Genomic DNA, 141,572 nt, shown 5'->3' on the forward strand with positions numbered 1-141,572 from the left:
AGGGGGACAACTGGAGATGCGACCACAGACTGCAGGTCGCTTCGGGAAGGCGCAGGCCGTAGCTGATCTAGACACCTGCTCACACGCAGCATCTGAAGAAGGCAAAAACATGACAGGACGGAACGAGGACATAGAACAGCAAACAATGATCCGACAAGGACAGAAGCGAAAACAGAGAGAGAAATAGGGACTTAATCAGAGGGCAAAATAGGGAACAGGTGTGAAAGAGTAAATGAGGTAGTTAGGAGAATGAGGAACAGCTGGGAGCAGGAACAGAACGATAGAGAGAGAGAGAGAGAGAGAGAGAGAGGAGAGGGGGAGGGGATATAAAGAGGGAAAGAACCTAATAAGACCAGCAGGGGGAAACGAATAGAAGGGGAAGCACAGGGACAAGACATGACAATCAATGACAAAACATGACAGTACCCCCCACTCACCGAGCGCCTCCTGGCGCACTCGAGGAGGAACCCTGGCGGCAACGGAGGAAATCATCAATCAACGAACGGTCCAGCACGTCCCGAGATGGAACCCAACTCCTCTCCTCAGGACCGTAACCCTCCCAATCCACTAAGTACTGGTGGCCACGTCCCCGAGAACGCATGTCCATGATCTTCCGTACCCTGTAAATAGGTGCGCCCTCGACAAGGACGGGGGGGGGAGGGAAGAAGAACGGGGGCGCGAAGAAAAGGCTTGACGCAGGAGACATGGAAGACTGGGTGGACGCGACGAAGATGTCGCGGAAGAAGCAGTCGCACTGCGACAGGATTGACGACCTGAGAAACACGGAACGGACCAATGAACCGCGGAGTCAACTTGCGAGAAGCTGTCGTAAGGGGAAGGTTACGAGTGGAAAGCCACACTCTCTGACCGCGACAATACCTAGGACTCTTAATCCTACGTTTATTGGCGGCTCTCACAGTCTGCGCCCTGTAACGGCAAAGTGCAGACCTGACCCTCCTCCAGGTGCGCTCACAACGTTGGACAAAAGCCTGAGCGGAGGGAACGCTGGACTCGGCGAGCTGGGACGAGAACAGAGGAGGCTGGTACCCAAGACTACTCTGAAAAGGAGATAGCCCGGTAGCAGACGAAGGAAGCGAGTTGTGAGCGTATTCTGCCCAGGGGAGCTGTTCTGCCCAAGACGCAGGGTTTCTAAAAGAAAGGCTGCGTAATATGCGACCAATCGTCTGATTGGCCCGTTCTGCTTGACCGTTAGACTGGGGATGAAAACCGGAAGAGAGACTGACGGAAGCACCAATCAAACGACAGAACTCCCTCCAAAACTGTGACGTGAATTGCGGACCTCTGTCCGAAACGGCGTCTAACGGGAGGCCATGAATTCTGAACACATTCTCAATGATGATTTGTGCCGTCTCCTTAGCGGAAGGAAGTTTAGCGAGGGGAATAAAATGAGCCGCCTTAGAGAACCTATCGACAACAGTAAGAATCACAGTCTTCCCCGCAGACGAAGGCAGACCGGTAATAAAGTCTAAGGCGATGTGAGACCATGGTCGAGAAGGAATGGGAAGCGGTCTGAGACGACCGGCAGGAGGGGAGTTACCTGACTTAGTCTGCGCGCAGTCCGAACAAGCAGCCACGAAACGGCGCGTGTCACGCTCCTGAGTAGGCCACCAAAACCGCTGGCGAATAGAAGCAAGCGTACCCCAAACGCCGGGGTGGCCAGCTAACTTGGCAGAGTGAGCCCACTGAAGAACAGCCAGATGAGTAGAGACAGGAACGAAAAGAAGGTTACTAGGACAAGCGCGCGGCGACGCAGTGTGAGTGAGTGCTTGCTTTACCTGTCTCTCAATTCCCCAGACAGTCAACCCGACAACACGCCCCTCAGGGAGAATCCCCTCGGGGTCGGTAGAAGCTACAGAAGAACTGAAGAGACGGGATAAGGCATCAGGCTTGGTGTTCTTATTTCCCGGGCGATAAGAAATCACGAACTCGAAACGAGCGAAAAACAACGCCCAACGAGCTTGACGTGCATTGAGTCGTTTGGCAGAACGGATGTACTCAAGGTTCTTATGGTCAGTCCAAACAACAAAAGGAACGGTCGCCCCCTCCAACCACTGTCGCCATTCGCCTAGGGCTAAGCGGATGGCGAGCAGTTCGCGGTTACCCACATCATAGTTGCGTTCCGATGGCGACAGGCGATGAGACAAATACGCGCAAGGATGGACCTTATCGTCAGAATGGAAGCGCTGGGACAGAATGGCTCCCACGCCCACCTCTGAAGCGTCAACCTCGACAATGAATTGTTTAGTGACGTCAGGAGTAACAAGGATAGGAGCGGATGTAAAACGCTTCTTGAGGAGATCAAAAGCTCCCTGGGCGGAACCGGACCACTTAAAGCACGTCTTGACAGAAGTAAGGGCTGTGAGAGGGGCTGCCACTTGACCGAAATTACGAATGAAACGCCGATAGAAATTAGCGAAACCTAGAAAGCGCTGCAACTCGACACGTGACTTTGGAACGGGCCAATCACTGACAGCCTGGACCTTAGCGGGATCCATCTGAATGCCTTCAGCGGAAATAACAGAACCGAGAAATGTGACAGAGTAGACATGAAAGACGCACTTCTCAGCCTTCACGTAGAGACAATTCTCTAAAAGGCGCTGGAGTACACGTCGAACGTGCTGAACATGAATCTCGAGTGACGGTGAAAAAAATCAGGATATCATCAAGGTAAACGAAAACAAAGATGTTCAGCATGTCTCTCAGTACATCATTAACTAATGCCTGAAAGACAGCTGGAGCATTAGCAAGACCGAACGGCAGAACCCGGTATTCAAAATGCCCTAACGGAGTGTTAAACGCCGTTTTCCACTCGTCCCCCTCTCTGATGTGCACGAGATGGTAAGCGTTACGAAGGTCCAACTTAGTAAAGAACCTGGCTCCCTGCAGAATCTCGAAGGCTGACGACATAAGGGGAAGCGGATAACGATTCTTAACCGTTATGTCATTCAGCCCTCGATAATCCACGCAGGGGCGCAGAGTACCGTCCTTCTTCTTAACAAAAAAAACCCCCCGCTCCGGCGGGAGAGGAAGAAGGCACAACGGTACCGGCGTCGAGAGAAACAGACAGATAATCTTCGAGAGCCTTACGTTCGGGAGCCGACAGAGAGTAAAGTCTACCCCGAGGGGGAGTGGTCCCCGGAAGGAGATCAATACAACAATCATACGACCGGTGAGGAGGAAGGGAGTTGGCTCTGGACTGACTGAAGACCGTGCGCAGATCATGATATTCCTCCGGCACTCCTGTCAAATCACCAGGTTCCTCCTGAGAAGAGGGGACAGAAGAAACAGGAGGGATAGCAGACATTAAACACTTCACATGACAAGAAACGTTCCAGGATAGGATAGAATTACTAGACCAATTAATAGAAGGATTATGACATACTAGCCAGGGATGACCCAAAACAACAGGTGTAAAAGGTGAACGAAAAACCAAAAAGGAAATGGTCTCACTGTGGTTACCAGATACTGTGAGGGTTAAAGGTAGTGTCTCACATATGATACTGGGGAGAAGACTACCATCTAAGGCGAACATGGGCGTGGGCTCCCCTAACTGTCTGAGAGGAATGTCATGTTTCCGAGCCCATGCTTCGTCCATAAAACAACCCTCAGCCCCAGAGTCTATCAAGGCACTGCAGGAAGCTGCCGAACCGGTCCAGCGTAGATGGACCGACAAGGTAGTACAGGATCTTGATGGAGAGACCTGAGTAGTAGCGCTCACCAGTAGCCCTCCGCTTACAGATGAGCTCTGGCCTTTTACTGGACATGAAATGACAAAATGTCCAGCAGAACCGCAATAGAAGCAAAGGCGGTTGGTGATTCTCCGTTCCCTCTCCTTAGTCGAGATGCGAATACCTCCCAACTGCATGGGCTCAATCTCTGAGCCAGTGGGAGGAGATGGTTGAGATGCGGAGAGGGGGGAACACCGTTAACGCGAGCTCTCTTCCACGAGCTCGGTGACGAAGATCTACCCGTCATTCTATGCGGATGGCGAGTGCAATCAAAGAATCCACGTTGGAAGGAACCTCCCGGGAGAGAATCTCATCCTTAACCTCAGCGTGGAGTCCCTCCAGAAAACGAGCGAGCAACGCCGGCTCGTTCCAGTCACTGGAGGCAGCAAGAGTGCGAAACTCTATAGAGTAATCCGTTATGGATCGATCACCTTGACCTAGAGAAGCCAGGGCCCTGGAAGCCTCCCTCCCAAAAACTGAACGATCAAAAACCCGTATCATCTCCTCTTTAAAGTTCTGATACTCGTTAGTACACTCAGCCCTTGCCTCCCAGATAGCTGTGCCCCACTCCCGAGCCCGTCCCGTAAGGAGTGATATGACGTAGGCGATCCGAGCTCTCTCTCTTGAGTATGTGTTGGGCTGGAGAGAGAACACAATATCACACTGGGTGAGAAAGGAGCGGCACTCAGTGGGCTGCCCAGAGTAACATGGTGGGTTATTAACCCTAGGTTCCGGAGACTCGGAAGACCAGGAAGTAGCTGGTGGCTCGAGACAGAGACTCTGAAACTGTCCTGAGAGGTCGGAGACCTGAGCGGCCAGGGTCTCAACGGCATGACGAGCAGCAGACAATTCCTGCTCGTGTCTGCCGAGCATCGCTCCCTGGATCTTGACGGCTGAGTTGCGAGAATCCGTAGTCGCTGGGTCCATACTTGGTCGGATCATTCTGTTATGCAGGTGAATGAGGACCCAAAAGCGACTTTACAGAAACAGAGTTTATTCCAAGTCAAAACAGGAATACTGAAACCCTCTAGTCAGTAGAGGGGGACAACTGGAGATGCGACCACAGACTGCTCACACGCAGCATCTGAAGAAGGCAAAAACATGACAGGACGGAACGAGGACATAGAACAGCAAACAATGATCCGACAAGGACAGAAGCGAAAACAGAGAGAGAAATAGGGACTTAATCAGAGGGCAAAATAGGGAACAGGTGTGAAAGAGTAAATGAGGTAGTTAGGAGAATGAGGAACAGCTGGGAGCAGGAACGGAACGATAGAGAGAGAGAGAGAGAGAGAGGGAGAGAGGGAGGGGGAGAGAGAGGGATATAAAGAGGGAAAGAACCTAATAAGACCAGCAGGGGGGAAACGAATAGAAGGGGAAGCACAGGGACAAGACATGACAATCAATGACAAAACATGACAGTATATCCCTGACAACCCTGAATATCCGTTGAATATTAGAATATCAACCAATCTGAAACTGTCTTTACCTCGGTACCAGAAATCCAGCTATGTATCATTTTTCCTTGATAGACAAAGGCCTAAAAAGTACATGAAGCTCTTATTGGGACGGAAGGTAGCCTAATGGTTAGAGCGTTGGGCCAGTAAGCGAAAGGTTGCTGAATTGAATCCCTGAGCTGACAAGGTAAAGATCTGTCTTTCTATCCCTGAACAAGGCAGTTAACCCACTGTTCCCCGGTAGGCTGTCATTGTAAATAAGAATTTGTTCTTAACTGACTTGCCTAGTTAAATGTAAAAAATGGACCATGTGCTACAATGTCATCGCTATAGCCTGTACAACAATCCTAGCAGTTTCAAAAGTTTTCCAAGGTGGGCATTTGATGTTCACTTTTACAGGGGTGCAATGAATAACATTCATTGTGAATTGCTTGTGTCAATTCTTTGTTGTTATGTTAAGTTTGACCACAAATCAGCAGTAGGAGGTGGCATTGATCAAGGTAGGCTGACATGTTTTTACCTGTCCTTTGATGTCCTGCGACTGGAGAGAGATTGGGTTGAGGTCAAGCATCCGATTAGCCACCAATCACCCCATTAAAAGGTGGAAAATATTACCAATCACTCCATTCATATGGTGAATATGATATCCCACACGTGGCTAATCGGGTGCGCCAAGGTGTGATCTCCTCATGTTTCTTGTACTCAACTCAGATGGGACGGACATATAGTCCTTTTAGGATATATTTAGTTTAGTTAACTGCCTAATAATTGCTAGGATTCTCCCCTAGAGTAGGCACATATTCTACAGAAGTCTTTAGAATGAATTATTAAATGAAATGAGGAAACGGAGGTGTGTCAATTCGAAGAAACGGTGAAGTAATACACCTCTGTGTCATTTCCTGCCGGAGAAACTGCGTCCAGTTCCTTCAACGACCGACACTAGTCTGATAACACACTTTAGCTGTGCGGTTATGTCTTATAATTTAGGTTAAAGGTAGATTGCTGTTATTTTTTTAAATCTAAGAATAAGTATCTCATTGTTATTTCGCTTCCTTACATTTCGTGGATTTGTATTTGAAAACGCATGATTTTGGCTTTTTGTGGTTCACTGACATTCCTGATGGTTTTGGTCACAGTGGTTTCCACACTGGGTAAATTGGTTAACCTGAATGAAAACATAGAAAACTACATTGCTTTGATTGAAGAATAGTGTGGGTTATTATTCTGATTACAAATAGGAAGGGATGATTTGCGGTAATAGGCTTAGCAATGTAATAATACTGTAATAACAATTTTGTCTGTAGGTTATCTTTTAAAGTCAAGGTGTTTTGCCCACTTGTAATAATTCGACACACTATGTACTAAATCAGCTCAGATCATCTTTTGTCAGTATCCTAACCTCGAAATGTCCCCAAATGATGTTAGAAAAATACAAATGGTCAGTAATTCTGAGAAGTCTGCATGTGTTTGAACCTGCCCTTAGCATAAACCGACTCTACAGGCAACCCCCCATTATGTCTCATCCGCTCCTCAATTCTAACTATTAAAACCACAGGTTGATGAGTCTTGTATTGAATTCTAACATACAGTATTTAGGCAACAATTTGCTTAGGACACAGCTGTTAGATAAATGTACTTTGATCTTACATTAGTTTACCTAAACTCTAATCTTACATTAGCTTACCTAAACTATAATCTTACATTAGTTTACCTAAACTATAATCTTACATTAGTTTACCTAAACTATAATCTTACATTAGCTTACCTAAACTATAATCTTACATTAGCTTACCTAAACTATAATCTTACATTAGTTTACCTAAACTATAATCTTACATTAGCTTACCTAAACTATAATCTTACATTAGCTTACCTAAACTATAATCTTACATTAGCTTACCTAAACTATAATCTTACATTAGCTTACCTAAACTATAATCTTACATTAGTTTACCTAAACTATAATCTTACATTAGTTTACCTAAACTATAATCTTACATTAGCTTACCTAAACTATAATCTTACATTAGCTTACCTAAACTATAATCTTACATTAGCTTACCTAAACTATAATCTTACATTAGTTTACCTAAACTATAATCTTACATTAGTTTACCTAAACTATAATCTTACATTAGCTTACCTAAACTATAATCTTACATTAGCTTACCTAAACTATAATCTTACATTAGTTTACCTAAACTATAATCTTACATTAGCTTACCTAAACTATAATCTTACATTAGCTTACCTAAACTATAATCTTACATTAGCTTACCTAAACTATAATCTTACATTAGCTTACCTAAACTATAATCTTACATTAGCTTACCTAAACTATAATCTTACATTATCTTACCTAAACTATAATCTTACATTATCTTACCTAAACTATAATCTTACATTATCTTACCTAAACTATAATCTTACATTAGCTTACCTAAACTATAATCTTACATTATTTTACCTAAACTATAATCTTACATTATCTTACCTAAACTATAATCTTACATTAGCTTACCTAAACTATAATCTTACATTAGCTTACCTAAACTATAATCTTACATTAGCTTACCTAAACTATAATCTTACATTAGCTTACCTAAACTATAATCTTACATTAGCTTACCTAAACTATAATCTTACATTAGTTTACCTAAACTATCATCTTACATTAGCTTACCTAAACTATAATCTTACATTAGCTTACCTAAACTATAATCTTACATTAGCTTACCTAAACTATAATCTTACATTAGCTTACCTAAACTATAATCTTACATTAGCTTACCTAAACTATAATCTTACATTAGCTTACCTAAACTATAATCTTACATTAGCTTACCTAAACTATAATCTTACATTAGCTTACCTAAACTATAATGAAATGTTAACATCAGATTCCGTGGTATCATAATAAACCAAATCAAATTGTATTAGTCACATGCGCCGAATACAACAGAGCCCCTAACCAACAATGCGGTTAAACAAAAATATGGATGAGAATAAGAGATAAAAGTAACAAGTAATTTAAGAGAAGCAGTAAAATAACAATAGCGAGACTATATACAGGGGGGTACCGGTAATGCAAATGGTCTGGGTATCCCTTCGATTAGATGTTCAGGAGTTTTTTGTCTTGGGGGTAGAAGCTGTTTAGAAGCCGCTTGGTTTAACACGGGTGGTTTAACACGGGTGTGGTGTGTGGCAAATCCCTGGACTGGTTATCTTCTTGAGTGCTTGCTTAGACTGTTAAACACTCTTGACCTGACGAAGAAACGTTGTCAATAAAAGTGGTAATTCAATGTGCAGACATATCAAATCAAATCAAATGTATTTATATAGCCCTTCGTACATCAGGTGATATCTCAAAGTGCTATACAGAAACCCAGCCTAAAACCCCAAACAGCAAGCAATGCAGGTGTAGAAGCACGGTGGCTAGGAAAAACTCCCTAGAAAGGCCAAAACCTAGGAAGAAACCTAGAGAGGAACCAGGCTATGTGGGGTGGCCAGTCCTCTTCTGGCTGTGCCGGGTGGAGATTATAACAGAACATGGCCAAGATGTTCAAATGTTCATAAATGACCAGCATGGTCCTATAATAATAATAATAAGGCAGAACAGTTGAAACCGGAGCAGCAGCATGGTCAGGTGGACTGGGGACAGCAAGGAGTCATCATGTCAGGTAGTCCTGGGGCATGGTCCTAGGGCTCAGGTCAGTTGAAACTGGAGCAGCAGCATGGCCAGGTGGACTGGGGACAGCAAGGATTCATCATGTCAGGTAGTCCTTGGGCATGGTCCTAGGTCTCAGGTCCTCCGAGAGAGAGAAATAAAGAAGGAGAGAATTAGAGAACACACACTTAGATTCACACAGGACACCGAATAGGACAGGAGAAGTACTCCAGATATAACAAACTGACCCTAGCCCCCCGACACAAACTACTGCAGCATAAATACTGGAGGCTGAGACAGGAGGGGACAGGAGACACTGTGGCCCCATCCGAGGACACCCCCGGACAGGGCCAAACAGGAAGGATATAACCCCACCCACTTTGCCAAAGCACAGCCCCCACACACTGACTGTCATGTCTATGCTAAAATGTGCTAGCTCGTTAACCATCAACTGTAATGATGTATCTGAGAGACGGGCTAATTGTGCTCATTGTGCAAATGTATTTATATTTTCAATAAGAAAAATAATGATTTGTTCTGTAGTCTAGATGACACCAATGGGGGATTGCCTTATTTAGCTTGTCCATGGGGGTGGTTACAGAGGAAACAGGTTGCATCATCTCAGGGGCATCAAGAAGCACATACTGCATACACTCAATCTTCAAAGTTTACATCACATTTGAAATTATACCTATGATTGAATACATAACTTTACCAAGACAGGTGGAACTGTTTCACCTTTGCTCCAAAGCTGTTGCCATGAACAACCAGTCGAGTCAATGTACTCTGGTGAAGGTTCCCTTGATACTAACCCTCATGAGCAAAGCCTCAAGATGTTAACACTGAGACTACCTGCATGGCAGGTTCTTCACCTTGCCTGCATAAGCCTACTAACTAAATGTAATGTCTTCTTTTCCTGGACAGTTCCACCTCCAGAAAATGTGACAGTGAGCTGCAACAACTTTCAGACAACTGTGTATTGGAACTACAGTGAACTGCTTCTTCAACCTCTCTTCAAATTGAAAATAAATAGTGATCTCAAGTGAGCTCTGCTGGTATTCTAATGAGTAGTAGCTACTACAGGCTACTGCTGATTTGGTTTTGGATGACTTCATAATGGCTTACATATGACATATACACCATGGTAGGAGGCTGGTGGGAGGAACTATAGGAAGATGGGAACATTGTAATGGCTTGAATGGAATGGTACAAAAGCACACATAAAGAACATGTTTGACTCCGTTCCAGAACTCCATTCCAGCTATTACGATGAGCCCGTCCTCCTATAGCTCCTCCCAATAAGTTCCTCTGATATACACTATGAAAGAACAATGAGGGACAGTGTCCCGGACACAGATTAAACCTAGTCATGAACTAAGAAGCATGTTACAATGGAGATTCAAATATATTTTAGTCCAGGACTAGGCTTAGTCTGTGTCTTGGAAACCGGCCCTAAATGTTTAGGTTTGTAAAATCATGCTTTAATTGTTGATGAAATATGAGTTTGTCTAACTATACTGAACAAAAATATAAACACAACCTGTAAAGTGTTGGTCCCATGTTTCATGAGCTGAAATAAAAGATCCCAGAAATGTTCAATACACACTAAAGAAATCTTATTTCTCTCAAATTCTGTGCACATATTTGTTAACGTCGCTGTTAGTGAGCATATCTCCGTAGACAGTTGTATCATATAAAGAAGCAGATTAAACAGGATGATCATTACACAGGTGCACCTTGTGCTGTGGACAATAAAAGGCCACTCTAGAATGTGTAGTTTTGTCACACAACACAATCACCTCATGTTTCAGCATGATAATGCACAGGCCCCATGTCACAAGGAGCTGTACACAATTCCTGGAAGCTGAAAATGTGCCAGTTCTTCCATGGCATGCATACTCACCAGACATGTCACCCATTGAGCATTTTTTGGGGTGCTCTGGATCGACGTGTATGACAGCATGTTCCAGTTCCTGCCAATATCCAGCAACTCCATCCATTGAAGAGGAGTGGGACAACATTCAACAGGCCACAATAAACAGCCTGATCAACTCTGTACAAAGGAGATGTGATGAGCTACATGAAGCAAATGGTGGTCACACCAGATACTGACTGGTTTTCTGATCCACGCCCCTATTTTTTTTTTAAAGGTATCTGTGACCATTTCTCTATTCCCAGTCATGTGACATCTATAGATTAGAGCCTAAATAATGTATTATATGAACTGTAACTCAGTCAATTCCAGTGATTTCCTTATATGAACTGTGACGCAGTAAAATCTTTGAAATTGTTGCATGTTACGTTTAAATTTTTGTTCAGTGTATATAATTTGATTGAAAAGAATAGCATCAGATACCTTAACCACAGGGATTAGCCTGTTACTTGAAACGATATCCTAACTGTCACGCCCTGGTCGAAGTATTTTGTGTTTATCTTCATTTATTTGGTCAGGCCAGGGCGTGACATGGGTTTTATGTATGTGGTGTGTATGTAGTGGGATTGTAGCTTAGTGGGGTGTTCTAGGTAAATCTATGGCTGTCTGAAGTGGTTCTCAATCAGAGGCAGGTGTTTATCGTTGTCTCTGATTGGGAACCATATTTAGGCAGCCATATTCTTTGGTTGTGTTGTGGGTGATTGTCCTTAGTGTCTTGATGTCCTTAGTCTGTGTTAGTTTGCACCAGTTTAGGCTGTTTTGGTTTTCATTACGTTTATTGTTTTGTTGAGTTTGTGTTTTGATTCGTGTTACGTTGTTTTATTAAACATGGATCGCAATCTACATGCTGCAGTTTGGTCCGACTCTCCTACACCACATGAAAACCGTTACAGAATCACCCACCACAGGACCAAGCAGTGTGTCAACAGGCAGGAGCCGCAGGAGAAGCAACAAAGGCAGCAACAGTGGTGCAATGAGGAATGGACATGGGACGATATATTGGATGGCAAGGGTTGCTACACATGGGAGGAGATCCTGGCGGGAAGGGATCACCTTCCATGGGAACAGGTGGAGGCAGCGAGGAGAGCAGAGGCAAGCGGAGAGAGGAGCCGGCGATATGAGGGAACACGGTTGGCAAGGAAGCCCGGGAGTCAGCCCCAAAAATTTCTTGGGGGGGAGGCTCACAGGGAGTATGGCTACGCCATGTAGAAGACCTGTGCAAACTCCCTGTGCTTACCGGGGGGCTAGAGAGACCGGGCAGGCACCATGTTATGCTGTGGTGCGCACGATGCCTCCAGTGCGGGTGCATAGCCCTGTGCGGTATATTCCAGCTCCGCGTATCGGCCGGGCTAGATTGAGCGTTGAGCCAAATGCCATGAAGCCGGCTCTACGCATCTGGTCCCCAGTGCGTCTCCTTGGGCCAGGTTACATGGAACCAGCCTTGCGCTCGGTGTCTCCGGTTCGCCTGCATAGCCCAGTGCGGGCTATTCCACCTCGCCGCACTGGCAGGGCGACCATGAGTATTCAACCAGGCAAGGTTGGGCAGGCTCGGTGCTCAAGAGCTCCAGTGCGCCTGCACGGTCCGGTCTATCCAGTACCACCTCCACACCCCAGCCCTCCGGTAGCAGCTCCCCGCACCAGGCTTCCTGTGCGTGTCCTTGGTTCAGTACCACCAGTGCCAGCACCACGCATCAGGCCTACAGTGTGCCTCGCCTCTCCTGCGCTGTCGGATTCCCGCCTCTCCAGCGCTGCCGGAGCCTCCTGCCTGTTCAGCGCTTTCAGAGCCTTTCTCCTCTCCTGCATTACCGGAGTCTCCCGCCTGTTCAGCGCAGCTAGAGCCTTCTTCCTCTACAGTGCTGCTGGAGTCTCCTGTCTGCTCAGTGCAGCCAGAGCTGTCAGCCTGCATGGAGCAGTCAGAGCTGTCAGCCTGCATGGAGCAGCCAGAGCTGTCAGCCTGCATGGAGCAGCCAGAGCTGTCAGCCTGCATGGAGCAGCCAGAGCTGTCAGCCTGCATGGAGCAGCCAGAGCTGTCAGCCTGCATGGAGCAGCCAGAGCTGTCAGCCTGCATGGAGCAGCCAGAGCTGTCAGCCTGCATGGAGCAGCCAGAGCTGTCAGCCTGCATGGAGCAGCCAGAGCTGTCAGCCTGCATGGAGCAGCCAGAGCTGTCAGTCTGCATGGAGCAGCCAGAGCTGTCAGTCTGCATGGAGCAGCCAGAGCTGTCAGTCTGCATGGAGCTGTCAGTCTGCAAGGAGCTGCCAGTCTGCAAGGAGCTGCCAGTCTGCAAGGAGCTGCCAGTCTGCAAGGTGCTGCCAGCCTGCATGGAGCAGCCAGAGCTGCCAGCTTGCATGGAGCAGCCAGAGCTGCCAGCTTGCATGGAGCAGCCAGAGCTGCCAGGTTGCATGGAGCTGCCAGGTTGCATGGAGCTGCCAGGTTGCATGGAGCTGCCAGTCTGCAAGGAGCTGCCAGTCTATAAGGAGCTGTCAGTCTGCATGAAGCAGCCAGAGCTGCCAGTCTGCAAGGAGCTGCCAGTCTGCAAGGAGCTGCCAGTCTGCAAGGAGCTGTCAGTCTGCATGAAGCAGCCAGAGCTGCCAGTCTGAAAGGAGCTGCCAGTCTGCAAGGAGCTGCCAATCTGCACGGAGCCGCCAGAGCTGCTAGTCTGTAAGAAGCCGCCAGAGCTGTCAGCCTACATGGAGCAGCCAGAGCCGCCAGTCAGCGTGAAGCAGTCAGAGCCGCCAGTCAGCATGGAGCAGCCAGATCTTCCAGATCTGCCAGTCAGCCAGGCTCTTCCAGATATGCCAGTCAGCCAGATTCTTCCAGATCTGCCAGTCAGCCAGATTCTTCCAGATCTGCCAGTCAGCCAGATTCTTCCAGATCTGCCAGTCAACCAGATTCTTCCAGATCTGCCAGTCAACCAGATTCTTCCAGATCTGCCAGTCAACCAGACTCTTCCAGATCTGCCAGTCAGCCAGACTCTTCCAGATCTGCCAGTCAGCCAGACTCTTCCAGATCTGCCAGTCAGCCAGACTCTTCCAGATCTGCCAGTCAGCCAGACTCGTCCAGATCTGCCAGTCAGCCAGGCTCTTCCAGATCTGCCAGTCAGCCAGGCTCTTCCAGATCTGCCAGTCAACCAGGTTCTTACAGATCTGCCAGTCAACCAGGTTCTTACAGATCTGCCAGTCAACCAGGCTCTTCCAGATCTGCCAGTCAACCAGGCTCTTCCAGATCTGCCAGAACTGCCAGTCGGCCAGGATCTGCCAGTCGGCCAGGATCCGCCAGAATCCGCCAGTCAGCCAGGATCTGCCAGTCAGCCAGGATCTGCCAGTCAGCCAGGATCTGCTGAGACCACCAGCTAGCCAGGATCTGGTAGATATATCTACCTGCCTGAGCTTCCTCTCATTCCTGAGCTTCCTCTCATTCCTGAGCTTCCTCTCATTCCTGAGCTTCCTCTCACTCCTGAGCCTCCTCTCACTCCTGAGCTGCCCCTCAGTCCCGAGCTGCCCCTCAGTCCTGATCTGCTCCTCAGTCCAGTGGGGTTCTGGGTGAGGACTACTAGGCCATGGTCGGCGGCGAGGGTGGACTATCCAAGGACGCGAGGAGGAGGGACTAAGACAGTGTTTGAGTGGAGTCCACGTCCCGCGCCGGAGCCACCACCATGGATAGACGCCCACCCGGACCCTCCCTATTGTTTTGAGGTGCGTTCGGGAGTCCGCACCTTGGGGGGGGGGGGTTCTGTCACGCCCTGGTCGAAGTATTTTGTGTTTATCTGCATTTATTTGGTCAGGCCAGGGTGTGACATGGGTTTTTGTATGTGGTGTGTATGTAGTGGGATTGGAGCTTAGTGGGGTGTTCTAGGTAAATCTATGGCTGCCTGAAGTGGTTCTCAATCAGAGGCAGGTGTTTATCGTTGTCTCTGATTGGGAACCATATTTAGGCAGCCATATTCTTTGGTTGTGTTGTGGGTGATTGTCCTTAGTGTCTTGATGTCCTTATTCTGTGTTAGTTTGCACCAGTTTAGGTTTTCATTACGTTTATTGTTTTGTTGAGTTTGTGTTTTGATTCGTGTTACGTTGCTTTATTAAACATGGATCGCAATCTACACGCTGCAGTTTGGTCAGACTCTCCTTCACCACATTAAAACCGTTACACTAACAGAGGTATCTGCTTATTCAACTATGACACATGATCTATTAACAGTTTCTAACTCTGTTTGTTGGTTGAGTGCCGTCTTTCTGTTAAATGTATCTAATGCTCCCTGTTTTTTTGTAGCCTTAGTTTTCCACTGGATTCCACTAAACAGCATCATTATGACCTCTCCCTCTTCATATGGAATGCTAAAGAATTGGATCGCTACTTTGTGACTAACGGCCAGTGATGAAACGGAGGAATCGGCATCTCTGGAGTCCTCGATATTCACATTTAGTAGAGACCTTACAGCTCTACTAAATGTGTAAGTACAATGTTTTCAAAAGTGGGTTTTCAAAGTGAGCATTGAAAACATACCAATATTTTTCCTCGTAAGAAATTTGATTTTTTTGGGGACATAAAAAATGACATCCATCCAAGCAACAGTCAAAAGTTTTGAAACACCTACTCCTTCAAGAGTGTGCAAACTGTCATCAAGGCAACGGGTGGCTACTTTGAAGAATCTCAAATATAAAATATATTTTGATTTGTTTAACACTTTTTTTTGGTGTTACTTCATAGTTTTGATATCTTCACTATTATTCTACAATGTAGAAAATTGTACAAATAAAGAAACTCTTTCATGAGTAGGCGTGTCCAAACGTTTGACTGGTACTGTGTAAATATGACAAAATCGAAGTACTGTAGTCCTCCTCCAGGTCAGTATATCGAGGGAGTCCTCCTCCAGGTCAGTATGTCGAGGGAGTCCTCCTCCAGGTCAGTATGTCGAGGGGAGTCCTCCTCCAGGTCAGTATGTCGAGGGAGTCCTCCTCCAGGTCAGTATGTCGAGGGAGTCCTCCTCCAGGTCAGTATGTCGAGGGAGTCCTCCTCCAGGTCAGTATGTCGAGGGAGTCCTCCTCCAGGTCAGTATGTCGAGGGAGTCCTCCTCCAGGTCAGTATGTCAGGGAGTCCTCATCCAGGTCAGTATAGTCATTACTGCAGGCTTTTTCTCTCACACTACTCAAATACCCTTTTCATTTTATCTCAGGCAAGTTGGATTTCCCTGCTGTAAAAGTGTCAATGAAAGATATGGAGGTCACAGTGAGCTTCGACAACCCTTACCACCTGTACACAGAACTGAAAGAGTCTCGCATACGTGAAGATGACTAACACTTCCTTTACCATGTAACCTATGAAAATGTAAATATGATAAAAATGTCCCTTAATTGGTTACAATCTACAGTATACATACAGAGGGTACACACTGGTCATATCCATTTAATTACTTTGCTCAGTGCATAAGTAATGGATACTTAACGATGGTGTTGGCATTAGCTGATTTACTGGTTTCATATTCTTTCTTCTGTCTGCAGACTGAAGGCTCTTTTAAGTGTCACATAAAAGACAGTCTGTCTCCATCACTTCACGGTCCGGGGAACAAGGAGCAGTATTGTGTTAGTCTGGAGGGGAATGCAATGAACAGCAAAGTGATGTTCAGCAGAATAGGACCCATCTGTGGCGATGAAGACAGTAAGTACACTACCTTTGTTGACATTACATTTGTTTGTTATGTCTGGTCCAAGTAGGTGCTATTTAATTCTAGCATTTTGTTTGTATGAATTATTGCAGTTTTGATGAATTATTATAGTCAAAATGAATAATGGCTATGGAATGTTCTCACAATGACATGGTGTGCTAGTTAAGATTCAGTGACTGATATGTTTATCTATCTGCAGAAACAATTTCACTGAAATCATCTTTGCTCATGCTTTTGCCATTGATCATCATTGGCATTGTGGCCTTTGTAGTCTTTGTGACAATAAGGCTCTGCAAGAGAAGTATGAGGAAAAGAAACTTGTCCAATTTTCCAAAGACTTTGGTAAGCGCATAATGTGTATGGTGGGTAAACGTGCAATGTATGCATTATGTAGAATGTGTAAAATATAGTGTATACAGCAGTACTGTGTGTTGTATACTATTTTCCCCTCTGGGACAAGATCATCCTATCCGATGCTTTTGCTTGTTGCTAGAACAGTATATGTTATCGGTTTCTTTTCTGGTCCAAAAGAGTAACTATACACCCCGAGCTGACTAATCTCAATTTGGCTATGCATTATTGTTTCACAGGCTTCAATCCTATCAAACCCACATGACAAGAATATAATGCAACTGCAATGCGAGATCATAGCGCACATCAGTGGCATAGAACAAGCTACCACCACATCCCAGAGCATGTTGGAAACTTCCGAAGAGGAGGAACCGACCACTAGCGTTGGATTTTCATCTTACCTTCAATACCCCATTAGTTCTGGGCAGGTGGGAGAGGGCTTATTTGACAGAAGAAGCCAATTACGGTCTGAGCTTCTGAAGGTAACACAGCCATGCTCTGTGCTGCTGTGTGGAGATGACATGGATTCCCCAGCCTCTGGCTATGACAGACAACACATTCCTCTACTGGAGGTGGAGATGAGTGCAGGAGATGTAGTGGTGCGCTATGGCTCCACCTGAGCACCTCTCAACTCAGGCCTCTGTAAATCACACCTTTCACTGTATAGGTGAAAGACAATGACTTCACAGAACTGGTTTACCTAGGTACACTGAAACTGTCGTGCCTCACTGATTTTCAATCACGTCTTTCAGTGGTGTAGCTCTTCATTCAAAGACTCAATCATGGACACGCTTACTGACAGTTGTGGCTGCTTAGTGCGATGTATTGTCTTAACCTTCTTGCCCTTTGTGCTGTTGTCTGTGCCCAATAATGTTTGTGCCATGTTTTGCTGCCATGTTGCTACCATGCTGTGTTTTCATGTGTTGCTGCCATTTTAGGTCTCTATGTAGTGTTGGGGTTTCTCTCATCGTGACTTTTGTCTTAAATTTTAGATAACGATTAACACTTTGAATATTGTTATTTTCTGTTGTTGTATTTCTTTTTTTATGGTCCCTGTGACATTTCTGGAAATCTATCGCCAGTCCAAATCATCAGCAAACTTTTGGCTTGTTGGGCATTGAAATATAATTGAATGAAACACTACTCCAAATCAAACACTCAGTATTTACTAAAGATATCCACTGACTTTTATTTTCTGTAATTCTTCTCGACAAAACCCCCCCAGGAATAATCTTTAGCTTTATTGTATACGGTAGAATGATTTGAACTGCACTCTGATGATTGACATGCTACCTTCAGAACAGTTGATCTATAAAAAAAACATCTGTATTACCCTGGTCCTAGATCTGTTTGTGCAGTCTTGTAGACTCTTACTGTGACGACCATAGGGGTTGGAGAGCACAAACAGATCTGTGACCAGGCTACATCAATCTCTGAACTCTTCGCAAAGAATGTCACACGGCCCATAGTCCTCTTGTGTTGGGGTCCTCTGCAAAATGACAGTTGCAGGGTTGTTGTTCATCAGTAAACCAGTTAAGAGGATGAGCACAAAGTCAGTCCCAATTCATCTTCCATCTGGTCAGCTAAGACAGCTTTAGACCCTGGACGTTGGAACGCAGGTTCAACATTTGTTTCTCTTGATAGACCTTTTCCTGTTTGAACGCCTCTTTGTTGGCCTTCTTTTCTGTTCTTCGCTCCTGTAGAAACATTCAAGCAATATGGTGTCAATGGTGAAGGACAAAAAGCTTTCTACAAGATATCTAAATACTTGAACCGTATTCATAGATGACACTTACAAAAAAAATAATTATAGAATGAGATATATAGTGATATTTAAATGGAGCACACTATGACCCTTGTTCCAGGAGCTTTTTCAACAATTTTGTTACTCACCAAATAATAAACGAATTCTCCACATGAACACCCAGTAGGGAGGGCCAGACAGAACTATTAGTTGTGAGTATAGTAACCTACCTTGCGCTCCTCTTTGATGGCCCGTTTCCTGGCTTTCCGCTCCTCCTTGCTCTCCTCGCGAGGCCGGTGCTGTGTGGCGACGCGGGGCAGGTCTGAGTCGTTGATACGCTCCATGCGCTCAGCCTGCTTGGCTGTCAGGCCCCTCCCGGGAAGGACGTCCAGAGGAATGCCTGTCCTGGTGGATACTCGGATGGGCTTGGCCTGATTAGAGAACACAGAAATACACCACTATCGGTCTGTACTGTGTAGCATCTCATATCAACAGCAACAATGGCCCTGAGCGGATGCCTTGAATTCACAACTTAGTAGCTAATGTTGGGTAGGAAGACGAGCTAAAAGCCTCTCAAAATGTTGAACGTTAGACATGCAACTTAATACGTGACAATGTATTTCTTTCTGTTATCTTCGCTCAAACAACCGACAGAGGAAAACATTTCTTACCTTTGGTGGATCTTTGATGATTTTTGGATGGTTATACAAATTGGAATAGGTACCTTGGATAGTAAAGAAAAACAAATGATTTCAAATATTAATTTAAAAAAAGAAAATGTAGTAATTATGGTAACAAACATCGAGCCAATTGGTATGTCATCAGAACAGAATTATGTCATCAGGCATGTACTACAATGGTAATCTTAAAGTGTTAGTTACTGAACAGACAGAGGTAATAGCAACACGGTTAGTAGACTCACTTACTGATAATGGTTTCACAGTCCCACTTCTCTGCTGGTGCCATCAGGACAATGGTCTCCATCTCCTGTTCCTCTTCGTCCTCATCTTCCTCCTCCTCCTCCCTCACCACTGGCAGCTCTTTAGGACCCAGGGCGTCAGGCCTCTGGTAGCTGAAAGAATACAGTTGATTCGATTACTGTCATTATCTATAGTTAAACACACATACACAAAGACTTATAATCCATTGTGTCCTATGAGGACGTCTACTTCGGTCTTTATCTAAGAGTATTGCTATGGCTATAGAGTTACACACACACTCACTCTAACTCCTTCTGCTTGAAGTAGTCTTTGATGACCTCCTCCAGGCGAGCACTGTCTGGCTCGATATGCCCTTCCAGCTCAGCGTTGTCCAGGGCCCCAATCTCATCCTCGTCAAACTGCTCGAAAAACTATGGGAGACAGACAGAAACAAGTTTGGAAAATGATACAATGATATTAATTGAAATAATTGTTTGAATTAAATGAATATCATTAGTTGAAATCAGCACCTGAGTGTAGGGCTGTTGCGGTGACCGTATTACCGCCACACCGGTGGTCACGAGTCATGAAGCAAGTCAAATTCCACATGACTGTTTAGTCACGGTAATTAGGCTTCTCCAAGCTGAAGCTGCTGGTCATTAGTAGCCTACCAAACTGCCTGGTACTCAGCGCTCAATTTTCCCTCTAATCACTCTGTCATCAATGCAAATGTATTCGAAAATGTAATCAAAACACTTCATGAGAGCCCATGAGCTCATCTTGTGCAACATTTCCATAGGCTATGCAATTGGGGGAGAAAACAGAGTGATGGCCTCTATTAAAAAGAGGATCCCATCAGTTTTCTTTCAGGCTAGGCCTACTACATTTATTTCTCAACATTCCTAATATTAAGCACATTGCTTCTCTTTACGACAGGAGTATAGGCTACCTGGCTGGCATGAAAATAAACCCAGGTCCAAACCCAATCCATTGCATCCCACAACTGTCCCAGACTATGTTTGGAATTCGCTATTTAAGTGCATAGATGACAGCTGCCCGTGTTGACACATGATAATGGTCAAATCTAAATACAAATTCACACATATGTTATTTAGTATATGTAAAGACAAGATTAAATTAAGAATAGTCTGATGGGTGACAATATTAGCCTATCACTTGTGAATCTTTTTTGTGTGACTTGTTCGAATCATAGTCACACACCTCATGTAGCCTAGCCCATCGGCGTATATGTTGTAATAAGGTTTGTATCGCAACTAAAGTGGCCAAATAACTTCTTAAAATTAGGCATATTAATCTGCTTTACAAGGGATGTAAGAGCCTAACTGGCATACATAAGCAAACATAAGTTTGGGAAAGAATTTACACCATACAAATGCACCTTAATAATAAAAGCACTACATACATAATCCTATTTGCGGTCACTTTTGATGGTGTTTTTCGCTAATGGAACATTTGCGCTTATAATGTGAAGAAATAGCTGAATAGTTTATCAACATTTTAAGCTAAATGTTCTGATCTGTTGCTTCACATTGCATAAAAAAGTTTTTGTTGATGCTAGTGGTTGTATTAATTTGGGATTCATTGCATCCCACAACTGTCCCAGACTATGTTTGGAATATTTATTTCTCGCACAAAATAGATAGACTTTTGTACTATGGGGGATAGTAGATAGGCTAGTGCTTTTGCTGTTCTTTAGGCCTACTCATCTTTTTGGCTGACAAAAAGTAAATGTGGACAGCTCTTCCAAGATCTTCAATATGCACCTCGGAATTGGATAAGGACGCCAGCAGTTGCGCCTGTCTTAACTTGTAGCCTGTGAACAAGACCCGGTCACGTGACAGAGAGCCGTGTGAGTGAGAGACGCTTCAGATTGCGCAGCGCACTCAGGGAGAAGGTCACAGCGCAGCACTCCGGGCCGCAAAAGGCATGGATTTTTTTAGGGTGCATTACGGCCACAAAGGGGATGCCGCTGTGAAATCCGAGGCATTTACAAGTGCTTGTCGAATTGTCAATGAGAGGCTATTTGAGTGTGTACAGAATCATCATTAGTCTCATCATGCAGCCGTACAATGTATTAAAAATCAAAACATAAAATCCAAACGTGTATTAGACTTCTTAAAATGTGGAAGCCAGGAGAGGCTAAATGTGTTTATGTCAATTACCGTGAGACCAACAGTTATTTGCTTGACAATCAACAACTGACTTAATTGTGACCTCCACAGCCCTACCAGAGTGTTTATGCTGTTAGAACAGCCAGTCACTCACAGTTTATCTTTACCAAAGGTCACAAAATGCAACCCAGGTCCAAACCCAAAAAGGATGTCCAGGGCTCACTGACCTTCTCAAAGCGGTCATCCAGCAGCGTGAGCTGTTCGTTCCTCCTCATGACTGATGAGGTCATGGAGTATTCTGTGAAGCGAGTTTTCGTCTCCTCGTCCATGAACATGAACTCCCTGGGGCGCCCCTCGCCATCCTCGTCACCAGAGGCAACGTCCCCCTCAGAGTCGCTCTCTTCTTCCTCTGTATCCTCCCACTCTTCATCATCGTCACTGCAATGAGCGAGACAGAGAGGTTTCCAACAGCACGAAGAGACTTGGGAGAGCACAGCCTTATTGGGACATGACTTCAATTAGCAGATATCAACCACCTCTCAGTAAGAAACTGAAACCACAAAAAGCAATCCTCTTTCTCAACAATTGTAACTTGATTGGTATAGCTCAAATTAATGGGACTAAGGGTTGGTAAAAACAAAAGAAACTGATATAAATTCTTACCCCATGCCAACAGCTCCATTGACATCGTTGGCCTTCAAAATGAAATCGTCATCCAGCATGTTGTCTGGGTCGTCAAAGTCAAAGTCCTCATCGAGAGCAGCTACGATGTCTGGGTCCATGTCCAGCCTGGGTCCTTTGAGACAAAACATTTTATTTATTTATTATTTCACTTTATTTAACCAGGTAGGCAAGTTGAGAACAAGTTCTCATTTACAATTGCGACATGGCCAAGATAAAGCAAAGCAGTTCGACACATACAGCAACACAGAGTTACACATGGAGTAAAACAAACAGTCAATAATACAGTATAAACAAGTCTATATATATATATATATATATATATATATATATATATATATACGATGTGAGCAAATGAGGTGAGATAAGGGAGGTAAAGGCAAAAAAAGGCCATGGTGGCAAAGTAAATACAATATAGCAAGTAAAACACTGGAATGGTAGATTTGCAGTGGAAGAATGTGCAAAGTAGAAATAAAAATAATGGGGTGCAAAGGAGCTAAAGAAATAAAATAAATAGAATAGGGAAAGAGGTAGTTGTTTGGGCTAAATTACAGGTGGGCTATGTACAGGTGCAGTAATCTGTGAGCTGCTCTGACAGTTGGTGCTTAAAGCTAGTGAGGGAGATAAGTGTTTCCAGTTTCAGAGATTTTTGTAGTTCGTTCCAGTCATTGGCAGCAGAGAACTGGAAGGAGAGGCGGCCAAAGAAAGAATTGGTTTTGGGGGTGACTAGAGAGATATACCTGCTGGAGCGTGTGCTACAGGTGGGAGATGCTATGGTGACCAGCGAGCTGAGATAAGGGGGGACTTTACCTAGCAGGGTCTTGTAGATGACATGGAGCCAGTGGGTTTGGCGACGAGTATGAAGCGAGGGCCAGCCAACGAGAGTGTACAGGTCGCAATGGTGGGTAGTATATGGGGCTTTGGTGACAAAAAGGATTGCACTGTGATAGACTGCATCCAATTTGTTGAGTAGGGTATTTGAGGCTATTTTGAAAATGACATCGCTGAAGTCGAGGATTGGTAGGATGGTCAGTTTTACAAGGGTATGTTTGGCAGCATGAATGAAGGATGCTTTGTTGTGAAATAGGAAGCCAATTCTAGATTTAACTTTGGATTGGAGATGTTTGATATGGGTCTGGAAGGAGAGTTTACAGTCTAACCAGACACCTAAGTATTTGTAGTTGTCCACGTATTCTAAGTCAGAGCCGTCCAGAGTAGTGATGTTGGACAGGCAGGCAGGTGCAGGTAGCGATCGGTTGAAGAGCATGCATTTAGTTTTACTTGTATTTAAGAGCAATTGGTGGCCACGGAAGGAGAGTTGTATGGCATTGAAGCTTGCCATGAGGGACAAGAGTTAACTTGAAGAATTCACTGATTTAGAATAATGACCTGGCCATAAAACAAATAACCCAAAATGGCATCTTTCTGGAGTTTGGTTTTGTTACTGGCAGAGGCCTCTTACCTGAGATGGGGGCAGCTTTGTTCAACATTCCCACCTCCTCCTCAAACTCTGATGCAAACACAGAGGAGGGCAAGTTGAAGGAGACGGTCTGCTGAAGTTAAAAAAGAATGTTTAATACTTTCATTTATCACAATTACCTAAAATAAAACTGCCTACCCTACGCACTGTGGCTATAAAATGCAAAGTGGTTATTCATAGAAATGTAGTCATGATAGCTGATGTTGCCCCCACACCCCATCCTACAGTCACTCCTATCACAACCTATACAATATGATTTTTGTTTTTAATTGAACCTTTATTTAACTAGGCAAGTCAGTTAAGACCAAAGTCTTATTTACAATGACAGCGAGTTAACTGCCTTGTTCAAGGGCAGAACAACAGATTTTTACCTTGTCAACTCTGGGATTTGACCCAGCAAACTTTATGTTAAAGGTCCCAATGCTCTAACCACAAGGCTACCTGCCACCCCATCGTGAAAGCCACTGTCATGTGTTGACATGTCACAACTGGGGAAATTTGATAGCTGGAAACGAATCCAGCTATCTACAGTGTTAACAAAGGACCAGATAATTTAGCCTTGTATTTACACCATAAGCAGTTTGGTCCAATATATAGCCCAAACATTTTCACAACTGTTCCACTCAGCAACAACCACTGGACCTCCTGCTAAACTTACAGGAGTAACCTTTTCCTCCTCCTCCTCATCTCCCACGTCATCCCCATCCTGGAGTTCATGGGTACGTTTGCCTCTCTGTGATTTGCCAGATGAAGCCCACTCTACAGGCCGAGCCGTTTCTCTCAGGTGCTGCAGATAGTTGTAGTCATCGTCGAAAAACACCCCAAACTCCCTCTGCTCCTCTTGCCGCTTCTCCACCTCCACCTGAACACAGACAGTGGTTACAGACTGACACAAAACATACAATTGTGCACATAAAGCAGGATTACACACACCAAATATCTTGGTTGTCCTTGGTCAATGAATATCTTCAACAAATATGTTTTTGACTTGAAGATGAACTCTTCTACTATGATAAGTAGCCTAAATATTGTAACCAATGAATGTCTTTAGATGAAAACTGTGACCATTTCTTCCATTGCAACACTAAATACCTTAGTACATGTACCAGACTTTACTAACACAGTGGTTCCCAATAAGGGGTACTAGAACCCCTGGGGGTACTTGGTCTATCCACAGGGGGTACTTGACAAGACTCTCAATCAAATGTATTTATAAAGCCCGTCCTACATCAGCAGATGTCAAAGTGCTATACAGAAACGCAGCCTAAAATCCCAAACAGCAAGCAATGCAGATGTTGAAGCACGATACTCAAGACTAATGAGACCATAGGTCCTACTGGTAAAATGCACACGAGTGGGTACTTCAGCGGTACTCAGGGCAGAGCAAAATTCAGTTGATGGTACAGTGAGTACGTTTTCTATGCAATACTCATATAAACACCTTACTCTGTTTATCTTAATTGGCATATGGTCATAATCGATGTAAACATATGCCGATTAAAACACTTGCTTTTCTGAGCAATCTTTCAAATTATTTGGGCATGTAAACACCTTAATTCGCATTCCAGCGGTGTATTTGATCTGCGCTGGCGAGCCTCCTTTAACACAAATGAAGTGAGTATGGTACAACTGAACATATGCGTCTTACAAGTAGTTCACATACAAACTTTACATGTTCACTGTGGTAGAACGTTTATTTTGATTAGCGATTTTCGTCATTTATCAGAGCGCCAACAGGTAGCCTTTTCAGACGTGTCCATGTAAACGGATTAGGGGAATTGTTCTTCTTGGAAAACATGTATACGTTTTAATCAAATGTATATTAATCCGACTATCCACAATCTCATTATTTTGTGCGTGTAACCATACTCAGTAACCGGAAAAGCTTGGGAACCACCGTTACCTTTTGTGCGGGTAGGAGGACATGCTGCGGTGCTTTCTCGTCAGCAGCGAGGGGGTCCCTCTGACTTCTGTGGACCAGGTGGAAGGTCACCGCTTTCTTCTTGTCAATAAATGCCTTCTTCCTTTTATTAGGCTAGAAAAGAAAGGCATGTAGATAATGTAACTTGTTACATAGTCGTAGGGTCAACTGTATCAGACTCAGATGCAGCAATATGTCAGTGACCTGTGTTGAGTGGTCACTGTTCATCACAAGCCCTTTGTATATGAGGATCAGGCAGTACACAAAGAACTGTTTTGAAATGTAAATTGTTGTTGATGGACTAGCTAGTTAGCTAACAACAAACATCAACACACAAGCTAGTTGGTTGGCTATTGCTAAAGCTATCAATCTCACCCATATTTGAAAGAACCAATATTAACTAACACATTTGGTTTAATAGTCATTGACAATCACAACAATTGGTATTATGTATGTAACGTTAACGTTTGTAAGTTAGCTACTTATCCGTCGACATATATATATATAGCATGCTAAGCTAGCAAAGCTAAAACAACATTGGCAGCTGAACGTGTGCTTACCATAGTTCAATTGGACCGCTGTGAACACACTTCAAAATTATTTTTACAAAAACGTTTGTTACAGTTTATTTCGCGCTAAAAGTGTGATTTGCGGTGATTTAAATAGAACAAATTGTCAATGTTGTTTATCCACGCTGACTCTTTCCTCACACGCTGCTTCTACCATTTTTGGAACAAACCATTTCACAGGACTAGGGGTGTAGTTTGTTCACTTCATACACTACATCAGATTGCTATACATTCTTGAATTTGTATTAATATATTATGTTGCCAAAGTATGTATTCTCTGTATGAAATAATTGTTAATTGAAAACCAAGCAAGTGGAATGTAAGTAGCCTGGCGGGTAGGAAGGAACGTTGGGCCAGTAACCGAAAAGTTGCTGGTTCGAATCCCCGAGCTGACAAGGTAAAAATGTGTCGTACGCAAGGCAGTAATTTTGTATAAATATATTATTCTTATTTTTATTAACAAATCAATACAGAAAGTACATGGGGAACACAAGTATATATAAATAATATACAAAGGACAATTGGGCTAGGGGTACAATATCACATTACACAAGGACCTTAAGGGACAGACATACATTTATAATTCTAACAGCTTTTTTTTTTGTTAGAGTATTTAATTGTCTTAAAATATAGTTCAATTTCTTTTTGTAAGGTAAGAAAATGTTTTGTTTAGAAATGTACATTTGTGAATATGAAATGTGGCCAAAAGAATGAAATTAATTACATAAAATTGTTTAAACTTATTTCTATCGTAGGTAAAGAATCCAAGCAGTACATCTCTCAACAATAGTGTAAAATCTTCATAAATGCGTTCAATTATAAATATACTGATGTCTTGCCACAGTTTCCTTACATGAATACAATGCCAAATGCAACACGGTTTCTGGGTGGTCAATAAAAAAGGCACAATTTTAATTTTTCTTAAACTTGTTCATATAGTGGTTGGCAGGATAATATTTTTTAATAATTTTAAATGAAACTTCCTTAATTTAGTTAACAAGTAGGTATGTGTGTGGCAACATCCAAATGTTTTCCCCGACAGATATTATCAATTAAACCGTTCCAATAAGGCGGATACCTTTTGTGCGGGTAGGACATGCTATCCATAAGGTATGGATAGATACAACATGCAGCTGAAACAAGGTTCAAATTGCTCTGTTGTTGAATGGACCAAATGAGAAACAAATCTTTCCTACAGATGAGTCAACAGGATTAATGGAAGGTAGGTTCTGAGGGTCAGGTATTGATTGACGCGTTCTTGAATAATAAAGCAAGGCAGTTAACCCACTGTTCCCCGGGCGCCGATGACGTGGATGTTGATTAAGGCTAAATGCGGAAGACACATTTCAGTGGAATGCATTCAGTTGTTCAACTGGCTAGGTATCCCCCTTTCCCTAATACATGTGTTTCTCATCTTCCGTTGGTATAGCCCAGACGACCAAACGAATCGTTAATGAGCAACAGGAATCGATGCAAGCCAGTTAAGAACAACTTATTTACGTTGACGGCCTACACCTGCCAAACACGGACGAAGCTGGGCCACTTGTACGCCGCCCTATGGGACTCTCAATCACCGCCGGTTGTGATACAGCCCGTTTTATTTATTGGCACAAAATATACAAAGTTTGTGTAGCGTGAGATGAGCAATAGCCAATGAGAGCTCGCCAAAGAATCCAGTGAGATGACTTTATTTCGCATCACCCATAACGTGTAGACTCTAGAGAAGGAGCGATGACTACTGTTATAGTATACGTTTGTACTTGCCTTTAATCAAAGCCACATTGTGAAATCGCTACATCTCTGAAGTTCACAAGCAATGTTATTCAATTCTAAATGTTGGCCTGATATTTCAACTCTGGCAAGCGTGAATGTCTGACTGAAAATATTTGAGGCTGCTTTATGACACAGCTCCTTCTAGCTACATTAAATCACATTGTTTTCTCGAGACAGCGTGGTATCGACAATCCTCAACATCAAGTGAAGAATCTTGCAGCGTGTGATATCAGAGCCCAAAATCAATATCGACTCATTGGAGATCCACCAAAATATTTGGTTATTTAAGTAGGGCAATTTGTTTAATTCCCTCTTACACATGCTGAGATACAGTATTCTACATTTTAATATTTACGGAGAAATCTAAAGATCAGACACAAACAGCAGATATTACATTTTCATAATATATTTTAATTTTGTTTCATCCCAAACTGAGAAATCAATTGATACAGGGTGTCAACATGATGCAACTTTTAAAACTTGATCAGTGCATTGTTTATTTTTGGAGCATCTCTGTAAACAGAATTTAACACATTCTCCCGATTGTCAAATACAATGGGCATAAGATCCAAACTGTGGCACAATCATGTTGGTTTAGTTTTAAAACAAAAGAGTGAATTCAAAACAGACAAAGGCATACAACATTAAAACATAGCTATTACTACATAGCATATGCATATATGTTCCCAGCAGGAACGACTCGAGATTAGTGTATTTGCAAGCAACACATATTGCATCCCAAGCCTGTTATTTAACTTTGTTCTTCTGCTGGATCCTCTTCAGACATTCATGGAAAGAAGGAGGAACTGAAAAGACAAAAGTTATTTCATAATCAAAAGCAAATCATGTCTTGGTGGGCACATCACACCGGATGGACTTTACAATGGAAACATATACACTTATTATACACTTTTATTATACCTGCAGTATGTTCATGTTGACCTGGCCTGTCTGGCCTTTGTCCAATGCTTGGAACACCCCTGGGGGAGGACAAATGTATATATTTTTGTCAACAACCAACATATTATTGGGTATGTCCAACAACTCCAAAGCATTAAACATCTCTGAGTGTTTACTTGTTCCATGAAAATGCAAGTTATTTGAGCAGATATATCCCATAAGGTGGTACAGTCCCTTGGTACTCACTGAACATATTTTCCAGGCGGATGATGCAGGTGAGGTAGTCATCAAAGTCGATATCGTAGTTCTCATCAGCGAACCTCAAGCCAAGCAGCTGGAGGAGCTTGGTGTTCAGATGCATGCCTTGGATGGTGGAGACAGAATGTTACTAGTTAGGCTCTGATTCACACCTCAAGTCACACCTTTGCCTTCGTCTTTCTGGCCCCCTGAAATGTCTTCTTGAGAGAGCGTGGGACTACTCACAGAGAAAGAGACCTTCAAGATCAAAGGCAGGATTCAACACTAGCATTCTACCATTGAGATATGACCTTCTATGCAGGCATTTTGTTCTAACCCTATGTACCACGCAGTAGTCTCTCACCTGCTGCTTTGAGAGCTATGCGGAGCTCATAGGAGGACATCTTCCCTGACCGGTCTGTGTCATAAGAAATGAAGAGCATCTGCAACCAACACCATAGACATCGTTATCACCTCCAATCCACACACATGTTCAATATTAAATTGCCGTCATAGGCTATTGTATAACAATGTATATGATATTGTAACTGACAGCAAAATGTAGTCCTGCTGTACTTACAATCCATTTCTTCATCTTTTCCCAGAAGACCTTGAACTCCTGGAACTCAAGCTGCCCTGAATTGTCAACCTGGATTGATCTGTCAAGGGAAGTAGCCTACATGACCAAAAGTATGTGGACATGCTCGTCAAACAACTCATTCCAAAATCATGGGCATTAATATTGAGTTGGTCCCCACTTTGCTGCTATAACAGCCTCCACTCTTCTGGGACGGCTTTCCACTCGATGTTGGAACATTGCTGCAGGGACTTGCTTACTTTCAGCTACAAGAGCATTAGTGAGGACGGGCACTGATGTTGGGCGATAAGGCCTGGCTCACAGTCGGCGTTCCAATTCTTCCCAAAGGTGTTCGATGGGGTTGAGGTCAGGGTTCTGTGCAAGCCAGTTCTTCCACACCGATCTCAACAAAACATTTCTGTATGGACCTCGCTTTGTGCACAGGGGCATTGTAATGCTGAAACAGCAAAGGTCCTTCCCAAATTGTTGCCACAAAGTTGGAAACACAAAATTGTCTAAAATGTAATTGTAGACTGTAGCATTAAGATTTCCCTTCACTGGAACTAAGAGGCCTAGCCCAAACCACGAAAAACAACCCCATTATTCCTCTTCCGCCAAACCTAACAGTTGGCACTATGCATTCCGTCAGGTAGCGTTCTCTTGGCATCTGCCAATCCACATTCATCCATCAGACTTTCCAGATGGTGAAGTGTAACAGTATAACTTTAGACCGTCCCCTCGCCCATACCCGGGCGCGAACCAGGGACCCTCTGCACACATCAACAACAGTCACCCACGAAGCATCGTTACCCATCGCTCCACAAAAGCCACGGCCCTTGCAGAGCAAGGGGAACTACTACTTCAAGGTCTCAGAGCAAGTGACGTCACCGATTGAAACGCTATTTAGCGCGAACCACCGCTAACCTAGCTAGCGTTTCACATCCGTTACAGAAGCATGATTCATCTTTCTAGAAAACGCCTTTGCATTGCCCCAGGGTGCAGTGGCGGCGAGCTTGACATCACTCCAGCCGATGTTTGGCATTGCGCATGGTGATCTTTGGCCTATGTGTGATTGCTCGACCATGGAAATAATTTTAATGAAACTCCTGATGAACAGTCATTGTGCTGACGTTGCTTCCAGAGGCAGTTTGGAACTCTGTAGTGAGTGTTGCAACCGAGGTCAGACAATTTTTACACGCTTCAGCACTCGGCATTCCCGTTCTGTGAGCTTGTGTGACCTACCACTTCACGGCTGAGCCGTTGTTGCTCCTAGACGTTTCCACTTCACAATAACAGCACTTACAGTTGACCAAGGCAGCTCTAGCAGGGCAGAAATTTGACGAACTGACTTGCTGGAAAGGTGGCATCCTATGACAGTGAAAGTCACGGAGCTCTTCAGTAAGGCCATTCTACTTCCAATGTTTGTCTATGGAGTGTGTGCTTGATTTTATACACCTGTCAGCAACTGTGTGGCTAAAATAGCCAAATCCCCTAATTTGAAGGAGTGTCCACATATAGTGTATATTGTAAAAGCATGACTCCAATATTGATCACAATAATGCATTTTCCAAAGCCTCATTATAGGCGTTTAGGACAGGTAGAGGATACATCCATCAGGTTGATGATGCTGTGGCAGGTGTTGAGACTCAGACCGTCAAACTTGATCTCTCTCCCTGAAGGAAGAGAGAGGAACATCATAACAAATCCTTAAAATAATCACGATAATATTATAAAATCTGTAATCACAGACCCAGAGTGTGCAAGTTTTTTTTTTTTTGATTTAAAGAGTCAAGAGTCAACCTATGTGCGTGTGGACGTGTATTCAAATGACATTCGCTGAATTGCTCTTTATGCTAACGCCGGAGTTGTAATAACACACAATGGATGTGACTTTAGAGGAGGGCTGCTTACTCCTGCTAAGTACTCCATTCAACACCTGCTGAAGCTCCATGGCAGAGATGGCCTGGTCCTAAGGAGAAGACACAAGACAAAATATGATATTCTGGCTATGACCAATGAGTGGCGCGCGCACGTTTCAAAGTTTATTCGCCACAGGACACAACAGGTGTAAACCAGTACAGTGAAATTCTTACGTTGAGAGCTCTTTCAGGTCAGTGCCAGTACCTTATTCAATGTAGGGGTACTGGAGTGGTTGAGGTGGGTTTATACATAAAAAGTGACTGGTAGTAGGATATACATGTAAACAGGGCTGAAAAGTGACTGGTAGCAGGAATATATAAATACATTGTGGTAATATATACATGTATAGAGGAGTAACAGTGACCAGTAGCAGAAATAGCTAGATACTAATGGAAATCAATAATCAATTAATCACAGCGTAAATGGTAGTAATAAATCTAATCACTAATCATTTTAGCAGCAGCGTAGGTGTGAGGGGGTGTGTGAGTGTGTGCGCGTGTGAGTAAGAGTGACAGTGAAGGTGTGTGTGTGTCAGAGTGGGTAGAGTGTGTGGATTGTCTGTGGGAGTGGGATATTATAAGAGGGAGAGCAGTAGTTGTTAGCCATTTAACAGTCTTATGACCAGGGGGTACGACATTACTGTTTTCCTTCGACATGCTCACAGTTTCTGAATCAGTGACATTGCCAGTTTAGCAGAAACAGCTCTCCTCATTTCTTAGAATATTTTTACTTTCTTACCGAACCAGCAATCTTTTCAAACATTCTCCTCAGTCCCTTCTCCTCATCCGTCTCCTCCTCTGGTAGACTGGGCATTGGGGGCTGAGAGATACAATACATCATCAACGGGAAGTAAAGAGCATTGCATTTTTGTGGTATTCAATAGCAGAGTACTTACATCGGGCAAATCAGCATCTACTGTGTTTCCCATCTCCCTGTTGATGACAACATCCTGTGATTAGCTTTCTATCACATACATTAACTTGTCCAGCAAATCTTACATTGAATAAAAGTCAAACAAATCTTAGTGTGGATTGGCTACAGCCATCAAGGGCTTTCATTCAACCCATCTGCTTGAAACTAATACTGATTCACAGACAATACTCCCAAACGTAAATATCATACATGGTTCCAGCTGCCTTCTCAGAGAAGATGCGTATGATGAAGTCGGCCTCGTCGTGGGGCTGGAAGGTGGTGGGCACCAGCAGGTAGTTCCCTGGGGGCAAGGTGAAGCGCTCGGAGATCTCCCTCACGTTGATGTAGGTCTTACTGCGAGCCTTGGACCCATTGTACCGGAAGAAGTCTTTCCCCAGATGGTCCTCATCTGCAGGGGCCTGAGGGAGAAGAGAGAGGGAGGGACATGTTTTTAGAGACCCTTCAAATTCTAATGGGGAACTTTGTGATGAACCACAATAACAGTAACTATAGGTAGCATGTACTAGGAAATTGAAAGGCAATGGAATCCTATTGTTTGTGCATATGGTCTCTTTGCCCGTTGTCTCTCTAACCTCGTAAAGAGCAAAGCCGATGGTTTGCAGGTCCAGTCCCTCTTTCCTCAGCGCACGGCGGTTCTTCTGCATCAGAGCGATGACCACGCTGCACTTATCATTATTATCGTCAGCATGCAGCAGGGTCAGCTTGAACTGAGGGTTGGTCCAAAATGTATCTGGGGGAAAACAGGTTTAAATGGTTGTATTGTTGCTGGGCTGGAACAAAAGCCTACATACACTATCTGGCATTCCAGAATCAGTGTTGGTCACTTCTGGCACAGTGGATTCATCATAAAGATACAATTGCCATTCTTTTATCTGGGTCATCAAACTTGTATGAACCAAGCTGACTGTCACATTACCAAGCTCAGATAGAAATGTACAGTGTAGAACATACATGTTCATCTCTCATGTAGAATAGGGAATCAAGTCAAGTCTATTTATTACATTTCGGTCTGCAACCTTGTCCTCTCACCTATGAAGTTCCTGCAGCCGCCTGCGGTGGAGCCACGGATCCAGTTGCCCTCGAACATGTTCACCTCCCACTTCCTCTTGGTTTCGTCCGTCAGAGAGTCCGGCGTCAGGTTGCAGATCTCGATCTTGTCGTAATTGGCCTTGAAGTCCTCAAACTCCATCCTGAAATAAGCAACCATTTTGATTCAGAAAAGTCTTATATACACGAGTGGTCCCCAGGCTACTGGAAAACCTATTGCTGTTGGACATGCGGGAAACTTTGATGTAGTGCCAGATGTAAAACTATTACAATCGGTGTTGTTACTAACCAGAATTCACCATCATCCATGGCGTTCTGAAGAATGCGTTTCTTCTCAGAACTGTCGATCACATTCCACTCCCTGGACCTATAAGAGAGAGAACAGATGACAGAATAACCACTCTCCTATAATGCATAGTTTATGCTGGTTTTTATTCCTACTCATCTCAGCAACACCTGATGGAAATTAACTGGACTCACTCATCACTCCAGGCACCGTTCCATTCCACTTGTCCCCAAGGGTTCCTGATCCGGATCAGTTTGACCTTTTTCCCTCTGTAGTTAACCTCCTCAAGGCCTGTGATGGAGTAGGCGTGTCCCTTCACCAGTCCTGAAGCTGTCTGGGCCTCTGACTCAGCAGAGCTGGTGATCTGGAGAGGAAAAAACAGAAATTGTATCAGCCACAAAAGACCAGGACTATGTCTCTCAAACCTGGACCCATATTCACAGTGTCTCTCATAGTAGTAGGAGTGCAGATCTAGGATCAGGTTCATCCTGTCTATATTATCTTATTTATTGTAATCTAAAAAACAAAAACTGATCCTATATCTGACCAGCACTCCTATTCTGAGAAGCTTTGGAAATACGGGACCTGGTGTCTTAAGGACCACATGTATAATGGTCTTTCATTGAAACTGGTCTGGAGGCCCTTACGTCGATAGAGCAGCCCATCATTGAGCCTCTGTCGTAGGCCTTCTTCATGATGTTGAACAGGTCAGTTGGAGCACTTTTGGTCTCGTACGTCTCCCCCACGCCGCCGGTGAAGTCCTCCATGGCCTCCAGGGTAGAGCCTCCTTTCAGGGACTCATAGCTCCCGTTCAACCTGACAGGACAAGGAATGGGATGGAATGGGTTAACTAGGGATAGAATTGCCGTCAAATAGCAGGCATCTGAAAATGAATCCAAGCTTTGCGGAGTGTCTGCATGCATTTGGTGAAAAATTGGTTACAATCATCCAATACTCATGTTTTACATGAACTACACACTATCAAGCAAACGTGACGATAAGTGACAATAGTTGTACAAAACACCTATTTGAGTTTGCATAAATGTTATACCTGTACTTTTCAAAGTTTACAAGTTACACATACTTGGCATAGGCCTTCTCCAGCAGTGCGCTCCAAAACTCGTTGTTGGAGGCAGAGTGGAGCAGCACCAGGCGGTTCCTCACAGCAGGCAGTCGGTCATCCACCACCACGTCCAGCCATCTGTTGTGCTGCCAGAACTGGAGGAGACAGACTATACTTAAGCAATAAGGCCCGAGGCGGTGAGGTATAAGGCCAAGATACCACGGCTAAGGGCTGTATCCAGGCACGACGCAACGCGGAGTTCAGGGCTCGAACCACCCAGTTTATAATTACTGATGACTTCCTTGAACTAAAGAATTGTGTAATCATTGATGTCAATACAGTAAGTACTATGTACAGTGGCAAGAAAAAGGATGTGAACCCTTTGGAATTACCTGGATTTCTGCAGATATTGGTCATAACATTTTATCTGATCTTCCTCTAAGTCACAACAATAGACAAACAGCCTGCTTAAACTAATAACACGCAAACAATTAATTGTTCATGTCTATTGAACACACCGTGTAAATATTCACAGTGCAGGTTGGAAAAAATATGCGAACCCTTGGATTTAATAACAGGTTGACCCTCCTTTGGCAGCAATAACCTCAAACAAACGTTTTCTGTAGTTGCGGATCAGACCTGCACAACGGTCAGGGGGAATTTTGGACCATTCCCCTTGACAAAACTGTTTCAGTTCTACACTATTCTTGGGATGTCTAGTGTGAACCGCGCTCAAGGTCATGCCACAGCATCTCAAACGGGTTGAGGTCATGACTGACTGGGCCACACCAGAAGGCGTATTTTCTTTTGTTCAAGCCAATCTGGTGTTGATTTACTTCTGTCATTTGGGTTGTTGTCCTGTTGCATCACCTAACTTCTGTTGAGCTTTAATTGGCAGACAGCCTTACAGTCTCCTGCAAAATGTCTTGATAAAAAATGTCATTTTTCTGTTGATGATAGCAAGCTGTCCAGGCCCTGATGCAGCCCCAAACCATGATGCTCCCTCCACCATAGTTTACAGTTGGGATGAGGTTTTGATGTTGGTGTGCTGTCTTTCTTTCTCCACACATAGTGTTGTGTATTCCTTCCAAACAACACAACTTTACTTTCATCTGTCCACAGAATATTTTGCCAGTAGCGCTGTGGAACATCCAGGTGCTCTTTTGCGAACTTCAGACGTGCAGCAATGTTTTTTTGGACAGCAGTGGCTTTTTCCATGATGTCCTCCCATGAACACCATTCTTGTTTAGTGTTTTACGTATCGTAGACTCGTCAACAGAGATGTTAGCATCTTCCAGAGATTTCTGTAAGTCTTTAGCTGACACTCTAGGAGTCTTCTTAACCTCATTGAGCATTCTGTGCTGTGCTCTTGCAGTCATCTTTGCAGGACGGCCACTCCTAAGGAGAGTAGCAACAGTGATGAAATTTCTCCATTTATAGACAATTTGTCTTACTGTGAACTGACTTTTTAGAAATACTTTTGTAACCCTTTCCAGCTTCATGCATGGCAACATTTCTTAATCTTAGGTCTTCTGAGATCTCTTTTGTTCGTGGCATGTTTCACATCCGGAAACGCTTCTTGTGAATAGCCAACTCAAATTCTAAGAGTTTTTTTTGGGGCAGGGCAGCTCTAATCAATATCTCCAATCTCGCTTCATTGATTCGACTCCAGGGTTAGTTGACGCCTGACTCCAATTAGCTTCTGGAGAAGTCATTAGCCTAGGGGTTCACATACTTTTTCCAACCTACACTGTGAATGCTTAAATGTATTCAAAATAGACAAGAAAAACACAATTTGTGTGGTATTAGTATAAGCACACTGTGTTTGTCTGTTGTTGTGACTTAGATGAAGATCAGGTCAAATTGTATGTCAAATGAATTCAGAAATCCAGATAATTCCAAATGGTTTACATAACTGTTACAGGGGCAAGAAAAAGTAACATTTAAGACTCTGTGAATATTCATTCTGTGAATAATGTAATATTGTCATATATGCAATAAAAGTTGATAGTGGGCGATTTCTTTGTGGGCGATTCTACCTGGAAGTGGAAGATGCCAGCGTAGCTGCGGTCAAAGCCCTGGTCGTTGGGCACCACTCTGGCCAGGGTCTCCTTATGGAGGGTCAGAGAGGCAATGGCTGCCAGGAGCCAGCAGTCCCCTGGGTGACACAGACAGTGACAGACCGAGAGAGAGAGATTTAGTGAGTCAGGACCTACACACTGAAAGCCATGGACATAACCCCCCCATCTTAGCTGTCGTATGTGATGCTAGAGTCTATGTTTTGAATTCAATGCCCGGGGGCCTTTTCAGGCCCGCAATCTGCTTTCTTGTGGTCCCCAGACAAATATCTCATTGTTATTTCTAGTGTTTGGATATGGATGTATGATATATGATTTGTATCATATAAGAAGCATTATGTATACAAACCTAGTGCTCCTTGACATATGTCTGTCCTGTCAGCCCCACCAACTATGAATTCGGGATTCTCACAAAGTTCCTGTAAAAGAATAGGAACAGGTGTAAGAGGCTTAGTGACAGTGGAGAAACGGGTTTAAACGGAGATGGGGTTAGGAGTGACTCTGCCGCCTCGGGTAGGTGTGTTCACATTCCTGGCGTCTTAATCAGTCCCCAGTCACTGGAACGCAGAAACACAGAGAGGCGGTACAGGTATTCATTCACAAGGGTCACCCGAGAGAAAAATGTGTAAGGATCATAAATAGGATCTTAGTTGGATCTTTCCCATTTTAGTATCTAATGTTACAGGGAGAGATGGTTTTCTTGGAGGTTTGAGGTATGCTAGTGTTAATGGTTGATCACAGATCTTATTCGTTACACACTGCTGTATCAACCTTGGCAAGGCACTCACTCTCATTGGCGGTGTGTGGTCAGCGGTATGTATTGAAATGCACAGTATGAAAGTTGTTGTGGATAAACAATGAGTGAAAACTGGCTAGCGTAAACTCCTAAGGTTAGCTAACCTCTCTGAGCACATAACCACCACTCCCAGCAAAGTCAACAGAGAGAAAACATTCAATGCATGCTTCAAGGCTACATTCCAGAAGACTGTGCCCTACACGTGAGACAGGCATGTACAGCATCTCTAGCTTCATTTGTGTACATAGGACATTTTAAAGTTTCAAGACATGAACACTGCAGAAAGGGAATTTGATATTAGCCAAATAAAAGTATCGGCTAATACATTCCTTTCTTACAGTACTGGTTTTAAAGGGATGGTTGGATAAAAGCTTGTCATCAACAGACAGAACTGGCCAGGTCATGAGGTTTGATATAATGTGAACAAGGTAAATATAAGGATTATAGTCTTCTATACTTTAACATTGTATAGTGTCTTGCCTTCAGATCAAATTAGCAATCTACCTACGACAGAGACCCCACCCAGGCCATTCCTTCTCAACGATCAACTACAAATATTCTAATTACACTGTAATTACCACTAATTACTGTATTTGTCACATTAGCGCCCTCGTAGTAGACCATTTGTACTATAGCTTACATACCCCAGGCCTCTTCCATTCAAAGTTGATGGGCACACTCTGGCTGTAGTAGAGGGATGAGTCGCAGGCAGGGAAGTCTGGGTCCTCAAACAGTTTCTTCTTCTGTAGACACTCCTGCCTCAGCTGCTCAAAGGTCTTCCCATCCGCTTGGGTGCTGATGGACTTGGCGGGCATCTTGAGGGCTCAGACTAAAGGGGAAACTAGGGAGAGATGGAGAAGGACGGTGTGTGTATGTGGGAGAGATGTCCCTTGTTTGTGAGCAGTGACAGAGACTGGGAGAGAGAGAGAGAGGGGCGTTGGTGTTTTGCCAGTCCTGTTTCTTTGATGTGTATGTGGTTTGGACGGAGTGACAAGCTTGTCAAGCAGGTGGGTAGATAGGTACACACCCTCCAGACATAAACTGGTTTATCCACTCCCATGGCAACACACCTGACCTCACCCACTTTCCCTGCCCAACTGGCTGTTACTGCTCGCTCTCTGATATGAGAGTTCACTATAGAATGTGTTCTAGAATGTCTGGTTTTAGGTAGTGACAGATTAAGTCACTGCTAACATGTTATGTATATTTGAAGTGGAACAGCACAAGATCAAGTTTTAGATCTTAAAGATCAGGATCAATTTGTGGAGAAATAGTTGATCCTATGACGTTATTAAAAGGCCATTTACAGATAAAAGGCTGATATGAACAGAAAATGTATGTCAACTGACAAGATTATCCATTTGTTTTATCTTTAGCATTATAGATATGAAACAATAAACACTCCCAAGTCCAAATCTTTCTCTTAAATTTTCACCTACAAAGAAAAACAGGCAACAGGGTGCCATCTCTCTTGGAAAAGGAAAACCAGGTACAGCCAGTCAGAGATTACAAAAATATATTTACACTTCTCAACATATTACAAATAATGCCACTAACAGAATGGTAAGAAACAAAGTACAGCTGTCATTCTTTCCCTGTGACTACTCTCATATTGATCACAGTTCAGCATTTTATAGCATACCAACATTCTCAATTAGCGGTGATGATGTTTAACATGAGGACAAATTCTGGGGAGATGCAGATTTTAAACAACTCAAGTAATCGAATAGCCAGAGACCCATTTTTAAGATCAATGTGAATTTTGTGCGTGACCGAATAAAACAGGTGTTGACCAAGGCACTAGACCCAAAATGCAATCCTCATCCGTAATCATGCCAAGCGAACATTCTACTTTGATGTAAATTTATTGGAAACATTTGAGCCTGAAAGGTTGAGGTCTCACTAGTAGGACCTATCAGGTAGTTCTCAGTGAAAATGCCATAAATCAAAAGTCCTTCCCTACCCTCTTCCATGTAACTTCTCATTTTGGCATTGTGGATATAAGCATCAAAATAAAACCAAGTCATTTTTTGCAGTATGTTCAGATTAACAGCTCTTATTCTACTCAGAGATCTTGTCAAAAACAACCTTGAGTGGGCAATTTTAGCAAGTGACCTTTTGGCCTGAAATTAAGCCTCTCTGTGATTGGCTTAGGAAAGAAAACATGTATGTCTCCATGGTGACCATGTTTGAGATGGACACAACAGTCTTTTGAACAAAACTAAACAGACAGACCAAACAAAACAAAATGGCTACTGTCCATGTTTCTCCTGCGCTGTTCCCGTCACCAGGAGCAAGTTACAGGCCATGAACTGGACGTTGAGCACGTTGCTGGTGTTGCCTGTGTAGAGCCCCACCAGCTCGCTGGACGAGCCATCCGCATGGGTTGTGCTGTGGGAGTTTCGGATGTCCCACACCCTGACTGAGTTGTCCATGGAAGAGGAGGCCACCAGGCTGCTGTCGGGGCTGAACGACAGGCTGGTGACACTGTCCGTGTGGCCCCTCAGGTCCTTGACCAGAGCCCCTGAGGCCAGGTCCCACAGCTTCACCCGTTGGTCCTCGCCCGCCGATGCCAGGTACTTCCCATTGGGCGCGAAGGCTACGGACAACACGGGGCCGCGGTGGCCTGTGAACAGGCGCACTGACGCCCCCTGCTGGGTACTCCAGAGGCGGACGGTTTTATCCGTTGAGCCTGTGGCCAGGTAGTTTGAGTTGGGGTGGAACTTGACACAGTCCACGTCCGCTAGGTGGCCGGCGTAGAGCCTCAGAGGGTAGGTCCTGGAGAAAGTCCAGAGGCGGGCAGTGCGGTCGTGGGAGCCGCTGGCAAAGTAGAGGCTGCAGGGGCTGACGTCCACGTCCCAGACGGGGTAGGCGTGACCCTGGTAGAGGGCCGTGTTGGTGAAGCTGCCCAGGTCCCAGTAGCGAATGGACGTGTCCTCCGAGCAGGACAGCAGGCCCGAACTGTCTGTCAGGAAGGCTGTGCGGAACACCGGACCGCTGTGGCCACGCAGGGTCTTGATCTCGCTGCCTGAGCCGTCCTCTTCATCTGCCTGAATACAGGGGGAAAAGAGTAAATTGACATTTTCAGAGGACACACCATTGTACTGCCTAGATATGTAAAAGTTTCCCATATTTGGTGGCAGAGATACTAACAACCGCCATGCCATTTATCTAACAACTGACTATTTCTGTAAAAATGGTAACCAAAAAAATCCTCTCACCTCCTCTTCCAGCACGTCACATGCTAGGCGGATGTGTGACACGTCGGTCCGGTGTGGCCTGGCCTTCAGTTTCCTGGCCCTAAGACTCCATAGCTTGACGGCCGAGCTGTCGAACCCGGCGGCCAGCAGCTTGCTGTCAGCCGACACCTCTGCCGTGTTCAGTAGCTGCTCTGTGTGCTGGAAGGCATAGAAGCACACGGTGGTGAGAGACGGCGGCCCCTCACGCACCTTCTTAATGCAGTCCTGCAGTGCCTCCAGGGCCGCCTCGCTCTGCGGGATCCCTGTGGGGACCTCCACCCCTGCCGCCTCTCCTCGCTCAGGGCCATCCGCACCCGACCACGAGGAGGTAGAGTTGGGGGCCGTGGTGGTGGCCCCGGTAGCTCCCGCACCCGTCGTCCCGTACAGCTGGTAGTCGGTGCGTGGTGAGGAGGTGACCTCTACCTGGATGTGGGTGCTGAGGGCCCTGCAGAGGGTACTGTTGTCTTCGCTCTGCAGGTAGCGTAACAAGTAACTGTAGGCCGGCTCCGTCAGGTTCACCACGTACTTGTGGTCGAGTAAGGCCAGGAGCTTGGGGTTGGCGGTGACATCCTGCTGGGTGAGGACATGGCGAAGCTGCTCCACGGTTGAGCGCTGCTCGGCGTCCCCCAGGAAGAGGCTGTGGAAGCGGCTGTAGAAGCCATCCACCGCCCCCTTCAGACTGCAGCGTACCATGTCCAGGTGGAGGTAAACGAAGAGTGGGTACAGGACGCAGCTCACCTCCTGGCCCCATGGCAACACCGCTTCTGGACCAGAGAAAATAAACAAAGAGTAGGGCCACGATCCTATGCCAACAATAACTAGCATAGCATTTACAATACATTGCTTAATACTAAGTGGTAAGTTAGTACGGACACTGGAACATAGCCCAATGTTGCATAGCAGCGTACATATCATCAGTCTCTATGCAATTGTGAAGTACCTGAAAGAAAATTGCGAAGTCTGGAAAATTGGGTCTCATACTGTTGAGGGTCAGCTTGGCAAGGCGCAGCAGAGACAATGTTTGCACACCCCGACTCTGTCTGCACTGCTCAAGGAAAGAGAGACAATAAGATTAGGTATATGTCCATGAGTAATCACCTTGTACTACTCATCCTAAACTAAAAGATAATGCTTGAGCTTCTCAATAAGTGAGATTTGCTTAATCATGTCTGCAAAAATAGTTGGCATCATTCCCCCATTACATCTGTGATACTAGTTTAACTTGATTTGGTCATAGATCTTTGCAGAAGATACCAGCCAGCTGCCACTTCAAAGCCTCACCTGTGAGGTTGGCAGCCATCTCCTCTGCGGACTGGGACAGTTTAGTCCCCTTCAGGGAACTTTCAGTGTCCACATACTGCCTCCGCTTCAGGTACTGAGCTACAGTGTACTGGATCTGCTCCGTGCGTACCCGCTTCATAACCTCGGAAAATATTAAATATTACAACACCATGGACAAAAGCAAATGTTTACCTGCATTAAGACGTTGTTTATCTGATGTAACTTACTGCATTGAATTTCCATAAATGAGTTAACTCCTTACAAACACTGCTAGAAATTAGATAGCTCTATTAATAACTTGATGGAATTACAGACCCATGAGTAACTCACTTCAGTGGTGTTGAAGAGAAAAATGTGCTATATGGCTAGCTAGCTAACACTTTCCAACACAACAACCATTCAATAGAACTGCTAGCAAGGGTCACTATGCAAACTTGGGAGAATCATGAATGACGTGCGTACAAGTGAGCAACAAATGCACTGGTAAAATGATGCACCAAACAGCTTAAGCAAAGAGTATTGCAGTCCTGTCATTAGCAAGCTAGCCAGCAGCTAACGTTAGCTAAGCTAGCCAGTCGACAGAAGGGCCACACGGCCCTTTCTGAACTTTAAGCCGGTTTAGCGAAAAACATCTTATCAACAACAACTTGGCCACTCACTGCATATCGTGCTGATATTCTTCGTTGTCAATTACAGCTATTAAGGAGATTATATTTATGCAATGTGATTGTTTTTTATCACAAATATCCCGTTGCCTATCGTAGCAACCCCATCACGTATGTCTACCCCTTCCATCAAATAGCAGCTCGCTCTCATCTTGCAGTCATCGATCGATTGACTTATTTTGCCTGAATGTGATGGCAAAAAATATAATTTGTGTTCTGTTTACTGACACCCAAAACACTACAACTAGCTACTTGCAAAAGTCAATAAATTCAATCAGTAATTTTGTAATGCTGATTTTATTTGAACGGGTTATTCGTAACAATTAGTGAACAAACAAATGTATTCAATGGCACGATCTAGTGGACCAACTATGTACTGCGAATTTGATTTTGTATTTCATGACGTATATTTAATGCGCCTGAAGTTTCATATTGTGCGCGCAAAATAAGAAGAGCTGTCTGAAGTTGAATTAATATTGAGCATTTTGGGGCATAGCTACGATGTTTAGCCCTCGTCCCACCCCTTGTTCAGGCCGAAGGCAGTCCTCAAGGGTCACCGGTAGAAAGAGTCTCGCCGGTACACCTACAGGGCTTCTCTTTTCCCCACGTAGGACGTCGTTAGCAGCGAGGTGAGTGTCCATGCTCCATCATGCCATTTTCAAGTGTCTCTTCAGGCACAGTCAATCGTGGAGTGTTTTTAAACTGCTGGCCCTCTCATTTCCAGATCAACTCCCACGCGTGTGCAGAGCTACTCAACTTCAGAAGCACTCCACTTCGATGTCCAGACGTTTGGTTCTTCTCTACCTGTCAAAGTCATGGAGGCTTTGACTATGGCTGATGGTGGGTCATTGACTCTTTCCTGTCATTATCTCTCTGCGAGTTATACATGCTGTAGAATGCATTGTACAGGTCATCCCGATCAATGCTCTACTCTCCCACGGGTTTTGTGTCTCTCAGCTGATGACCAGATCTCTGTGAAGGTGGATGAGAGTGACTGGGCCTGGATGGTGTGTGGAGAGAGACTGATCATCTGGAAGATCTGCCAGACTGCTGATGCAAAGGTACAGTTCAGTGGGTCACACCGTAGCAAAGCGCTTTGAAACGGAACACAAAATGACCCCTCCTTATTGGGCAAGTCCAGGTAGAACCCTACCACTTTGTGTCACTCCGTTTCAAAACTGGATACACAACCCTGGTTGATAATGATGAGATATGCAACACATTGATACAGTGTGTCCTATAATAACAAAAAAAAACATGCAGTGCCAATGCGTGAACCTTCTCTGTTGTGTTTCCTAGTTGTCAGTATGTAAGGGCCTCCAGCTGCCCACTAGTGAGTTTGTCTACTATGCTGACCTCATCTCGATATCATCTCCCAGCCCTCTGGAGACTGCCACTGTTCAGGTAATCAATGACTATATCACTAATCAGGAAACTAAACTATTCAACCTCCAAAGGTGGGAACACATCGCACATGTCTGCCTAATGACTTAACTGTTAGCTGTTGAGCAGCTAGCCTGAGTGCCAGTCTCTTTCCTACTTGTTGTTGTCTTGACAAGGCATTCTTGACTGAATAAGCTGGCACCCAGGCTAATAATCAGGAACAAATTAACTGAAATTCCAATCAACTCACCATCAGTCATGGTTGTTGTGGGACTTTGTCTTGAATGCTCAGTCTATCTCTGTCATGGCGGTGGCTCCGGAGGGAACAGCCCGGTTCTGGCCCAGTTTGGCCCACGAGGGGAATTACGCTGAGACTGTGGTTGACATGGGCGAAAACCTCTGCAACTTTGTTGTGGCTGTTAGGGTAAGTTGGTATGTTGTGGATGCATTGTTCTTCAAATCACATTTATTGGTCATATACACATGGTTAGTAGATGCTAATGCGAGTGTAGCGAAATGCTTGTGCTTCTAGTTCCGACAGTGCAGTAATATCTAACAAGTAATCTAACAATTCCCCAACAACAACCTAATACACACAAATCTAAAGGGGTGAATGAGAATATGTACATATAAGTATATGGATGAGTGATGGCCGAGCGGCTGAGGCAAGGTGCAATAGATGGTATAAAATACAGTATATTTATGTGATATGAGTAATGTAAGATATGTAAACATTATAAGTAGCATTATTTAGAGTGGTATTGAATAAAGTGACGAGTGATACATTTATTGAAGTGGCCAGTGATTGGATCTCAATGTAGGTAGCAGCCTCTCTGAGTTAGTGATTGCTGTTTAGCGATCTGATGGCCTTGAGATAGAAGCTGTTTATCAGTCTCTCGGCCCTAGTTTCGATGCACCTGTACTGACCTCGCCTTCTGGATGATAGCGGTGTGAACAGGCAGTGGCTCGGATGGTTGATGTCCTTGATGATCTTTTTGGCCTTCCTGTGACATCGGGTGCTGAAGGTGTCATGGAGGGCAGGTAGTTTTCCCACAGTGATGCGTTGTGCAGACCTCACTACCCTCTGGAGAGCCTTGCGGTTGAGGGTGGTGCAATTGCCGTACCAGGCTGTGATACAGGATGCTCTCAATTTGCATCAAAGAAGTTTGTCAGGGTTTTGGGTGACAAGCCAAATTTCTTCATTCTCCTGAGGTTGAAGAGGCGCTGTTGTGCCTTCTTCACCACACTGTCTTGTGTGGGTGGACCATTTCAGTTTGTCTGTGATGTGTACGCCAAGGAACTTAACTTTCCATCTTCTCCACTGCTGTCCCTTCGATGTGGATGGAGGGTGCTCTCTGCTGTTTCCTGAAGTTCACGATCATTTCCTTTGTTTTGTTAACGTTGAGTGAGAGGTTGTTTTCCTGACACCACACTCCCACACACCGCCCTCACCTCCTCCCTGTATGCTGTCTCATCGTTGTTGGTAATCAAGCCCACTACTGTTGTCGTCTGCAAACTTGATGATTGAGTTGGAGGCGCGCATGGCCACGCAATCGGGTGAACAAGGAGTACAGGAAGGGGCTGAGCAGGCACCCTTGTGGGGCCCCAGTGTTGAGGGTCAGCGAAGTGGAGATGTTGTTTCCTACCTTCACCACCTGGGTGTGGCCCGTCAGAAAGTCCAAGACCCAATTGCACAGGGCAGGGTTGAGACCCAGGGCCTCCAGCTTGATGATGAGCTTGGAGGGTACCATGGTGTTGAATGCTGAGCTGTAGTCCGTGAACAGCATTCCTACATAGGTATTCCTTTTGTCCAGATGGGATAGGGCAGTGTGATGGCGATTGCGTCGTCTGTGGACCCATTGGGTTGGTATGCAAACTGAAGTGGGTCTAGGGTGACAGGTAAGGTGGAGGTGATATGATCCCTGTCTCTCAAAGCACATCATGATGACAGAAGTGTGTGCTACGGGGCGATAGTCATTTAGTTCAGTTATCTTTGCCTTCTTGGGTACAGGAACAATGGAAGCCATCTTGAAGCATGTGGGGACAACAGACTGGGATATGGAGCGATTGACTATGTCTGTAAACACACCAGCCAGCTGGCGCATGCTCTGAGGACGTGGCTAGGGATGCCGTCTGGGCCAGCAGCCTTGCGAGGGTTAACATGTTTAAATGTTTTACTCACGTCTGCCACAGAGAAGGAGAGGGGGGAGGGCAGCAGTCATTGTTAGCGGGAAGCAACGGTGGCACTGTGTTATCCTCAAAGCGGGCAAAAAAGGTGTTTAGTTTGTCTGGAAGCGTGACGTCGGTGGCTGGTTTTCTTTTTGTCATCCGTGATTTCCTGTAGACCCTGCCACATACGTCTCGTGTCCTTTGCGCCCCCACCATGTCCCTGTACTGGCATTTTGCTTGTTTGATTGCCTTGCGGAGGGAATAACTACACGGTTTGTATTCAGTCATATTCCATGGTTAGATGCGGTGGATCGCGCTTTCAGTTTTGCTCGAATGCCGCCATCCATCCACGGTGTCTGGTTAGGGTAGGTTTTAATAGCCACAGTGGGTACAACATCTCCAATGCACTTGAATACAGCACTGCTCCGCAATCACAGATAAAGGATGTATAGAGCAGGTGCTCATTATTAGTGGATTGAGAATTGCCAACAAATTCTGTGTAAAATGGTAGCGCACAGATACACGTTGAGCATATTTATCGGATTAAACATTATGTGCTGTTGATTTCAGCCCCTTTCCTCTCCTCCCTCATCCCACCATCCCTCTCTTCCCTCAGGGGGGTAGTTTCATCGTGTCATCCTACAAGGGCCAGTTGATGCGTCTCGGGCGGACCCCTCCGGCCGCTGCAGAGGGCGCTCGGGGCCAGGGGGTGCTTCCGGCATCGGACGCCGCGTCTCCAGCCTCTTTGGCATGCTCGCCCCGCTTACCAACAATAATGCACGTTTCTTCTAGTGGAGTCCTATGAATCCCCCAAATATAGTCATTAATAGGTAATATGATGATAACAGCTCACATACCCTCTTCTCCCTCTATAGCTCCACAGTGTTCTGTGGGTGGGAGAGACGGGCTGCCTGTATACTCTGACCTAATGTGGGCTCAGTAAATGAAAGGTGGATGAGGTCACAGAGCACCAGGTCCTCAGCTGGGACTCCAGCCGTGCTCTGACGGAGAGTGTCGCCGACGTCATCTGGGTAAGCAGAACAACACTTTACATGAATGTTGTGTTGCGTTACTTTGTCAGGTTGCGTTAAATCATGGTACGTTACTTTGTCAGGTTGCGTTAAATCATGGTACGTTAATTTGTCAGGTTGCGTTAAATCATGGTGCGTTACTTTGAGGTGAACTGTCCCCTTGGTTGGACAGTTATCTGCCAAAATAAAGAAAACATTTGAGTAAATGAGGGACACAAAGCATGTGCTTCCTGAGTTAATTAATAAATGAACATATCATCATGCTTAGCCATTATGGCTACCATGGCTAGAAGAGATCTCAGTGACTTTGAAAGAGTGGTATCAAAGGAGCATAGGGGGTTTAAAGTGTGTGTGTGTGTGTGTGTGTGTGTGTGTGTGTGTGTGTGTGTGTGTGTGTCTGTCACCAGATCTCAAACCAATTGAACACTTATGTAAGATCCTGGAGCGACGCCTGAGACGGTGTTTTCCATCAACAAAACACCAAATTATGCAATTTATTGTGGAAAAATTGTATTGCATCCCTCCAATAGAGTTCCAGACACTTGGAGAATCTATGCCACGGTGCATCAACGCTTTTCAGGTGGCTAGTGGCGGCCCTATTAACACCCTATTAAGAGACTTACGTTGGTGTTTCCTTTATTTTGGTAGTTAACCAGTAGATTGGATGATTGTCCTGAAGGCATGACCTGTTTTTTTTTTTTTTTTTTTCGCCATCAATCAGGGGTCAGAGAGCAACTATGAGGAAATCAAGGAGGGAGTGAATGTTACCTACATGGACATGCAGCTGAGCCAGTAAGTCGAGCTCTCATCTAGGTTTCTGGATGTTAATTTATCTCACTACATGATTTGACGTAATAGTCAGCTGGTGACTGCGACTATGATTCTACATACTTCTGACTATAATTTTGTGTTCCAGGGATGGCCTGGTAGTTTTGGCAGCAGCCTGGCACCCCTCAGACTCCCCCTGCCTGGCCTACTTCTGCCTGGTCACCCTGCTGGACAACGGCAACAACATCTCTGAGGAGCTCTCTGTGGAGGTCACCAAGTACAACCCCCCTTTCCAGGTCAGTTTTCACTTAACCCTGGTCACTGAATTAGTGTATTATGGTTTATGAATGCTTTAAAAAATATATATTGTATGAGTTTGAAAGTGGCAATAGGTTCCCTAAGTAGACTCGCTCAAGGCTTCATGGCTTTCTACATTTTCATAAATTTCGACAAAATAGAATGCTATTTTTCAGACATGAGAATATCAACCATATTGGTCTTGCTTCAGTTTAAACGTGGATGTTTATTTGTCTAATGGTTGATATGTTGTTTTATTCCCCTCAGAGTGAGGATGCCTTCCAGGCCATGAGGCTGTTGTTACCACTGGCCTCCAGCCCTGCTGCCTTCCTGTACAACGAGGAGCTGGTGTTTGCCTGCTCCACCCGGTACCGGCAGAGGAGGTCTACCTGAGGAGAAGATCCCCTTCAACACACCTGGTAAGAGACATGGATAATGGGCTCAAGGTTAGAGGACATTGGGTGCCTCTCAATAGTTTAAAATTGGCCCTTTTTTCCTCATCTCATTTTCTTAATTAAAAAAACATTTGACAAGAAGAGGAAGCCTTTAGAGACTGTTGACATGCACCCAATGTTTTAAGCAGAATGGTATTGATGAGTGAATGGTGTAGATGGCTACTACAACAACAGCTCTCAGTAATACCTAGTTATCATACTAATATCAACAACCTTTTTGTCTTTTTAGATCATTATCCATTTTCATGAATGGTCAATTTGACTTGACTCGTCTCCCATGTTTCTATTCTCACCGTCCTCCTTCATCTCTCCAGGTGACCGTCTGCGTGGTGGGGGCTGCTGTGCCAACCTGCCGGTGTTCTTCTCCCAGAACAGTGGTCTGGTGGCCGTGGTGGCCAGGGAGAGTGCCTCCATGCTGCCTGAGACCATGGAGGACTCCCTCTGCTTCTCCTTGGCTGGGGCCGGCCCTGAGGTAGAGTCAGATTAAATAAAGCAGGGCTAGGTCTCTGATATGGAACTGGGTCGCCAATTGGGTCATTTGACTTGTATGAATAATTAGATGGCATTCATTTGGTGGACTAGCAATGTTTTTTATTTGTTATTTTCATTCTTTTTACATAATTGATGAGTTCACATTGTTCACACTTTTTGGTTTCAAGGCAACTGCTATGGAGACTCCGACTAGGATGGAGCCTGTAGCGCAAGAGGACAAAACCAAACTCCTAAAAGCAGCGTTTCTGCAGTTCTGCCGGTAAGTCTGCAGAAAGATTGTGTGACGTTGGCCCCAATTGCTGAAGTTTTAGTTTTTTGACAGTGACACAGACCTCCTTCGAAAAACAAGGGAATTTGTTTGTTCCTCCCCTGAAAAAATGTCCCTGCGTTGAGGACGATGTGGATTTAGGTCTGTGTAATTACTTGCTCTCTGTGATTGCATCTGCCCAGTTGTTGGTAAGCTCGAGCAGCTGTTACTGCCAAATGAGGACGCAGAGCTCTGAGTTTTTTACAGAAAGAGGGAGGGAGTGACTGTGTGAGAGAGTACATGTAGACATTGAGTGAATGGGGTGTGTACACTTTTTAAATGAGTACCACTAAGTAATTATGTGAAATTATTTTATGTGTTTTCAGGAATAACCTGGTTAAATGATCTAAGCAATAAACATTGTTACTATTGAGTTTACCTTACAATGTTGTGAGTAGAACGTAACTGTTGTGTTTATTAGGAATGACCTGACAGATGAGCTGTTCCCCCCCGGAGGGGGACGGAGACAGGGAGGTGGGCGGGGAGCTGGACCTGGTGGTGACCCGGATCAACCTGGACCTGGTGGACGACTACCCAGCCTCAGACCCCCGCTGGGCTGAGTCTGTCCCTGACGGTGGGAGGGAAACAGAAAAAGAGGGAGAGAAATGTAGACAGGCGAAGACATGGAAACCTGTAGTTATTTTCTATCAAAATTATTGAATATATTGTTCCACATAGAAGTGACCTTGTTTCTGTGTTGTTGTGTCCAGAGAGTGCTGGCTTCCCCCTGACCTTCCTCATCATCCTCCACCAGCTAGAAGACAAGATGAAGGCCCATGGCTGCTTCATGGACTTCCTGCTACAGGTGGGCCACCTGCATCGAAATATATTTCAGTCCCGTTTAATCCGGAATAATTCTAATCCTGTGGGCCACCTGCATAGAAATACATTTAAATCCCGTTTAATCCGGAATAATTCTAATCCTGTGGCCACCTGCATAGAAATACATTTCAATCCGGAATAATTCTAATCATATGGGTCACCGTGGGATCGGACTTCACTACAGAGCTTCTCACAGATTTCTGAATAAAGATCGATATGTCATGACTGAGTTCAACAACCATACCTCGATACTCCACACCCCGATTTCCAAACGAGCTTCAATGCCATACAACACTCCTTCCGTGGCCTCTAACTGCTCTTTAACGCTAGTAAAACTAAATGCATGTTCTTCAACCGATCGCTGCTTGCACACGCCTTCCTGACTAGCATCACTACTCTGGACCGTTCTGACTTAGAATATGTAGACAACTACAAATACCTAGGCATCTGGCTAGACTGTAAACTCTCTTTCCAGACTCCTATTAAGCATCTCCAATCCAAAATGATATCTAGAATTGGCTTCCTATTTTGCAAAAGCCTCCTTCACTCATGCTGCCAAACACCCTCGTAAAACTGACAATCCTACCGGTCCCCGATGTTGGGGCTATTTACAAAATGGCCTCCAACACTCTACTCAGCAAACTGGATGCAGTCTATCACAGTGCCATCCGTTTTGTCACCAAAGCCCCATATACCACCCACCACTGCGACCTGTATGCTCTCGTGGCCCTCGCTACATATTCGTTGCCAAACCCACTGGTTCCAGGTCATCTATAAGTGTTTGCTAGGTAAAGCTCCGCCTTATCTCAGCTCACTGGTCACCATAACAACACCCACCCGTAGCACGCACTCCAGCAGGTATCTCACTGGTCATCCCCAAAGCCAACACTTCCTTTGGCTGCCTTTCCTTACAGTTCTCTGCTGCCAATGACTGGAACGAATTGCAAAAATACGTCTCTAACTTCAGCGATATCTCCCTCACTAACTTTAAACATTAGCTATCTGATCAGCTTACCGATCGCTGCAGCTGTACACAGCCCATCTGTAAATAGCCCATTCAACTACCTACCTCATCCCCATATTGTTTTTATTTACGTTTTTGCTCTTTTGCACACCAGTATTTCTACTTGCACATCATCATCTGCAGTGTTCATTTGCTAAATTGTAATTACTTCGCTACTATTGGCCTATTTATTGCCTTACCTCCTTACTCCATTTGCACACACTGTACATAGATTTTTCTATTGTGTTATTGACTGTACGTTTATTTATGTGTAACTATGTTGTTTCTGTCACACTGCTTTGCTTCATCTTGGCCAGGTCACAGTTGTAAATGAGAACTTGTTCTCATACTGGCACACCTCCCTTCCCCCACAGGTGGGTCTCCTGGACCGGTTGGGCCAGACCACAGTGCGCTCGTCTCCCATGGCGACGCGCCTGTTGCTGTGTGAACACGCCGAGAAGCTACAGGCGGCCATGACGCTGAAGAACCACCACGCCAAGCACGGCGCGCCATCCTCCTTGAGGAAGAGCAATGCAACCGTGTCCACCAGCCTCACGGCCGCAGACGTCTTCTTCAGAGTGGTGACAATGACAGAGATAATATCCCCAGAAGGGCTGGGGTCTGGTGACAATGACAGAGATAATAGTTGGGGTCTTCACACAATTTAGATGATTTGAGATTCCAATTTAATCATAAAATCATGTTTTCTGTCAAAGCATTAGCTTTGGGATTGCGGGAAGCTTCTGTCTTATGTCTGAGGTGAGGTTATTAAGAGGTGTGTGTGTGTGTGTGTGTGTGTGTGTGTGTGTGTGTGTGTGTGTGTGTGTGTGTGTGTGTGTGTGTGTGTGTGTGTGTGTGTGTGTGTGTGTGTGTGTGTGTGTGTGTGTGTGTGTGTGTGTGTGTGTGTGTGTGTGTGTCTCAGATCTCCTCAGTCTTTGAGTGTCTACTGGAAGAGGAGGAGAGGACTCTGAAGGAGAACCCTGTGGACTCTGTGAAGTGGGCTGAAGTGGTGATCAGTGTCAATACCATCATCAAGGTACACAACACAGTCAGTGCGGGCTCTCTGTATCCGTATTGTTTGTCATGTATCTCCCATGCATGTGTATAGTTGCCTTTTGATCATATGGTGTGCTTATATATACTGTGTATCTACAGTGAATTGGTAAAGTATTCAGACCCCTTGACAATCTACACACACTACCCCATAATGACAAAGCAAAAACAGGTTTTTAGACATTTTTGCAAATATATGCAAAAAAATATCACATTTACATAAGTACTCAGACCCTTTACTCAGTACTTTGTTGAAGCACCTTTTGCAGCGATTACAGCCTTGAGTCTTCTTGGTATGACGCTACAAGCTTGGCACACATGTATTTGAGGAGTTTCTCCTATTCTTCTCTGCAGATCCTCTCAAGCTCTGTCAGGTTGGACGGGGAGCGTCACTGCACAGCTATTTTCAGGTCTCTCCAGAGATGGTGGATCGGGTTCAAGTCCAGGCTCTCAAGGACATTCAGAGACTTGTCCCGAAGCCACACCTGCATTGTCTTGGCTGTGTGCATGGGGTCATTATCCTGTTGGAAGGTGCACCTTCGCCCCAGTCTGAGGTCCTTAGTGCTCTGGAGCAGGTTTTCATCAAGGATCTCTCGGTACTTTGCTCTGTTCATCTTTCCTTCAATCCTAACTAGTCTCCCAGTCCCTGCCTCAGAAAACAGCCCCACAGCATGATGCTGCCACCACCATGCTTCACCGTAGGGATGGTGCCAGGTTTCCTCCAGATGTGATGTTTGGCATTCAGGCCAAAGTGTTCTTGGTTTCATCAGACCAGAGAATCTTGTTTTCATGGCCTGAGAGTCCTTTAGATGCCTTTTGGCGAACTCCAAGTGTACTGTCATGAGCATTTTTATTGAGGAATGGCTTCCGTCTCACCACTCTACCATAAAGGCCTGATTGGGGGAGTGCTACAGAGATGGTTGTCCTTCTGTAAGGTTCTCCCATCTCCACAGAGGAACTCTGGAGCTCTGTCAGAGTGACCATCGGGTTCTTGGTCACCTCCCTGACCAATGTCGATTGCTCAGTGTGGCTGAGAGGCCAGCTCTAGGAAGAGTCTTGATGGTTCCAAACTTCCTCCATTTAAGAATGATTGAGGTCACTGGGTTCTTGGGGATATTCCAATTTGTAAGTCGCTCTGGATAAGAGCGTCTGCTAAATGACTTAAATGTAAATGTAATATTCAATGCTGCAGGCATTTTTTTGGTACTCTTCCCCAGATCTATGCCTCGATCTATGCCTCCTGTCTCGGAGAGCTACGGACAATTCCTTTGACCTCATGGCTGGGTATTTGCTCTGACATGCACTGTCAACTGTGGGACCTTTCATATAGACAGGTGTGCCTTTCCAAATCATGTCCTATCAATTGAATTTACCACAGTTGGACTCTAATCAAGTTTTAGAAACATTTCAAGGATGATCAATGGAAACAGGGTGCACCTGAGCTCAATTTTGAGACTCATAGCAAAGGGTCTGAGTACTTATGTAAATAAGGTATTTTATTTTTCATAAATTTGCAAAAATGTCTTTATATTTTCGCTTTGTCATTATGGGGTATTGTTTGTAGATTTAATGAGGAACAATAATGTATTTAATACATTTTTGAATAAGGCCGTAACCTAACAAAATGTGGAAAAGGTCAAGGGGTCTGAATACTTTCCGAATGCACTGTATATATATTCTGAGCAACAATATAAGTGCAAGGTTTAAAGTGTTGGTCCATGAGCTGAAATAAAAGATCCCATACGCACAAAAAATGTATTTCTCTCTCATTTGTTTACCTTTCCTATTAGTGAGCATTTCTTCTTTGCCCAGATAATCCATCCACCGTACAGGTGTGGCATATCAAAAAGCTGATTAAACTGCATGATCATTACACAGGTGCACCTTGTGGGCCTGGCTCCCCAGTTGCTGGGCCTAGCTCCCAAGTGGGTGGGCCGATGCCCAGTCATGTGAAATCCATAGATTGGGGCCTAATGAATTTATTTCAATTGACTGATTTCCTTATATGAACTGAAACTCAGTAAAATAATTGAAATGGTTGTCTTTTGTGTTTTATATTTTTGTTCATATCCGTACAGTTGAAGTCGGAAGGTTACATACACCTTAGCCAACTGCATTTAAACTCAGTTCTTCACAATTTCTGATATTTATTCCAAGTAAAAAATCACTGTTTTAGTTCAGTTAGGATCACCAGTTTATTTTAAGAATGTGAAATGTCAGAATAATAGTAGAGTGAATGATTTATTTCAGCTTTTATTTCTTTCATCCCATTCCCAGTGGGTCAGAAGTTTACATACACTCAATTAGTATTTGGTTGCATTGCCTTTAAATTGTTTAACTTGGGTCAAACATTTAGGGTAGCCTTCCACAAGCTTCCCACAATAAGTTGGGTGAATTTTGGCCCATTCCTCCTGACAGAGCTGGTGTAACTGATTCAGGTTTGTAGGCCTCCTTGCTCACACACGCCTTTTCAGTTCTGCCCACAAATGTTTCTATAGGATTGAGGTCAGGGCTTTGTGATGGCCACTCCAATACCTTGACTTTGTTGTCCTTAAGCCATTTTCACACAATTTTGGAAGTATGCTTGGGGGCATTGTTCATTTAGAAGACCCATTTGCGACCAAGCTTTAACTTCCTGATGGATGTCTTGAGATGTTGCTTCAATCTATCCACATAATTTCCTCCCTCATGCTCTCTCATGATGCCATCTATTTTGTGAAGTGCACCAGTCCCTCCTGCAGCAAAGCACCTACACAACATGATGCTGCCACCCCCATGCTTCACGGTTGGGATGGAGTTCTTCAGCTTGCAAGCCTCCCCCTATTTCCTCCAAACATAACGATGGTCATTATGGCCGAAAAGTTTTATTTTTGTTTCATCAGACCAGAGTACATTTCTCCAAAAAGTACTATCTTTGTCCCTATGTACAGTTGCAAACCGTAGTCTGGCTTTTTTATGGCGGTTTTGGAGCAGAGGCTTCTTCCTTGCTGAGCGGCCCGTCAGGTTATGTCGATATAGGACTCGTTTTACTGTTTTACTGTGGATATAGATACTTTTGTACCGGTTTCCTCCAGCATCTTCACAAGGTTCTTTGCTGTTGTTCTGGGATCTCTAGGAGACAGAACGTGTCTCCTTCCTGAGCGGTATGACGGCTGCGTGGTTTGGTGGTGTTTGTACTTGTGTACTATTGTTTGTACAGATGAACGTGGTACCTTCAAGCATTTGGAAATTGCTCCCAAGGATGAACCAGACTTGTGGAGGTCTACAATTTTTTTCTGAGGTCTTGGCTGATATCTTTTGATTTTCATTTTTCCCATGATGTCAAGCAAAGAGCTATTGAGTTCGAAGGTAGGCCTTGAAATACATCCACAGTTGACTCAAATGATGTCAATTAGCCTATCAGAAGCTTCTAAAGCCATGACATAGTTTTATGGAATTTTCCAAGCTGTTTAAAGGCACAGTCAACTTAGTGTATGTAAACATCTGACCCACTGGAATTGTGATACAGTGAGTTTAAAAAAGTTAAATAACCTGTCTGTAAACAATTGTTGGTAAATTGACTTGTGTCATGCACAAAGTAATGTCCTAACTGACTTGCCAAAACTATAGTTTGTTAACAAGAAATTTGTGAAGTGGTTGAAAAACTTCTGACTTCAACTGTATGTCATGTTGCTTGTGAGGTGGTATTTATTGTAATGGCACAGTCAATAATTTGTGTATGTTTGTGTGTTGTATTCCAGGACATGCTGCAGGCTGCTGGTCAGTACAGAGACACCAAGGCCTCACTGTACAGAGCCTCAGAGAGCACCACTGCTGAGCCAGAATACATCCCATAGACCGGTACATTCGCTGTTGAACGCCTTTTCTCCTTTTGTTAATGTCAACTGATCTGAAAAGACACGATAGGTGAAAGTGATATGCTAGATCCCTTTCACTGCGATGAAGGAGAAGAATTTAGAGTCTCCCAAATGTAAGTCAATTGAGATGCGCCCTTAATCCCTAAACCTGTATCTTTCTCTCCCCACAGCCTCTAGCGGTCTGGGCGGGCTGCGCACCGTCATCGCCCGCCAGCACGAGGTGATCCTGCGTGACGTGTACCCTCACGCCGACTCGGAGATGCGCAATGCCCTGAACGAGCAGCTGACAGCACTGCTGGATGTGCTCCTGGGAGGCTACGTTGCCCAGCTGACCTCACTGAGCCCGGGCCGTCTGGGCCAGCAGGACCACTACAACACCCTGGAGATGGAGTACACTCTGAGCTGCTCGCACCACTGTGTGAGTGGAGATTGAACGCAAAATACCGGGCGGCCATTTTGGCTTGAGTATTTGGTTACCGGGTCAAGCCATTTTGGAATACAAAATAAGTGGAATTACACATTTATAGTTAAATGTAGCTGATATTTTTCATAAATTATAAGTCTGACTGCTTATTGCATCCATTATAAAGGTATTATGTACACTTAAATAATATTAAGGGTGTTAACTTTTCCTTATGTTCCAGTGGAGCTGGGTCAGTACCAGTGGGTGGCGGCACTGGCAGAGAAATATTGTGACTTTGACATTCTGGTCCAGATGTGTGAGCAGACTGACAACCAGAATAGACTGCAGCACTACATGGCCAAGTTCGCCGACCAGGTCAGACACTAATTCTCTAAAACCAGGGTGGTGTTCATTAGGTGGAGAAATTTTGAAATTGGGAGGTACTACTTGAACTGGTCCAATAAGAACGCAGATTTTTGTTGTTGTTTGCAAAATGTTTTGCTACTGTGTGCCGTACTGAACACGACCAACTTTTATCACTGGTGTTTTATCAAATCTGGCACTAACAAGGGAGATGTGCATGTTACATTTTAATTTATTTAGCAGACACTCTTATCAGAGTGACTTACAGAAGCAATTAGGGTTAAGTGCCTTGCTCAAATTCACAACAGATTTTCACATAGTCGGCTCGGGGTTTCACACCAACAATCTTTTGCCTACCTGCCGCTAGCCTACCTGCCGTTACTCAGACAGCGCACGTAAATCATACATTAATACCCATTATGAGATAAAAATGTTATTTCTCAAGCTATGACTAGACTAGGATTCCAAAGATGCTGTGTGTTTCATTTAATTTCCATGTCACTTCCTGTAGAACTTTGCGGACTTCCTGTTCCGCTGGTACATGGAGAAGGGAAAGCGGAGCAAGCTGCTCTCCCAGCCCATCGCCCAGCACCAGCAGCTGGCCAGCTTCCTGCAGTCCCACGAACACCTCAGCTGGCTGCACCACATCCACGTACATGACTTCAGCAGTGTAAGTGGAACACACTCACTCACTCACTCACACACTCACTCACTCACACACTCACACATATCTATCAGTTGACCTTAGTAGCTAACTTGTGAACATGCTGCTTCATATGAAAAGACATACAGTAGATATAGTGTAGTTTCCCATGTTAATATAAACAGTGTTGCATTTGTAATATTTATTTTACCATCTCTTTCTCTTCCCAGGCCCACAAAACCCTGTATGGCCAGGCCAACATGGAGACACGTTACTTTGTGAAGAAGAAGACCCTGTTGGCTCTCAGTAAACTGACTGCCCTGGCATCAGACATGCCTGAGGCTGTGATGAAGAAACATGTAGACGGTAAGGGGCTACTTGAGATAATGCTGCTTAATTCTGCTTCAACTGTGTTCGTATTTAGCCCTAAGACAACAGACACTGTTTGATGCAAAAGAAGCAAGGAAACCTCTGTTCACTGTGGGGTGTCTAATTGGTGAGTTCTGCAGGGATATCAACAGTGTTTTCTTTGTCATCCTACAGACATGGTAGAGCAGGAGCGGTTCCTGCTGCACCAGGAGACTCTGCCCAAACAGCTGCTGGAGGAGAAACAACAGAACCCTGACACCATGCCCCTGCTCAGCGCTCACAACCTTATTAATGTAAGAACACACATCAGTGGACCCCTCACATTACCACATAACCCAACACAGACAACGTTATCAATGCACCATTATAAACTGGGTGATTTGAGCCCTGAATGCTGATTGGCTGACAGCCATGGTATATCAGACCGTATACCAGGGGTATGACAAAATGTATTTTTACTGCTCTAATTACATTGTTAACCAGTTTATAATAGTAATAAGGCACCTCCGGGGTTTGTGATATATGACCAATATGCCACACCTAAGGATTGTATCCAGGCACTCCGTGTTGTGTCATGCTTATGAACAGCCGTTAGCCGTGGTATATTGGCCATATACCACACCCCCTCATGCCTTATAGCTTAAGTAGACTATACACACACAGTCGCACAACCAGTAACTACATAAATCCACATACCTGCCACCACACAGATACACGATGACAATACAACACACACATCTATCCTCCTGTCACCAACTGAACCCCAAAAAGCAGCTCCCACAAATACCAATGGACTGACCTCATTTTTCTCTTTTCTCACCAGCTGTATATTTGTGATGACAACCGACGAGCCAATGAGTATGACTTCAAGAAGGCTCTGGATCTACTGGAGTACATAGACGAGGTAGTCCTACTACCGCTAGCATGAATCATTAACTCAGGGTTGATTAATCAGGTCTGTCAGGGTTCACTGATATGGGCCATATTCTTGTTGCAGGAGGATGCTGTGGACATTGAGGGACTCAAGTGTGAGATCTTCTGCAAGGCCCTCAAGAAAGATGAGTAAGTACCGCTCAATGGCCCTAATCCTTCTATCTCACTCTTACTCCCTTTCTTGCTCATTTCCTAATTCCAAATTTGAAAGGATTTGATAGGTGTAAATATGCTGTTTGACACTTCTTAATTTTTTAAAATTTATTTACGCTGTCAATGAGCTTTATATAGTAAATGCAATGAATGTATAAGTATTATTATTATTACTGTAAGTTTGCATTGAGCTTCCTTCACGCTGTGTTTCTCACAGATGGTCGTCTGCTGATGGGAACGATGACCCTCTGGAGGCAGCCAAGGACAGCATCTTTGTCAAGATCCTCCTCAAGCTCATACAAGAAGGTAAGCACTGCAGTAGCCATTTTGTCTCTGTGTCTGACCAAAGGATTTCACTGTATTCTCATCAGTTAATTTGTTTGTTAACAACACATTTCAATAGTTACTTAACAGATATTTAGGAGATTGTTGAATTGTTGTAATATTTTTTTTGTTATTAATGACAAAATATTGAAAAGGGTATCGAGTCTCACTGCTCTGTTTATGTACCTCTTTATGACCATTCCAACCTATTCTGAATATCTTCTCTTGTTGTTTTCCACAGGTGTTCCTCTACAGACCTACCTTCCTGACTTCAAAGACCTTCTTCAACTGGACGAGATGGAGGCTTTGAAATCAAAGCCCACTTTTGAGTTTGTAATGCGGGCCAACTATGAACATTACCTGCAAGCACAGATCTGATGACCCCTGACCCCTTTCACAACTGTCTCCCAGGTTGCACTTGGTTTGTTCCTTTCCATTTTTACTGTTTGTTTGACAAAAAGATAACGTGTTGCATTTTCTAAATAAAATCATATTTCTGTAAATGTTCTATTCTTTTGATTTTGGCATTCACGAGACTCCTTTTTAAGTTTTTGAAAAACAAAATATATTGTTTTATTTCCTTACCTCAATAACCTGGGAAAAAGCAACATATGTAGATACACATCCTGAATCTCCAATACACCTATATCTCCTGTGATAATTGCTTGAGTAAAAGTCAGGAGAGTAAATGTCATGGATTCAACTGGAGCCGTTAGGCTAGGACCAGAGATGAAACAGTACACACCTCGTGTACTAGCCACTCAAAATGAACACAACATCCAACTCAACAACAACCACACTCATTGACTAACATGCCATAATAGGCTATTGGATTTCTGCAGCAAGCCATTGGGTGCTCGTAGCCGACATTGCCAACTGTATTGGGTTCTTGTTTAAATAGCGGGGCCTGACTCAAGTGTCTCCCTCCCAACGCTTCGAGGAGTCTGCAACTGATCCACTTTCACTGATGGCAGAAGCAGATGGCCTCTGTGTCTTGTTCTAAAAATAGAAAATAGAGGTTAAATTAGGGACATACACAATAAATTACCACTGCTGTTATGGGGGAGGGGGATTGAAGGTTCAGTAGCCCTATATGGGGGGATTGAAAGAACTCCCTCTGAGAAAGTGTGCTTTTGATAAGCTTCTAAGCATACTCTTTCAAACCTAATCAATAGTCTTGATCGACTATTTTGAATAGTTGTCATGGATGCTGACACTAAGTTGAAACCTTCACTGATCTTTGACAGATTGTTTGTGTGGGAGCTCTAGGTTTGGAATATTTTATTACAGGACTTCCTGTCTGGCTTGTAGAACGCCTCCATGGATGGTGGTGTTGTGTATGGTTGGTATGGAGATTACATTTACGAGCCTGAGTATTGGTCCCGCATGGCGCTTGCAATGCCAGGGTTGTGGGTTTGATTCCCACGGGAGACCAGTATGATAATGTTTGCTCTTATTACTCACTACTGTAAGTCGCTCTGGATAAGAGCGTCCGTTAAATGACAAATGTAAACATTGTAATATTGGTATAAGAAGTAGGCTATCCCATCAATAACATGCCTATCAAAGCTAAAATTATAGGGACCAATGGAAGTTGGATAATGCAATTTTAAACATTTCGTTTACTTGTACTAAAATACCTTTCCACAAGTATATTTAGTTGGATACTTTGGCAGTGATGAGTTAGCAGTTGGACAAACATATCAGTTTATAAAGATGCTTTTTTTAAACGCTGGGGCTACAAAAAAGGAATTGTCCATGCCTTGGTGGCTGGCTGCAGCTGTTCGAACTGTGCATGGCTAGGGTCCTATCTGCTTTCACCTACCCCTACCCCCCCCCCCCCCCCCCCTGTTCAGAGCTACCCCCTGTTCAGAGAAACTAGACCATGGCCACTGTAGTAAATGAGGAAGTTACAAGTGACCAGCTACCACAAACGCCCCCATCTCAAACTTGACACAATCCCCCCCCCTCTCTATTTGCTGTTGTTGATTCTGCAGAATAAAGTCCATGTTAAATCAGTACCCTTGTGAAAAGTTTGAGAGATTTTTATTTCAAATTTTCTATGTGTTTTCAAACTTTTTGTTCAAAAATAGTACTAGGCTAACAGCTACACATACACATATTTGAAACACCATTTGAGAGACAATTTCCACCCCAAAAAAATGTTCTTATCAATTAAAATAACATTCATCTGACAAAGAACCGGGTAAAATACACTGAGATTCACTGTATAATAATTTGTAGTGTTCAATTAAACAACCCATATAAATTCGCACCTGCTCTAGCTGTAAAGGAATCAACATAAACAAATGAAATAACATGACTAGAACATGGGCTACCTTGACGAGGTGCGCTCGGAAAGCAAGTCATTTGCAAAGAAGAAAATAAAGCCACAATCAATATCCTTGCATCATTGAATGATTTGGCATTGTTTGCTGTCATAGAACGAAGGATATGGACGTGTGTAGTCCTGCGTCGAAGCGCGCCTGTGTTCAAAATGCCATGCAGGAGTCCGACGGATTACACCCCTCGGCTCTCCATACACGGGCCGAGCGCTACAGTTTGGATTCGGGACTACCTCTCCATATATGGACCGTCCTTACGAAGTGCGACCCTGAGCTCTTCAGCGCTCGTCTACGGGAGTGTCCAGTGCGCACCCGTCCCAAGAACCAAATATGGATGAAGGGGTCGGGAGAATTCCTGTGGAATAGATGGACATTCCTAATGGTTGTCAGGAGACGAAAAAAGGTGGATGGCGTCGGGTATATAAGGTTGACGGCGGTTGCTATCAGTCCTTAGCTGGAACCAGAAGTGATAAAGTTCTGCAACTGAGCTTCTTCTAAAAGAAAACCAGGTAAGTGAACGGGTCCGTGGAATATTACACCACGCTGCTGCACCAGGAGGTCAATACGAGGAGTGGATTTTTTTCCTCTCTCTGGGACATTACATCGTGGACTCTGAATAAGGAATTAAACAAATCAAAGATAATCTACACAGTATTGTGACAGTCAGTGAAACTTGGCAGCCAATCACCGGCTCTGTTTAACTTTTAGCCTACTATCGTAAACTAAACAGATTTCACCTGACTGTTCAATGATTATTATAATAATAGAAGATATTGGATTAAAATGTATTTGATTTGGTACATTAGTCTACCTGCATAATATGGGCTAATGCGTCTTTGTAAAATATTATGTTGATATAATTGATAAATTATAATTGGTCTTTGAGATTTAAAAAAAATATATATATATATATTGGTAGTTAATTTGCTTTATTAAGATAATGTAAGACAAAATATTGAATATGTCTACTGAATATTGGAAAACCTGTTACGTCAGCAGGTGAGAGCAAAAGAGAAAGAGATCCACAACTTTGCATTGAATCAAAAGTTCCTGGAAGGACTGCATTACATGCTTATACCTACCCTATATGATAGGTTACCCAATATGTGTATTGACTGTCGATCTATTTACCTAGTTTATGTGCATTACCTGAAATACTTATTAATATAAAACGTATATGTAATGTAAAATGACTCCATGGAACGATTTTTTAAATGTTTGTCAATGTCAATGTGTAGCCTAACGTTATCTTTATCACTTTGGTAAAATTCCCGAGACCTGCGTGTCAGACTACGGTGTCATATTTAAGCAATAAGGCATGAAGGGTGTGGGTGTGGTATACGGACACAGCCCTTAGATGTGGTATATTGGCTATATACCACACACCCCCGAGGTGCCTTATTGCTATTATAAACTAGTTACCAACGTAATTAGAACACTAAAACGTTATTTTTTGTCGTACTCGTGAACACAACTCTTACTTTAGAGTGCAATGAAATAGCATACAAGCAGATTAACTATGACGTCTGCAGTGCATAGCCATGGGGTAGTGAAATAATTCTGCAGTAGGAAGCTTAAATATTGCATTTAGGTTCCAAACAACATTCTTGGAGAATACAACATTTTGTGAATACAATAATAATTTAGGGAAAATGTATAATTGATGCAGTACTGTGGATACCAATATCCCTGTGAGCATCCCAGGCTCACGAAGTGCATCTAAAGTAGGAGGGCCTAGTGTCTGCAGGTTTTGTTTTTTCCTTTCAATTAAGACCTAGATAACCAGGTGAAGGGAGTTCTTTACTAATTAGTTACCTTGATTCACCAATCAAGTACAAGGGAGGATTGAAAACCCACAGACACTCGGCCTTTTGTAGAATGAGTTTGACACCTGTGATCTAATGGTTAAGAACATACATTGTGGGAAGCACTAATGCAGGCAACCTAACATGCATTCTTGGTAAACTCTCAGTGTAATGTGATTCATTCTGTTTGATCATTTGTTACGCGTGGATAATCTTAAGTGAGCATACATGATGCATCAGCAATACATCCGAAAGTATCGTTTTTACGCACAGAATGTTGTTTTCACGCATAGAATGTAGGTGCGTAATGTCAGTGAGAGATCTTGCAGTAAGTAGGCTACTTACAGTATACTGTATGATAAATGTGTGTTTCTTTTGCACATTGTCTCAGAACCCACCAAGATGTGTGACGACGACGAGACTACCGCTCTTGTGTGCGACAATGGCTCCGGCCTGGTCAAGGCTGGCTTCGCCGGCGACGACGCCCCCAGGGCTGTCTTCCCATCCATTGTCGGTCGCCCTCGTCACCAGGTACGTAAAAACACCACTCCTAGGTATGGCTAGTAAAGTGAATTAAGGCACCATACCTTGTCTCATGATATAGCCAACCAACTATGATATCCAAAGTGCAAAAATATGCGTAAAAAGCATATTGGCAAATATATACGAATTAAAGTAAAATAGTGCATTTAGGTATAGTTTACTAGTGCTAACGTGTAATGTGTTAGGTGCGATGTGCCGTTTTAGTGTCCAATGTGTACCGTTAGATGATAATGCGTAGTTGTTAGGCGTGTGTGCCATGTCCTTGCCGGTGTCTCAACGGGCTTGTTCTGTCTCTTCCAGGGTGTGATGGTGGGTATGGGTCAGAAGGACTCCTACGTAGGAGATGAAGCTCAGAGCAAGAGGGGTATCCTGACCCTGAAGTACCCCATCGAGCATGGTATCATCACTAACTGGGACGACATGGAGAAGATCTGGCACCACACCTTCTACAACGAGCTGCGCGTTGCCCCCGAGGAGCACCCCACCCTGCTCACTGAGGCCCCCCTGAACCCCAAGGCCAACAGAGAGAAGATGACACAGATCATGTTCGAGACCTTCAACGTTCCCGCCATGTATGTGGCCATCCAGGCTGTCCTGTCCCTGTACGCTTCTGGTCGTACCACCGGTAAGAACTTTCCCCGCTCGCGGCTTTTTTCGCACACAACTCGTTATTTGTATTTCTAGTTGTTGATGGTTGGGTTATCTGCTTTACTGAATTGTGGTGTTTTCTGTGTTTAGGTATTGTGTTGGACTCCGGTGATGGTGTGACCCACAACGTCCCCATCTATGAGGGTTACGCTCTCCCCCACGCCATCATGCGTCTGGATCTGGCTGGTCGCGATCTGACTGACTACCTCATGAAGATCCTGACCGAGCGTGGCTACTCTTTCGTCACAACCGGTGAGCATGAACGTTGTGTTTTTGCATAGAAATGCTTGTTTGATCAATTTCAAGTATTATAACGTTTTACGCACAAAAGCGCAGACGCACGGGGATATACTTTTACGCATTAACGGAAATGTCTCATTTCAGCCGAGCGTGAGATCGTGCGTGACATTAAGGAGAAGCTGTGCTATGTCGCCCTGGACTTCGAGAACGAAATGGCCACCGCCGCCTCCTCCTCCTCCCTGGAGAAGAGCTACGAGCTTCCCGACGGTCAGGTCATCACCATCGGTAACGAGCGTTTCCGTTGCCCAGAGACCCTCTTCCAGCCTTCCTTCATTGGTGGGTATTTACCGTTATAGGCCTATAATATAAATCCAACATAAAATCTTCGGCCTAAAGAGTGGTTGAATATTAATATTGATCTTTGCATACCTCCACAGGTATGGAGTCCGCTGGTATTCATGAGACTGCCTACAACAGCATCATGAAGTGCGACATTGACATCCGTAAGGACCTGTACGCCAACAATGTGCTTTCCGGCGGTACCACGATGTACCCTGGTATTGCTGACCGCATGCAGAAGGAGATCACTGCCCTGGCCCCCAGCACCATGAAGATCAAGGTAATTACAAATAACAATGCTTTTACGCACAGTAAAATAGTGAAAAGAGATGCCATAGGTCTGCATAATTGTTTCATTGTCATTGTGTTACCTGTGCTACCTATGGTACTCAGTATCTAATACTCCCTTTCTCACTTGGCATAGATCATTGCCCCACCTGAGCGTAAATACTCCGTCTGGATCGGTGGCTCTATCCTGGCTTCCCTGTCCACTTTCCAGGCAATGTGGATCACCAAGCAGGAATACGACGAGGCAGGTCCCAGCATTGTCCATCGCAAGTGCTTCTAAATGCATTGTCAACATCTCGCTCAGGATCCAAGCAACAACGGCACACCGACTTGCGATCAAGGGACAACTTTATACAACTGTTACATTGTAACAGCGAAAGCTCAGCAAACGGAGAGAATGACGTCAATATCACGACGTGTGAGGAAAAATACCAACATGTGAATGTAAAATGTACATAAATGTTATTTATTGATCGTCCATCATTTGGTATTTTTTGGTGAGCACAGTCTGTTTTGGTGACAAGCAAGAGGGACAGAGGGTGACCACAACGTTGTTTTCTCTGGTTACCCGATAATGGCTCAGAAGTACGTGCCATCTGTACTCAGCCAAACATTATCAACTACTAATCATCAAGAGATCCACATAGGAAATAAAAAAACATCTATTTTCAAACGTGTTTCTGTTATTATTATTTTTTTATGTGCATTACAACACAATCAACACTTAAAATAGGCCTTGGTGTGCGTTTTATGATGCGCAACTATTAAAAACCCATTAGGGCAAAGATTAATTCATTTTTGGCACAAAGCAACATGAATAGCCTAAACATTGAGACACTTTCAATTTGGATGCCTTTCAATGTTATGAAGAACAAGGGCCAATATGACTACCTGGAACTGGAAGGACAAACAATGAGCTCAAGTAGGCCAACAAGTGTTGAAGTAAATTGTTCTAAATGTCCCTGACAAGACAAACAATGTCATGGATATAAGGCTATAAATCATTGAGCAGACCTCCTTTGTGATATTAACTCTATTTTACAAAAATATTATCAATGTGCCAAAAATACGAATTGTTCTCCATAACTATTTATTTAACAAACATTTGCCTATATTTTATTGAACTGAGAGGGAATTCATGTATTTTCTGTGTTAGATTCATGCAAAAAAATGGCATAGCATTCTTTCACCAAGGAGGTAGTCACAGCAAACCCTTGCTCACAGCAGATCTTTGTCTCCAATTAAAGTCCATTTGACTACAATACCAATACGGATCTTGATTTTAAATCAAATGAGCAAGCTAATCATTTGATAATTAACAACTGAAAATAATACCATTGAGGCTGACCCCCCCCCCCCCCACACACACATAATTCGCATTACCATGTGTACTCGTTTATCAACAACAAAAAAATACACACGCTGTAGAATAAAATACATCATAGGAAGAGACGCGCGCCAGTACCATGCAGTTATGGGCATGCGCATTGCACTCCCCATAGCTTTTAATGGATAAATATCTTTAACGCCAGGGTTGAGAGGGCTATATTCTGACGACGATTCAATGCCAAGTTATTCGCAACAACAGACTGTTATAATGGAGGAATACTTGAAGTGAAAATTATGCTGTTCTGTAATTCTCCATAATGAAGTCCGGGTGAGGGGTAAGCTTATGTGCACCGGTAATAACCTGTTCTGGTCGTGTTTACAACCACTATAGTGCGCAAGTAGAAGAAAACGTCGACGCCACCAGATGTGCATGTTTTCGTCACCCTATTGCCTTTAAGTATTTACATGTAATAAATTACTTTTGGTATGTGGACTAACAATAACATTTCTGTAGCGATAGACCCGTGCACAGTGTTGTGATAAAGACGGCCGTATTGGCGTCAGCAATGTCTGCCTCAAACGAACAGCAGGCTCTGCTGCTCCACATTTGGGCAACAGAAACAGCAGATAAAGTGATTTTTGTCGTGGAAACAATTTAGGCCATGGCTGGTTTGTGAATGGAAATGCTATTAATAAACTATATAACGAGGCTACATAGGGCCTACATAGATAGGGCCTCCCCATCTTATCTTATAGTATGCTAGGCACAAATAACATTCTAATAACGATGCTATTACTACATATAGATTAGGTGTATATTTCTAGCGTCAGATGGGCGTTATGTGGGACAGCGTATAGATAGCCATCAGACGGCATGGGCTACCGTGTTAGAGGGAGAGAAATGCCGACAGGTAATTCTAGAAGGCCCAGGTGCATTGGATTGCTCTGGGTTGCTACAGGCTTTAGATCTGTGGCGGGACTGTCACCAGCAGCCTGCAATGACACATTCCACACCAAATATAGAAACGTAGGCCTAGTTACTGTTGCATTGTAGGGCTGTGTATGTAATAACACTTCTCTTTTCTCCTCTCCTCCATAGTTTGTGAGCTAATCAAAATTGTACCTAAGCAATAACAGGAATCATGGTGACTAAGAAAATCCGTACGGAGTACATGAAGAAATTCAAAGAGCCGAAATGGGAGACGTTTTCCAAGTGCTACGAGGACTCAGTGAAGTACAGGTTGACCAGGCGGGTGATGGAACACGCTCACAAACCTCTGTGGTTCTGGGAGGGGTGGGATACCTCGACCGGGTCAGACTCCAGCGCCAGTGGTCGGTCCACCCCCAAGGAGAGGAATAAAGTCGCACCTGTAGACATCAAACTTCAGACACCACCAGTGAAGTCAGAATCAGCCCGAAACCTCCTTCTGTGAATGGGGAACCAGAATTGGAGGCCAAGGAGTTTACCCTCTTGGATGCACTACCACCCACAGGTATCTATCTTCTACCATTGCAAATTATTTTATACACCTGCATGTTGATCCTATTGTAATAAGACTATGCTTTTGAGCTACAAACATAAAGTTAAAAGGTCTTAATTTGTTAGGTCTATACACTGAGTGTTCAGAACATTAGGAACAACTGCTCTTTCCATGACATACTGACCAGATGAGGTGAAAGCTACAGTAGGATCCCTTATTGATGTCACTTGTTCAATCCACTTCAATCAGTGTAGATGAAGACAGGTTAAAGAAGGATTTTAAGTTTTGAGACAATTGAGCCATGGATTGTGTGTGTGCCATTCAGAGGGTGAAAGGGCAAGACAAAAGATTTAAGTGCCTTTGAACGGGCCAACATCCCTGTGAACGCTTTCGACACCTTGTAAAGTCCAAGCCCCGATGATTTGAGGCTGTTCTGAGGGCAAAAGGGGTGCAACTCAATATTAGGAAGGTGTTCCTAATGTTTGGTATTGTGTATAATTCAAAATTCAAAAGGCACTCGCACATCTGAGATATATTTTTTGCAGGTAACAGTTGAATAAAATGAGAAAAAAATAAGAAACCCGCACACTGTTCTTACATTTACATTTAAGTCATTTAGCAGACGCTCTTATCCAGAGCGACTTACAAATTGGTGCATTCACCTTATGACATCCAGTGGAACAGCCACTTTATAATAGTGAATCTAAATATTTTAAGGGGGGGAGGGGGGGTGAGAAGGATTACTTTATCCTATCCTAAGTATTCCTTAAAGAGGTGGGGTTTCAGGTGTCTCCGGAAGGTGGTGATTGACTCCGCTGTCCTGGCGTCGTGAGGGAGTTTGTTCCACCATTGGGGAGCCAGAGCAGCGAACAGTTTTGACTGGGCTGAGCGGGAACTGTACTTCCTCAGTGGTAGGGAGACGAGCAGGCCAGAGGTGGATGAACGCAGTGCCCTTATTTGGGTGTAGGGCCTGATCAGAGCCTGGAGGTACTGAGGTGCCGTTCCCCTCACAGCTCCGTAGGCAAGCACCATGGTCTTGTAGCGGATGCGAGCTTCAACTGGAAGCCAGTGATTCTTGATAGTATCACTACTCTTTATTAATTAAGCTTTACGTATTGGCCTCATGGCATTCGTCAGAGCTTTTGACAAAAGAGCAGTGATACTATCAAGAGCAGTGTATGGGTTTCTTCTTTTTCTCATTTTATTCAACTGTTACCATGCACCTGCAAAAAAGATAGCTCAGATGTGCGAGTGCCTTTTGAATTTTGTCAGCGCTTTTGATAAAAGCTCAGATGAAGGCCGTGAGGCCAATACGTTAAGCTTATTAAAGAGCAGTGATACTATGCAGTGATACTATCAAGAGCAGTGTGTGGGTTTCTTCTTTTTTTCTCAGTATAGTGTATAATAAAACTACATCACTTTCTGCCCATTCAAAGAGTCTGTAATAGAGAACGGGGGCCAAAACGAACCAGATGAGGGGACAGTTAACGGGTCAGTAGTACAACATGGTCCAGTGGCTGAAACGCCAACAGATGAGGGACCAGCAGACGAGGCGTCATCAGACGAGGAACCGGTGAAGACTGAGCCTAAACGTCGCCACCGCCACCGTGTCCCTCACTCAGAACCATGTAAAAGGGACTGTTCCTGTGAAGACATCAAGCCTGCGCCTGTCAGGAAGCCCTCCAGAGCAAAGAGCCAGCCCCCAGCCATCACTACAGAGAAGGAGAACAGACAACTTTCGTCACGGCTCGACTGTGCAGAGAGACACGCGTCATCTGCTAGGAGGTCTACAAATGAGGTAGGAGTGTGTGTGACTGTGTGTGTGAGAGAGGCTGGGCATATGTGAGGTTAGGAAAATGTTTAATATTCATTCCATTTGATGTTATTTCAGTACCAGACTTGCAGTTGGTTTCTTAGGCCAGACTAAGACTATAATGATCAAAACAGGCTAACATTATAGGAATACTGGATGAAAGCTGTGTTGCTTATGTAATGCATGCTTACTGTGCGTCAAACATCTATTCTGCAAATAAGATTGAGTTATTTCAGAGATAATAGATAGGAGGGCATTTTGAGTCTTTTGGCACATCTTCATGGAAAGGATACCAGAGAAACGTATCTCATCATCCAACACTCCCCCCAGAAACTATCTATAAAAGAAGAGTGGTATGTATTTCGGAAGTGAGCGCGGAGCCCCTATCCTATCTCATTGCCCTAACCTCCCGGGCACCTCTCGCTCTCCACAGAGTCGCACATCCGACGCATGCGTCCAGACCAGACGGGAGTCGGATAAACGCTGTTGGAACGTGGACCGCAGGAGGGCACGGTCCGCCGACCTGGAGAAGATACGGCGGTCGGAGTTGGCCGTGGTGGATGACCGTTGGATGACCGAGTACATGCGCTGCTTCTCTGCCCGGTTGAGGTAGAGCACAAGGATCATGGGTATTCCACCACCACCCGTCGACCGTTCTATTTTTAACACCATGTTCTCTTATTGAGGATTGGTTAACAGAACAAAATTATTGGATTGGTTTAGACACCAATTAGGGCCCTGAGGCCACGTAACCTGACTAGGAAGAACTCAGGTCCCTAATCATAATGTATGGTTGATTTGTTAAGTTGATCGCTGAGTTGGCGATATGCCCCTTTTCTTCCACAAGGGATGACACAATCATAGTAGAATATTGCAAGATATGTAGTTATGCTTCTAGAAATTGGACTGGTTTGTACATGTTTATGCTGCTGACTACAGAGTATGATTTATACTGTATTATTAGACATTCCAAGCATGATGATGGTCTTTACACTTCCCTTTAGTTTGGTGGCATGTTTTACATTCTGTGTTGCTTATGTCATTTCAGGCTATATCACAAAGGCAGCTGAATAAAATCCAAAAGTTAGATCAGGGGTATTCAACCGGGAGTACTGCAGGGGGTCCGCAATAATATATATACTAAAAGCTACAGTAGAAAATAGGAGAATGTTTTTATTTGCAACTTTATTTCTCTATTCCTAATATTGAGCAAGTTACACTCATTGGAGCTAATTACACTAATTGGAGCTAATTACACTCATTAGAGCTAATTACACTCACTGGAGTATCTGACATACTGTAGGCTTTGACAAAGCACCCGCTGGTATGCTGTCTTGCCTTGCATATTCATTTTTGTGAACACATTCATTCCCCCACAATTTGGAGTTACCTTTCTAGCTAATAGGTTATGTTAGAGTTTACACTTCCCCTTCCAATTATAATGGGGGAGGTCAAAATAATGAAAAACTATCTACCAAATCTATTAATTTAAAAATGTTGATTAATTCTCCTTGCCATTCACCTGATGATAAGACAAGACATATGGAGGAAAAAGCAAGTGTATGATGGGGGTCGCCGGTTTACAGGCGGGGTTCCTGGGGAAGAATTGACATTTTTTATTTAACTAGGCAAGTCAGTTAAGAACAAATTCTTATTTACAATGGCCTACCCCTCCAAACCCGGACGACGCTGTGCCAATTGTGCACCGCCCTATGGGACTCCCATCAATGGCCGGATGTGATATAGCTTGGATTCAAACCAGGGACTGTAGTGACGCCTCTTGCACTGAGATGCAGTGCCTTAGACCGCTGCGCCACTAGGGAGCAAGGTTGAAAACCCCTGAGTTAGATGAAAGGACCAAACAATTATTGTTTTAGATATTACAGTATTTTCAAACGACTAAAAGCCATAGCCAAGGGGTTGTGGCATAGAGCTGCAGAGAAAGAAACTGCTAATATCCTGCATTAGCTTTATTGTATTATGTTGCAAATTTCAATCTAAATCTAGAATGCATTCCAGAGGATTGTTTTTATTAATATTTACATTAAAGTTCTTATCATTATTGTAGTGGACAGAATGAAATTGCAATGTAACGTGGTAAAGAAATGCCCTTATGTGCTACATTACCAAATACGCTTTTTAGAGTATGTCACTCACCATCACCATTGTCTTTGACAGGGTTTCGTAGGTTGACTTATTTGATGCTTATTCATACTGAATTGTGATGTCAGTACCAAGTTCTGTATCTGTAATTTAAATTGAGGGCTATTTTGACAGAAATGAAGTGTTGTATTTGAAATCTTGGTTGTTGTGGGTTGTGAATAATGCTCAGTTTACATACTTTTCCTATTTTTTACAATGCTTATTCATAGTGCTATTCACTCAGAATGTTTTTACTCATAATGTATACGTTTACATTTCACTTTCACCAAATCATTCACTTTCACCTCTATCTTAGCTTAGGAATGGTTCCTTGAGGGAACGTTGGAATGACGTTTCCAGACCGTCTCATGGGGAACATTGTAGGACCCCAGCAGTTTTTTGGAGTGGGGAAATGGGTGTGGCTTTAATTGACTAATGCGTGTGCAATCTGATGAGACTTCCCTTGTGTCTGCCAGAGGGGAGTCTTTAGTGTGTGTGATGTGATTGGTTGTGGTTGTATGGGCAGAGAGAGCTCACTGTTAAGAAGATTGGACTGGCATTATCTTACGGTCATCTTTATTCAGAGTGGTCAAAGATCCATTGGTGATCATGTGACACTTCCCTCCTATGTCATCGTGGATTGGCAAAACAACCCGAGTCATTCTTTACTTGAACACTGCATTATTTATAAGAAGTTATAGGATTTAATGTCAGGTTATGACCATGTCATGAAAACTGAAGAGCTGGCTGCTTATATCACAGACAGGTTTGACTAGTGTTTGTGTATTCATTGTCCTCTACAACATTCCTTTATGAAAATGTTCATTCCAAGAACCATCTCTCAGGAAGGAATAAGACACTAATGATTTGTCTATAGTCTTACTGTAACTACAATGTGAGGAAATGTGATGTACTGTTTCAGGGGTTTGGAACACACTGATTCAAAACTAAAATGATTGTTTTATATAGGACATTAATTGTTTGCACTCTCTGAACAAAGATTTGAGTTATTTTTGTGTGGATTTGATTTGCATAAGATATTATTTGACCAAAAGTGATATGTGTATCATACCATAGTACATATAACCATGTTTGTGTTTTATTTCAACAGATGTTTACATTTTTTTTCACTGTATTTGTATTTGAAAACATGCACAATGATATATATTTTCATCCACTTTGAAACATTACTGTGAATGAAAATCATATTTGCATAGTTGAGTTGTATGCTTTTGTTTATGTTTATATGGGCATTTTAATAAACAACAACACGCTGTTTTTGCATGACCCCTATGACCCACAAGGACATCATTTGATCAATTAATACCAGTGATATTATACATGATTGGTTTTAATTAGATTTCACTCCTAATTTAGGATATTTCAACCTAAAGCCCTTTCTACACTGCTGCTCTGAGGTCTGTCTGATGTCACTGTCCTGCATTGGCACCAGGGTTAAGAGTAGAGTACAGTAATCTATGGATAGTATCCTGCTACTGTGGATAATATATGGATAGTATCCTGCTGCTATGGATAATCTATGGATAGTATCCTGCTGCTATGGATAATCTATGGATAGTATCCTGCTACTGTGGATAATATATGGATAGTATCCTGCTACTGTGGATAATATATGGATAGTATCCTGTTACTATGGATAATCTATGGATAGTATCCTGCTGCTATGGATAATCTATGGATAGTATCCTGCTACTGTGGATAATATATGGATAGTATCCTGCTACTGTGGATAATATATGGATAGTATCCTGTTACTATGGATAATCTATGGATAGTATCCTGCTGCTATGGATAATCTATGGATAGTATCCTGCTGCTATGGATAATCTATGGATAGTATCCTGCTACTGTGGATAATATATGGATAGTATCCTGCTGCTATGGATAATCTATGGATAGTATCCTGCTACTGTGGATAATCTATGGATAGTATCCTGCTGCTATGGATAATCTATGGATAGTATCCTGCTGCTATGGATAATCTATGGATAGTATCCTGTTACTATGGATAATCTATGGATAGTATCCTGCTGCTATGGATAATCTATGGATAGTATCCTGCTGCTATGGATAATCTATGGATAGTATCCTGCTACTGTGGATAATATATGGATAGTATCCTGCTACTGTGGATAATATATGGATAGTATCCTGTTACTATGGATAATCTATGGATAGTATCCTGCTGGATAATCTATGGATTAATAATATGGATAGTATCCTGCTGCTATGGATAATCTATGGATAGTATCCTGCTGCTATGGATAATCTATGGATAGTATCCTGCTGCTATGGATAATCTATGGATAGTATCCTGCTGCTATGGATAATCTATGGATAGTATCCTGCTGCTATGGATAATCTATGGATAGTATCCTGCTGCTATGGATAATCTATGGATAGTATCCTGCTGCTATGATTAATATATGGATAGTATCCTGCTGCTATGGATAATCTATGGATAGTATCCTAATCTGGATATGGATAATCTATGGATAGTATCCTGCTGCTATGGATAATCTATGGATAGTATCCTGCTGCTATGGATAATCTATGGATAGTATCCTGCTGCTATGATTAATATATGGATAGTATCCTGCTGCTATGGATAATCTATGGATAGTATCCTGCTGCTATGGATAATCTATGGATAGTATCCTGCTGCTAATATATGGATAATCCTGCTGCTATGATAATCTATGGATAGTATCCTGCTACTGTGGATAATCTATGGATAGTATCCTGCTGCTATGGATAATCTATGGATAGTATCCTGCTGCTATGGATAATCTATGGATAGTATCCTGCTGCTATGGATAATCTATGGATAGTGGGATCCTGCTGCTATGGATAATCTATCCTGCTGCTATGGATAATCTATGGATAGTATCCTGCTGCTATGATTAATATATGGATAGTATCCTGCTGCTATGGATAATCTATGGATAGTATCCTGCTGCTATGGATAATCTATGGATAGTATCCTGCTGCTATGGATAATCTATGGATAGTATCCTGCTGCTATGGATAATCTATGGATAGTATCCTGCTGCTATGGATAATCTATGGATAGTATACTGCTGCTATGATTAATATATGGATAGTATCCTGCTGCTATGGATAATCTATGGATAGTATCCTGCTGCTATGGATAATCTATGGATAGTATCCTGCTGCTATGATTAATATATGGATAGTATCCTGCTGCTATGGATAATCTATTGATAGTATCCTGCTGCTATGGATAATCTATGGATAGTATCCTGCTGCTATGGATAATCTATGGATAGTCCCACCAACCTCCATCAATGTGAGAAATATATAACTACTTGTTTTAGTCAAAACAAGTACTCAAATTTGCTACCATATTGATTTGTTAGTGAGGTATTGTGATATTCGGAGACACTCCTTTATGTCACTTTTCTCTTTTAGTTAAATGACTTCTTGTTCGGTAAGGTCATCTGCACTCTATGGTAATGGAAAGGTTCAGTGAAACGTTAGAATCACATACCAGATCATATTCTCCCTCGAGAATACTTCTGACGTTATCATCCTCTATGACCCATGTGTCCCAGTGTAAGATACGGAGTACTGTATGATCCCATTGAGGTGACCACCACAGCGCTTACAAGGCTGTTGTATTAAGTCGTCAGCCTGACACAATGACAGACTAGACAGGACATTTCAGATGTTATGTATGATGAGTACATAATACATCATCAGGTTCAGACAAAGGGCCTCTTAGTATGCAGATCTCCTAACAAAGGGTTTAGCACTGGCTATAAATACCAACCTGTCACATACCCACCTCCGGTAGCTGATGGAGAGCGACAGGGTGTGTATGTGTGTGCTCGCACATGGGTGTTTAAAAGAGACAAACAAATTGAATTTGCAGGTTTTGGGAGAGTGTGATGGTTCTCTTCTGATTGTTTAAAAGAGACAAACACTTCCTTAAATCTTTATGAGTGTGGCTATCTTTTCCTGTATGTGCGTGTGAGTGTCCGAAGTCAATCAAATCCAATCCCCGTTAACACAGTAATACATGAATTACAAAGTAATAGTGACAAGCAACTGCATACAGTGAGTCCTTCAATCAAAGCCAAGCACATTCTACTTGAGAATTCCACCCTCCAGACATCTTCCCGCTCTATTTAAAGCCACCTGGCATTTCAAAAAGCAATAGGGCCAAAATAGGTGCCTTCAGGAACAGCAACAGCCGCCTGGGACTGAAAGGGAGGGGGATTTGGGCGTTAAATATAGCCCCCCACGTATTCCTTTGCCAGCAGAGAAGGACCCCTCCCTAATTGACAGTGTTTGAAAAACGTGTCTTGGGAAAAGGGGTGTGCATGGGGGAGTGGAAGTGGTGCAGCAGTATGAAATAGCTTGAATGGTTGAAGCTGGGTAAAGCTGGTTAAAGAGAGAGAATTGCTACGTCAACAACAGTGAGTTGTGTCTGTCCATAAATGCAGTGGTTGCTTTGAGTGGAGCCGCTGAGCCACAGGAGGTCAGAACAGAGCCAGAGCTGTGGTCTTTGACTTAGGTCTTTAATGCTAGTCAGAGCTAATATGCCAAGTTGACGAGCACAGCTAAGAGGGGGGATGAAAATATTCCCCTGTGCCAGAGCAGCCAGGTCCTCTAAAAACCACCTGTTGCTTCTAGGCAGAGGCACTCAATAGTACATCTAGAATACTATAAAGTCTGCTGTTTGGAGCCACTATGTAGTTGTGCTACATAGTTGAGGAATAGGTGTGTCGACCTACAGTACAGTGGAGTAAATATCTATATTATATGGATTAGGAAACTGAATGATGTCTTGAAATTCAGATAGTATGAAGATCTGAGACACTGTGTAATGTATTCTCTAAACTCAGACCTGTAAACAGAATAAAGAGATCTCTGCCACTGATAAGATATGTGAGGTGATAGAGATGCGCTGACCTTAGGCAGCTTGTGGAGCATGAACTGCAGCTCAGCATTTGTAATGCTTTAGGGACATCTAGTGGCAGCGAATGTCGGTCACGACAACAGAAGATGGCAGGGTTCTCTCCACAAACTCCAACAAAATTGAACAGGTTTTACATTATGGACATATACGATTTTCTTATAACTTTGAAAACAAATCATATTTGATATATTTGGAACAGAGTACACGTTGGAACAGACAAATAATGGATGAGTGGATAGGAATTTGAAGCTGCCAGCTGTTCCTGCCAAATGCCTCACAAGTTAACCACACCACAGCATGTCAACTTTCTCAAGCTGTTCAAATCTTGGTGACAGGATTAAGTGAGTTCATGCACCTGTCCTCTCCTCCCCCAGTAAGTCAATAGGGACAGTACAATAATAAAACATCAAGAGTACTACAGAATATTGGAGGCATTAACTATGTAAAACAATAGAAATAAGCATTTAATTTATAACAAAAAAACAAGATAGCAATCACTAGGGCCGGACAAAATCAGTGTTCTTATCATTAACTTTATATCAATAATCAGTAAAAGTTTTCATGTTTTCTATCATTATCATACTTGATTTGAAATCCTTTAAATTATTTCAGCGTGCTTCAGAAATATCTCCACTTGCAGATAGTATTTGCCAATTAACATTGGAATGCATCTCTAGTGATATGAACCCCGTTCCCCAGTGATCTCTGTTCTCTTTATGGTAAATCTCCAGCAGCAGGGGGACAGGGTCTGAGTCTTGCTTAGTCTTCCTAGGCAGACAGTCTTGGTTGACATCAGAGCAGGGTGAAGGTATGATGGCACTCAGGGGACTGGGTCAGCCACCATATGCCCAGCTAATCCAATCCAGGTGGTCCTGTCTCGTTCTATTAGAAAGCTGCGTACGGCCTCCACCGGAGAACCACTACGATTCATCACCACGACAGACCTGACTAGGGATCAGGGAGGAAAGCCATACCAATTGATCTGCAGATTAGAGTCAGATTAGAGTCAATCTGACTGGGAAACTACAGTATATTTTAGCTGTGTTTGGTTGGGATGTCCAGCAATGTCAACAACTGATACAGGAACTACTTGAACTTGAAAGAGCGATCATTGTACAGTGGGGCAAAAAAGTATTTAGTCAGCCACCAATTGTGCAAGTTCTCCCACTTAAAAATATGAGAGAGGCCTGTAATTTTCATCATAGGTACACTTCGACTATGACAGACATAATGAGAAAAAAATCCAGAAAATCACATTGTAGGATTTTTAATGAATTGATTTGCAAATTATGGTGGAAAATAAGTATTTGGTCAATAACAAAAGTTTATCTCAATACTTTGTTATATACCCTTTGTTGGCAATGACAGAGGTCAAATGTTTTCTGTAAGTCTTCACAAGGTTTTCACACACTGTTGCTGGTATTTTGGCCCATTCCTCCATGCAGATCTCCTCTAGAGCAGTGATGTTTTGGGGCTGTTGCCGGGCAACACGGACTTTCAACTCCCTCCAAAGATTTTCTATGGGGTTGAGATCTGGAGACTGGCTAGGCCACTCCAGGACCTTGAAATGCTTCTTACGAAGCCACTCCTTCGTTGCCCGGGAAGTGTGTTTGGGATCATTGTCATGCTGAAAGACCCAGCTACGTTTCATCTTCAATGCCCTTGCTGATGGAAGGTTTTCACTCAATCTCACGATACATGGCCCCATTCATTCTTTCCTTTACATGTATCAGTCGTCCTGGTCCCTTTGCAGAAAAACAGCCCCAAAACATAATGTTTCCACCCCCATGCTTCACAGTAGGTATGGTGTTCTCTGGATGCAACTCAGCATTCTTTGTCCTCCAAACACGACAAGTTGAGTTTTTACCAAAAAGTTATATTTTGGTTTCATCTGACCATATGACATTCTCCCAATCTTCTTCTGGATCATCCAAATGCTCTCTAGCAAACTTCAGACGGGCCTGGACATTGGCTTAAGCATGGGGACACGTCTGGCACTGCAGGATTTGAGTCCCTGGCGGCGTAGTGTGTTACTGATGGTAGGCTTTGTTACTTTGGTCCCTGCTCTCTGCAGGTCATTCACTAGGTCCCCCCGTGTGGTTCTGGGATTTTTGCTCACCGTTCTTGTGATCATTTTGACCCCACGGGGTGAGATCTTGCGTGGAGCCCCAGATCGAGGGAGATTATCAGTGGTCTTGTATGTCTTCAATTTCCTAATAATTGCTCCCACAGTTGATTTCTTCAAAACAAGCTGCTTACCTATTGCAGATTCAGTCTTCCCAGCCTGGTGCAGGTCTACAATTTTGTTTCTGGTGTCCTTTGACAGCTCTATGGTCTTGGCATAGTGGAGTTTGGAGTGTGAATGTTTGAGGTTGTGGACATGTCACGCCTTGGTCTTAGTATTTTGTGTTTTCTTTAATTATTTGTTCAGACATGGGTTTATTGTGTTGTCGTATTGTTTTTTTGTAGGCATTGGGATTGTGGCTGATTAGGGCTGTGTCTAGCATAGGTTTGGCTGCCTGAAGCGGTTCTCAATCAGAGTCAGGTGATTCTCGTTGTCTCTGATTGGGAACCATATTTAGGTAGCCTAGGTTTCACTGTGTATTTTGTGGGTGATTGTTCCTTTCTCTGTGTAGTTGTTCACCAGACAGGCTGTATAGGTTTTCTCATTCCGTTTGTTGTTTTGTAATATTTATAAGATATTTCATGTATCGCGTTTCTTCATTAAAGAACATGAGTAACCACCACGCTGCATTTTGGTCCGACTCTCTTTCAACAGAAGAACGCCGTTACAGAATCACCCACCACAAACGGACCGAGCAGCGTGTTAACAGGTAGGAGCCACAGGAGAGGCAACAGAGGCAGCAGCAGCAGGAGCAGCAGCAGCTGCAGTGGGAGAGGCTGCACCACCTGGAGAAATGGACATGGGAGGAAGAACTGGACGGTAAAGGACCCTGGGCTCAGCCTGGAGAATATCGCCGCCCCAAGGAAGAACTGGAGGCGAAAAGGCGGAGATGCGCTGGTATGAGGAGGCAGCACGGCGACGCGGATGGAAGCCTGAGAGTAAGCCCCAAAAATGTCTTGGAGCGGGGGCTCAGTGAGAGTGTGGGAGAGTCAGGAGTCAGACCTGAGCCAACTCTCCCTGTTTATCGTGAGGAGCCAAGGAGGAGACCAGAACCAGAGCCAGTGTTGGAGGTGAGTGAAGCAAAGACTGTGAAGGAGTTAATGGGGAAATTGGAGGAGAGAGAAATGAGGGAGTTGCTGTGTTGGTGCTTTAAGCATGGAATTCGGCCGATGGAACGTGTCGGGGATTTGATGGCACCTGAGTTAGCACTCCATAATCGTCCTGAGGTGCGTGTTAGTCGGCTGGTGAAGTTGGTGCCAGCCTCACGCACCAGGCCTCCTGTGCACAACCCTAGCCATGCACGTCCTGTGCCAGCACTGCTCTCAAGATCTCCAGTTCGCCTTCACGGTCTAGCCCATCCTGTGCCACCTCCACACCCCAGCCCTCCGGTGGCAGCTCCCCACACCAGGCTTCCTGTGCGTGTCCTTGATCCAGTAACACCAGTTCCAGCACCACGCACCAGGCCTTCAGTGCGCCTCGCCTGTTCAGCACAGCCAGAGCCATCCTTCTCTCTAGCGCTGTCGGAGTCTCCCGCCTGTTCAGCGCTTCCAGAGCCTTCCTCCTCTACAGCGCTGCCGGAGCCTCCTGCCTGTTCAGCGCAGCCTGAGCTGCCAGTCTGCATGGAGCAGCCAGAGCTGCCAGTCTGCATGGAGCAGCCAGAGCTGCCAGTCTGCATGGAGCTGCCAGTCTGCATGGAGCAGCCAGAGCTGCCAATCTGCATGGAGCAGCCAGAGCTGCCAATCTGCATGGAGCAGCCAGAGCTGCCAATCTGCATGGAGCAGCCAGAGCTGCCAGTCTGCATGGAGCAGCCAGAGCTGCCAGTCTGCATGGAGCAGCCAGAGCTGTCAGCCTGCATGGAGCAGCCTGAGCTGTCAGTCTGCATGGAGCAGCCTGAACTGTCTATTTGCATGGAGCAGCCTGAGCTGTCAGTCTGCATGGAGCAGCAAGAGCTGCCAGTCTGCATGGAGCAGCCAGAGCTGTCAGTCTGCATAGAGCAGCCAGAGCTTCCAGTCTGCATGGAGCTGAAAGTCTGCATAGAGCAGCCAGAGCTGTCAGTCTGCATAGAGCTGCCAGTCTGCATGGAGCAGCCAGAACAGCTAGATCCGCCAGTCAGCCATGATCTTCCAGATCCGCCAGTCAACCAGATTCTTCCAGATCTGCCAGTCAACCAGATTCTTCCAGATCTGCCAGTCAACCAGACTCTTCCAGATCTGCCAGTCAACCAGACTCTTCCAGATCTGCCAGTCAACCAGACTCTTCCAGATCCGCCAGCCAGCCAGGATCTGCCGGATCCAACTACCTGCCTGAGCTTCCTCTCAGTATTGGGCTTCCTCTCAGTACTGGGCTTCCTCTCAGTACTGGGCTTCCCCTCAGTATTGTGCTTCCCCTCAGTCCCGGGCTTCCCCTCAGTCCCGGGCTTCCCCTCAGTCCCGGGCTTCCCCTCAGTCCCGAGCTTCCCCTCAGTCCTGAGCTTCCTCACTCCTGAGCTTCCTCTCACTCCTGAGCTTCCTCTCACTCCCGAGCTTTCTCTCACTCCCGAGCTTCCCCTCAGTCCCGAGCTGTCTCAGTCCCGAGCTGTCCTTCAGTCCCGATCTGCTCCTCAGTCCAGTGGGGTTCTGGGTGAGGACTACTAGGCCATGGTCGGCGGAGGGTGGACTATCCAGGGACGCGAGGAGAGATGACTAAGACATTGACTGAGTGGGGTCCACGTCCCGCGCCGGAGCCGCCACCATGGACAGACGCCCACCTGGATCCTCCCTATTGTTTTGAGGTGCGTTCGGGAGTCCGCATCTTAGGGGGGGGGGGTTCTGTCACGCCCTGATCGAAGTATTTTGTGTTTATCTTTATGTATTGGGTCAGGCCAGGGTGTGGCATGGGGTTTTTGTATTGTGGTGTGTTTTGTCTTAGGGTTTTTGGTGTGCATATATTGGGATTGTAGCTAGTGGGGTGATCTAGCAAAGTCTATGGCTGTCTGGAGTGGTTCTCAATCAGAGGCCGGTGTTTATCGTTGTCTCTGATTGGGAACCATATTTAGGCAGCCATATTCTTTGAGTTTGTCGTGGGTGATTGTCCTTAGTGTCTTTGTTCCTGTCGCTGTATTAGTTGACAAGTATAGGCTGTTTCGGTTTTCGTTACGTTTATTGTTTTTGTAGTGTTTGTGTTCTTTAGTGTTTACGTTTGTTTGATTAAATATGGATCGCAATCTACACGCTGTGTTTTGGTCCAACTCTCCTTCACCACACCTAGAAAACCGTTACAGGACAGGTGTCTTTTATACTGATAACAAGTTCAAACAGGTGCCATTAATACAGGTAACGAGTGGAGGACAGAGGAGCCTCTTAAAGAAGAAGTTACAGGTCTGTGAGAGCCAGAAATCTTGTTTGTAGGTGACCAAATACTTATTTTGCACCATAATTTGCAAATAAATTCATTAAAAATCCTACAATGTGATTTTCTGGATTTTTTTTCTCATTTTGTCTGTCATAGTTGAAGTGTACCTATGATGAAAATTACAGGCCTCTCATCTTTTTAAGTGGGAGAACTTGCACAATTGGTGGCTGACTAAATACTTTTTTGCCCCACTATACATGATCTGATATAGATTAATAAATAACATTGAGAGACTTTGTCAAAATGGCGGACACAAAGTAAGTTTATGGTCTAGCGTACCAGTTGCTATTGGCTGGTTTCTCGTAATCCTCCACAACATTCTCCAATGGTGACCTTTGACACTTCATGGGGGTTACACAGAATGACACAGAGATAATTGTGAAGTCAGTCATTTCATTAGTAGTCTCCCCAGCTACTGGATTTGCTCATTCAAATCAATTCAGACTTGTTGTGCCCTCGTCATGGCCTTGGAACACAAAATCTTGTCCTACCCGTAGTTAACATAAAGTATCACAAATGCTGAAACTCTGCATTTCATTCATTATCTTGCCAGCAATGATCATTCTTTCTAGTGCTTCTCCTATTTAGATATGAAATAATTCCATTAGTCTTTGGATAATACATTTACATTTTCTAACATATTATTGATCCAGGTCTGTTTTCCTGAGTGATTATATATGGAGTGAAAAAAACGAAAGACTAAACACAAGCTTAGAAAAATGTCAAGTCCTAAACAGCTGCTTGCGGGTTCAATCAAACTCTCCACCCACACACTCTCCTGCCACAACAACACAGCTCAGCTTCTTCCACCAAGTCTCAGAGAGACTCTTGATCTTATCCGGGGTCTTCTTCCTCAGGCTCTGCCTCTGCTGGAGCTTCTGAACGTTCTCCACTGGCTGGATGCTGGCCAAGATGGCCTGGTCAAACACCTCCTTCAGATTCTTCTGGGTCAGACCCGAGCACTCTACCAAGCACACGGCCCCGATATCCTTCGCCAGCTGCTGGGCCTCCTCGGTGCTCACAGGCCGCTCCTGATTCCTGGCCAGCTGGACCAGCACCTGGACGTCTTCCCTCAGGTCCAGCTGGGTCCCCACCAGGACCATGGGTGCCCCGGGGCAATGATGGCGAATCTCGGGCGCCCAGCGGTCGGTGGCGTTGCGGAAGGAGGAGGGGCGCACCACACTGTAGCAGAGCAGGAAGACGTCGGCATTGTGGTAGCATAGAGGGCGGATCCGGTCCAGCTCGTCCTATAGGAGACAGGAAGGGAAAAGTCTCAAGTTGAGGAAGTGGAAGGGTCAGAGATACCCAATCCCAAATAGATTCTTAGCCCTGACCTTACAGCATACCATGTAGATCTGATTCTGAAAAAAACTACTGTATGGTTAGCAATATGGTCCACTAATACTTCCATTTCCCTCTCTGAGTTCAGGGCATTTTGATTATTACACATATCTAATCCTTTCAGATCTACAAAGGTGCCTAGTAAGGAGTAGGGGAAGAGTTGATTTGGAATTGGGCATGAGTCAGGAAGAGCAAAGTCTGTGAGAGTCGTCCAAAAGGGGGCGATAAAGCACAGATAGCCAGAGGGGACAAAAGAAGGTATCGATTCTGGGGGCATGGACAGGAACCTCCTACAGGGGGCGATATAAGTCTGAGGATCAAGGGGGAGGCAAGACTATGCGAGATATTCTGCCAGGGGGTGTAACTACTGACACAGGATCAGAGAGGGGAGGGTGTGCAGGGGAATCCCTAAAGGGGGATACCAAGACACAGGTAGAATGTGGAGGCAACCTATGTTGGGATAAGTGAAGCTGTGGAACCTAAACAAACTACTGACCACTGATAGAGAACGGCTTACATTAATAGTGTCATCCTCCATCCCCCATTTCTCTCATTTTGAGCAGAGCATGTGAAGAAAGAATAATGTGTTAGCTCTACCACTACAATAGAATATCCTTGTTAATGTGTCTATAGGTTACTAACACTCATTTAGTGTTGGATTCAAAAACAACTTTGACTCACCTGGCCAGCCATATCACAGAGTTGCAGTCTCACAGGTTTTCCATCCACCACCACCATAGCTGAGAAGAAGAAGATGGTACACAGATTTGTTACTGATGGTGACAGCATTTAGAATTTTTCAATGCCTACCTGTCATAGCACTATGCATAGGTGACGTTTACTTTGCACAATCAAAGTATATCAAATAGTAACCTGTTATTGATTCAGAGAGATCTAAAAGAACACACAAAAGCAACAAACAAAAACATTTATAAAATGCAACATGTGGATAAATCAATTCATGAGTAAAACCTGTGACAAAAACAGTCAAATTAACAATAACAACGTGATTTTTCTGATTTCTCACATAAATGACCTGCAAAGTTGTCGAAAGCTGTTGGAATGTATTCTGTCGGATAACCATTTGTGGTGTAGCTGACGATAAGACTTGTCTTCCCCACGGCTCCATCTCCGACGAGGACGCAGTTCACCTTGCGCTCAGGTACTGAGACCGACCGCCCACGCGTTGAAAGAGGAACGTCTCTGTTCTTGCCACGCCGTGGTGGTACTGGTGGAGCCGAATCCAAGATCCGACGGGGTTTCTGCACTCTTATATCTTGAGGAAGCATTTTGCCGTCGAATAACTGGCCTAATCCACGGGGAATAACGCTTCAATAATACCAGAGCCGTCTGGGTCTCTGCACCTTAATATCCCATATGTTGGTTCCCTTCCCAAAGTTGATAGAACCAGCACGCACCTGACTGTCCGTTTCTGTCAGTAAGTCATAGACATTTAGAGAAATAATAATCCAGGTAAACTACAACTGAACTCGTGAAGCATACTGTAAACGCAAGACTGCCGTTAAATTTCTCCACGCCGCATGGTCTATTGATTGGCATCATCTGCATCTGGTGTGTTAATGGTTGTAAGAGGATTACTGCGCGCCACATGAGGTGCGGTGCGTGTCCCAGGGCTTTCAAAGTGAAACAAACTAAGATCCTTTGAAACTCTGATCCCCTGTAGTAAATAATGTGATCCATTTTGTCATTTACACAAGTAAATATGGTGAATATCTAAAACAAACGTGTAGACCTACATTGGTCATCTATTTTTTAAGGATAGGGTACACTGAATATTAATCGTTTTATTTTTTCGTTCAATTTTAGCAACAACATAAGAAGAATTAGTAGCCCAGTCTAACAAAGTTGCATTATCCTTACATGGAGTAAATGAGGACTCCCACATCAGTTTTAACCCTGACACAGGCATACTACAACATAGTGCCTCTTGGTAGACCTTGGGCCTAGCAGAATGGCAGGGATGTGAATTCATGACTGGAGTATTAGCTGTAGAATTGATAGAAACATTGGATTTCTATCACTAGACTATTTATATGCTATTCAAAGTTGAACATATTTCTTAATAAATAGAAAACTGCATGTAGAGCCACAGCAGACGTGAGTGGGAGTGAGAGTATGCACAGAGCAGCAGTGAAACAAGGTGTACAGTGAGGAGTGAGACCAAGTGGGAGTACAGGGAATGATACACTGCTTTACAAAATCCTGTAACGTAAGAACTATAGTAGATAGAACATCCATTCTCAATCTATTATATTATAGTTGTAGAGGAAGCTCTTGTTATTCATTTCCACAATATATGTTACGGTTTTCTTGTGTTGAAGGAGAGGCGGACCAATACGCAGCGTGGTTGAAGTTCATGTTTGTTTTTTATAAGAAAAACTATACATGAACAAACTACAAAACAATAAATGTGAAAACCTGAAACCAGTCCTGTATGGCACAAACACAGGAAACAATCACCCACAAAACCCAATACCAAACAGGCTACCTAAGTATGGTTCCCAATCAGAGACAATGACCAACACATGCCTCTGATTGAGAACCATATCAGGCCAAACACAGAAACAGACAAACTAGACACACAACATAGAATGCCCACTCAGATCACACCCTGACCAAACAAAACATAGAAACATACAAAGCAAACTATGGACAGGGTGTGACAGAACCCCCCCCCCCCAAGGTGCAGACTTCACCATAGTCTTAGTCCGCCACATTGTCCGCTTCCGTGGCTTCCTAACCACGGCGACCCTTCTAAATGACCCCACAGAACTGAGGGGCAGCTCGGGACAGAGGGGCAGCTCGGGACAGAGGGGCAGCTCGGGACAGAGGGGCAGCTGGCTGACGACTCTGACGACTCTGGCAGATCCTGGCTGACTGGCTGCTCTGACAGATCCTGGCTGAATGGCGGCTCTGGCTGCTCCATGCTGACTGGCGGTTCTGGCTGCTCCATGCTGACTGGTGGCTCTGGCTGCTCCATGCTGACTGGCGGCTCTGGCTGCTCCATGCTGACTGGCGGCTCTGGCTGCTCCATGCAGACTGGCGGCTCTGGCTGCTCCATGCAGACTGGCGGCTCTGGCTGCTCCATGCAGACTGGCGGCTCCATGCAGACTGGCGGCTCTGGCTGCTCCCTGCAGACTGGCGGCTCTGGCTGCTCCATGCAGACTGGCGGCTCTGGCTGCTCCATGCAGACTGGTGGCTCTAGCTGCTCCATGCAGACTGGCGGCTCTGGCAGATCCTGGCTGAATGGCGGTTCTGGCAGAACCTGGCTGACTGGCTGCTCTGGCAGATCCTGGCTGAATGGCGGCTCTGGCAGATCCTGGCTGAATTGCAGGTCTGGCAGATCCATGCAGACTGGCGGCTCTGGCTGCTCCATGCTGACTGGCGGTTCTGGCTGCTCCGTGCTGACTGGTGGCTCTGGCTGATCCATACTGACTGGCGGCTCTGGCTGCTCCATGCTGACTGGCGGCTCTGGCTGCTCCATGCAGACTGGCGGCTCTGGCTGCTCCATGCAGACTGGCGGCTCTGGCTGCTCCATGCAGACTGGGGGCTCCATGCTGACTGGCGGCTCTGGCTGCTCCATGCTGACTGGCGGTTCTGGCTGCTCCATGCTGACTGGTGGCTCTGGCTGCTCCATGCTGACTGGCGGCTCTGGCTGCTCCATGCTGACTGGCGGCTCTGGCTGCTCCATGCAGACTGGCGGCTCTGGCTGCTCCATGCAGACTGGCGGCTCTGGCTGCTCCATGCTGACTGGCGGTTCTGGCTGCTCCATGCTGACTGGTGGCTCTGGCTGCTCCATGCTGACTGGCGGCTCTGGCTGCTCCATGCTGACTGGCGGCTCTGGCTGCTCCATGCAGACTGGCGGCTCTGGCTGCTCCATGCAGACTGGCGGCTCTGGCTGCTCCATGCAGACTGGCGGCTCCATGCAGACTGGCGGCTCTGGCTGCTCCATGCTGACTGGTGGCTCTGGCTGCTCCATGCTGACTGGCGGCTCTGGCTGCTCCATGCTGACTGGCGGCTCTGGCTGCTCCATGCAGACTGGCGGCTCTGGCTGCTCCATGCAGACTGGCGGCTCTGGCTGCTCCATGCAGACTGGCGGCTCCATGCAGACTGGCGGCTCTGGCTGCTCCATGCAGACTGGTGGCTCTGGCTGCTCCATGCAGACTGGCGGCTCTGGCTGCTCCATGCAGACTGGCAGCTCTGGCTGCTCCATGCAGACTGGCGGCTCTGGCTGCTCCATGCAGACTGGCGGCTCTGGCTGCTCCATGCAGACTGGCAGCTATGGCAGCTCCATGCAGACTGGCAGCTCTGGCAGCTCCTTGTAGACTGGCAGCTCCTTGCAGACTGGCAGCTCTGGCAGCGCTGGACAGGCGGGAGACTCCGGCAGCGCTGTAGAGTAGGAAGACTCTGGCAGCGCTGGACAGGCGGGAGACTCTAACAGCGCTGGAGAGGAGGAAGGCTCCGGCAGCGCTGGACAGGCAAAGCGCACTGTAGGCCTGGTGCATGTTGCTGGCACTGGTGGTACTAGGCCGAGGACACGCACAGGAAGCCTGGTGCGGGTAGCTGCCACCGGAGGGCTGGTGCGTGGAGGTGGTACGGGATAGACCGGACCGTGCAGGCGCACTGGAGCTCTTGAGCACCGAGCCTGCCCAACCTTACCTGGTTGAATGCTCCCGGTCGCCCTGCCAGTGCGGCGAGGTGGAATAGCCCGCACTGGGCTATGCAGGCCAACCGGGGACACCATGTGCAAGGCTGGTGCCATGTAAGCCGGCCCAAGGAGACGCACTGGAGACCAGATGCGTAGAGCCGGCTTCATGGCACTTGGCTCAATGCCCACTGGAATGTACCGCACCGGGCTATGCACCCACACTGGGGACACCGTGCGCTCCAAAGCATAACACTGTGCCTGCCCGGTCTCTCTAGCCCCCAGGTAAGCATAGGAAGTTGGCGCAGGTCTCCTACCTGGCTTCGCCATACTCCCTGTGTGCCTCCTCCCAAGAATGTTTTGGGGCTGACTCTCGGGCTTCCGTCCGCGTCGCCGTGCTCGTCTCTCCAACTCCATTCTCCTATAACCCTCCTGGCACTGCTCCAGCGAATCCCAGGCGGGCTCCGGCACTCTCCCTGGGTCGACCGCCCACCTGTCTATTTCCTCCCAAGTAGTATAGTCCATACTTCGCTGTCACCACGCCGCTTGGTCCTGTTGTGGTGGGTGATTCTGTTACGGTTTTCTTGTGTCGAAGGAGAGGCGGACCAATACGCAGCGTGGTTGAAGTTCATGGTTTTTTTTATAAGAAAAACTATACATGAACAAACTTCAAAATAATAAATGTGAAAACCCGAAACCAGTCCTGTATGGCACAAACACTAACACAGGAAACAATCACCCACAAAACCCAACACCAAACAGGCTACCTAAATATGGTTCCCAATCAGAGACAATCAGAGACAATGACTAACACCTGCCTCTGATTGAGAACCATATCAGGCCAAACACAGAAACAGACAAACTAGACACACAACATAGAATGCCCACTCAGATCACACCCTGACCAAACAAAATATAGAAACATACAAAGCAAACTATGGTCAGGGTGTGACAATATATGTATATGGTGACGGGCATCTCAGGGCTTCATTGTCTACCAGTGCCAGTGATATTTAAACTTTTTATTCAAAGAAGATTCCTAAAATATGCAAATCAGAGACGTGGGATCTTTAACCAGGCGATGACTTTGTTTCATTAATAGGATTAACGAAGAGTCATGGTGAAAAGACAAAAGGTAGCATCACACAATGAGGACTGACGACCAGCCAGCACCCCACTTCTACTAGATGGTACTATAAACATATCCTCTGTGAACACCATCATCATACAAAGCCACTATTCCACCCTTGGACAAACAATCTTCCCAAAGATCCACAAGCTGATAGACTAGACACCTAATCAGAAACTTTAGGGAGCGCCAGGCGCCCTTTTAAGGTTTGCAGAGCTGGCAAATATATTTACTCAATTTTAGCTATTGGGATTAAGAGGCTCTGGGGCTCTTCCCCCCACACCCTCCCTCCCTCCCTCCTGCCTTCATTCCCTATCTTTATCCCTCCCTCGTGCTCTACCCTCTCACTCTCTTTTTGATGGGATCAGCTGAGCGACGCATTCTCTCCCTTTTCGCTCCATCTCTCTCTGTATCCCTCGGGGACCGGGTGCTCGGACTCTATAGTTATGGGCCGTGGCCATCTGTCAGCGTGAGGCGTTCACGCAGCCACCAGAAGGCCACAACATGTGCTGATTTAAATGGAAAATCCAACTTTCCCAGGACAGGCCTGACCCCGGCAGCCGTAAAACCCTCTGTACCCCCCCCCCCACCAGCACCATCTCCATCCCCATCAAACCAACCTGCCCCATCTCCATCCTCAGCCAGCTATCCCAGCCCCGGCCCCACCCTCCCAAGAAATACTGTCTGCATGCGAATCAGTGAATTAAAGCCCCACCCCTCCTCCTCCCCTGTATGGTGTATGGTAATGACTGTGCAATGTGCAGAGGGGGAACCTTCTTACACACAATGATGGATTTCCACCTTAGCAGCTGATGTTCCCAGGGTCGGACGGGTAGGGTGGGGTCTGGTGGGGTGGGCTACTAAAATGGGTGGAGGGTGTGTCTTAAAATTCCTGCTGGTGTGAGAGCTAGGGATCAGCTGATTGGTAAAATTGATTCTAAAGGAAGAGGGGGGTATGGGTTTAAGATAGAGGGTAAGGTGGGGGGGGTTGGTTGTCTGTGCCTGTGCTGGGGGACCCTGGGGGACAATGGGGCCAGGTTGGGGTTTGGGGAGAGGGTTGGGGCGGTTAGTGTCACACGCTTTTGCTTTGTGGCTCGGTCAACAGGCGTGTGCCACAGTGTTGTCTCAACTCCCGCGCCTGCTGTCCACCCAGCTCAGGGGATGGGGGAGAGGGCCATGAGAACCATCCCTGGGTCTTTAATGAGGGGCGTGCTGGTTTTTATCAAAGATGGACAAGGCATCATTAGAATCACCATTAGAGCTCCATACAATGGGGGGACAAACTCCCTGAGCTATGGATGGGAATATCATACACAAATGCCTAAATGCTTATATGAGCATGATTGGAGATCTGCTGTACTTTATATTACATTCACTTTTAGGCTATATAACCTCTAATATTGCAGTGAGGAAGACTTATGGTACACTCAATGTAATTTTATAATTTAGTGGATGCAATGTTCTGTGCTTTTCTCATGTGTTGTAATGGTTACTTTACAAACTTAAATGTTTTCCTTTATCATTTAACTCCATTCAATTCAATGAAAGAAACAAGACAACAGTCAATACAGCCCTATTATTCAGTACAGCTTCCAGAAACCACGTTATAGCATTGTTTTAATGATTATCTCATGATGTAATAACATCCAAATCATGACTCGTCTGTCTTTACAGACGCTCCATTTTATTCACCACAGAGAGAGAATCGATATCACTAGAGGTTATTATGTCATACACCATATCCCACATGGTAGTTTGTCATCATTAACGTTTAGCCAAAAAAACATGTTGTGGCCCTGCAGCCCTTCTAGGAGTCCCTACAAGTCCTTTATTTAATGGGCTCTGCTGGCCTGGCCAGTGTGACCAGGGAGAGAAGCATTGTCATAGTGGAGACTGTGACGCTACAGAGGTGGCAGCTGGCATCCCAGCTTGCAGGCCCATCTCGTCACAAAGGAGGGCCTTCCCCCTAGGGGCAGTGATTTAGGACAGGGGTCTCTGGACAGACCCTGGAGGGAACCCCTTATGAAGAGGACACTGCTTCTAAACTGGCCCCCCTCACCATACACCCTTCTATAGCCCCCCTGCTGGTTTCCGCACCATGTAGCCTAGCTTACCCTCAACACCCTCCACCTTCCACCCAAGCTCCCCTCCTCCCTCTTGGGACAGAGGCTAATGGTCATGGTGCAGCAGGGAAGGGGCTGGAGAATTCCTGAGGTGTAGTGCTAACGCTAGCTAGCTATCCACACACAATGGGGAAGACAAGACAACAGGTGTGTTTGGATCTTCTGTCCAGTAGCAGCTGAGGGATAGGGACAGGGCTATTATCCCTATTATCTAGGGCTGCCAGTGGGCTTTCAGGCTAATTTTCCCACTCATCCTCATAGAACAAAACCCTCCTCTGTCTTTAACCTGCTCCCGCCCTGTTCCTTGTTGTTCCCATCAGCCTCCTCTACTGAACCACAACTAACACCTGCCTGCTGCTGCCCCTGGCTTGGCCACTCCAGAATTACCCAAACGGCCACTTAGGAGATCAGCGTGATAAACTAGGCTGAATACAGCTCCATTGCTTCTCTATGCTTTTCTAGTCAAGTCTCTAAAGCATGAGAAAATCAAAACACCTTGGTGTTACTACTTCAACTTCCAACAACAACAAGAGACTGTATATAGCCCCTTTATTACATAGCTACAAACCCCATCTCTCAAATGAACACTCTTAGAACAGATTGCATTGCCTGGCCACATGATATTGCTTGTGACAATGCCTCTAACAGAGCGTGTGTCCTGAGGGGATAGGGAGTATTTGGTTACCACACCCTTGGTCTATCCTATTGTGATTGGTCCGAGTCCCAGAGAGGTTGAAAGGGACATGTGTGCATATGTGGGCCGACAACGCAGGTGCCTACATCTGTTCATGGCTGGGCAGATGTCGTGGAGAGAGATAGAGAGTGACGGGAGAAATAGAGAGAGAGAGAGAGAGAGAGGGGGGGGGGGGTACTACAAATGATCGTCTTTACAAAACTATGGCCATACTTTCCACATCGTTTTTCATAAGCAATACAGATCATGCCTGGGGTAGTTCCTATTAGAACTAAACTAGAATGATACAATAATTAATCAGCCCCTATTTCCATGTCATGGTTGGAGTTATCAACACTAAAGAGTTGGGGGGAATCAAAAACCTCTTTCTACTCCATGTACTTCACCTCACTATATATGCATTGATTATTCACTGATTATATCACATATCACCATGAGTATTTGTTGTGTGTGGAAATATGTCATACAAATGATCAGATGTTGAATGATCGATTTATGCATAGGGACCGCATATGCTCTGATGCGCCAACGCATGGGCGTTACCCGTGGGGAACGTGGCAGATGTGTTTTTATAAACATTGGCACGCGACAGGCCACTGCTCCTTGAAAAACTTCGACGCATTCTCCTCCTCCCCCCTCCTCTCTCCCTCTCCTCCTCCCTCCTCTGTCCCACACACTCCCACACATCCCACTCGCGCCACACACACGCGCGGGCGCGTCTTCAGGGGCCACCGCGTAATTATCGCGGCACTCTTCCCCAAAGAGAGCCCAGCACGTCCTCAGCCACAACATATGCAAATGTGACAGCAGCACGACTAGGGGGCACCCATGGATTGGCCTGTGCCCCCTTCAAGCAGCTGGCCATAGTAATCTGATCTGGACACAAAGGCCGCGCTTCTCCTGCAGAGTCCAAGGATTTCAGCAGGTAAACAGGCGGGTCAGAAATTATGGAAATGGAGAGAACCCCGACCAGAGAAGATGAGTTGCTGGTATTAGGCCTATATCAGCCCTGATAAGACAAATATAAAGTTGCCCTTCAGTCGCCAATCTTCTTTGTGCCGAAAAATGACGACACAACGTTTATATTTCATGAGACAGAAGCTATAGCCTGAATGAGAGTTTGGGGGAAAAAATAAACGATATTGGTCGAACCAATAAGTAGGTGAATCGTGCCAACAGTCTGAATGCTCAGAAAGAATCAATAGTATGTCGATTGATCACTTGGTAACAGTTACCGACCCCCCATTCAAGCTAATCTTCTTCTCCACACCACTTCATTTGATCGATATCGTGTGATGCGCGCCGTGTTTACGTTCCCATGAGCTACCATGTGGTGTCTACTCTTCGGGGACGAAAACTTCTGGCTTCCCCTCGCCATATGGCCCAGCATAGCCATACCGTTACAGGTTCTTTAACATGCTTCCAGTTCAATGTAGACAGAGCCAGCCAGTGGACAGTGGCATATAGACCCGTGCGCTTGAGGGAAGCTAGGGAGGAGGGAGGGGGAGGAGGAAAAACGTCGTTTGGGTAGTGGCAGATGGCTTGTAAGGATCTGGCCGCGTCTGAAGGCGTGTCGTGGCCCTTCACGGAGAATCCCCAAGGGCTACCCGTGCATTCAGAATCAATGAAAATTGAAGCACAGAGAATGGATGAATAGTCAGACCTCGAGTCACCCTTTTTGTTAGCAGCAGCTACTGGTGGGCAGGAGTTAAACTACAACAGCCCCCCTACAGTAGCACTTTAGTTAAACAGTCACCCCCGTAGCCATCATTTTTGGAAAGGAATGAAGGTAGGAAAGTAGAGAAGGGGCATTTTGCCAAACTCAAGTCTGAGTGGGTTGGCAGCACACGAATAAAAATATGTATGCAGAGGGAAGTTCTTATGGGTGCCTATAGGGGTGGGTTTTGTGCAATGGAGAAAGCAGTTTCTCATGTATAACTACTGCGCAGTTTATTTGCCCAAAGTGTTCCATATGGAAAAATGTTGGGCAATGGTTAGACGCATCATGCTGTTTCTGGGTCATTGCCACCGAGAAGAAAAGACGAACCCAAACTGAATGAACTCTACTATAAAAGTTATTCAGAGGCTTTAATGCAAAAACAACGCCCTTTCTACTGTGAAATAAATGTGAATGATTTGCGTAATCACAGCACAGCTGTCACATCACAAACATCACAAACAACACCGATGTATTCGTTCTGTCTATAGGCTGTTTGTGTTGTCAATAGGGATAGAAAACAGGTACAACAACAACAACAACTCCGGCTGTTCGATAAAAGGGAATTTAAACCACCCCGACTTGCATATCTTAGCAGTGACGCAATGTATCTGTGTATGGTAACTATGGACCTCAGGCCATGGCTATTATCCAAAAGAAAATCACACGTATAATGAACGACCTAATTAAGAGAGACCCCTATACCCCACCCCCATTCTGCTTCCCGTTAAACAAAAGTAGGCCTACTTGAATAATAGTCTGCCCTAAGTTTGGTTCAATAAATAAACACATCGTGGACACAGAAATATAGTATTCATGGCATATGCGAGCAAAGAGGGACAACCCAACTATATATTTGACCTACTGTTTTGAGTTTTGTTCAGGAGGGGGCTCGTTCTTCTAAATGTTGGGTACATTGTAATTGTGTGCGGATAGCGCCGCGAGCCCAAGGAAGCTCACTCACTGTATATTAAGGGGAGAGCAGGTGCTGCGGAATTACCATACAGCTGAGCGCACAGAGAGAGGGAGAGCAAACTTATTCCTTCAGCACACAATAACAAAGTGCCCTCAGGGCGGCCACGCGGATGTCTCTCTTCTCTCTCTCTCGCACACACTCACATACACACACGTGCACGCACACACACACACTTTTTCTTCACTCCACAGAATGAAAAAGGAAAACTGTGCCCATACAAATGTTTTTTCTACTTTACTTCACCACACACCCTTGCCAGAGAATGTTTTCATTACTCAATCCTTAATTCAAAGTATTCGATTTTCCCACAACGAGAAATGCCTAAATGTTTGAAGAGGGTGGAGTTATGCTGCACAATCAACTGCGTCAGGGTTTGACAAATACACTACGCATGGCACGCCAAATATTTTGGCTTTTTCAGAGCTCTCCCTGAAAATGTTTGAAAAACATAAATGTTGTTTTCTTTCCTAACATAAAAATATACAAGTTAACTACCCAATCTACATGTATAAATAAGCTTAAACACCAAGTGTAGGCAGATCTGTACAGACCAGGACAGGTTGCTGAGACAGTCCCATACAGTTTGCTGGAATACTTTGACATTCCTCCATTTTCAATTTTCTGACCCAATACTAGCTTGTGATTTGAGACGATGGGGCTTGGAGAGGTATCCATTGTGATCCCCTGAGCCAGATTGGGGGGGTAGCTCATTTGCATCTTATTACCCTAGCATGCGCCAGCCCATATAAAACTGGCGGCAGGCGGCCTTCACTCAAGACAGACGCACAATTCATGTTGAGGAAAGAAGGAAGAAGGTGGCGGGGAAGTATGTTGGATCAGTGACAACTTTCCGTGGGATAGACCACGTCACACAAAATCAATTTCCTCCATTTGTTGCCCTCTTCGTTTCAACAGGGAACAAATGATCAATTATTTTTTTAAACATTTTTGGAGTGGGATTATCGCATTGTAACGGAATTTTGAAGACAGTTCAGGGCAGTTCCAATATCTATTTTGGATTATATTTTTGCTTCTTGGACATGAATGAAATCGGCGTGGCTGACACCAGAAACTGATGAGAAAACCTCTTAAGAGAAGAAGCGTGCTTAATGATTCATTCCCAGAACATGATTTGAAAGGAGGCATATTGAGCCTAAATTGAGCTGAGTCGCTCCAATACTTTTTCCTATTTATTTATTTGTATTTATTTAATATGGGGCGCGCTATTCTTCTGACAGTTGCGGTTATGCTCGTCTTGATATGCAAGGTAAGACGACTACACAACACAGTTACCGTACTATTCAATTGATAACCATTTCAAGATTTTACATCACAGAGCCTATGTTAATGATTGTGTAATATATACAATTATTTCAACAGGGTTTTTGTTCAGGAGTTTTCGAACTGAAGTTGCAGGAGTTTTTGAACAAGAAAGGGGTTCAGGGCAACATGAACTGCTGCAAGGGAGGGTTGACGTCGGTTTATCAGCAACAGTGTGAATGTAAAACGTTTTTCAGAATCTGTCTGAAACATTATCAGCCAAACGCATCACCAGAGCCACCTTGTAACTACGGCGGCGCTCTAACGCCTGTTCTTGGGTCAAACTCTTTCCAAGTTCCGGAAGCCATGTCGGACAGTTCATTCACCAATCCCATCAGAATTAACTTCGGTTTCACATGGCCGGTGAGTACTCTGCCTTGGGTTAATTCATAAACAAGTAATTCATATAAACCTCTAGTGACGAGGTCTTTAAAAATCCGTGCGTACAAGTTGGTTCATTTATATAGAGTGGTTTATTCAAGACTAAACGTATACATAAACATGTTCGTCTTGTATGTGTTTGTATATCGTCTCGAAATGTTATTTTACGTTTAAATGTTATTCTCGTTCCCCTTCTCCGTTGGCCGGCCACCTGTCTTATGATGCTATTTGTTTATGTCCTCAGGGGACGTTCTCGCTGATCATTGAAGCTCTGCACACCGACTCCAAAGACGATCTTTCAATAGGTATGATCAAAATAAACTGTCCTACAGTTGTTTGGCTTGACGTGGTTTGAGGTCGAGGATAACTTACATTTACACACATTTCGCTAAAGATCCGTTCTTATTTCCATCGGTAGAAAACCCAGACCGTGTTATCAGCACAATGACCACCCAGAGACATCTGACGGTAGGAGATGACTGGTCCCAGGACTTGCATACGGGAGGAAGAACCGAGTTGAGGTACTCCTACCGCTTTGTCTGTGATGAGCACTACTATGGCGATGGCTGCTCGGTCTTCTGCCGCCCACGAGACGATGCCTTCGGCCACTTCACCTGTGGAGAGCGCGGAGAGATTGTCTGTGACGCCGGGTGGAAAGGCCATTACTGCACAGAACGTAAGTGAAACTTGATGTTCAGGTGTTTTTGGGGAAATATTTGACTAAATATGATTGTTATTCATGTTTTACATATAGGCACTTTTTCATGTCAAATAACCTTATTATGGTAGCTAAATAGACGTGACTTTTTATGTTAGGTGGCGTGGCTATAGACATTTTAAAATGGAGACAACTTGTACGAAAACACCACGCGCCCACACACACCCACACACACGACCACTTTATTTATTAAAATCGGGCGGAGGAAAGTTTTCGGAATAATCTCACGCGTGCCATAAATTTACATGCTACGTCCGATTCGTTACTCTTGGAGTGGGTTGGCCGCTGATTGGCTTATGCGGGTGAGGTATTGTTTGAAGTGGGCAGCTGCGGGGAGAGAGTAGACAATGTAGCAGCTGTCGTGCACTGGCATCATACTCACCAGCTGTCCACTCTTATCTGCCCCAATCCGAGACATTAGGGGGAGTTGTGTGCACAGAATGAATAAGAGTTTTGACCCACAGCGATGAAAAAGGGGCCTATACTGAAAGAGGGATAGCGAGAGAGAGTTTGCTGTGTGCACCCTCCCATTGTCTCTATGCACTATGTTACACGGAATATTCTTCCACCGTGCTAAAGGGATTGTGTTGCTTTTTTTTTTTAGGTATAACAGCTAATGGGTTTAGTTGCTCCCACTTTTAATGAATTTGTTCAGATTTAAGCAATACGTTTTTTGTTGTTGCTCAAAGCCAAACTTAACAAAGAGCATATGTGTAAGAAGTGTTTTTATTTTGCCATGGTTCTTACCCCATGTTTGTCTCCTTTGTAGCTCTTTGCCTTCCAGGATGTGACGACGAACACGGCTTTTGTGAGAAGCCTGGGGAGTGCAAGTAAGTTAGAGAAAATACAACTATGATTTTCATGTATTAAAACACTTTCTCAGTTAATATTTTCAGAAATAATCTGTGAAATAAAGAGATTTGAGGGGGTTTCTAACCAATGTGTTGTAATTATTGTGTGACAGGTGCAGAGTGGGTTTCAAAGGGCGGTACTGTGATGAGTGCATCCGTTACCCAGGCTGCCTCCACGGGACCTGCCAGCAGCCGTGGCAGTGCAACTGTCAGGAGGGGTGGGGGGGCCTCTTCTGTAACCAAGGTGAGTCCTACTGGAGAGAGAGGGAGGGGAAAGAGAGGGATGGAGAGAGAGAAGGTGAGAGGGGAATGACAGAGAGAGATGACACAAACAGTCACAAAGAGATAGTGTTGTGAGAGAAAATGTGAAAAAATGTAAGAAAAAAGTGTGAGAGTGACAGAAAGACATTAGCTGGGCTGCTGCTGTTGTTGTTCTGCCATATGTTCCATTGGGACTAATGGACTAATCCACATGTGCTGCTTGTCCTCCTCCAGATCTGAACTACTGCACTCACCACAAGCCCTGTATGAATGGAGCCACTTGTAGCAACACGGGCCAGGGGAGCTACACCTGTTCCTGCAGACCGGGCTTCACTGGGGATGCTTGTGAGATTGAGGTCAACGAATGCACCCTGAACCCCTGTCGAAATGGAGGAAGCTGCACTGTAAGTACTGTACAATTACATCATTGTGTTAAAATGTACACTCAATTACAACAAGGAAGATGTGGGCAATCACTGTTGTGATGGTGATCTAATGCATTTTGGCGGAATGTATTTGTTAAGCTTATGTTTCAATCTTTTTCTCAAAGGATATGGAGAACACGCATGCTTGTGCTTGCCCTCCGGGTTTCTACGGCAACACCTGCGAGCTGAGCGCCATGACTTGCGCCGATGGTCCCTGCTTCAATGGAGGCCGCTGTGCCGACAACCCTGATGGCGGATACTTCTGCCAGTGCCCCACTGGCTACGCTGGCTTTAACTGCGAGAAGAAGATTGACCACTGCACCTCCAGCCCATGCTCCAATGGTAAGGGCTAATTGAACAACTTACACAGATGTGTTTTCAGCTCTCAATTTATGTACTTTTTAAAATTTAAACAGGTACCTTTCAAGACTACAGCCTGCCCCCACATTATTGACCACCCATTAATTCTCAATCGCTCTGCCTCTCACACTAGGTGCCCGGTGTGTGGATCTCGTCAACTCCTACCTGTGCCAGTGTCCCGATGGCTTCACAGGCATGAACTGCGACCACACTGGCAATGAGTGCTCCATCTACCCCTGCCAAAATGGTGGTACATGCCAGGAGGGTCTTGATGGCTACACCTGCACATGCCCCCCGGGCTACACGGGCCGCAACTGCAGTTCTCCCATAAGCCGCTGCGAGCACAACCCTTGCCACAACAGTGCCACCTGCCACGAGAGGAACAACCGCTATGTGTGCGCTTGCGTGCCTGGTTACGGTGGCCGCAACTGCCAGTTCCTGCTCCCAGACCATGCAGCTATTCGAGGCTCGGAGATCCCCTGGATGGCGGTGGGCTCTGGGACAGCTCTGGTGCTGCTTGTGCTAGCAGGGTGTGCAGTGCTGGTTGGCTGTGTTCGCAACAAGGTGCTGCGTGGTAGCCAGGGCGATGCCACCATCAGCGAAGGTGAGACCATAAACAACCTGACCAATAACTGTCACCGGGGTGATAAGGACCTGTCGGTAAGCGTCGTAGGGCTCGTTCCACAGCCAGGTGTCAAGAACATCAATAAGAAAATGGACTTCGGAAGCGATGCCGACATGGACGGACCATCGCCGTCGTGTCGGAGCAGCTACAAGAGCCGCCACCCGCCGGCGGACTATAACCTTGTGCATGAGGTGAAGTACGAGCAGGTGGCCAAAGAGTCAATGCTGAGCTTGGAGGCCTCAGCTTGCGAAGAGAAATGCCAAGCTTTGGACTCAAGTTTTGAGTATGAGGAGTGCAGAAATAAACGCAGCAAACATTTAAAAAGGTAAAGAACACACAATAAGATAATAGATGTAATCATATAACATTAAAAAAATAAAAAAATCATTTGAATGTCAGATGACTAATATGGATCTTTGTCTCTCTTCCAACAGTGACACATCAGAAACTTCAAGAAATGAAATGAAACTTCCAGAAATGTCCGCATGTGCAGACACCAAGTACAAATCCGTGTTTGTCATGTCGGAGGAGAAGGACGAATGTATAATTGCAACTGAGGTGAGTTTGGATACTTCTCTTCACTTTTCCTCATTTATAATGGTTTGATAAAGTCACTGCATTTCCCTACGAGCTTTGTAAACAACAAGTAATGCCCATTTTGTTTCTCTCTTGTCTCCATAGGTGTAACGCAAGCCACCAATAGGCTGTCCGTTGCTCATTTGCTCTATGGGAGAGTTTTTATACTCCTTTAAATGCTGCTCTAACCCTAGGGGGAGGTGTCCCGCCTTGAGACTGCTGCTGATACTGAGACGTTTAACTGATATTCAGAGTGAGCTGGTTCTCTACTGGAAAATAAGTGCAGGCCTGTGGGTTAGGAATCGGTGGGGCAAAACTTTTTTACCTTTCAAAGTGACCTCAAGCAAAGTTTTTATAACGAGATCGAAAAATGGACAAACAGTCATGATAGAGGTGATGTACAATGTCTTCGGTTTCGGTTGTAACAGAAACGTAGGTTTGAAGTTTTTGCAACATTTGCACCCAGCCCTTTTCTTTATCCCCACAAGCTGTTGCTGAGCACATGAACTGCATCAAAAGGTGGATGTTTGGCCATACTGGCCTGTACAAGGCTGTTAACATGGATTCTGATCCAATCTCTAGACCTGTGAGGACTGTACTACGTATGCTATATCACTGTGTAAAACTGAAGTGTGTTGTTTCAAAGCCCCCCGAACAATTTATGACATTGTATTGATTGTTTTTGGAGATGAAAACTTAGTGTTCAAATCTTCTTTTTGCTTCGATACGGATTTTGTCCATTTGTAAAAAATTAAAACAAATTGTATGATTAAAAAAAGACTTATGATTTAAAGTTGTATAATTTAATTTAATTTAAGGATTTTGTATTATTATTTTTTAATTATATTGTATATTTGCTATGTTATTAATATTTAAATACATTTTTTAATGCTGATATTTGCAAAGGCACTTCAGGTCAAGGAATTTGTTTTAAAGAAAAGTTATTTAAAGTAAGAGGGATTGTACAACATTTTATTATTGTTACTGCCTCTGCTATTGTTTTTTAATGAATAAATATAATTGAAAGTACAACTTTTTTGTGTGACTGTGGTTTGTCAGCCCATGCCTAGCCATTCTTTAGGTTCTGTGAGGAAAGTTAACCAGTAACATCTGTTGTCTACCCCATGGTGGGCTATTCTATGTCGATGCTGTTGGTCACTGCCAGGAGTTGAAAGTGTTTCTGTGGAGACCGACGGGGGCTATTCATAAAAAACAATGTCCCCACGCTTGATGTACTACTCCGATGGAAAAATGTGATAAATGCAAACTAATGCTTTTTAAAAAACATCCTTATATGACGCAAGAAACAATGTAAACTATTGAATGTTCAGTTCACAACACTGACAAACACCCAGTCAATGTAACTTATCCAAATGTTTTTCTTGTTGAATATGGTTTAATACATCTACTATATTTGATATCTGTAGTCAAATTCTTCAAAAATCAGATTTTTTTTTACTTCCCCCATTGATTCTAACATTTTTCTACACGTTTGATTCCTTAATAGCCCAGTGAAGAAATAATTTATTTTAAGCCCAAAAAGTTGGGACACAATAAAGTAACTGTAAATTGTCACCCCTAAGGTTGGCCTCTAAAGGCGGGTATACTATAGCCTGCCTCATGGCATCATGTGAACAGACTTCAGCAGTAGACAAAGATGGAATTGACAATGGGGCCACACAAAAGGCCACCCTTGGGAGAGCCTGTGTGTCCCTCGGCATGCTGGGAAAAAAATAGAGTAACAGGAACAGATGTTGTTGAGTAACAGATGCCTTCTGGCCAGAGTTCCGGCACTACCAGCCAGACCTTCAAATGCTCAATCTGGAAAGAAAAATATTATCTATAGCGTTTAAGAAAAGCAAGCATTTTATATTGTCTTTCATATAAATTGGTTAGGATCGAGGGGATGTAGGCTTAACAGAAAACTGAAATTGGTCAACAGCAAAATGTATTACTTGTTTTTAGAATGGGATAAAACCAAACCTAAAACAGAAGATATTCAAAAGTATTTTGATAAGAATACATACGCTTGTTTTAACCCCCTATACCTTTTGGTCAAATAATCAACAGTAGGACAACAAGTTACATTTACATTTACATTTAAGTCATTTGACTTGTAGCCATACTTTATTTGGAGAAAGAAAAGTTTGAAATGTTTAAAATCATGTTCTAAAATTCAATAAAGCCATTGAAGTACGTACATGTAATTTTTCATAAAAAGTTATATCATGCCTTTTAGCCTTTCCATACATAAAACATGTGGTATACATAGCATGATTGGTGCTTTATAAAATTACATATTTTATTATGACATATTTGACTTGCAGTTATATTCAAATTTGCACAAAAAAAAAGACATTTATCATCCCCTTCACTCAAAGAAAGCTAAATAAAAAATGCAAAACACAGTACATCATTACAATAATGGTTGCGTTCTTCTGACATGGCTTTAAGCACACATAATACAGTACTGTACACAGGTCCACCTCAGAAACAAATGTACTAGAAACATTTGAGTTGCTGAGGATATGAAAATCTCTGGAACAGCCTAATCACCTGTTTGTTCACAAGGGTTGGTCGGAACTATATGCAGAACAGATTTAACTGATCTATAAATCATGTCAACTTCCTATTAACAGGGCTTTAACAGATTCCCATTATAGAGATTAGTGAATCATCAGAACAGTGCGTAGCTCAAGGAGATCATCCTGATCAAGTAGAATGTTTCTTCATTGTGGGGGACATTTTATATAAAATTTATAGTGAGGACCAGAAGGGATCTTAAAGGGGTATTACTGGTCTTACTGGCTCAGTTGCCCTTTATGTTTAGGAGTGTCTATTTACTGCATATCTAAAATCACCTTTAAGGTGGGAGGTTGGAAACAAAAGACTAAACATTTTAAGATCTCCATGATATAATATACATTGGTGATCTTAGGGCAAATATATTTTTCTAATGTCAAATATCTAGGGTAGGACAACATATAAAGCTGAATTAAATTACACAAGGTGCAAAAATGTATTGTGCATAGTATCATTGTCAAATTGTAATAAATATTAACGTGGTAATTAATTCCACTCTGGGTGATTGTATTTTCCTCATGATTTATTTCGTTACAATAAAAACCTTTTCATTAAGTATTAAATGAAGCCGTTGGAGAACATTTTTATAGTTCACAGCAACAAACCTTCCCATTCATTGGCAAGTGCCCCAAAAGCACACATAACCCCATACACATGGATTAAAAAGCCTGATAAAAGTACAGATTTTCTAATTTATCCCAAAAATGGTCACTTATAGTTGAAAGATCCCTTTTCACTTTTTTAATTCATTGCCTTATTGTTTTCGTCTTCATCAATAAATCACAAATGAGCGACAAATAAACTCATATTGACAATGTAAAGGAATATTATGTCAATTATTTTTAGTAAGGTTTTAAAAGGAAGGGATTTCAGGTAGCTTTAGTTCCCACTGTTTTGCTGTTTGAAGTAGCTATTAAACATGTGTAGCATAATGCCTGTCTTTGGACCGCCGAGGTATTCTTTGAGGTGTGTAAAACATGCTGAAACGTTTGTCACATTTCAAAATAAAAGTTGTGTCCTTAATTCATTTCTTGTCTCTTCCTGTTTAGAGGTATATGATCCTGGGTCGTCCAGTGCCTCCTGCATGTAATATTGTTCCTATGTCGTCTTGATGTATGATGGTAACTCTCATTGATTCATTCGCTCTCTTCTTCATCGGTTCATCACCCTGCACTCTTTTTCTAGCTGTGGCTTGTTTTGCTTTCTCTCTCCCTTTCCCTTTTCTGTCTCTCTCTTTCTCACCCCTCCTACATGTCCTCCCTTCAATCTCCAGCAATTAGACAGCTTTCTGCCTCTCTCCCTTTTCCTCTCTTTTTCTTCCCCAATCCCAAACCAATTATCTCCCATTTTTTCCATCATTGGCAACTCCCTCTTGCATATCTGCAAGGGCTTCATAGGTGTGAGAAATATGGCACAAACTCCATCCAGCCTCCAATAGGTCTAGATGGAGCATCAACCATGTTGCTCATACCTAGCAATCCTCTCGGAACAGAAAAGGGCTCCAGGATAGGGGTGATGGATCAGTTTGAGATTGCCCCCCCCCCCCCCCCCTCCCTCTAGGAGGGAGGCCCGTGGCTGGGCATGTTGGTCATGGTGCCGCCCATCCCAGCTGGGCCGCACATGCCCGAGGGCCCTGCCAGGGCTGGAGGGCTGTGTTTGCGGGTCTCCAGGAGGCCCTGTCCCGGCCCTTGGCCCTGGTTGGCCCCGTGATGGGCGTGTTGCAGGGCATGGCGCTCCAGCAGGGTGCGGTGGGTGAAGGCCCGGTGGCACACGGTGCACTGGAAGGTGCGCTCGGCCCGGTGCGTGCGCATATGCACGTTGAGTGAGCTCTTCTGTGTGAAGCGCTTGCCGCACACAGAGCACTGGAAGGCGCGCACGCCCGTGTGCACCACCATGTGCTTGAGGAGGTAGTCGCGCAGGGAGAAGGAGCGCCAGCAGATGCTGCACTGATGAGGCTTTTGACCTGAGGCACACACAACAGAAAATAGGATCTGTTAGTATGACATGTGTATCTGTGAGACACTATCTGTTATGTGGAGTTTTAACATGTGTATACAACAATCATGAACAGTAAATGTTTTGAAGGAAGTGATAGTAACTAGTATATATAGAAAGTGGTGGCCTACCGGAGTGTATGAACATGTGCTTGCTGTAGTTCTTCCTGGAACGTAACGATTTCCCACAATGAGTGCAGTCGAAGGACGTCTCAGAACCCTGGGAGGAAGGGGAGGGGCCTGGCGTGCCACAGGTTGACAGAGCAGGGGTCATTGGTGCCGGGGGCGGAGCCTGTTGGCTGTGCTCCGTTCCTGCCATGCTGTCAATCACCATCGGTCCGCCCACAAAGAATGAGGCTGATGGCTGTGATTGGCTGACTGGGTACTGAAAAAGTAGCTGAAAGGGAAACAGGAATTGAAATAATGGCCACCAACGACTTTCATGATTAAAGTCTACAAATTGTTGCAATAACTATTTTAAAACGATGTTTACATTTGTAACTGACCTGGTTGTTGATGGACTGTGAGGAGGTAGATGGAGACAGTAGCTTGTTTCCTCTTCCTCTGGGGTTGAAGGACATGGCCTGAGCCGGCTCGTTCTGGGGCCAGAAAGCCTCGGGGGAGAAAACTCCAGCCTCATCATAGAACACACCCTCCTGTGAGACAGAGAGACAAAATTCACTTATAACTATTAACTAACTTAATTAGCCCTAATACATAACCTTGAAATGTCTATAAAACTGTGATAATGATAAAATAATGAGTATAGACACTTTTATCCAAAGCAATTTACAGATTCCGAACATGCAGCCCATACGGATTTTGAACCCACAACCCTGGTATTTTTTGCCAGCACCATGCACCAACAACAAGTTGCTGTCTAGGACAAAACAAGACTCACCTGGCCAAAGGTTGCCATGGATTCCTGTGTGCCCTCCTGCCCTTCAACACGTCTTCCCTCCTCCAAGCCGAAGACCCCTCCATCCGGCTCCTGCACGCCTTCATCCTTCACCACCACTTCCTCTCCTACAAGAACCTAAGAGAAGGTAAATAAAAATATATAGTTAATTAGAGTATAGAGTCTAAAATTGGTGTTTCAAACTGTGGTGTATGGTCAGGAATGTGAAGACAGTAAAAAGACAATTATAAACCGGGTCGTTCGAGCCCTGCATGCTGATTGGCTGAAAGCCGTGGTTTATCAGACCGTATACCACGGGTATGACAAAAAATACTTGTTTAAAGTTCTAATTATGTTGGAAACCAGTTTATAATAGCAATAAGGCACCTTGGGGGTTTGTAGTATATGGCCAATATACCACAGCTAAGGGCTGTATCCAGGCACTATACGTTACATTGTGCATAAGAACAGCCCTTAGCTGTAGAATATTGGCCATATATCACACCCCCTTATTGCTTAGATATCAATTTCTCAATGGACAAATGAAGAAAAAAGGTGCAATTTAGAACCTAAAAGGGTTTGAAGAACCCTTTTGGGTTACATGTTCTACATTGAACCCAAAAGGGTTCTACCTGGAACAAAAAGGGCTCCCCTACGTGGACAGCCGAAGAACCCTTTTGGAACCGTTTTTTCTAAGTATACATAATTGGCTTAGGTATAATGTAACAACAACTAAAAGGAGGTGCTAGTTGGCACTCCATCCAAAACTTAACATGTTTAATGACGCATAGAAGGGGTGTTCACTGTTTAATCAGTCCATGGAACATTAACTAGGAGGATAGCCTAATATAAAACTTCTGGACAGCAACTTCCTTTCAATTATGTTTATTGCTGACACGTTCAGATCTATAGCTTAATTCCCAGCAATGACACAATGAGAGTAATTGCCATCTAGAAGTCCTGCTTTATTCACTTTAAGATGTCTGGCTGCATATCTGCCTGCCTTACAACTGTAACCATTGGGAACTTACCTGAAGCCTGAGTGGCTGCCTCTGCTTGCGGCTGTGTCCTCCTGCCCCTCTGTCTCTGTCCAACTCTCTCCCTCTGTGATGTCCATCCATCTCCTCCTCCTCGCAGTATCTGTCCATCCCCACGAGCTCCTCCGAGAGGTCAGCCGCGTTGCTGCGGATACTGTCCCGGCCAATGCTGTCCACGCTGCTGACACCAGAGCTGCAGCCGACCGAGAGATTCCCTGAGCTTCCAGCATTAGCGCCGTTAGCGGTTGCCGCTAGCAGGTCTCTCAGCTTGTACCTCACATCCTGGGTGCAATTTGAGTTCTTCATGAGGACCCCGGCGGCCCCTGAGCTTAGCCCGTCAGCCCCACACAGGGCCCCGGGGCTGCCCATGTCAGCTAGAGCCATCAGCCCCGCTGGGTTAGCCTGCTCCAGGGCGCCTCCTGGGTCGCTCTCACTAACATTAACGTTCAAGTTTGCTCCGCCCAGGCCTGTGACCATGTTGCTCGCCCCGCAGTCCCCCAAGGCGAAGTTTGAGAAGCTCTGGTAACCCCCACCGCTGACTGCGCCACCCCCACCAATACAACCACCACCGCTGTCCCTCCCTTTACCCCCTCCCCGCTCCTCCTGCTTGGGCAGGACCCCAGCTGTCATCCCCCCTCCTCCTCCACTTGCTGCGGCGGCCGCAGCAGCAGCCACCTTCCTCTGGGAGATGATCTGGGTACACTCGTCGATGACCGTCTTAATCTGCAGGATGCTGGCGGCGGTGAGGATGCAGAGGGCCTGCGACTGCACCACCACCAGCGAGCCGCTGTACATAAAATCCACCAGCTGCTTCACCGTCTCAGCGGGGACCAGCGGCGGCACCGAGATCTCAGAGTGGCCCAGCAGCAGCTTGTCCTGGAAGAAGGGGCTGCCAGCGGCCAGCACGCAGGCATGGGCACGCAGCGAGGCGTCGTGGATGCGCACCGTCACATCGCAGAAGAGGCCCTCACGCCGCTGCGTCCGTAAAGCCTCCAGAACAGACTGGCTGGAGTTGTGCAGGTGGATGTAGTGCACCGTCTCCGTGCCCGCAGCCATGGCCTGAGGATGAGGGACGGGGTGGGTTGGAAGAGAGTCTGTCGGCTCTGAATCAGCTTGAAGGGGAGGGAAGGCAGGGAGGGAAGGGGGTACGGAGCATGGGCCACTGCGGGGCCGGGTGCCTCCCCTTAAATACTCATTGGGCTGCTTAGAGGTAATGAAGTTGTATCCACTGTGTCAGGAGGTATAATAGGATGTGTGAGGTTACCTGAGTGATGCACCTGCTTTGGTGGATTGGGTTTCCTTGGCAGTCTTGCAGGGCACCCCTAACCATGCAGTCAGTCACCTCAAGCTCTCAGTGCAACCCCGCTGGAAGCAAAGATAAAATTATGTTCAACAAGAGTAGTGTATGTTCTGTAACATAATATAACTGATCTAGCTAAATCCTTACAATATTTTGTTTTTATCCCACAGGTACAAAATTACAATTAATAGCAAATAATTAGCAGGTGGCAGTGTCCTGTACTAAATGGGGCATGTAGCCTAGTGGTTAGAGTGTTGGCCCAGTAAACAAAAGGTTGCTAGCTCGAATCCCGAAGTTAAAAATGTGTCGTTCTGCTCCTGAACAAGGCACTGGTCCCAAGGCCATCATTGTAAATAAGAATTTGTTCTTAACTGACATGCCAAGTTAAATAAAGGTTACACACAAATGACCACAGTAACATGCCTGATTGGACAAGGCAAGTGATTTATAAGGGCGGGAAAAAGTGGGCGCGTGGGACAGACAACAGCGCATGATGATAATTAAAAAAATAATAATGATCTGCTAGCTAAAGCCCTTTTTTGTGTGGTTGAGTGACAGTGGACAGAGCGGTATGTGTGAATTGCAATAATGTCGATGATATAAATGTAATGCATCATGATATTATATTTCGTAAGACATAGCTATGTCAATAGGCCTATCTCAGACAAAAATATATATGCAACCAGACAGGCAAATAACTGTCAAATTGTCACAGTAAATGCTACCATAGGCTAGCTAGCTATCAAGCCAATGTTATGTAGGTTGACATTCTCCTTTACGAATTCAGTCTCGTGAGCACACAAACATCTTCGGCGTGCATTTGCATGAACTACGAGCATGTGGTTTGTAGAAATTTATTGACATTACAATAAATTCTAATAACCAAAGCTGACACCTACCACGGTTCAATTAGCATGGCTAACTTGACTAGCTGGCCACTGGTTGAAAATGGCAAGCTAGCTAGTTAGCTTCCTGGCTAGCACAGCCTTCTTGCATTGGTCTTCGACCTATTTCGTCTATCGACAATTCTTCTACCGTATTTACATATCTGCAGTGTGCAGCGATAATAATACGAGTATTTTAATATGCATGCATTTCTGTAAACAAATATCTAACAGTTAGAATTAGCGCGTATTCCTCCAATATTTCTGCTGCAAAAACAGTGCCATTGACTGCACAGACTTTGTGCAGAATCACACACAGATCTGTATATATATGGATGGTTAGCTACATGTGGTGCATAATTGTAACGTTAATAATTTAGCTCACTGATTCTCAATTGGTTGGTCGCGACCGAGGTTTTGAAAGGGTCGCGAGTGTCTTGAGTAAAAAATAAATATTATAATTGTATTATTTGTAAATTAAGAATAGTGCAGTCTGAACTTAAACTACTTAAAACCAAGTAGAACGTTTGTAGAAATTATAATGAACCTATATTTTTTAATAATTTAACATCTGAACTATTTTTCAATCACAGTATTTTCAATATAGTTATTAACAGCGCTATTTAGACTTCGCTGATTTAGAGGTCTCAAATCATTGAGTTTAACATTCTTCATCAAGAATATGGGCAACATGGTATGATTGACAATGAAAAAATGTGGGACTGTTGTTCCCAGTTTATAATTTGTACATTTACTATCAATATAGCATTTCAAATAGTTTTCCAGATTGCATTTTGGTGATGCTCGTATTGGATCGCAACTGAGACAACCTTGTTCAAATTGTGTCCAGATGCAAAACCATTCGAGAACCACTGCTTTACCTAAACTAAGTTTTATATGGAATTTTAAACATCATGTCTACCTTTAATGAATTCTGCTTTTTCTTTGGTGATAGACAACAAGGAAGAACCCTTGAGTTGAATAATTATGTCTATTTAGGTTTAAAATAGCCCATCCACCATTGGTGTTGTCTTTTGCTATGTCTTGAAGCTTATTGTAGAATCAGCTCCACCTGTACAGTGAAATTCTAAGAAAGAGACATCTCCACAGTATTTACTGCACAACAAAATATAATTTAATGAATTCACTTGTCACAGTTTGGAACACAAATCTATTTTGATATATAAAATTAAAGGATCCAGGACCCTCCATTTGTCTCAGAATAAGGCATGCAGTCTTCATAGAGCTTTGGACATGTAAAGCTACAGGTCATGTTACAGTAGGACTCACAGAGACATTCAGGTCATGTTACAGTAGGACTCACAGAGAGATTCAGGTCATGTTACAGTAGGACTCACAGAGACATTCAGGTCATGTTACAGTAGGACTCACAGAGACATTCAGGTCATGTTACAGTAGGACTCACAGAGACATTCAGGTCATGTTACAGTAGGACTCACAGAGAGATTCAGGTCATGTTACAGTAGGACTCGCAGAGACATTCAGGTCATGTTACAGTAGAACTCACAGAGACATTCAGCCACAAGTACACACAGAAGCGCTCGGAGTAGCCACTCTTGTCTTGGGGCCCAATGAACATGTATTATTTCTGCACACAATGCGTAGGTATAGCTGGGAATGAACACAAAACACAACACCTAAGGTATAGTAGTAATTCACATTTATGTAGCAACAACACTTTAACTGGGGGGGCGGGGGGGGGTCATTCAACTCTCCAAGCTCCTCAGAAAAAGTGGTTAGGTGAAGGCGGAATACTGTATTATGTGACTTACTTTTGACATACATTTACACAAAAAAATAGTAGTAGACTAGTACATTGTGTGAAAATAGTATGTAGGTGGTGTGTAAAATTCTGACTTTTTACAGCCGTGACTCTTGCTTTCCACCCTATAAACACAGGCCTTTTTGGAAAAGATATATAGAGTGTAATCACTATAAAGGAGTTGTTGTATCATTCATTGGATTACATTTTCAATGGTTCAATTGAGAGTTCCACAAAAATACTATTAGTCTTGTAACTCGCATATCCAGTAGAAAGTACAGAGAACTTTTTGTTTGGTGCAAAATCCAACTTTTGTTATACAATACACACGTTTTGCACTATATTTATCAGATACTTAAGACAACATGCTATCGATGAAAATTTACAAACATTTAAATGATAAACCCTTCTGGTGCATTATAAATAAATAAAGGTGAAATATTCTAGTATTTTTACTTCCCTATGCATGCGGACATGTCTCCGGCTGTGAGAGTGGCCAGGTGGAGTCACGGCTGTCGGGGCTATGGGGAGATGGAGAGAAGAGCTGTGCAGTGGGTGGAAGAAAAGTTGGAGTAGCAGGTTGTTGTACAGGTGATGGGAGGGGCGACTCATTACGCTTGCTGAGCCGCTTGCTGTGCCTCTTGTGCTCTCTGGCGACAGCCCACGGCTGTGATGAGGGCTGCACCCTTGCCGCTCCCATCCTCCGACAACAGGAAGTTGACGTTACACTTGGGGGCGAGCTCCTTCACTGTCTGGTGGAAGATCCGGGAAAAGCTGGAGAGACAGGCACACATAGTCAGACAAGTATAAGGATAATTGTCTCTTATAGGACATACAGTGGGGCAAAAAAGTATTTAGTCAGCCACCAATTGTGCAAGTTCTCCCACTTAAAAAGATGAGAGAGGCCTGTAATTTTCATTATAGAAAATAAGCATTTGGTCACCTACAAACAAGCAAGATTTCTGTCTCTCACAGACCTGTAACTTCTTCTTTAAGAGGCTCCTCTGTCCTCCACTCGTTACCTGTTTTAATGGCACCTGTTTGAACTTGTTATCAGTATAAAAGACACCTGTCCACAACTTGAAACAGTCACACTCCAAACTCCACTATGGCCAAGACCAAAGAGCTGTCAAAGGACACCAGAAACAAAATTAAAGACCTGCACCAGGCTGTGAAGACTGAATCTGCAATAGGTAAGCAGCTTGGTTTGAAGAAATCAACTGTGGGAGCAATTATGATCACAAAATGATCACAAGAACGGTGAGCAAAAATCCCAGAACCACACAGGGGGACCTAGTGAATGACCTGTGGAGAGCTGGGACCAAAGTAACAAAGCCTACCATCAGTACCATCAGTACTCTACTCAGCAAACTAGATGCAGTTTATCACAGTGCCATCCGTTTTGTCACTAAAGCACCTTATACCACCCACCACTGCGACTTGTACGCTCTAGTCGGCTGGCCCTCGCTACATATTTGTCGACAGACCCACTGGCTTCTGGTCATCTACAAGTCCATGCTAGGTAAAGCTCTGCCTTATCTCAGTTCACTGGTCACGATGGCAACACACATCCGTAACACGTGCTCCAGCAGGTGTATCTCACTGATCATCCCTAAAGCCAACACCTCATTTGGCCGCCTTTCGTTCCAGTTCTCTGCTGCCTGTGACTGGAACGAATTGCAAAAATTGCTGAAGTTGGAGACTTTTATCTCCCTCACCAACTTCAAACATCTGCTATCTGAGCAGCTAACCGATCGCTGCAGCTGTACATAGTCTATCGGCAAATAGCCCACCCATTTTTACCTACCTCATCCCCATACTGTTTTTATGTATTTACTTTTCTGCTCTTTTGCACACCAATATCTCTACCTGTACATGACCATCTGATCATTTATCACTCCAGTGTTAATCTGCAAAATTGCAATTATTTGCCTACCTCATGCCTTTTGCACACAATGTATATAGACTCCCCTTTTTTTTCCTACTGTCTTATTGACTTGTTAATTGTTTACTCCATGTGTAACTCTGTGTTGTCTGCTCACATTGCTATGCTTTATCCTGGCCAGGTCGCAGTTGCAAATGAGAACTTGTTCTCAACTAGCCTACCTGGTTAAATAAAGGTGAAATAAAAAAAATAAAACACACTACGCCACCAGGGACTCAAATCCTGCAGTGCCAGACGTGTCCCCCTGCTTAAGCCAGTACATCTCCAGGCCCGTCTGAAGTTCGCTAGAGAGCATTTGGATGATCCAGAAGAAGATTGGGAGAATGTCATATGGTCAGATGAAACCAAAATATAACTTTTTGGTAAAAACTCAACTCGTCGTGTTTGGAGGACAAAGAATGCTGAGTTGCATCCAAAGAACACCATACCTATTGTGAAGCATGGGGGTGGAAACATCATGCTTTGGGGCTGTTTTTCTGCAAAGGGACCAGGACGACTGATCCGTGTAAAGGAAAGAATGAATGGGGCCATGTATCGTGAGATTTTGAGTGAAAACCTCCTTCCATCAGCAAGGGCATTGAAGATGACAATGATCCCAAACACACTTCCCGGGCAACGAAGGAGTGGCTTCGTAAGAAGCATTTCAAGGTCCTGGAGGGGCCTAACCAGTCTCCAGATCTCAACCCCATAGAAAATCTTTGGAGGGAGTTGAAAGTCTGTGTTGCCCAGCAACAGCCCCAAAACATCACTGCTCTAGAGCAGATCTGCATGGAGGAATGGGCCAAAATACCAGCAACAGTGTGTGAAAACCTTGTGAAGACTTACAGAAAACATTTGACCTCTGTCATTGCCAACAAAGGGTATATAACAAAGTATTGAGATAAACTTTTGTTATTGACCAAATACTTATTTTCCACCATAATTTGCAAATCAATTCATTAAAAATCCTACAATGTGATTTTCTGGATTTTTTTTCTCATTATGTCTGTCATAGTCGAAGTGTACCTATGATAAAAATTACAGGCCTCTCATCTTTTTAAGTGGGAGAACTTGCACAATTGGTGGCTGACTAAATACTTTTTTGCCCCACTGTATCACTGAATTGATGATGCGGATTCATTACAGTTGTACTCAGAGTTCTATTTACATTACATTACATTTAAGTCATTTAGCAGACGCTCTTATCCAGAGCGACTTACAAATTGGTGCATTCACCTTATGACATCTAAGTAGACAAGATGTAGCAGATGTGAAATGTCCTTATCCTCTGACACTAATATCACACGTCATTATGGAAATGCTTCTAATTTCCACCTTTTAACATTTTAAGGAAGCTTTGGATTTAGTTTACTATGAGCTAACACTGGCTCTCCTTTTTTCCCTCTCCCTTCCTCTCTCTCTATCCCTCCATCACTCACTGTGGGTGCAGTTTGTAGAGTGTTCCGTCAACCCCCACAGTGACATCTAGGTGGTCCAGCCCTCTGTTCTCACGAATCTTGTCCACCACGCCGGCCATTCCGGCTCCGCAGATCTGAGCCGCACGGAGGGACACGGTGCTGCATACCTCCTTGACGATGATACTGTCGTCACATGTGCTGTCCAGACCCAGCTGCTGTAGGATGGCCCTGACCTGCAGCAAGGCCAGGCGATCGCTGGGGGTAGAAAGGGTTAAAGGTCCATCAAGAGCCATTGGATCACTGGATACTGAATAGTTACTTGTGCATACAGGTAGGCCTAATATTGGTTACAGTCTCATAAAGGTGTCTATCATATTCTTATGTGTTTGTAACAATGTAGATGCAATTGTTGTAAACAATTTGTAATTGTATTAAGTGTTGGTTCTCAACAGCGTAGATAATCTCTGTACATCCCAAATTACAACAGGATTCTTATGCACACCCCCAGGTGTATATCCTTAGTTAATAGGGTCAAATTTAAGTACAGCAAGATATTTTTTAGTTTAATCACATGTTCCCTACCTCTCTATCTGGGACAGGAACTTGGTCTCAAAGATGCCTCTTGTCTTCAGCGTCTCAGAGATCTTTCCACGGAACAGGAAGCCGCGCTTGGTCAGGTCAATCAGGATGTTCCTCACAATTTCTCCCAAGTACATGCCGCTACACATCTTCTCATACCTGAGACATGGAGTGAAACATACCCAAAACATACCCAAAATTTGAGGCATATAAACTTAGTTATTTAGTTTGGCCCATCTTTCCTCAGGGAACATAGTACAGTAGACCATCGACATAGTACAGTAGACCATCGATGACTCTTAGTCTAACATACCAACAATCACAACCAAGCACCATTTTATTATGGATAACAATAAAGTATTTTAGAGTCAATAAAGGATTCTGGTTCAAATACGATAAAGTACAGGGCCATGCTCAGGCCATTAACAAAACACTCAGGCCAAAAAAAATAAAAAATTCAGCCATTTACTAGTTTGGCGGTTCAATTGTCACCTCTGTTTGCCCTCGTTGAGTGAGTTCTCGTCCACGGCGCAGTCGTACTGCGTCCTGATATCGTCCAGGCACCCATTGTCCCCGAAGGCGCCCCACTCCATGTTGACGCACATGCGTCCCTCATTCCCCTCCACCGTCTCTATGTTCCTCATCTCCTCCATGTAACACGCGTTACTACCTGTCCCTGTTAGAATGCACGTGACATCCCAGGTCTTAGGTTTATAATGCACGTGACATCCCAGGTCTATAAATCTATACAGTATTACATGTATTGCGGATATACTGCTTATTACAATGTACATTACAGTAAATTACATACAATTTGGTATAAGAGTTTTAGCCATTAGCGTTGTATCCAATTTCATCAACTTATTTTGCATTTGATAGAAAAAACAAGGTTGTGTTGATTAAAATAAGTAGTGGACTGTATACCTGCAATAAGTCCAACCTCACAGGTGGGCTCTTCATATGCACACGTCATCATTGTTCCAACAGTGTCGTTCACCACAGCTACCACATCCAGATCAAACTCCTACACATACACACAACACACAAACAACATTATGAGTTGAACAGTACATTTGAGTGAGTTGAACTATACATTTTCTGCTTCACCCAATGCTTTAAATAGTAACCTCATTCGTCACCTTAATTTACTGTCACAACCAGAAAACAAACCTCCATTTAGAGTCATGCATCATGTTGTAAAGCAAAAAACATGATATTATTTTCAGTGTGAGTGTTGGTGTTTACAAATGGTTATTTCTCAGTTATTTCTCAATGAATTATCCACTTTTCCCCCCTGGAAATGTTAGTGAATGGCTGGTTCAACTGAAAGATGATATCAGACATGGCAACCTTTCAAATAGCACTCCAAGAACAATGCAACCCACTGACCCTCCACACATTCATTATTATGCAGAAGCTCAGACAGGAGACAGACAGGCATACACACACATACACACACAATTGACAAAAATATATCATATTCCCATTCCCATTTGTAAAGATCCTGATCTTTTATTGATGTTGCTAGAAATATAAACTCGCAATTTGGTCACAACAATGGTCACAACAATGGTCACAACAAACATTCTCAAGTTAATTTGTCTTATACGTTTCCTATAACTATTTACAGTCATTTTTGCATTCTTGTTTATTACAATTTTCCCATGTTAATAACATGCTATTTAAACAATTTCCACACCTCTGCATTGCGGTAGTCCTGGAAATCCAACCCTAGGCAACACAGTGACTAGGGACTGGTTTCAGTAATTGACTCTTTATGTTATTAACTACGTCACTACCTACAGTACATCGATTAAAAAAAAGCTATTATCTTGGCTCTCCAACAAATCATGAGGCAGTCATGCCTGAACGTCGCAATTCAAAACCAAAACTTGCAGGAAAAACCTTTGCAGTGGTTTTAGTTAAAGTAGTTAAAAATAACCAAAGTGATCTCCATCTTGCTAGCCAATATTTAGTATTTTTTTATTTTGCCAATATTTAGTATTTTATTCAAGCCAATAAAGTAGTGACGTAGGTAATTACGTACTTCCTCTATGCCAAAATAGTCCATAATTGAAACCAGGCTCTAGTCACTGTGTTGCCTAGGGACAGGTTTTTGAGACTAGCATTGTGGCTCTGTTTTACCTGTTATTTTTGCCCGAATCAATTTGCTCATTGACATTCAACTAATACTTACTCCATCCTCCATCTAAAAAGGTGAAATTGATAAAAAAGATACTGAGAAACATGTTGGTGTGTGATTTGGGCTGAGAACCCCTCAGAACAACAAGTCCAGAATGACCGAAGCACATTGAGTATAACCGAGTTACTGCAGCACGGCTGAAAGTTGCCAATGGAGACATTGCATATGCTACTAGCATATGCTCCTAATGCCAACTTAGCATGATATGCTATTTTTTTTTGTTTTTTTAATATCGTGGTCTGGCATTTTGCATTGTTGAATAAATTGAAACATTGTTACTTGGGATGGTATCAGTATTTCCAAACGCATAGAGTGATTTATTGTTGATAAATGGTGTTATGAATGAGATCAACCTGTACGTGGGGTGTTAATGTTGATGGTGACTGAGACAGTGTAGTGGCAGTTCAGTTATGGCGCATGAGTGTAATGACAGTTCCACACAGTATTGCCAATTTAGCGATTTTGTTACTATATTTAGCAAGTTTTCAGACACCTCCAGCAACTTTTATTGATAAAGGAGCCTAGCAACAAATTCACTACTTTTCAGGCTGCCTTTGGAGAGTTTTCCCACAAAGGATTTCTATGGTTTTGATAGCATTTAGCGACTTTTCCCACTCAGACTTTTCTGCCGCAAAGCATGGGAGACGCTGTCTGTGCAATAAAGGCACTGCAATGGTGCACAGATAGGCAGAGAAGCACAAGGGGAGGGGGTGTGCAGTGGGAGAGGTGGCGAAAACGCTATGTTAGGGACCGCAGCTGTGCAGGGCAAATTGGTGCTGTGACTTCGTCATGGCAACGGCAAAACGTCACCCAGCGACTTCTAGCAACAACTCAATGAGCCAATAGTGATTCTCACTGAAAAAATTTTGGCAACTGGTTCCACGCCAGTTATTTGATTCTACTCTATGGAGTTATATTGTGGGGAGGTGTTACATATTATCACAGTGGTGTGACATAAGGCGTGGTGTCCAACCTCACCTCTTTCCTCTTGATGCCCTCCCGGAGAAGCTCCACCACGTCTTCACCCTCACAGTCTGTGCATTTGAAGCCTTTGGTCCAGTTCACAAGGATACCCTGAAAAACAGAAAAGGCACTTTTTGGTTACGCTACTATCACCTAGAGCTGGACGATATGGCCAAAAATCCATATTGCGATAAATTGCATGAATTTATGCGATAACGCTAAAATAGAACGATACATTTATATATATATAAATATATACATTTATTATAATGTACACCATCATTTTATTATTGCACACAAAAAAACAAAGATGTATTGTTGTAGCGTCAATTGTCCCATTAACAATCACCCATATTAGCAAACTTATAGAATTTCAAACTTCACATTTCTCTAGTATATGCTACTTATCACAATGAACGATATCAGCAAAATGCCTTCGGTGTCAATAATTTTAGGTTTATCGTCCCAGCTCTACGATCACTTAATACATTGACTTGATTTTCAGTGCATCCACATATGTTATAGTTACATTAGACACGACTATCACTCAGAACGATCAATGAAATATACTGTGAAATGCAAATGTTGATCATAATTGTCAGTGAGAGTAATTCCATTTTTGGAGGCTCTTGCGTAACAGGATATATTTTGGGTTCTCATCCAGGGTAGATGTTAGCCAGCAGATAAACTACTCACCGCATCCAGGCTCTTCTGGTGGCAGGGGAAGGAAAAGGTGAAGCCCAGAGGCAGACGGGCACTCTTCATGCCCATGTAGTCCAGGAAGTCAGAGATGCAGTGCACAATGTGGTCAAAGAGCTGGAGGAAACGGTGGAAAAAAACGGCTTTAATAATCATACGCTGACTGATGATGTGCTGACTGTATTTATTTCAGTGCAGACAGAAATATATTAGACTCAATTATTTGGACATTTGAAAACGGATGAATTATAGTTCATGAATTGAGACCGAATCTAATGGCTTTTGGCTAATGACATTTAGTAATTTCAGCCATTGCTGTACCTCCTCTCCCGTGCCCTGCATGACCTCGATGGGAATGGCGTAGATTTTGTTGTGCATCTCCACTGTACGCCTTTTCCCACTACGGATCTTAACCAGCAGCACCCGGAAGTTTGTCCCTCCCAGATCCAGAGCCAGAAAATCCCCATTTTCTGTAACATGAGAGCTGGCTTATTAGCTAATGATTTTACAATACCATACAAACTACCACTATTTCCATAAGATATTCTCATGCTTCAAATGTCGATTCTCATAGTTCTACCTGTATGAATTGCTTGAGGTCGGTGACATTTATCTTCTGTTCAGATTAGGCAGGGATATTGGGTAACGGTTCAGTAAAAACAAAGGGATTCTAACATGCAAATGCCCAAGGATTATACAAAAAGTAGACCAATTTTGAAAGTACTGAAGCTTTTAAACTTTTGCGGGGGTCAGTCCCATTTTATTCCCTAACGGTTGAACAAGGAATTCCTATATGGAGGTGTAATTGAATTCTTGATTAGACTACAATTCAGATGGAACTGATTCCCGCCAACTCTGAATAGTGGTGAGAAGATATATTAATTCCGCATTTAAATCCTTCCTGCTATCCATCCATCCATCCTTCCACAACCCCCTCCTGTTGGTCACCTGTTCCGTCAGGCGTGCTGCGCACGTAGGTGGGCAGCATCTTGACTGTGGCTGAGTCGTGTGTCTTTTTCCCCAGGCCGTTCTCGATCTCTGTCCTCATCCTCTTCTTCACCTCCAGCAGCTGGGCTTTGCTCAGACGGAACTCGGCCAGTGTCTGGGCGATCTGGCGCGTCTGGTCGGCCAGACGGTACGCTACCGCCGTCACCATGGCAGCACCCTTGGCACTTCCGCTCTCGGACAGCAGGAAACGGACGTCAGAGTCGGGCACCAAACGCCGCACCGTCTTGTGGAGACGTCGGGCATATCTGCAGAGAGAGAAGGGCGGATGAATGGAAGAGATTACAAGCTGTTTGGATTTTTGTATCAAAGTCTAGTACTTGTCAAGGAAATGGCAATCTTGATATGTTATTGCATCATCACTTGTGGTAGAGACCAGCATATTCTTTGACACCTGTGGCTATTTTGAAATTCCCTCCTGTTCTCTTATTGTGTTCTTGCACAGAGGAGGTCCTATCAACCTCCTGCAGGTTTGAGTACTCACTGAGGGTGCATCTTGTACATAGACCCATCAATGCCCACAGTGGTGCGCAGGCGGGTGGCTCCCTTGTTGTCCTTCAGCCGAGTAAGGATACCTCCCAGTGTAGCTGCGATGAGGTTCGCAGAGCGGAAGGATACGATAGTGCACACGTGTTGTACGGCAACACAGTCCTCTTGAGAAGGCTCCACCCCAAGCCTCGTTAGAATCTCTTTGCATTTGGTCAAGCCTTCCTTGCTCCTGTCATGGGGAGAGAGAGGTCAATGGCAAGAATTTATGTAGTGCATGAGCTCTACAGCTCACTTAGCCTCAAATAACATTTCATTGTATGTAATGGAGGTCATATAGTCCACAAAAACAATGGAGTTGTGTATATTTTCCTTGGAAGAAACTCCATGGTTGACCTCTTACTTCTCAATGGCTGAAACATGCTTCGTTTCGATCTTCCCTTTTGTCAGAAGCTCAGGGGTTATCCGACCCTCGAAAAGCAGTCCCTCCTTGGCCATCTTGACCAGGATGAGGCGGACTAGCTCTCCCATAAACATCCCGCTGGCCATCTTCTCAAACCTTCCCAGACACAGACACAACAGAGACACTGTCAGTTTATTTTTAGGGCTTGTAAACAAATACACAGCTTTACGTTCTTTGAGGATTTATTGTTTTGTGACATGACTCTTCCCAGAGATTTTGTAAATACCTGCTTGGGTTGAACAATGTCTACACTGTTTTCTGTTTTATCTTGGCGGTGAGGGTGGCAAGCCCCTGGCCTGGAGCCCTATATATTTATCACTTGTAGTGAGTTTTAACTGACAAATTTAACTGACAAATTTTACTGTAATTAGCTTTAGGTCATAAGTCCGTTATAGCAACAACTATCAACACATATTCCACATAGCAGTCCCGAGTACCATGTAGGCCCTGCTGTCTTGACTTACAGCTGTTTCCCAGGGTTGAGGGAGCCTCGGTCGATCTCCCGGTCAAATTCTGTACGGAGGTCCTCCAGGGACCCGTCGTCCCCGAACGCCCCCCACTCTGTGTTGATGCACATCCTGCCCTCGTCTCCCTCCACCAGGTCAATGTGCCGCAGCTCCTCCATGTAGCAGGCATTAGTACCAGTACCTGAAAGTACACCCAGCCTAGTAAATAACCTGTCTGGAGCACTGCGGCAAGCCACAGGAGAATGCTGTGCCGCAAAATGGGCATCTGCTTAATTTTCACTTAATTTTAGAAGTAACATCAGTCTACAATGACACAATCATTCTTTGCCATTGGCAAGCTGCACAGTTATTTTACAACCTATTATCAATAACCCTTTTGAGTGTATGCAAACATACATGTCTTGAATGCTGTGTATCCTCACCAATGATAATGCCAACTTCACACCGTTGATCGTCGAACCCACAGGTCATCATTGTTCCGGTTGTGTCATTGACCACTGCCATGATGTCAGCTTCATAGTCCTGACAAATACAATATGTTTTCTAATTCTCTTCCAGTGGCACACGTGGTAATTCAATTATGGTTAAGAAATAAGAAAACTCACCCCTCGTTTCTTGATGGCCTTGTTCAGAAGTTTCACAACGTCCATGCCTTCTACACCACTCACTTTAAACTTCTTTGTCCAAGTCACTAAGACGGCCTTTAACAGACAGCACTTTCTTTAATAAATCTGTCCTATGACCACCTAGTGTTAGTCTTAGCTAGTGTTAGCTGGTGTTGACTGGTGTTGGCTAGTCTTAGCTAGTGTTGGCTAGAGTTGGCTAGTCTTAGCTAGAGTTAGCTGGTGTTGGCTAGTCTTAGCTAGTTTTGGCTGCTGTTAACTGGTTTTGGCTAGTGTTGGCTTTTAAAATGGCTTTTAAAATTAGGATTTTGTCCCCCAGGCAGGTACCACCCCCGCAGTTGTATACTCTACAACAGAACTGTGCAAACTCAAACCTTAAAAGTTGTCTTATACTTAAATATAATTAAACCAATTATGCCATTTATTGTGGTTTCTCAACATCTCAAATAAAGCATTAAAACATTATAAAAGCATACATTATTGGAACCTCTTACCTCGTCCAGTTTAGTTTGTGCACATGGGAAGGAGAATGTGAATCCTACTGGGAGTTTTTTATCCTTGATCTTTTGCTTCTCCATGAAGTCACCAAGGCATTCTGCGACATGGTCAAAGAGCTACAGACATAAAAATAACTTGCATTGAGGAGTGAGACAGAAGCACGCAGTTATACAATTACACATAATAACAGTAGAAGCAACCCAACCCTATTGGCTTGTCAAACCCCTAATTAACAATTGAACTGGTTTGAATTGGTAAATCATGATGGTGGCCAGCAGTTCTTCAAGTCAGTCCTCCACTACGACCACTCTGTAGGCCTATAGGTTACAGTGTGGAATGTTTTTTTTTTGTTTCAACCAATTACAATTGATCTCTCTCGTTACAGAATTGTTGTGGGTATCACGTTACTGTTGCCAACTGCCCTCCGGGAGTTTCAACAGTCAACAGATGTCAACAGTGTAGTGATGGGGGTCTTGATGTCACACCCACTTCATAGGACAAACAGATCCATACAACAATATTGAGTGACTGCTTTTATACAGAGTAATCCTTATTGTTTGACCCGGTGAACCTCTGATGTGAGTGAATGAGACTATCGGCAATGGTCTGGGAGTGTTTGGGCAGTTTTGAGGGTGTTTTTTATTTTTTGGTGGTGTTTTGTGGTGTTGTTGACCTGCGTCCCACTCCCATGGATAATGTCCTCAGGGGTCTCGTAGACCAGGCTTTCCATCTGAACCGGCTGCTTCTTGTCTTGTGTCACCTTCACGCGCAGAATACGGAAGTTGGAGCCACCCAGATCCAGAGCTAAGAAATCCCCCTTTTCTGTCAGATTGGAGAAAATAAAATAAAAACAGAGAAGAAAATACATTAACAACATTACCTATTTTCTAGTGTCTTTCAAGCAGCGTGTTACTTTCTACAAAATTCCTTTTAGGTGAACTGAATTGATTGCCTGCCAGGTGCTATATGTCAGGATTATGTCATTCTAGGAAGGGAGACAAAATCATACTCTGTCCTCAAAAGGTAAAGAAAGGCCTGTTTATATTTGATTGTATATATCAAACACCAAGCTGTTTGTGTACTCCAGACACTAAGCTGATCTAATTACACTATCTGTCTGGTGTTGACCACAGAGCATTATCACAATCTGTTCCCTTGACCTGTCTGGAATTAAATGTCACTGAGCTGTATTGGATGGAGGTGTGTCTGATGGCCTACAGACTAGAGGATGACTCCATTTGTAGTTGCCATTAAAGCAAAGTAGAATTCTATCCTCAGGCTAACTAGGTAATATTCTGTTATAACACTGTTTTAAAGTACTGCTGTTCCATCTAGATTGTAGTTTACAATAAAGGGCCTGCAGTTAAAAGAGTTCTCCACTGTTGATATTCATCTTTCCATACTCTGTAGAGAATACCATCACAGAAAATATATATCGTGTGTTGCTATCTTGTTGATCATGGCATTGATGGCTTGTGATTGGCCTGTGTAACTAAGTAAATTGTTGATAATACTTTTGCACACATCTCACATACTTGACACATATCAGTTGTCAGCTGTCACCATAGCCTCAACTTTGAACTTTGACTGAATCCCCCTTCCCAGACCCTCTCATGTCCAGTGGCTGAAAACTATGGCTATTTATAACATGCAAGATGACAGGGAACTGCTCATGGCAGGCTGGCTTTATGATACGACCCCTCTGCAAGGCTAGCCTTGTTGGGCCTCGGGATTTACTGTCCACAGGCCACTCTGTTTACAAACAAAGATAGGCCACCCTGGTCTATGCATAGGTTGGATGTTTGGAGTAAACCTCTTGACAATGCCCTCTACTATCAGCAGTGGCCTCTACTATCAGTGGGCTCTACTATCCGCAGTGGCCTCTACAATCAGTAAGTTCAAAATAGCTTTCTGACATTTTATTATCAGGAAACATTTTACATATGGTATTTTCCATCCTCTTCTCCAAAGTAGTAACTTTATGCTGGGAAGATTTCCTGTTGACATTCAACATTACATTTGTTAATGTAACCCAATACTCTAGTTATTTATTAACGAGGGCTGGGCATTTTAACTGATGTTGACAGGCAATCAGCTGTAAACAAACAAGGAAACAAACAGTGAACTCATCTCCTCTTTTTTCATGTCTTAAACTATAAATCTTACCTGTAACTTTAAATTTCAACTACAACATATACATTTTATATACTATAAACTGAACAAAAATAACCCCAACTGTCCCCAATAAACCGAACTACCCCAACGGTGGACGCCTGCATAATTTTGCATGAGCTCAGTGTCTCTGTATCTAGCAGTTGAATGATCAGCGTCAGTGATATTAAATGTTATCATGCACTGCTATAGCACAGCTAATCATACTGACAGCCCATAGACACTAGTGGCCACAGAGAGCACTGTTTTGCTCCTGGGCTCACAACAATGGCGCTAGTTGGCCATATGACCTGCCAAGTTCAAATACAGGGGCCACACAGTACACACAAAAAGCCTAATGGCACAGAATGGCACAGGCCATTTAAAACACCTCAGCACATTTTTGCAGCATAGATAAGCTGCGAGTGTAGTGTGCTTTAAAGTGCTTACAGTATAAACACTATTTTCAATGTAGAGTTAAAAGTGCTTTTACTAGAAGAAAGGACATGCTAGTAGATATGCAAGCTGCAGGTCCAAATGGGATCCATGCCATTATCTTATGATTATAAATGTATAGGTTTTTTTGTAATGCAGAGAGGCAGTGTGGATTATTTCCAATGTACGTATATATTGCTGTACTTTATTAAAGAGATTGAAGGCGATATTAATTAAGCACTTTCCAATTCGTAACATATCATCCGAATTGCAGGAATATTATAATAATATTTTTTTGCAGGATGTAACATATCATATGAAATGGATGACTTTGTGCACAATTTTCGGGAACCCGTTTTGGCTCGTGAACCAACTGAACCACACAGAACCACCCACTATTGCATTGAAGTTTACTTTGTATTGACTTGACACTTTACCTGATCCATCAGGGATGGACCTGACAAAGGTGGGCAGCATCTTGACGGTCGCGGTGGTGTGGGTGTCGCGGCCCAGCCCGTTCTCCAGCTCCCGCCGGAACCGACACTTGATGTCATGCAGCGTCTCGTCAGAGAAACGCATGGAGTAAAGGTACTTGTCGATCTATAGACCACCACAGGAAAGAATGGATACAAAATGTTATGATGATATGTCATCATGATACAGTATATACGAAGATTAGGGTCATGAGTTTCTACTGACCCTAACTATTATGTATCGTTATGATACTGTATATTACTCAACCAATGATGGAGTGCAGGTACTTAGCAATATGAAGACAGACAGACATTACAAGTTGTTATATTATTCCAGAGTGCAATGGAACACAATCCACAGGGAACAACTGGATAGGATCCACAGATTATTATATAATCTCTTGCAGTGGCATTAGTATTCACCAGTCGCTATGGGGCTCCAAAAAGAAGAGCTGAGCTGAAAAATATTACTGCTGTAGAGCCGATAGCTGGAGAATGATTGTCCTGATATAAATAGCATTGTGCATCCTTCACATAGAGACGAGTATGTGTGTGACGCTAGTAATTAAGTAGTAGTAGGCTACAAACTAATGAAATGCACACTATCAGAGACCATCTGTTTTCATCACAATGGTAAGTATTAGTACAATTTTGGGGCATCAAAAAAATATAATGATAAAGATAATTTGATATTTTGCTGAATCAGCCCTCATACAGGTCTTAATCAGGAATGTAATGGTTAACTGAGTTTATTCCCAGGGGCCTTAACATTTTCACTGCTGTGGTGAATCACACATTAGTAACTAGCTACAGTACTAGGGGCACGTGCACATGCTGCACTACACGTCACGTATGACATCACAAATCCTATCCCACACTTCGTCAGAGAACGAGCCACTCTGTCTTTACTCAGTCTCTAGGGGATGTCACACAGGTCAAGTCAAAACCAATTTATTTATTCATGTATAATGTGTGTCCTAAGACAACTAGATTCTCTGATGCTTCTCTGACATCTACATGTCGTGCCTTGTTTCTGTTCTGATCTGTGGTCAACATCTGTCTATCACTAATGGGCGTGTCCCCTCCTATCCACGGGAATGAACGAGGGAATTGATTTGGTTACAGGCCTACTGTCAGAGGAGGAGGATGGTGAGGCAAGGTGGGGTTTGGCACTTTAACCGTTTCCATGACGATGGAGAGGGAGAGACCGAGAGAGGAGTCAGAGAGAGAGAGAAGAAGAGGGGGAGGGAGAGAGGAAGTGCTCACAGCTTCCAGAGCCTCTAGCTCACAGACACCTGTCTGCTTCTGACGCCCCGGCAACAGACGCCCCGGAAACACTCCTTAGTGATGAGAGGGGGGCTAGCATGCAATGCATCACGACCACCACCAGCTAGCCCACCAAGCTGGCACATCCTAATCTCAAGGACACACAGTGTGTTTATTAAAAACTGCACACTCCTGTTCCAACACTTACTCTAGACAAGACTAACCACTCATCAATATTAAATCAGATGTCCATCATGGCTTCCCTCCCAAAGCTCCATCCTCGCCCAGCCTCATCACATGTCCCAGAGGCATATTGATATGCAGATAGCATCAACCATCAACCAGTGTCCATGACTGTCAGCAGCGTCTACTCTTGCAAAACTGACCCATTCTAGAGGGAAGAGTACAGTAAAAGTGTTGTAGTCACTCACCTTCTTAACCTGGTCATCCTTCAGCTCAGTGAAGTAATATGCCAGTAGCTGTGCCGCTATCATCCTGCCTGCACGTATGCGAGGGCTGTCAGCGACTGACGAACGGAGGGAGGTGAGAGAAAAGGGAGGAAAGAACAACCGATATCCAAGCTCGCTCTTGTCCTTCACTGATCCCTTCTTTATTCTAATGAGGAGGAAACGCAGACCTGAGCTGCCCTAGTTCCCTTTGAAAAGAATTGTGAGGTAAAAGTGCTAGTAAAACAGTGAAGAAGAAGAAGCTGTGCCTTGGTTGCACACACATAGGCACACACACAGTGTCTTGTCTGTGTCTCAGTGCTGTGGTGCTAGCTCTTCTAGCTGCTCCCTGCTAGCTGCCTGTCTGTTGGTGGATGCAGTGCTGCACTGGAATGGTGGTCAGCTAAGCCCTGCCCCCACCGTACACTGATTGGCTGAGCCAGGGCTGCTTGCGGAGGGTATGGCAAGGGGAGGGGGGGTTGAGGGCTTCTCCTTCAGCTCAGGAAAGGAGGAGAGAAGAACGGGGGATAGGAAGAGAAATGGATAAGGGAGGAAGTGGAGGCTTTGTTGATACAGTATCCCACCCCTCTCCTCGAAGCAGCAGAGAGAAAGTCATTGAAAGAGAAGGATAGAGAAAAAGAGAGTGAGAGACTCCCGGCTGGCATGTCTGTACCCAGGGGAGGACATGCAAGTAGGAGGGCAATCACATGATGATGTCATTCCTCTCCTCTGCATCACCATCCTCATGCTGGGGCATCAGCTGGATGATTGTAGGTGACTGAAGGGCACCCTGACAGCTCTAGGGACATATATAGAAATATACTTTAGGTTAAGGTCTCTGAGTTGAGTGTTTGTGTTAGTGACACCAATTCTACTTCTATTGCCCCATCAATGTTTTATGTGATGTAGTCTGTGACCCTGTGACCTCTCTCCAAAGTGGAACCAGTGGACATCGTTATTTTTCATAATTGTATTGATGAGGTCAACCTCTTGAAATTTAGGATGGGTTTGGATATTTGGTGGGGCCCTTTATAAAACAGACAATGTATCAGGTCAGAGATGATTCAGTGAAGAGTCTGGATGAACAATGTATCTAATGACTTGAGTGCTTGACGTACGTGGTCTTGAGGTAGAGAAGAAGTTTGAAAGCATCTCACCACTCTCACCAACTGTTGTATTGAATAGAAGTGGGCAGAAATCTTGATGTCACTGTTTTTGAATATTATGAATGCCATCCTATCGTTTTTTGTCGAACAATTAATCAATACCGATTTACCAAAACAGCTCATATGTAATGTGTACCATTCCATCAGAATTATATTTCTTTCTGTCTTGAAATGACACTAAAATGTACATTTCTCAAAATATTACAGCTGCTTATGACAGTCACCTTTCTTTTGTCTTTTGACCTTCAAGTTTGAACCACAAGAAAATGCCCCATCAATGGTATAAAACACAAAGACTGAAACACTGTATCAATTTCTGATGATCTGATGCAACAAAACTCAACATTACTATACCTGGTCTTGAAGGTGTTAAATATCCCCCTTCTCTGCAGTCCCCAGTACGTCAACCTCACGCTTTACGTAAACCGAACCATCTCGGCTGACTCAATGACGCGTGGCGCTTCTGACGTCTTTTTCCCTCAACTCTATAGTGAATTAGGACCTCCCCCTCATTTCTCCCCTCCTCCCTCCCTACTGCTTTCCCTCTATCCCCCTCGAAGAAGGGTTTTCCCTCTCTCTGTTCTGTCCTCCAAAGGAGCAGCTTGAGAGAGAGAAGAGTGTGCTTTGTGTTTGGTTGACCTGTCGCTCTTCCCTCCAAAAAGACTGCCTGGTGCCATCATGGCCGCTCCAAGGTGACCTTGTCTCTGGCTTCACTGTGAGAGGCCACAGAGACATAATAATAAATGGATACTATTGACACAGAACTACACTATACAGTCACCTCAAATTATTTGCAGCCTTGATAAAGTTGAGCAAAAAATACTGTATATAACAAGGCTATTATAGTTTTGTGTTTTTAAATCGTTTTTTATTTTTATTGGTTTTAATATTATTTGATATTCAGTTTATTTTCAGTTAGTTTTCAGATTCACTTTACTCGTTTTTATTTAGTTTTAGTGTTAGGGACAGAAAGTAGCCTATATGTGGGAGGCTAGGAGCCATTTATGTGTTGTATAGTTTATGTGTATTTGGGATGTCACTTCTTTTCACTGGGGGCAGTAATGCATAAGGTCGGGTTATAGATTAGGTTAGGTTAAAAGGTAGACTCCGTGAAATGACACGAGATGACGTAGATGCACAAAGTTAACAGTAGTAGTGGGTCAATTTCCACAACAATCAGAAGCGTTGAAGTGTGAGGCTAAACTTTTCTGTTGTTGTGGTACTGTAGCTACCCTCTGTCATGTATTGTCATATTATGTCTTGTTCCTGTTCTTTCTCTTCACTCCGTCTCCCTCTGCTGGTCGTATTAGGTTACCTTCTCTTTCTCTCCTCCCCCCAGCTGTTCCTCATCTTCTCTAACTACCTCGTTCACCCTTTTCCCACCCGTTCCCTTTTCCCTCTGATTAGGTCTCTATTTCTCTCTCTGTTCCTGCTTCTTTCTTTGTCAGATTCTCGTTTGAGTTTCTCATGCCAGAACCAAACTATCGTCTCGTTTGCTTCACCCTTGTCCCGTCCTGTCGGAATCTGCCTGTTCATCTGATGCTACGTGTGATCAGGTACCTCTGTCCTCTACGACCCGCGCCTACCCAGAGAAACCAGCAGTCTGTCGCCGCTAACCCAGCTATTCTCCTCTGCTGCTAAGAAGGGGACTCTAACCCAGCTATTCTCCTCTGCTGCTAAGAAGGGGGACTCTTCTGTAAATATCAGAAGGACTTTTTGTTTCATTGGTCGCCCTCTCTGCGGGTTGTCTATTTTGCCGTTATATACATCTGAAGAGGATCTATGTCTTCCCTGTGTTTTTACATTAAAGGACTCTGTTTTTGTTAAACAGCTTTTGGGTCCTCACTCAAGTGCACAACACCCTCATAGTAGCAGCGTGAATTGTACCCGTGCACATGCGCAAATACTCTGTGGGACTCAGTGAGCGCAAAGTCTTGCATCATGCTTGTCTCAATGTCAAACTTGTCAAGTCGATGTCCAGCGTTGGTCACCGCCTTTCAAAGTGTGTTGCATTCTTTGGATAAAAATTGTCTGACTGGCACCTATGTAGCACATGGGGATGTGTAAAACATACTCCTCAGCCTGAAGTGTCTCCACTTACGCCAGCGAATAGCTAGCTATGTGACCAAAGACATGACTGAAACAGGAACCAATTTTTATGGGATGTATCTGTACAGGGGATATGTACAAATAAATGTGTGCAAAAAAAGGCAATGTGTGCAAAAAATTGCTAAAGACACAAATATACCACTTACCACAATTACCAACAATTGGAACAGTGGTAAACTTGCCTGGTATTGGATACAAGTGTATCTTGTCCCTACGCACAAAGAAGAACCCAAGGGCCAAAGTTGGAGAATCACAGAACTTGGTGGCATCTTCGGGTCTCCAAATCTACAATGACATGCCACCTCCATGCCAATTGGTTCTTTGGAAGGGTTGCCAGAAAAAAACTTTGAGAGCGACAATCAAATGTAAATGCCTGGAGTTTTCTAAACGGCCTTGGTCCTTGGATTGGAACCAGTGTTATGGTCTGATGACACGAAAATAGAGCTCTTTGGCCACGCAAACCAGTGGTGGCTTTTGCATCGAAAGAAGGATGCACATGCGGAACATAACCTCATATCTACTGTAAAATATGGTGGTGGATCTTTATTATGGGACTGTTTTGCACAGCCAAAACCTGGCTGCCTCTGCCAGGAGGCTGAGATGTGGCCACAAGTGGATCTTCCAGCAAGACAATAACCACACGCACACATCAGAATCCCCAAATAAATAGTAAATTGACCACAAAATCTACATTTTCCAATGACCAATTCCGTTTCCGGTCTTAAACCACATTGAAAACCTGTGGTTTATATTGAAGAGAGCAGTCCATAAGCACAGACTGAAGGATATCAAGGATGTGGAAAGATTTTGTATGGATCCCTCCCAATGTCTTCCCCAAACTCATAAAACATTTTAGAAAAAGGCTCATTGTCGTTATCCTCTAAAGGGTGCCGGAGTTTTGAAAACGGGTGCCAATAATTTTGACACCTATCTTTTGGAGTTTTAAAAAATACATTTGCCTGGTATTGAACGCAAGTGTATCTTGTTCCCACACATAGTGAGGAAGATGGCTTGGCCACTCCAAGGGCCGAAGTTGGAAAATTACAGAACTCCAAATCTACAATTATTGGAGGCTCCCGAGTGGCACCGTGGTCTAAGGCACTGCATCTTAGTGCTAGAGGCATCACTACAGACACTGGTTTGATTCCAGGCTGTATCACAACCAGCCGTGATTGGGAGTCCCATAGGGCGGCGCACAATTGGTCCATCATCGTCCGGGTTAGGGTATACCGTCATTGTAAATAAGAATTTGTTCTTAACTGACTTGCCTAGTTAAATAAAGGTTAAATAAAATAAAACATTTGACACCATATCCTACAATTCTATAGGTTAGTCTTATTTATAGTCACCTCCAAAAATGTTTTGACACCTATATTTTTGAGAATAAAATGTATTACTTGTTAAAAATGTATTTCTCTTTGCAATTGTATTAGTATAAAATATAATTAGCCATTTTTTTAAGGGTGCCACAAATGTTGGAGTTAACTGTAATTCTGTGCATTTGATGTCCACTCTCCAAATTGGAATGATAGGCACATTTCCAATATATAGATGTATTGAATATCAATGTCTTGAATCTATTGAGTTGTAATAGAATCGACTCAAACCTTGTATTCAGACTGATCGAAATGTCAAGCCCAGTAAGAACTGAACTGAATATAGCAGCATCCCAATGTGGAGGCCCCTGAAACTTCCCTGCTCATCATATTATTATGCTCCAATAATCTCCTTTCTTCCTCATACAAGTGCTCTGTGTGCTGGTGCCCACCAAATAGACAATGGAATCCAGCTGAGAAGGGGTCAATAATCTGACACTCACACGGACGCAGGCACGTACACACATGAGCACATACATACACACAACAGATAGCACCCCAATTCTGAGTTAATGCCATCATGCCTCTTGGTTCTTTGTTTATTTATTTTGTTTTTAGCCAACCACTCATTCCTGTGTGCAATGGATTAAAACCAATCTCAGGGAGACAATTACAGATACTGTAATTCACAATGATTTTATAAAGAAATTGTTTTATCATGCACTTGAACTCGATATGGATATTTACACATTACTTAACTAGAAAATAATGCACTTTTATCAGCACATATATTCTCTGCCATGAATAAAAAACTCAATAACAGCAAGACTTGTCATGTAAGTATTCAAAAAGACACTAGAGGGCAGTACATACCTAATATAATTCAGGAGATCCAGACATGGAATTACCATGCTGAATTTACTGTGTATTTGATTTGATCAACAATATAATGGGGATGAAACTCTTTTGAAACAAATTGTTACACTACATCAACATTAGAATACAGTGACAAGTTCTAGAATCTGGCCTAGAACAGCCACATTCAATTATTACAACTAGTATTGTCACAGATACAGTGCCTTCAGAAAGTATTCACACCCCTTGACCTATTCCACTTTGTGTTACATTGTGGATTCAAAATTGATTAAGTATTTGTTTTTTCACCTATCTACACACAATATCTACACACAATAACCCAAAATGTGTACAAATGATTTACACCTTTATTGAAAATTAAGTACAGAAATATCTCATTTACATAAGTATTCACACACCTGAGTCACTACTTTGTAGAACATCTTTGGTGGCGATTACAACTTTAAGTTGTCTTGGGTATGTATGCATCAGCCTTGCACATTTGGATTTGAGAATTTTGCCCATTCTTCCTTCCAAGCTCTGTTAAATTAGATGGGGAGTGACAGTGAACAGCAATCTTCAAGTCTTTCCACAGATGTCCAATGGTATTCAAGCGTTGTAAATAATTTAAACTGATTTCCACTTGCGCATTTCCCAATCCCATTCCCTCACACAGTTTCTCAGAGATGTGTATGTAATTTTCCAGGTGCTCGTATGGCACCTCCACATTGAGGAGGCATGGGGAAAAGAAGGCTGAAGCGTCCCTCTTAAAGTGGATGAGGAGAGGACAGGCCATTCTAGCGGAGGTGATGACAGCTCGGACACTTGCTTGTTCCCTCCCCTGAGGCAGAGGACACAACCGGTTTTCATCAGCAAATACAAACAGAGGTGACCACCAGCCTCTCCACAGCATCCATGAAGCAGTCCAGCCTCTCCAGTACCCTTGAGAGTGTCCTTCAGTACAGCTTCCAGCTCCTTCTCCAGCTCCTTATGCCTATTGTCTGCAGTTACCAGGGTCAGACACTTGTTTGTGAACTCTTGAAATGCCTTATCCTTAGAGTTAATGACTTTATCAACGTTGGGGTCGATTCCTTCTGCCTTGTCCTTGATGTTCTTCATCTTGGAATGTTCATCCTTTCTCTGCAGGATCCACCTTGGATGCCTGTCACAGAATTTCTCCACTGTGTGGATGTAGCTGAGGGTGTCTGAGATGTATTGGTCAATTAACTCTCTAATTTTCTCTCTGTAAGAACATAGGATCTTACTCAATTACCCCTTATGTTTGACCTCAAAAGAACTGGCAACAGTATTGAAAATATATGCAGTTCTGAAATATAAACAGCTCCTTACCGCATCTTTGATCTCTTGCCGGTCTTGTCATCTATCTGTGGATATACTAGTCAATTTTATACTTCCTCTGAAGTTTTGAAGAGCAATGCTCAAAACCCACAAAATATTATCCAAACGACCCTTTAAAACGAATGGTCCCGCTTTATTTGAAGTGCATCTTATTAAGGCTTCATAAAGCATTCAAATAGGCTTCAAAGCACTAAATAAATGGGTCACAAATCATCTAGAACCGTATTTCATGCTCTATAAAGGATTAATAAATGTGAACAAATAAATGTATGGTTATGTCACACAGTTATGCCACATTATGAAGCTTTATAGAGCATGGTATACGGTTATAGATACTTTGTGAAGCATCTATTTAGTGCTTATGAAGCCTTTATAAAGGTTTTATTAGATGCACTTCAAATAAAGCGGGGTCACCAAACAAACATACCTTTAATGCACTGACGCTTGTAGATAGATGTCAGCCAGGCTTAGGCTACCAATCGAACATTTTATGAGAATTATAAACTTTAATTAAAGTCCAAAGAAAATATTACAATACAAATTAAGGGCTTTGGGTGATGAGTTGTGTCCCATCTGCCAAAATTTGACAAATGATGTTTTTTGTGCTGGCTTGTACTTCCTTTACAGTAAACCATGTGATTTCCCTCCCTTCTATGCTCTCCATCATTAACCCTAACTAGCTGACAAGGTAAAAATCTGTCGTTATGACCCTGAGCAAGGCAGTTAACCCACTGTTCCCCGGGCACCGAAGACATGGATGTCGATTATGGCACCTCTCTGATTCAGAGGGGTTGGGTTAAATGCGGAGACACAATGCAATTGAATACATTAATTTGGACAACTGACTAGGTTTCCCTTAGTAGTTGGCTCTGGTACTTATGTTAATTACCATGCCACATATTGCTGTCCATTGGTCTTTCATTGAAAAGCAAACATTTGACAAATTAAGAAACTAGTTCATTATTTTTACAAAATAAAAAACACCACCAGAGTGCAAATACCCAGGTGTTTCTGTCATACTTTGAGAGCACTTTAGGACATTACAAAGTTTGACACCGGTAGTGGTGTAGAGACTTTAGGAATTTGGTATATTAAAATACAGCTTTGTAGTGCCATCATCTGAGTAATACTTTTCTTTAGCTTTGTCTTTACTCTGGTAGATTGTAAATGACTGTTTTATATTACTGTTTAATATCATGAAATTCTCTTAGTATGAATATATTGTTTTTATGTCCTTAGAGACTGAAAGTATTAGGTTCTATTTGAAGAGTGTAATTATTTAGTGGAATGTATAAATGTGTACTCCCAATAACTCAAGGCCTCTCTTGACTGATGAGAAGTCCTGTAATATGCACAGAGTAGCATGGAGAAATCTTGGGTGATGGAAAAGTACTGATGTACATCGTTGTGGAAGGGAGGGGGTGAGAGCTAAGTGTGTAAGTGGACACTGCCCTGTATTGAATGTACATATTCAGCTGGACATCTTACCTGATTAAATATTTGAAACGTCACTTGGAGTTTGTATGATAAATATGTTTATTGTATATTGAGAAATTCATCTTATCAACAACTTTAAAATTATGTTCTGGAAAATAATATAAAATTGGCTTTTAGGATGGGATAATATTATATTAAATCTGGACTTACTACATTTTATTGCCGTTTCTGTCGCCACTGTTGTGATTTAAAAGGGATTAAATTGTTGATTGGTTCAAGAATAGGCATAAATTACATTCTCAGATATAATCATTATTTGTTGTCTTGTCATACAAATCTATAAGCGGAGGAAGGTTTAATACTGTACTGTAATGTAGGGCCAGTTGTTTTAGACCCAGCTCTGTAATTACACCTGTAACATACACATACTGGCCAGTTTTTAGGTACACCGAGGTTCACGAAAAAAAGATTGTGCCTACAGAGAGTAACTCATGTGGCCGTGGCTTGCTATATAATGCAAGGCAGGCATTTAGGCATTTAGTTACTGTTTGATTGAACATTAGAAATGGTAAAACAAGTGACCTAAGTGACTTTGAGTGCCAGGCACGCCAGATCGAGTATTTCAGAAATGGTCGCCCTTCTCTGCTTTTCACTCAAGACAGTGTCTAGGGTTTACTGAGAATGGTGCGACAAACAAAAAACATCCAGTCTGCGCCAGTCCTGTGGGTGAAAACAGCTTGAATCGTGCAAGCTAACAGGCTGGCCACAAACAGGCAAATAACGGCGCAGTGGGTGTGCAGAACAGCATCTTGGGACTCACAACTCATCGATCTTTGTCACAAAGCCCTTAGGCTATGAAAATGACACCATATTGAAAAGATCGATCTGGTTAATAGATTTCTGCACAAGTTAATTTGCTAAATCATAGCAGATGTTGTATTACAGCTATTTTACCGTTCTCATATTATAAAGTTGTAGGGCTACATTAATCTTCTGTAAGCGGTGAGAGTATCACTGTTTCTGAAAATCTATGTAGTTCTGCAGTTGAACTCTGTATGGATATTTAAACATTGCTAAGTTAGAAAACAATGCACTTTTATCTGCACATATCTTAACTGAAGTGGGTAACAATCAAGACATGTCACATGAGTAAAAGACTGAAAGACACTAGAGGGCAGTACATGCCTATACAATTCAGAAATAGAATAACCATGTTGAAATAACTGTAGGCCTATTAGATTTTCACAATAATATAATGTGGATGTAATTATTTTGAAACTATTTTTAAATTGTTACACTACATCAATGTACAGTGTGACAAGTTCTAGAATCTGACGTAGAACAGCTATGCTCAGTTGGTACATCTACTTATGTTGCTGAAACATTTACATTTAAGTCATTTAGCAGACGTTCTTATCCAGAGCGACTTACAAATTGGTGCATTCACCTTATGACATCCAGTAGAGCAGTCACTTTACAATAGTGCATCTAAATCTTAAAGGGGGGGGGGGGGTGAGAAGGATTACTTATCCTATCCTAGGTATTCCTTAAAGTGGTGGGGTTTCAGGTGTCTCCGGAAGGTGGTGATTGACTCCGCTGTCCTGGCGTCGTGAGGGAGTTTGTTCCACCATTGGGGGGCCAGAGCAGCGAACAGTTTTGGCTGGGCTGAGCGGGAACTGTACTTCCTCAGTGGTAGGGAGGCGAGCAGGCCAGAGGTGGATGAACGCAGATAGTGAGTCTTTATTTGACATGTCAGAGAGGCATGTTTCTTCTATATAATACATTTAGAATATTTAGATCCGACTATTCGACAACATGAACACCGCCCAGATAAAGGGGTGGTTTGAATAAAAATTGTAATAATCTTAAATACATTTAATTAAAAAATCTGTTCTCTTCTATTCTCAAGTCCAATAAACTTTAAAACCATGCACAGTAATAATTTCAAATCTACATGTTAAGCAATTAAGTCATACAGGAAGTGATGCACAGGAAACAATGCAGTCCAAACGGCAGGTGTCTTGGCTTCATACTTTTCTAAATTTCTACTTATAAATGTTCTCAGCCCATACATATGCTAACAGCAACAGCAACAACACCATGCCGGAATGCCACATCCAGTCGCAAAAACCTAGAGACAGGGATATTCAATGGAAAAGCAATTAATTAACTAATGGCAATGCCCGCTTGGTGAAATTCAAAGACTGAGCAGCTTGAGTGTAACGGCTCTCTTCTATCTCCTCTGACGAAGAGGTAGAACAAGGATCGGACCAAAATGCAGCGTGATGATGATTCATGATAATTTTAATGAAGGAAAAACTATACAACAGAAACTACAAAAATAACGAAATGAAATAACGAAAACCGAAACAGCCCTATCTGGTGCAAACACAAAGACAGGAACAATCACCCACGAAACACTCACAGAATATGGCTGCCTAAATATGGTTCCCAATCAGAGACAACGATAATCACCTGGCTCTGATTGAGAACCGCCTCAGGCAGCCATAGACTACGTAGACACCCCACAAACCCCTAAGACAAAAACAGACCACAATAACCCATGTCACACCCTGGCCTGACCAAACAAATAAAGAAAACACAAAATACTAAGGCCAAGGCGTTACAGAACCCCCCCCCCCCCTAAGGTGCGGACTCCCGGACGCACATCAAAACCATAGGGAGGGTCCGGGTGGGCGTCTGTCCATGGTGGCGGCTCCGGCTCGGGACGTGAACCCCACTCCATAAATGTCTTAGTTCCTCCCCCTCGCGTCCTGGGATAATCCACCCTCGCCGCTGACCATGGCCTATTAGTCCTCACCCAGAACCCCACTGGACTGAGGGGCAGCTCGTGACTGAGGGGCAGCTCGGGACTGAGGGGCAGCTCGGGACTGAGGGGCAGTTCGGGACTGAGGCAGCTCGGGACTGAGGGGAAGCTCGGGACTGAGGGGAAGCTCGGGACTGAGGGGCAGCTCGGGACTGAGGGGCAGCTCAGCACTGAGAGAAAGCTCAGCACTGAGAGGAAGCTCAGCACTGAGAGGAAGCTCAGGCAGGTAGTTGGCTCCGGCAGATCCTGGCTGGCTGGCGGATCTGGAAGAGTCTGGTTGACTGGCAGATCTGGAAGAGTCTGGTTGACTGGCAGATCTGGAAGAGCCTGGTTGACTGGCAGATCTGGAAGAGTCTGGTTGACTGGCAGATCTGGAAGAGTCTGGTTGACTGGCAGATCTGGAAGAGTCTGGTTGACTGGCAGATCTGGAATAGTCTGGCTGCCTGGCAGATCTGGAAGAGTCTGGCTAACTGGCGGATCTAGCTGCTCTGGCTGCTCCATGCAGACTGGCAGCTCTGGCTGCTCCATTCAGACTGGCAGCTCTGGCTGCTCTATGTAGACTGGCTGCTCCATGCAGACTGGCAGCTCTGGCTGCTCCATGCAGACTGGCAGCTCTGGCTGCTCTATGTAGACTGGCAGCTCCATGCAGACTGGCAGCTCCGGCTGCTCTATGCAGACTGGCAGCTCTATGCAGACTGGCAGCTCTGGCTGCTCCATGCAACCTGACAGCTCAGGCTGCTCCATTCAGACTGGCATCTCTGGCTGCTCCATGCAGACTGGCAGCTCTGGCTGCTCCATGCAGTCTGACAGCTCAGGCTGCTCCATGCAGACTGGCATCTCCGGCTGCTCTATGCAGACTGGCAGCTCTATAAAGACTGGCAGCTCTGGCTGCTCCATACAACCTGAAAGCTCAGGCTGCTCCATGCAGACTGGCAGCTCTGGCTGCTCCATGCAGACAGGCAGCTCTGGCTTCTCCATGCAGACTGGCAGCTCAGGCTGCGCTGAACAGGCAGGAGACTCCGGCAGCGCTGGAGAGAAGGAAGGCTCTGGCTGCGCTAAACAGGCGGGAGAATCCGGCAGCGCAGGAGACGAGAAAGGCTCCGACAGCGCTGAACAGACGGGAGACTCCGGCAGCGCTGGAGAGGCGAGGCGCACTGTAGGCCTGATGCGTGGTGCTGGCACTGGTGGAACTGGATAGAGAACACACACAGGAAGCCTGGTGCGGGGAGCTGCCACCGGAGGACTGGTGTGTGGAGGTGGCTCTGGATAGACAAGACCGTGCAGGCGCACTGGAGCTCTTGAGCACCAAGCCTGCCCAACCTTACCTGGCTCGATGCCCACTCTAGCCCGGCCAATACGAAGAGCTGGTATGAACCGCACCGGGCTATGCACCCGCACTGGAAACACCGTGCGCTCCATAGCATAACACGGTGCCTGCCCAGTCTCTCTAGCCCCCCGGTAAGCACAGGGAGTTTGCGCAGGTCTCCTACCTGGCATAGCCATACTCCCTGTGAGCCCCCCCCAATAATTTTTGGGGCTGACTCTCAGGCTTCCATCCGCGTCGCCGTGCTGCCTCTTCATACCAGCGCCTCTCCGCTTTCATCGCCTCCAGTTCTTCCTTGGGGCGGCGATATTCTCCAGGCTGAGCCGAAGGTCCTTCACCTTCCAGTTCGTCCTCCCATGTCCAGTCCCTCTCTCGCTGCACCTTGGTGCGGCTACACTCCCTTGGTTTAGCCCAGGGTCCTCTCCCGTCGAGGATTTCCTCCCAAGTCCAGAAATTCTTGTCGCGCTGCTCCTGCTGCCGCTGTTGCCTGTTACCACGCCACTTGGTCCGTGTGGGGTGGGTGATTCTGTAACGGCTCTCTTCTATCTCCTCCTCTGACAAAGAGGTAGAACAAGGATCGGACCAAAATGCAGCGTGATGATGATTCATGATCATTTTAATGAAGGAAAATCTATACAACAGAAACTACAAAAATAACGAAATGAAATAACGAAAACCGAAACAGCCCTATCTGGTGCAAACACAAAGACAGGAACAATCACCCACGAAACACTCACAGAATATGGCTGCCTAAATATGGTTCCCAATCAGAGACAACGATAATCACCTGACTCTGATTGAGAACCTCCTCAGGCAGCCATAGACTACGTAGACACCCCACAAACCCCTAAGACAAAAACAGACCACAATAACCCATGTCACACCCTGGCCTGACCAAACAAATAAAGAAAACACAAACTACTAAGACCAAGGCTTGACATTGAGTATTTTTGCTAATACATGTACATAATATTATTCAACATCTGCTGTGTACAGTATGTGACATGTTTAAGGGCAAATCAATTTAACAACTTTTGTACCTTTTTCTATCTTCTCCTTAGGCTGCCCCAGGAGTCTCGTCTCCTCCATAGGGTTCCTCAG

At 44.2% G+C, this 141,572-nt stretch overlaps 10 protein-coding genes and 2 pseudogenes across 14 annotated transcripts in view; 5 read left to right on the top strand and 7 right to left on the bottom strand.

Annotated features, from left to right (window-relative positions):
* The first annotated feature begins 6,149 nt into the window (after nt 1–6,149).
* Nucleotides 6,150–17,436, top strand: LOC124004335 (annotated as a pseudogene).
* Nucleotides 17,437–17,980: 544 nt separating this feature from the next.
* LOC124003126 (protein LTV1 homolog) lies at nt 17,981–26,444 on the bottom strand. Of its 2 annotated transcripts, none has more exons than XM_046311190.1 (11): nt 26,255–26,444; nt 25,677–25,808; nt 24,432–24,635; nt 23,756–23,843; nt 22,276–22,408; nt 21,840–22,050; nt 19,784–19,911; nt 19,487–19,632; nt 19,232–19,284; nt 18,791–18,991; nt 17,981–18,513 (listed from the first exon to the last, which is right to left on the bottom strand). In XM_046311190.1, the coding sequence occupies exons 1-11, from the start codon at nt 26,255–26,257 to the stop codon at nt 18,400–18,402; spliced, it is 1,413 nt and encodes a 470-aa protein (XP_046167146.1). In that variant the 5' UTR covers nt 26,258–26,444; the 3' UTR covers nt 17,981–18,399. The 2 variants fall into 2 exon arrangements, with proteins under 2 accessions (XP_046167146.1, XP_046167145.1); XM_046311189.1 differs by having other exon boundaries at nt 23,756–23,846.
* A 1,982-nt stretch (nt 26,445–28,426) lies between these two features.
* LOC124002445 (calpain-9-like) lies at nt 28,427–38,871 on the bottom strand. The gene is made up of 19 exons (XM_046309817.1): nt 38,518–38,871; nt 37,427–37,496; nt 37,039–37,157; nt 35,021–35,154; nt 34,584–34,752; nt 34,131–34,300; nt 33,940–34,017; nt 33,633–33,793; nt 33,176–33,333; nt 32,793–33,001; nt 32,566–32,602; nt 32,409–32,489; nt 31,662–31,719; nt 31,359–31,423; nt 29,754–29,822; nt 29,538–29,616; nt 29,183–29,299; nt 28,958–29,016; nt 28,427–28,842 (listed from the first exon to the last, which is right to left on the bottom strand). Exons 1-19 carry the CDS (start codon nt 38,686–38,688, stop codon nt 28,816–28,818), a joined length of 2,031 nt encoding a protein of 676 aa, XP_046165773.1. The 5' UTR covers nt 38,689–38,871; the 3' UTR covers nt 28,427–28,815.
* A 501-nt stretch (nt 38,872–39,372) lies between these two features.
* Nucleotides 39,373–43,283, bottom strand: LOC124002446 (TAF5-like RNA polymerase II p300/CBP-associated factor-associated factor 65 kDa subunit 5L). The gene is made up of 5 exons (XM_046309818.1): nt 43,053–43,283; nt 42,394–42,535; nt 42,053–42,157; nt 41,095–41,876; nt 39,373–40,923 (listed from the first exon to the last, which is right to left on the bottom strand). Exons 2-5 carry the CDS (start codon nt 42,530–42,532, stop codon nt 40,126–40,128), a joined length of 1,824 nt encoding a protein of 607 aa, XP_046165774.1. The 5' UTR covers nt 42,533–42,535; nt 43,053–43,283; the 3' UTR covers nt 39,373–40,125.
* LOC124002444 lies at nt 42,347–60,380 on the top strand (annotated as a pseudogene).
* Nucleotides 60,381–62,580: 2,200 nt separating this feature from the next.
* Nucleotides 62,581–66,764, top strand: LOC124004360 (actin, alpha skeletal muscle 2-like). Its single transcript, XM_046313202.1, has 7 exons — nt 62,581–62,737; nt 64,425–64,564; nt 64,877–65,201; nt 65,315–65,476; nt 65,609–65,800; nt 65,902–66,083; nt 66,228–66,764. Exons 2-7 carry the CDS (start codon nt 64,436–64,438, stop codon nt 66,369–66,371), a joined length of 1,134 nt encoding a protein of 377 aa, XP_046169158.1. The 5' UTR covers nt 62,581–62,737; nt 64,425–64,435; the 3' UTR covers nt 66,372–66,764.
* A 3,380-nt stretch (nt 66,765–70,144) lies between these two features.
* LOC124003226 (centriole, cilia and spindle-associated protein-like) lies at nt 70,145–71,327 on the top strand. The gene is made up of 3 exons (XM_046311316.1): nt 70,145–70,202; nt 70,338–70,699; nt 71,148–71,327. Exons 1-3 carry the CDS (start codon nt 70,145–70,147, stop codon nt 71,325–71,327), a joined length of 600 nt encoding a protein of 199 aa, XP_046167272.1.
* A 12,254-nt stretch (nt 71,328–83,581) lies between these two features.
* LOC124003954 (cell division control protein 42 homolog) lies at nt 83,582–86,236 on the bottom strand. 4 transcript variants are annotated; one of them, XM_046312625.1, is made up of 4 exons: nt 85,715–86,236; nt 85,360–85,418; nt 85,196–85,225; nt 83,582–84,584 (listed from the first exon to the last, which is right to left on the bottom strand). In XM_046312625.1, exons 1-4 carry the CDS (start codon nt 85,965–85,967, stop codon nt 84,087–84,089), a joined length of 840 nt encoding a protein of 279 aa, XP_046168581.1. In that variant the 5' UTR covers nt 85,968–86,236; the 3' UTR covers nt 83,582–84,086. The 4 variants fall into 4 exon arrangements, with proteins under 4 accessions (XP_046168581.1, XP_046168580.1, XP_046168583.1 ...); XM_046312624.1 differs by having other exon boundaries at nt 85,706–86,236; XM_046312627.1 differs by lacking the exon at nt 85,196–85,225.
* Nucleotides 86,237–96,676: 10,440 nt separating this feature from the next.
* LOC124003566 (delta-like protein A) lies at nt 96,677–102,532 on the top strand. Its single transcript, XM_046311923.1, has 11 exons — nt 96,677–97,250; nt 97,364–97,666; nt 97,929–97,989; nt 98,103–98,360; nt 99,172–99,232; nt 99,367–99,497; nt 99,749–99,918; nt 100,065–100,281; nt 100,433–101,249; nt 101,359–101,482; nt 101,606–102,532. Exons 1-11 carry the CDS (start codon nt 97,197–97,199, stop codon nt 101,609–101,611), a joined length of 2,202 nt encoding a protein of 733 aa, XP_046167879.1. The 5' UTR covers nt 96,677–97,196; the 3' UTR covers nt 101,612–102,532.
* A 1,067-nt stretch (nt 102,533–103,599) lies between these two features.
* LOC124003227 (zinc finger and BTB domain-containing protein 45-like) lies at nt 103,600–111,113 on the bottom strand. The gene is made up of 7 exons (XM_046311317.1): nt 110,212–111,113; nt 109,277–109,377; nt 108,007–109,071; nt 106,979–107,113; nt 106,584–106,733; nt 106,210–106,474; nt 103,600–106,046 (listed from the first exon to the last, which is right to left on the bottom strand). The coding sequence occupies exons 2-7, from the start codon at nt 109,340–109,342 to the stop codon at nt 105,640–105,642; spliced, it is 2,088 nt and encodes a 695-aa protein (XP_046167273.1). The 5' UTR covers nt 109,343–109,377; nt 110,212–111,113; the 3' UTR covers nt 103,600–105,639.
* Nucleotides 111,114–111,308: 195 nt separating this feature from the next.
* Nucleotides 111,309–128,467, bottom strand: LOC124002487 (hexokinase-1-like). The gene is made up of 18 exons (XM_046309912.1): nt 128,064–128,467; nt 126,331–126,493; nt 123,981–124,129; nt 123,304–123,423; nt 122,792–122,887; nt 122,609–122,708; nt 122,184–122,367; nt 121,660–121,815; nt 121,255–121,488; nt 120,714–121,018; nt 120,087–120,235; nt 119,763–119,882; nt 119,082–119,177; nt 116,825–116,924; nt 116,393–116,576; nt 115,904–116,059; nt 115,343–115,576; nt 111,309–112,753 (listed from the first exon to the last, which is right to left on the bottom strand). The coding sequence occupies exons 1-18, from the start codon at nt 128,124–128,126 to the stop codon at nt 112,591–112,593; spliced, it is 2,772 nt and encodes a 923-aa protein (XP_046165868.1). The 5' UTR covers nt 128,127–128,467; the 3' UTR covers nt 111,309–112,590.
* Nucleotides 128,468–141,274: 12,807 nt separating this feature from the next.
* The window catches only part of LOC124003015, a 1,877-nt gene continuing 1,579 nt past the window's right edge, over nt 141,275–141,572 (bottom strand). The window contains exon 3 of the mRNA XM_046310935.1: nt 141,275–141,572. This exon is cut by the window's right edge and continues 1,015 nt beyond it. The gene's annotated coding sequence lies outside the window, so the exon portion shown is untranslated.

This window comes from Oncorhynchus gorbuscha, linkage group LG18 (genome assembly GCF_021184085.1).
Source record: "Oncorhynchus gorbuscha isolate QuinsamMale2020 ecotype Even-year linkage group LG18, OgorEven_v1.0, whole genome shotgun sequence".
In the NCBI taxonomy this organism is placed as follows: Eukaryota; Metazoa; Chordata; class Actinopteri; order Salmoniformes; family Salmonidae; genus Oncorhynchus; species Oncorhynchus gorbuscha.

What these genes read in the sequence shown, in the direction of transcription:
- LOC124003126 (XM_046311189.1), bottom strand. An exon ending in AGGAGGAAAAGGTTACTCCT is followed by an intron (nt 23,847 to 24,431) that starts GTAAGTTTAGCA and finishes TTTTAACTTCAG; the next exon opens with CAGACCGTCTCCTTCAACTT. An exon ending in TGGATGACCGCTTTGAGAAG is followed by an intron (nt 19,912 to 21,839) that starts GTCAGTGAGCCC and finishes TGTCTCCCATAG; the next exon opens with TTTTTCGAGCAGTTTGACGA.
- LOC124002445 (XM_046309817.1), bottom strand. Translation starts at nt 38,688, where the DNA reads ATGCCCGCCAAGTCCATCAGCACCCAAGCGGATGGGAAGACCTTTGAG. An exon ending in CTGGAGAAGGCCTATGCCAA is followed by an intron (nt 34,753 to 35,020) that starts GTATGTGTAACT and finishes TTGTCCTGTCAG; the next exon opens with GTTGAACGGGAGCTATGAGT. An exon ending in TCGGCTTTGCTCTTTACGAG is followed by an intron (nt 33,002 to 33,175) that starts GTTAGAGAGACA and finishes CTTCTCCCTCAG; the next exon opens with GCCCCTGCAGATGAGGACCA.
- LOC124002446 (XM_046309818.1), bottom strand. Translation starts at nt 42,532, where the DNA reads ATGAAGCGGGTACGCACGGAGCAGATCCAGTACACTGTAGCTCAGTAC. An exon ending in ACTTCGCAATTTTCTTTCAG is followed by an intron (nt 41,877 to 42,052) that starts GTACTTCACAAT and finishes TCTCTGGTCCAG; the next exon opens with AAGCGGTGTTGCCATGGGGC. An exon ending in GTGACGTGCTGGAAGAGGAG is followed by an intron (nt 40,924 to 41,094) that starts GTGAGAGGATTT and finishes CCCTGTATTCAG; the next exon opens with GCAGATGAAGAGGACGGCTC.
- LOC124004360 (XM_046313202.1), top strand. Translation starts at nt 64,436, where the DNA reads ATGTGTGACGACGACGAGACTACCGCTCTTGTGTGCGACAATGGCTCC. An exon ending in TCGGTCGCCCTCGTCACCAG is followed by an intron (nt 64,565 to 64,876) that starts GTACGTAAAAAC and finishes TGTCTCTTCCAG; the next exon opens with GGTGTGATGGTGGGTATGGG. An exon ending in CGCTTCTGGTCGTACCACCG is followed by an intron (nt 65,202 to 65,314) that starts GTAAGAACTTTC and finishes TTCTGTGTTTAG; the next exon opens with GTATTGTGTTGGACTCCGGT.
- LOC124003226 (XM_046311316.1), top strand. Translation starts at nt 70,145, where the DNA reads ATGTGCGAGTGCCTTTTGAATTTTGTCAGCGCTTTTGATAAAAGCTCA. An exon ending in TAAAAGCTCAGATGAAGGCC is followed by an intron (nt 70,203 to 70,337) that starts GTGAGGCCAATA and finishes GCCCATTCAAAG; the next exon opens with AGTCTGTAATAGAGAACGGG. An exon ending in CTAGGAGGTCTACAAATGAG is followed by an intron (nt 70,700 to 71,147) that starts GTAGGAGTGTGT and finishes CGCTCTCCACAG; the next exon opens with AGTCGCACATCCGACGCATG.
- LOC124003954 (XM_046312624.1), bottom strand. Translation starts at nt 85,967, where the DNA reads ATGCTTCCTCAAGATATAAGAGTGCAGAAACCCCGTCGGATCTTGGAT. An exon ending in TCTGTGATATGGCTGGCCAG is followed by an intron (nt 85,226 to 85,359) that starts GTGAGTCAAAGT and finishes TCAAAATGAGAG; the next exon opens with AAATGGGGGATGGAGGATGA. An exon ending in TGGAGGATGACACTATTAAT is followed by an intron (nt 84,585 to 85,195) that starts GTAAGCCGTTCT and finishes TGTCTCCTATAG; the next exon opens with GACGAGCTGGACCGGATCCG.
- LOC124003566 (XM_046311923.1), top strand. Translation starts at nt 97,197, where the DNA reads ATGGGGCGCGCTATTCTTCTGACAGTTGCGGTTATGCTCGTCTTGATA. An exon ending in TGCTCGTCTTGATATGCAAG is followed by an intron (nt 97,251 to 97,363) that starts GTAAGACGACTA and finishes TTATTTCAACAG; the next exon opens with GGTTTTTGTTCAGGAGTTTT. An exon ending in CAAAGACGATCTTTCAATAG is followed by an intron (nt 97,990 to 98,102) that starts GTATGATCAAAA and finishes TTCCATCGGTAG; the next exon opens with AAAACCCAGACCGTGTTATC.
- LOC124003227 (XM_046311317.1), bottom strand. Translation starts at nt 109,342, where the DNA reads ATGGTTAGGGGTGCCCTGCAAGACTGCCAAGGAAACCCAATCCACCAA. An exon ending in GGCAGCCACTCAGGCTTCAG is followed by an intron (nt 107,114 to 108,006) that starts GTAAGTTCCCAA and finishes ACCTTCTCTTAG; the next exon opens with GTTCTTGTAGGAGAGGAAGT. An exon ending in CACAGTCCATCAACAACCAG is followed by an intron (nt 106,475 to 106,583) that starts GTCAGTTACAAA and finishes TTTCCCTTTCAG; the next exon opens with CTACTTTTTCAGTACCCAGT.
- LOC124002487 (XM_046309912.1), bottom strand. Translation starts at nt 128,126, where the DNA reads ATGATAGCGGCACAGCTACTGGCATATTACTTCACTGAGCTGAAGGAT. An exon ending in TGAAGTTGGCATTATCATTG is followed by an intron (nt 122,368 to 122,608) that starts GTGAGGATACAC and finishes GTGTACTTTCAG; the next exon opens with GTACTGGTACTAATGCCTGC. An exon ending in ATGTACAAGATGCACCCTCA is followed by an intron (nt 121,019 to 121,254) that starts GTGAGTACTCAA and finishes CTCTCTCTGCAG; the next exon opens with ATATGCCCGACGTCTCCACA.